General features: G+C 36.3%; 3 protein-coding genes across 14 annotated transcripts; 2 read left to right on the top strand and 1 right to left on the bottom strand.

Annotated features, from left to right (window-relative positions):
* The first annotated feature begins 10953 nt into the window (after positions 1 to 10953).
* On the top strand, positions 10954 to 67749 carry LOC106872059 (mitochondrial ornithine transporter 1). Of its 12 annotated transcripts, none has more exons than XM_052972413.2 (7): positions 12249 to 13233; positions 15849 to 16057; positions 43472 to 43578; positions 46728 to 47115; positions 59975 to 60147; positions 64464 to 64625; positions 67209 to 67749. In XM_052972413.2, the coding sequence occupies exons 3-7, from the start codon at positions 43503 to 43505 to the stop codon at positions 67337 to 67339; spliced, it is 930 nt and encodes a 309-aa protein (XP_052828373.1). In that variant the 5' UTR covers positions 12249 to 13233; positions 15849 to 16057; positions 43472 to 43502; the 3' UTR covers positions 67340 to 67749. The 12 variants fall into 12 exon arrangements, with proteins under 12 accessions (XP_052828381.1, XP_052828373.1, XP_052828372.1 ...); XM_052972415.2 differs by having other exon boundaries at positions 12622 to 12761; XM_052972414.2 differs by lacking the exon at positions 15849 to 16057 and adding an exon at positions 21395 to 21413 and having other exon boundaries at positions 12640 to 12761.
* Positions 67750 to 69188: 1439 nt separating this feature from the next.
* Positions 69189 to 69530, top strand: LOC106872056 (uncharacterized). The gene has a single exon (XM_014918902.1). It carries the CDS (start codon positions 69189 to 69191, stop codon positions 69528 to 69530), a length of 342 nt encoding a protein of 113 aa, XP_014774388.1.
* A 12832-nt stretch (positions 69531 to 82362) lies between these two features.
* Positions 82363 to 85112, bottom strand: LOC106872063 (uncharacterized). The gene has a single exon (XM_014918913.3). It carries the CDS (start codon positions 83761 to 83763, stop codon positions 82546 to 82548), a length of 1218 nt encoding a protein of 405 aa, XP_014774399.1. The 5' UTR covers positions 83764 to 85112; the 3' UTR covers positions 82363 to 82545.
* Between the last annotated feature and the right edge of the window lie 17070 nt (positions 85113 to 102182).

Raw genomic sequence — 102182 nt, forward strand, 5'->3', positions numbered from 1 at the left:
TGAGTCTAATCGCGTGCAGAGAGTGATTGTGTGCTCTTCTTTGCTGTCACATCTCACGAATGAACCATTTTTGGACCGAATAGTGACTGGTGACGAGAAATGGGTTCTTTATGAATATGCCTAGCGCTGAAGACAATGGGTAGGGAAAGGAGAAACACCAGCACCCCAAGGTAAAGAAGGTTTTCAACCATGTTAGGTGTTGTTAACTGTTTGGTGGGATATGAAAGGTTTAGTCCACTTTGAACTTTTAAACCCAAACCAAACGGTAACACACATAAGAAAGAAGAAAGCAAAGGACCACTGATGAGGTCACAGAAGTGTGACGAAAGAACTCTGGCTGAAATAGGATTAATGTAATATAATGTAATTTAAAGCTGAAGCAAATTAACACCAAATATACAGTGCGTGTGTTTTTATTGGCTAAACTGGCAATATGACCATCCCCAAGTACAACTACATCTGTTTCAACACACGATTTCACATCAAAAATCTTGCAAAACAAATATATATATATATATATATATATATATATATATATATATATATATATATATATATATATATATATATATATATATATATATATATTTACATATATTTACATATATGGATTTAGTCATTCAACCATTCATCAACAGCTGTGTGCTGTTGGAAAAGACAACAAATTGGGTCAGTGTGTTCCTCACAAACTTTCTGAGTCTAATTGCAAGCAGAGAGTGAATGTGTGCTCTTCTTTTCTGTCACGTCTCACGAATGAACCATTTTTGGACTGAATAGTGACTGTCTGGATATTTTGCGTTCTTGCCTAATTTTTGTATTTTTCTATATATTAAATATAGCGGCGTACGTACACTTTGGTCTCTTATATGTAAGTATATATATATATATATATATATATATATATATATATATATATATATAAATTTTGTACGACTCTCTTATTCTTTGTATTCTTTCCTTCTTTCTATCAGCTCTTTGACACTTTGTTCATTCCACTCTTCGTTCTTTTGTTCCCCCTCTTTCACATTTCCTGGCCTACTCTTCATCCTCACTTTCCCTCCTCTTTCACTTCACGGTGTCCCTTTCATTTATTTCTCGCCCCTCCTTAATTCTTTTATCCTTCCACCTCTACCTCTCTCTCTTCTCTCCCCAGGTGACCGGTGTTTAGCCAAACCTGACGTTTCTTTCTTGGTTCAACTACCATCCGTGCAACATCTATATTCCTCCCTGTGCATGTCAAACCTTATGTCCTTGCCTTAAGGCTTTACTTCTGCACATGCCAGCTTAATTTAATTTGTCCTTAGTCAAAAGACACCTGTTGTTATGTCCCGTTAATTGTATTTGTATTTGTGTAACATTTCTCTGTTTTTTCCCGTCCTTGATTTTGTATACATTCGCTGCTTTCTTCCAAGGAATCTAATGCTCTTAGCATAGTTTTTTCTTGGGGGTAGCCAGATTAGAGCAATCTTGAGTATAACCAGCCAAAATTGCAAAGATGATCTGGAACTTTCTTGTGTTACTGAACAGTTCCAATACTCTGCCATTGAACATTTTGTCAAATTTTTATGCATGCCCATTTATATTTCTTGCAATTATTTTTCTAATTGACTTGTCACATTTTTGTGCCATATCTTTGTTTGTTGCGATCAGTTGCCATCTTTGCTCTTTCTTGTGCCTGCTCCAATTATTCTGTTTACACACTGCCATACTCAGGGGGTAGCCCTTGTAGCGGCACAAGCAGTCAGCACCATATTGGATGAGATCTTGCGGTAGCCATCGCCATCTCTGAGACTGGAGTGAGATCTCACCTGCATCCATTTGCCATGCACGAGATCTCACCTGCATCCATTTGCCATGCACGAGATCTCACCTGCATCCATTTGCCATGCACGAGATCTCACCTGCATCCATTTGCCATGCACGAGATCTCACCTGCATCCATTTGCCATGCACGAGATCTCACTTGCATCCATTTGCCATGCACGAGATCTCACCTGCATCCATTTGCCATGCATGAGATCTCAATGAGGCTCACGATGGCAAACTAAATAAAAGAAACAAGCAATGAGGTTCGATCTCTCTTTTCCGCTGCGACTGCTTCTGGAGAACACTTCACTGGCTGGGCCTCTAGGCAAATCTGCTTGTCATATCTCCTGAGGCAATGGCCCATGTAATGAAGAACGACGAACTCACACCGCATGAGATGGCTACAGAGAGCAATGCACTTTCACCCTTGTGTATAGTGTAAATAAAACTGTTTGAGAACCTGTGTTTTGCCTAAGACTTCTTTCCTCACCTGCTGGAGCCTTAAACAACACGAAGAACAAGAAGTTAATGGGAGAAGGCGATATTCAGCCGATATCGAGAACCTTGCCTCCCATTATAACCTCAATATAAACCTAGAAAGCAGTTTCAGGATGTCATGAAAGGCAACCTTAAAACTTTGGGGATTGAAATCTTGAAATAAAACTGAATAATTACATATGTATGTACATACATACATACTTACATACATACATACATACATACATACATACATTCATAAATACATACATACATGCATACATTCATAAATACATACATACATGCATACATTCATAAATACATACATACATACATACATACATACATACATACATACATACACACATACATACATACACACATACATACACATATACATACATACATACATATATACATACATATATACATACATATAATTAAGATTCAGTTGAATTAGATACTTAAATTGGTGCACCAAGAGGATCTTTCTGATTTGGCGGACACCACTTGTTTTCTTAACGAAACACTTTAAAACTTGGGACACTGGTAGAATGTGTCATATAAAACATCTTTTACTCTTAGTGTTGTTGAGAAAAGTTTATATTTTAAAAGTTATTTCGTGTTAAAATTATCGTATTTCGGTAATTTTAACCAATCACTGACGTCTATTGAGGTGAAAACAATTACTGCTGTGGATTGTCAACAACACGTTGTGGCAGTGTAATGGGATCTTTTCCCTTGAATAAAATTAGAACTGTTGTTTGTCAACAACAACTATTGGCGGTACTGTTATTTATGACATCGTTCGTGCATTTGTACTGGTTTTAGCTTTAGGGTTTTAGGGTTCGGGTTCGGGTTATGAGTATTTTTGCCAAATTTGGTGAAAAATTTGTGGCAGTGTATTGAACAGATTTTCACCAAATTTGGCAAAAATACTCATAACCCTAACCCTAACCCTAATTCTAAAACCCGAACCCTAACCCTAACCCTAACCCTAACCCGAACCCTAACCCTAAAACCCTAAAGCTAAAACCAGTACAAACGCACAAACGATGTCATAAATAACAGTACCTCCGATAGTTGTTGTTGACAAACAACAGCACTAATTTTATTCAAGGGAAAAGATCCCATTACACCGCCACGTCTTGTTGACAATCCACAGCAGTAATTGTTTTCACCTCAATAGACGTCAGTGATTGGTTGAATATGACAATTTTTAACATGAAATAACTTTGAATATAAAATTTTTCTCTGTTCTATAAGACAAAATATACAAGTATACGAAGTTTTAAAGTGTTTTGGTAGAAAACACACTAAATAAAAACTAAATAAAAAATGGTGTCCGCCAAATCAGAAAGATCCCACCAAGACAGTTCGGTATAGTCCGCACGGCTCAAAGCTAGGAGAACAAAAAGCAAATAAGTGACATGGATGTCCAGGTGTCAATGCATTATGGCCGTTTCAAGCAGCTCCATTTAACGATCAATGAAAGAAAACATTACATCAATTTGAAAGAAACCGCTCTCCTCAGTTGCAGATGACCATATAGATTTCCAACATAAAGGATAAACCATTTTTAGCAAATTTTTATCAGTATTAGAAACCAAAATAATACATTGTTTCCTTTTGTTATATTTGTAGCAGAATGAATTTAGAGAAAAATGTATATCATCCTAATCCTACTATAATTTAGAGAATAGCAGAGGAAAATAGTTGGGGGTCAAGATATAGGAGTGGTGAGGTAGTTATTTATATCTATTTTTTATTTTATTTATAAGATTTTATGCAGAATATAGTCTACAACTATTTAGAATTAAATCTATTGGCTGTGTTCTAGTTGATGGTGAAAAATTAATTGTCATACAGCCTCCCAGACCCTTATTATACTAGGACCATATTTCTAGCTTTATCAACATAAAAGGATATGTCTCATAGTTGCTAGTGAGAGAATGACTGATGGAGAAGAGGTGATAACTAGAAGAAGGAAAGGTAGGGGTGGCTAGCACTTATTTAGATTATCAAATAAAAGGGGAATATAGTGAAAAACAAAAGAAGTAAAAGTAAGCTCTAACGGTGGGAATTAGAATTGAGGTATAGAGGATGTGTCATAACTTAGCAAAGTATTATTATATTAAATTTAGAAAAAATTTTTAGATCAATATAAGGGAAAAAAGATAGAAATTAAACTTAGAACTTAATAATGGGGTACTTTAATATATAGGAGAAAGTTCATAAGGCCTTTCTTAAGCATATTGTTAAGGTGGTCATGTTAAAAACATTCCACAATGAGTTTATAAATGAATTAAATTACTGTCTATGTAGGAGTACATAGTATATATTAAATCAAAACAAGGATTATTCTCCTCATTACAGGTGGATAAGTAAATGATATCTAAAATATAGAATCAATTGTAAGGGGAAATTAAATCAGAGATGTACTAAATCTATAATAGAGTTGTTGTTGTTGTTGGCACTCCGTCGAAGGTTCCAGTTGATACGATCGACGGAACAGCCTGCTCGTGAAATTAACGTGCAAGTGGCTGAGCACTCCACAGACACGTGTACCCTTAACATAGTTCTCGGGGATATTCAGCGTGACACAGTGTGACAAGGCTGACCTTTTGAATTACAGGCACAACAGAAACAGGAAATAAGAGTGAGAGAAAGTTGTGGTGAAAGAGTACAGCAGGGTTCGCCACCACCCCCTGCCGGAGCCTCGTGGCGCTTTAGGTGTTTTCGCTAAATAAACACTCACAACGCCCAGTCTGGGAATCGAAACCGCAATCCTATGACCGCGAGTCCGCTGCCCTAACCACTGGGCCATTGCGCCTCCACTTATAATAGAGTACATGCGGAAGTAATAGCTAAACTGATATGGGTGTGTATTATTCATTGAATAATACATTATTAAATGCTAAAACATAAAATAAGTATTTCTATATCGAGTAAACTTACATAAAAGAACTTGAAAAAATTTATTTATAAATTACAAGCACTATGGAAAAATTATGAAAGTATATAAGAAAGTATAAAAATATCACACATATATATATAAATTTATAAAGTTTATGATATAAAGTGTAATTATAAATATAATATTGTATTATATTATACAGTGAGTATAAAATTCTTTATAAAATAAGTTTTGATATATAAAAAATATTTTATCTTTTATTTTTCATTTTTTTAATATCTTATATTAATAAATTTCTATATTTCTATATACCCTCCTATATAGTTGTGTAGCTTCTACAGACTGTAAGAGGTTTATAATTTCTTTTCATAAAACTCACTGTATAATATAATCCAATATTATATTTATATTTATAATTACACTTTACGTTTCATAAACTTTATAAATTTAGATATCTATGTGATATTTTTATACTTTCTTATATCCTTTCATAACTTTTTTATAGTGCTTGTAATTTATAAATAAATTTTTATTGATAAGTGACAATTCTGTAAATAACAATAATAATAATTATAAGCTTAAAGCTTATAATCATTCTTGTAGTATGCTTGTCCTCAGTTTGCAGGTGTAAAAGTATGACAAAACAGTTGTAGTGATTTAAATAAAGAATGTCATTTATTCCATTATCTAACATTTACCTATATATGTATATACTAGCTGGTGTACCCGGTAATTCCTGGAGGTAAAGATGTATTGAAACGCCTTATTATTCTGATATATGAAAGCAATTTCATTATAACTGCCACAACAGGTGTATTTTCCGTCACAGAAAAGTACAAAAAAACTGCCAGCTGGAGAAGGGAGAGATTGTTGGAGGTTGACAAGAGAAGTTTTTGGAGGTTGGCGAGAAAGGTTGGCGGAGGTTGGCGAGAGGCAAAGATATTATTCTGCTTAGCGAAGGCATCTGGGAAATGTATAACTGCTGTCATTCACAGAAAAAACTATTGTTTTACCATGAGAAAAGCGCTGTTGAAGTGTCGAGTGAAATTTGGCAATTGAGGATCGAATCCACGCTATGCCTGCATGAAGCCACTACAAATACGTTGTGGAATAAAAAATTTTATCTACTGTCATGGAAAAAGTGTAACTGTAAAAATGCAGAATTATCGGAGTAATGGGTATTCAAAAAAGTATGTATGTATAGAAATGTGTGAATGAAGTCTTTAATGTCTAAGATTCAAATTAAGGAAGTGCAATAACAATGTTTAGCAGGAGTGGCTGTGTGGTAAATAGCTTGCTTACCAACCACATGGTTCCAGGTTCAGACCCACTGTGTGACACCTTGGGCAAGTGTCTTCTACTCAGGCCAACCAAAGCCTTATGAGTGGATTTGGTAGATGGAAACTGAAAGAAGCTCATCATGTATATATTTATATATATATATATATATATATATATATATATATATATATATATATATATATTTATTTATATGTGTGTGTGTGTGTGTGTGTATGTATATGTTTGTGTGTCTGTGTTTGCCCCCCCCCCCCAACATCGCTTGACAACCAATGCTGGTGTGTTTACATCCCTGTAACTTAGCAGTTCAGCAAAAGAGACCGATAGAATAAGTACTAGGCTTACAAAGAATAAGTCCTGGGATTGATTTGCTCGACTAAAGGTGGTGCTCCTGCATGGCTGCAGTCAAATGACTGAAACAAATAAAAAAAAATAAAAAGTTCAAAACTGTGAGTAGTAAAATGCGGAATTAGATCGGCTGATCGTGAGAATCAAATATTGATCACTTCGCTAAAATCTGCAGGTGGTGCGGGTTATTTCCCTTGAGTTGTTTAAATAAAATATTAGTAATATGTAGTTGATAGAAGGAGCCATTGGAAGGGCCCTATTATCGATTTTTTTCAACAATCTAAGTATGTCACGAGGTTTCCAGACATGAGTTCTACTCACGTGTCAAATAAAGTATAAAAATGATATTGTCTGCAAAAATTAGAAATAGGACACACAAAAAATCAATATTCAATGTAATCGAACATAAACAATGAAATGGGTTATTTCCCTTGAGTGCTTAAAAAATATTGTACAGATGCTATAGGTTATTTCCCTTGGGCGTTTAAAAAATTAGTTATATGAGGTAGATAAAAAGGTCCCTTCCAGGGGCCATATTATTGATTTTTTTCAACAATTCAAGTATGTCACAAGGTATCCAGACATGAGTTCTACTCATGTGTCGAGTTTCATCAAAATCAATAAAATGATGTAGGAGGAATTAGCTAACAATGCTACAAACAAACACACACTGATTTTCCACATATGTAGTAGATAGGGCAGAGGTAAAGGACATGGACTGCACCCACTTTTGGTTATTTTTTTAAAAAATTTTCTACAGAAACTCATCTTTTTGACTGCAGAGATTTCAAATCTGCAAAAAAAATCTATATTTCAAAATTTTAAATTTCCACATGTTCTCTCTACAATTAGAGATCGGCACCTCTTGATGCAACTGTTCTCATTCATGTATATTACATGGCCATACCAGCACAATCTTCTCTGTTGTACACTGCATCTAATGCTAGTTTTTCTCTGAAATCACTTACACTGACATTACCCATCCAGCAAAGAATACAAAAGCATGTACTACTCACCCTTAACATTTGCTGAATAAATAGTAAAATAAGTACAACACATCACACACACCTCCATCCCCATATAATTACCATTCCTTCTTCTATTTCCATCATCTTCCCCTCTTCCCCACCAAATGCACACAGAAATACCCACATAACTCACTTAACCTTCGTACTGTTGTACATCCATTAATGTAATATCGCCTGAAGAAATGAATCCATGAAGATGAGCAACCTGATGCCCACAGATACTACGGACTGCACTGTAATCATACCAGGAATACGGGCTTTGAATCTTAAGAGACATGTGATTTGTGGAAATGCGTGTAGTGATGCATTAAATGTTTATAAATTCCATCCAAGGATTATTGTTATTATTATTATATTTATCCTACATTATATCAGTTCAGCTTGATGCAACCCCGAAAAACTGGTTCACCAGTCAACATCATAAGACTGTGGCCAGAATAATGGAATAGGAACTTTATTTGCATATTCAAAACGTTTCCCATAAACAAATTTAAAAGATATATATATATATATATATGTATATATATATATATATATATATATATATATATATATATATATATATATATATATATATATATATATATATATATATGTATATATATATATATATATATATATATGTGTATATATATATATATATATATATATATATATATATATATATATATATATATATATATGACAAGCTTCTGCCAATTTCTGTCAACCAAATCCACTCACAAGGCTTTGGTTGACCCACAGCTATAGTAGAAGACACTTACCCAAATTGTCACACTGAAAAAGAAAGTGAAAGGGGTATAGTGAACTTGCCATGGGTAGTGGAATATCCAATGTTTGGGATTCAGTCCTTCATCAGGGGGCAGAGAGAAAGAGAAAAAAGTCAGAGTTTACATCCTCTCAGCTTGTAAAACTGGCTGCAACTGATAATGGACACAGAATAACATGGGATGCTAATGTTAAACAGAAGTTATAGGAGAGGGTGTGCAGAAAGGAGGAAGAAAACGATGATGGAGTGAGTAGAGGTAAGTAAATACAGGAATGTTGCAGAGAGAGGGTGGAAGGGGGATTAAAAAGTGTAAAAAAGAATTAAGAGGAGGTGAAAGGATGAAAGGAAAAACATTCATTCATACTTGTTGGGAACATAGTGCCAAAATCAAATATGAGATGTTGCTCTTTTGTTTCCTGGAGAAGGTAGAGCAGTGGTGCAAGGCCATGCCACACTGATAAATCTGCAATAGAATGATTCACAGTGTTGAAGTGGGTCGCGACAGGTTGGCCTGGCATACATATATATATGTGTGTGTGTGTGTGATTAGTATTTAGGGATAAATTGTATGAGCACTTGGGTGTATTCTGGATTCGGGTTAACCACATCTAGTAGTAAGGATTTACTTAGGGTGAACAATCCCACTGTAATTCATCTGATTAGTAAATCCTGGGTTTGCTTCTCTGGATTATGAACATTTTCAGGGGTGTAAATCCCAAACAATTACAATGAATACAGAGATAAGTATATCTATAGATTTTTTTGTTTTACAGTCAATTATACTGCATATTTGGTTAAAATATAACTGACTCGTATTTCTGCTGCATAGAGAACTAACAATTGCATTTTGCATCCTGCTATTTTCGACTATGTAACTTTATTCAAGGTCTGTTCACAGATATGGTCTGAAGCAAGCTGAGAGTACCAGTGTGTGGTTAATGTTATTTTGCTAAATTACAATGGTATTTGAGAGAGAAAAAGAAAGTGAGGGGGAGATCTAGAAACTTGATATAACTATAAAAACTACTATGTGGTTGACCTCATCCTTACCTTAGATTTAAGTTTCTAATGTATCCTTGACCTTTAAGTAGGTCAAAGTGTATTTTTAGTTGGATTATTATTTTGTGGTTTTCCAATATTTTGTTCTAAATGAGATTAAATTAAATCACATTAAATTCTATGAAAATATATGTGGTATGAAGAACTTATTAACAAGGACAATTCGAAATTTTCTCTGTATAATAGTTTAATAATATATGCAGTTTCTACATCCAGGAGTGGCTGTGTTGTAAGTAGCTTCCTTACCAACCACATGGTTCCGGGTTCAATCCCTCTGCGTGGCATACCCAATGACTGGTGTAGCAGCACTATAGTCAACTGCTACAAAGGTAAATATGTTTGGAGTTATCTTCTACTATAGCCTCGGGCTGACCAAAGCTTTGTGAGTGGATTTGGTAGATGGAAACTGAAAGAAGTCCTTCGTATATATGTGTGTGCTTGTGTCTGTGTTTGTCTCCCCTAACATCGGTTGGTGTGTTTACATTCCCGTAACTTAGCAGTTCGGCAAAAGAGACCGATAAAATAAGTACTAGGCTTACAAAGAATAAGTCCTGGGGTTGATTTGCTCGACTAAAGGTGGTGCTCCATCATGGTCGCAGTCAAATGACTGAAACAAGTAAAAGAGTAAAAGAGTGAGAGTATCCGATATGCACAGAAACAATTGTTGTTTCCATCAATGACAATGGCCATAATAACAACACCAGCACCTTTACCAAAACTGGCACCAACACCACCGCCACCTCCAATGAAGCCAAAACCAACAGTGCCAGTACCAGCAACATCAACACCAACAGAGATAGCACCACCAACACACGACCACAGAGATACATCAGTTGTTCCAGGAACTCATTCAAACAACACCTCTCCAACCACAGATCCTCCTTCAGGACACCGGAAAGGAGAAACGTCATGTCATTAGCCAGCCGTGTATGGCAGCTGATAGACAATGGGATTCCATGCACAATATCATAGAGTATCCAAGAAGATCCAGGTCCCTACATAAGCGGGATCAAGTGCTGTAAATTATGCATAGAGGAACAGGCGAGGATCCTCAATGACTCTCTTGACCCAGGAACATCCTTAGCTCCAGAATGGAGGTTTTTAGACCATTTCAGGAAATTCCTGCTGTCCTATTGGAACCCACAGGATGGCAGGGTCACCAGCGATTGATAACCAAAGGGAGATAATCCACTTTGTTGACATTAAATAGTAAGGTCCTTTCCTCCTCCTTATTCTAGAGAGGCCACTCACTAGAGAGACCTTAAGCCAACAGGTTTTGGGATCTGATGATACACCATAAAGCTAAACCCTTTATGGATGTGAAACCTAAGGTAATCCCATAAACCGGCCTTATCTAACTTTAATATATACTGCTCTATAACTTAGAGTGTGCTTCTTTTTTCAGATTTATGTTTTTACAAACAATATATATATATATATTTATATATAGTAAAATCAGTCCAAGTGAAGTTACTGCTACTATACCTTCTCACTCTCTCATGTTCAGCCATAAATACTCATTCACTTGAATGATACACAACAACCATACATTATCCAATACATATACATGTACATATATCTATACAAATATTCATATACATATATATTATACACACACTCACATATATGTATGTGTGTGTATACATAAATATATACACACACATCATCATAATTTAACATCCATTTTCCATGCTGGCATGGGTTGGATGGTTTGACAGAAGCTAGAGACTTTCACGGCTGCACTGAGGTCCAGTATCAGCTTTAGCATGGTTTCTATGGTTGGATATCCTTGCTAACACCAACCACTTTACAATTTGTGCCGGGTGCTTTTTGCATACACCAGCACTAATAAGATTTCCAAATAACTTGCAGTATAGAAAAAAATCAGGGAAAGGTTGCAGGGAACACCACTATGTGGGGGAGTATTTGGAAGAGGTGGGGGGGGGGCTTTACGTCAGAACAAAAGTTTCAAGGTGAGTGTAAGAGAGGATACAGACAGTGCATTAGAGGGGCAGTATGAGATGGGTAATTTCATAAGAATGTGAAGGGAAAATGACAGATGGTTTGAGAGGAGGTACAGGTAAATGTAGTGTGATGAACAAGGGAGCAGTATCAGTGTGGAGAATGGATAAGGTGAGATTGAAGTGGCTCTAAAAGGACAATAGTTCAAAAGGTAGAGGGATGATATGCAAGGTGTTGTTGAGGGGGAGATGTTACTTAGTGATTCCCTCATCACCACTTTAGCAAGTGTAGTGAAGGCTATGCTCTTGCCAATGAGGTCAGAATAATACCGAAATATCTCCTATACTTGCTGAAAGGACTAAAAGTATTGGTCAGTCACTAATATAGGTTGTTTTTGAAACCAAAGTAATAAAAGATACTGACATACTTAATTTAGTAAGTTAAAAAGTTTTGATTGAGAAAAATGTGCATCTGTGACAATGAGAGGAAAAGAATACAACTATTGTAGCAGAGAAGCGCAGGAGAAACAACTGGATTTAAATTAAAACGGGGCGAACATAACAGAGAGAGAGGAAGAGAGAGAGAGAGAGAGAGAGAGAATATGAACGTAACAACACGTCTTATTTTTTCAAAAGTATATCCCATGTTTGGTTCCACTCCAAAGAAATGGATACTTCAGTAGAGGGAAATCAAACAATATAGTACATGTATAAATGAACAAAGGCATAGTATAGCACCCTTCGTCATAATTTTGTGTGTTGGATGGTAGGATTAATTACTATCTTCGTTTCAGTTCATGATAAAGAAAGTAAACGATAGAAGATATGTAACCGGACCCACCAATTGGGTCAAATAAAGAGAGAAAGGAGAGAGTTGCAATGTGTGAATGAAGAAGAGGAAGAGACAGAAATTATGAAACGTATGAATGAGAGAAAAAAGGAGAGAGAGAGAGAAAATGGAAACGTATGAATTAGAGTGTGTGTGTGTGTCAGTAAACGTGTGAGAGAGAGATAGAGTGCGTGTGTACATGAAAGTGTTGTGATTTTGTGGAGAGGAAAATATTTTGGTACAAAGAACTGTTGTTGCATCATCTGCTGTAAGTTATCTGTTGAAATATTGTCGTTGTTATTATTATAATAATTATTATTATTAGTTTTGGTAATCTTGTGATGTTGGAAATGATATTGCTTGATGATAATTTGGTTGTATCAATATGTGATCAAACATGACAGGTTATAATATATCTGTGTTCGTGTAAATGAAAGACAGAAACAAGCCGACCTTTATGGACGAACCGCATGTACATGTGTATGTGTGTGTGCAAACTAATATAAATAAACAGTAATCTTCAGACAACCTATAGAAACAAAGGTGAGAAGTTGAAGAAAACAGTATGTATGTCTTACGTAATTAAGGATCCTAGCTTAATGTGTTTGTGTATTACACGGGACGGAGCTGTATGTAAGGTCGAGTCTGGGTAGATGAGAAAAGAGAATGTGTTTAAGGCGAAAGTAAAGTATTAAACAGAGAAGAAAAGTAAATAGAGATACACGCACCGGCAACATTCAGTAAGTGATAATGACTTTAATTAGTAATCTGTTGATAACAATTGTTGCGTGAGATAGAAGAAACTAAAGTTCTGCTCACAAACACTTCTACCGGTTTATTTGGAAAAATTGTATTTAAACAGTGTTAATTGTGTATAGATGATTGTTGATAGAAAAAGCTTTCATTAATAACTTATTTTGTTTTATTTTTCGTTGTTTATTTTTTGTCATATCGTGGTTTATTATTTAAGCTTACGTCGATACCTCTGTGGTGTTGTTTTACATTTATGATTAAATAAATATATTCAAATTGTAAAAATATGAAAAAAATATACAGTACAGTACTGTTTCTACTTCGCGGGGGTGGAGTTGGAACGTAACATCCGGATTAAGGGATTAATCGCTTTAAATTACTTAACCTGAATCACTCAATAACTTTAACTGTTATTTAGGATATTTAGATGAGCGTGTCACTTTTCCTGTGACTTTTAGTTTTCCTGTGATTGTTTCCGTTCATAGATGTTTCCGAAGGAATAATCAGCTGATTTTCGGTATTTGTTTAGTCTTAGCTCAGTTCTGTTTAAATCTACTAACCAAGGCATGCCAGCCTTGATTATCCTGTCATTTTATATATCCAGGATAACATTGTGCAATGTGACCTACCCGTTTTAAGTCGGTAGGATAGAAATTGAAAGGAATTCTCTAGCGGTCATATAGGCAGTTAGTTTTCTTTTAATAATAATTGTCGAGTGCGATAGATCACGATTTTTGTATTAGTATAACGTACGTTAGCTTATAGAGACAACTAAACCTAGCAGTGCTATTTTACGAAAGTCATCAATTTTAAAGTGTTGTCACTGTTTACATCTTCCTTATGGTACATGTCTGCAGTTAAATAGGAGTATTAAGTCCCAGATATAACTCAGTACTGTTGACAGGACACGAACACCGTCTTCCCGGCTCACTGTTCTGATCTGCAATACCATGCGGTAGGGTCTAACATATGTAATATATAGAGGGATGTAATAAACTAGGATGGGGTACATATCCAAGCCCGATACTCCATCGACTCTTTAGTCCGTGCTCTCATCGCAGTACCTCTGTAGAATCTATTCCTGTATAAGAAAACGATTTGATTTCGATATATTACAGAATAATTGTTTAGTCGCTACCCTCCACTGTTGCGAAAAAAGCTGAAGGAACACCATTTCTCTCATCTTAGGTGCTCTTCTGTCTGCTGAGTTAGTTCATCTTGTATATTGTGGTGTCAGGTTCTCTTCTAATACTTCTTACAATTGTATAGTGCGTGGAGGTCATAACAAATCAACGCGTGCCAACTTAAAATCAGAATTTTATGCTAAATTTCAGTAGAAAAATACAAAAAAAAAAAATGCTTTAAACATGCTAGATATGACAAAAAATGCTAAAGACTAATTTTATAAAAAAGCTTAATTTTTATTTACATTTCTATTTACTTTCTTAAATTATATTCAGCATTGAGAAATAATTTCTTGAATTTCTCTAATTTGATCACTTTCAGCTGCAGTACCTAGGTCTTGACTTCAAGGTCCCAATCTTGTTAATTATGTGTTTTGGAATATCGAAATTTTCGCAACATTTGCCATATCTTTTCAGAGAAAGACTCCCACCCCACCCATTTTCTCCCCATTAAAAATTTTTTTTTTTTTTACTAAAAACCCCCGTTTTCGGATACGGAGATTCCGGAAAATTGCCAAAAATCGGCATTTTGAAATACCGGCCCCCTCCCTACCCCTTCCCCCCAATTTCTTTATTTTCAGTTTTTCCGTAACCTTAACCCTAAAACCCTAACCCAATCCTTAAACCTTAACCTAACCCTAACCACAAACAGTTTTGGAAATTTTTTTCAGAATCATAATCTCCTTATTTTTCTGCATGTTTTGAAAAAAAAATTTCTGAAAAAAGTTAAAAATGAAAAAATTAGGGCCGGTGGGGGGTTGAGGGAGGGGGGAATTTCAAAATGCAGATTTTTGCAGATTCATATTCTCCGCAGCCGAAAACGGGGGTTTATGTAGAAAATAAATAAATAAAAAGGGTGTTTTTGGTGGGGTACAAAAGGAAGTCTTCCAATCAGGCCATATTTTATAGACAGTATTATCTAAGCGTAGGAAGATGCATTTTGTTTTTCAATTTTGATTTGATTACACCCATACTACTGAACAACCGTTCAGCTTCTGCATTTGAGTTTGGCAATGTCAATAGATTAATGGCAAAATTTGCAACATCTCTAAAAGGATTTCCTCCAGTAGCATCTTTATATTCCAAGACTTCCAGCCAGAATGCCTCAGTATTAGATGTATTTGTCCATTTAACTAAATGAATGCTATTAAACTGAATTTCAATTGAAGCAATTTTTTCTTCATTTAAATGCATTGCTTCTAAGACAAGTAAAATTTTGCTCTTTGAAATGCTGCAAAATATTCTCTAAAGAAAAATATTTGATATTCCTCAGTATATTAATATTTCCTGGCAAACGGTGCTCAAGCTCTTTATAAAGGCAAATTAAAAATTGTGCTCTTTTGCGAATATTATTTTCTTCGGTAGCTGTTACAGTCTTCTTGATAATCATTTCTGCTATCTTACTCTCGAACCTGTAGCCTAAATTTGGTTGAGGATCCAGAATTTTTTCAATAGAAGCATCCAGATCAAGAGGATCAATTCTACATGTTGGCAACACTGTCATATTAGCAACAGATTTGATCAAGTTTGAAAGATCTTCAAGTAATTTTGTTTTGTTGACAGTGTTTGATTCAAACAGTTCATTCACTTCCTGAACATATTTTAAAATTGGATGGAAAAATAAAAGGTAAAGTTCATTCCTAGAATCACAAAACATTTCATGTAACGTTTGTGCTGTAAAGCATTTTTCTTTTGTAGTTGTAGTTTGGAAGTGAGTTTGCAATTCAAACCATTGGCTTAAAATTCTATTTACCTCTGGTTCTATTGACAGTCACCTAATTGTACAAGAATTCATGATCTTCAAAGGCTCTTTACCATTGATAGCAAGGTAAAGTTGTTTGTAGGCACTTTGTCTCGTTGAAGAATGAGAAGACCATTTATAGGTTTCAGATACTAAAAATTCTAAATTTATGGGCAAGTATTCAGTACAAGTGTGGGATACTGCCAAATGTAAAGAATGACATACACATCTAAATATAAGTAACGATGGAACTTCTTTTAATGTCTGGAAAACACCATTGTTGACACCTATCATTACTCTAGCATTGTCGGTTCTTATAGCCAGTAAATTTTTTATATCTAATTTCTTTTTCACTAATTCAATTTTTAAAGCATCTACAATGTCATCTGCATCACATGTTTCTAAAGTTACCATACTGAGATATGTATGTACCACTTTTTTGTGAGTGTCACTATGATATATCATTGGATTCATCTAATAACAGGCTAAATTTTCTATCTCCTGTATCAGAAATCAAATCTCCATCAAAATATGGAGCTAGAACATTTCTCACAATATTTGCACATTTTGTATGATGCAACTTCATTTTGGATATAATATCACTATCAGACATAGACGGAAACTGAAAGAAGCCTGTCATATAATATATATATATATATATATATATATATATATATATATATATATATATATATATATGTGTGTGTGTGTGTGTGTATGTGTGTGTGTGTTTGTGTGTCTGTGTTTGTCCCCCCAACATCGCTTGACAACCGATGTTGGTATGTTTACGTCCCCATAACTTAGCGGTTCGGCAAAAGAGACCGATAGAATAAGTACTGGGCTTACAAAGAATAAGTCCTGGGGTTGATTTGCTTGGCTAAAGGCGGTGCTCCAACATGGCCGCAGTTAAATGACTGAAACAAGTAAAAGAGTAAACTCTTTTAAGTGATCACAGCTAATCCATAACAAGCATGAAAAAACACAGGCCTATTTTAAAACAGTCAAACTGAAAATGAATCAGTCAACCTGTCATGATAAAAACTCATCACTACAGAATAAAGCATTGTTAGGATGAATTTCCATGCTTTCATTGTGTAGTGAGTTCAGATGCTGACATGAGTTATCTTCTCCCCTCCCCTCATCAGCACCACTCTGTATCCAAAGGAGGTGGGGCTGGGAAAGTTCATAACTGGATAAACTTTCATTTGAAGTTTCAAGAAAGTGAAAGAAAAATTCAATAGCCGATAGTACTAAAATTTGGCTACAAGATACATTAACGAAAATAGGAAAGGAGAAAAAAAGGGTAACTTTTGTGGAAATGTCATGATCAGAGAAAAATACTAAATAAAATTTTAAACCTGCTATTTTCCCTGCTAAATGCTAGATTCAAAAATTTTCTGCTAAACGCTGAAAAAAAAAAATGCTAGATCTAAAACAAAATATGCTAAATTAGCAACCCTGAGTCGAGGATACTTTTATGTTGTTGTTTAGCCTACTAGAAATGGCAGCCAAAGCTCCCTGAAATCACTGCCTGTTACATTAAAGAAGGGACAATTCATTAAACAACGTAGTCTTAGGCTGGAAAAAAAATTTGGACATACTGGAAAGCTTTTGACCGTAGATCTATTCAATTGGTGACTCTAAGACTAAACTACTTAACAAACCCACAACTAGCGTAACTGTATTTGTCCAGCTAAAATATAAGGAACTCGCGAAGGCAAATGACTGAGAATACAAGAAAAATTTATGCATCTAGCCGACAGTTTACTATAAATACAAAGTCGGGTTCCTCAAATTGCCCTCTATAGTCTTGCCAGCGGAGGTAAAGGATACGCACACCGCCCGTTTTCTGTGTAACAATGACCCTAACCCTAAACACCGGATGTGCGTGTTCTTAACTTTCGCCGTCTTGCCAAGGGGAGAAAACATGTAGTCCTATGTAATACTCGAGAAATATAAAGGATAGTCGTAATTGGCATTTCATTAATTACTAAGTCCTACTCACTGTTTATCTGGGGCTAAACAGCAACCAAACTCATGCATTATTAATTTTAATGATATGATTAAAGAAATGACAATTCTGATATTTGTATACCAACCCTAAAAGAACACATTTCCAATAATACTTTTTCAGTTATAATTCCCAATAACAGATTATACCCTCTCTCCATGTCCTCAAATTTTTAGCAAAATTTTTTTTTAAAGTTTACACAACATATTGACTTCTTCAAGTTAAGTGGGGCTGCAAGTTGGGTAGTCGGCTCACCCAACCTGTCTCTTCTTCCTAATTTTTTTACATTGACACCAGTTTTGGAAGGAACAATCGATTAAATCGAACCTTCATTGTGGACCCCATGTACATATACATCTTAGTTGATTTAGCAAATATATTGATTTCATGAAAGCACCATTTGATAAAACCTCACCCACCCCACCTTGGATTTCTTTTTTCTTTAATCTTTCTATGCACCTGTCCATCTGTATATTTAATATTGATTTCAGGGTTCATGAAATGTTTCATCTGGGACCATCTTACTCTATGTCCAACTCATTAAGAGAGGCAAAGCAAGTGCGCATGAAGGGAGCAAGTTGCTCCCCGAGTACAAGTGTGAAGGGGCTCAAAATTTCATTTTGCTTTACCATGGCTGCTAATTAAGGTGGGAGCTCTAAGGTTGTTTTTGCCCCTGCGGTGCAGAGAATCCTTGCTATGTCACTGTTCGAAACAAATGTCATAAGCTTTATATAAAACATGATAGCCTTTTTACTAATAATATTGATTTCAAATTTTGGTACAAAGTCAGCAACTTCAAGGGAAGGGTTAAGTCGATTACATCGCTCACAGTGATCAACTGGTACTTATTTTATCGACCCCGAAAGGATGAAAGGCAAAGTCAACTTTGGCGGGATTTGAACTGAGGACGTAAAGATGGCCAAAATACCGTTAAACATTTTGTATATATGATACTAACAGAGATACCCGGCGTTGCTCATGTTACATGCAATTGAAGAATTAGGCTTTTCTGTTATATTTTCTCTAATGAACTGGAATACCTATGATTTGAATTTCATCAAAATTGCAGATGAGGGTTCTTTCCCTCTTTACACACCCTAAAAAAATTCTAATCATGACACATTTATCCCATACTATTGATCTTTATGTGCAGAATCCAAAATTCCAGTCTAATGGAACCTGGGAATGATGTAATATTCCTATAAAATGTAGTAGGTGTTAATGGACTTCTGGGATTTGCTTTGGTTTAGATGTACAAGGAAAAAAATCCATTTCCTTGCTGCTAAATAGCTGTAGATATTGGCTAAAGGTGGGTAGGAGAGAATTAGATAGTGGTGGGATATAAGAATAAATGATATTTCATTGCTGGTATCATTATTTTGACAATGTGGTCAGCCCTGATCAATGCTGAGTCCCCTATTACACGTCATTGATTTTCAGACTGAATTAACACCGGTGATATACGTAAATCAAAGGTAACTACAGAAGTTCGTTCATTGCAGTTTGCTCCTGAGTGGCACCATGTCCATGATGAATTAATATCTCATAAAATACCGAGCAAATATTAATCAGCAAAATGATTCATTTTTCTGTTAGTTTCAGTGTTAGGGACCCGTTATTTGTGTCCATGCTGTCATTCAAACAGAAAACTTGTTACATACAGGAATACACACTTTTGAGGGTGGGGTGAGATTGTCCTCTCTTTTTTTTTTACCTTTTTAATGCCCCAGAGAATTACAAAGTTAAAAATTATATTTAACCTATCCGGAGGATTTCAGCTTAGAATAATGAAAGTAAAGAGCTTGGCTTGTTAATTGGGAGGTAATCTAAACTAGATGAACATGTAGGTACCAATGAATATAAAAAAAGAGAGATGGTGTAATAAAAATAAAAAAAATCAAATAAAGTAGATATCACATTGGTAGGGTAAAATCCAAGCTGTGTCCTCTTTGAAGCCCAGCTGCTTATTCCAGAATGACAATCCACTATGTATTTGTTTTTGTTGTATTGATGTGAGATACATTTTGAATTGAAAATGCTGGGAATATTGTTTGTAACAAAACAGGAAATTGGAAATTTTTTACATATTTTTTATTCACCATTACATGTTTCACTTGCTAATAGGAATCACGAAGTTGTACATGCTGAATAAAAATGTAAGAAATTTCCTATTAGAAAGGACAAAGGACTGAGACACCTGGCACCTGGCTGTACTCAAGAAGACCCATGTTATGTAAAGCACCCATGGTGGTGCCATGTAAAAGTGTCCATGTGGTGTCACGTAAAAGCACCTGTGCAGCATCATGTAAAAGCATCCAGCACACTTTGTAAAGTGGTTGGTGTTAGGAAGAGCATCCAGCGATAGAAACCGTGCAGTCCTCCAGCTTGCCATCTCTGGACAGACTGTCCAACCCATGCTAGCATGGATGACAGACATTAGATAGGGATGATGATGATGAGGAGGAGGAGGAGGAAATCCTTCAGACAGAGAACAGGTAGATAGATAGATCATCATCATCATTTAATGTCCATTTTCCATGCTGGCATGGGATGGACGGGTTGAAACAAGCTGGATAGCTGCACCAGGCTCCAGTTGTCAGTTCTGACATGATTATGACAGCTGGATGCTCTTCTTAATACCAACTACTTTACAGAGCGTACTGGGTGTTTTTTTTATGTAGTACCAGCATGGGAGCTTTTTTTATGGTGTCAGCACAGGAGATAAAATATTTTATTTACATAAATTATTTTGTTCTGATTGTTTAGCTTTATGCAGACTTGTCTGAAAATTTTAGTCTTTCTTTCTTTCTTTCTTTCTTTCTTTCTCTCTCTCTCTTTCTGTCTCTCTTTTTCTTTTTCTCTCTCTCATTTTCTTTCTCTCTCACTATTTCTCATCCCTGTGTGTTATCTTTCTATTTAATATACCATCTATTTTTTAAAACTTATTTCTCTCTCATATATACATGCATTCTTCACATGCTCACTTGTGTTTTAAAATGTACTGTTAAGAGTTTTTACTTTGACTTTTGTTAAAAAAACACAGCTGATAACCCCAGTTAATCATTTGATCTTGATAAAATAATTAGGCATCATTTACACACACACACACATACACACACACACAAGCAAAATATTTATATATGTATATTCATGCTTATAAATATTTCTTTGAGCTGGCAGAAACGTTATTTCGTCTGTCTTTATGTTTGTAGGCACAGGAGTGGCCGTGTGGTAAGTAGCTTGCTTACCAACCGCATGGTTCCGGGTTCAGTCCCACTGCATGGCACCTTGGGCAAGTGTCTTCTACTATAGCCTCGGGCCGACCAAAGCCTTGTGAGTGGATTTGGTAGATGGAAACTGAAAGAAGCTCGTCGTGTATATGTATATATATATGTGTCTGTGTTTGTCCCCCAAAATCGCTTGACAACCGATGCTAGTGTGTTTACGTCCCCCGTAACTTAGCGGTTCAGCAAAAGAGACCGATAGAATAAGTACCAGGCTTACAAAGAATAAGTCCTAGGGTCGATTTGCTTGACTAAAGGTGGTGCTCCAGCATGGCCACAGTCAAATGACTGAAACAAGTAAAAGAATATAAGAGTAAGTAAAATCAAATAAATGACAAAGGAACAGGAATTACATTATCAATATCATTAGCTTACAGATGTTTCTGCTAGACGCTCTGAGGAAGCTATAAGGTATGCTCATGCACTCAGCTCTGAGTGTACTATATCTTATAGAAAAAACAATTGTAAACTAATGAAGTTGATAACATGACTCCTGTTCCATTGTCATTTATTTAATTTCATATTACACTTTGTTCTTGTGAAATCTTTGTAAGAGTGTGTGTGTGTGTGTGTATATATATATATATATATATATATATATATGTCTTTGTATATTATCTTTGTATGTGTATAATTGGTTTATATATCTTTGTGTATATATATACATATATATATATCATCATCATCGTTTGACGTTCATTTTCCATGTTGGCATGGGTTGGATGGTTTGACTGGGGACTGGCAGGCCAGGAGGCCACACCAAGCTCCAATCTGATCTGGCAGTGTTTCTACAGCTGGATGCCCTTCCTAACACCAACCACTCCGAGAGTGTAGTGGGTGCTTTTTACATGCCACTGGCATGGGAGCCTGTCAGGCAGCACTGGCATCGGCCACATTTGGATGGTGCTTCTTGTGTGCTACCAGCACAGGAGCCAGTCAGGGTGGGAGGATGGCATCGACCACGTTTGGATGGTGCTTTTTATGTGCCACCGGCACGGAGAGCCAGCCAGGCAGCACTGCCAATGACCCACGCATGCCGTTGAATTAGGTACTTAAATTGAGGCACTTTGCTACATTGGTATCATCTGCACACCCAAACAATATTAATTGAATATTAAGACTCCATGCAGGGATGTTTGTACCTCATATTCCTGCTGTGTGTGCAGACAACACAACCCAGCTAAGTGAAGATATCCACTCTTGGTAATTGAGACATGTACTTTTTATGAAGGTACTTTCTATAGTATTTCTGAAGTGTAGATTCCAAGTAAGGTGAATAAAATATAGTAAGTTGAATAAAATGTTTATATTGTTTCTTTGGTCATATCTCTATTTTCTTAACTCATTCTGCCACAGATATGACCAAAGAAACAATGTAAATATTTTATTCACCTTACGTGGAAGGTGAGTTCCATTATTGATGTGAATATGTTAAGGAAATTGTATCCTTTATGTTTGAAGTCTATGTGATCATCTGACAAGAACAGTTTCTTTCAAATGATGTAATGTTTCTATTAATCAATTAAAGGAGTCACTTGAAACAGCCATAATGAATTGACACCTGTACCTCCTTGTTACTCATTTATCTCTCTCTCTCTCTCTCTCTATATATATATATATATATATATGTGTGTGTGTGTGTATGTGTATGTATATATATATATATATATATATATATATATATATATATATATATATATACGCCAGGTGTACCAGCAAAATTGTCCAAATTTTAGATTCAGCTTTGAACCTTTGTATCTCAGGAATTCTTAAAGATAACTTAAAGGAATTATCAGCAGTTTTTCCAACACTATTGGACTCTACTTTGAGGAAGAAAAATTGTTGATACTCTCCAGGCTTACCAGAAGAATTGTGAGGAAGTTGATCATGGACAAAAATGACATTTTCATAAATAATTATATATATAAAGAAAGAGAGAGAGAAATAGATTGCTTTGTGGGAGTCTCCTCCCACTGCAACTTCAGTGCATGCTGTATTAATAAAATTATGTTTTTTAATGTAATTTTTTACCCAACCCTTTAGCATTCAGATTACCCTATCAAATGTAATACATATTCATTCACATTGATTTGAATTAATCATGCATTATCTTGTATCATAGCTTTGAGATTTGAGTGATGTGATTGTTTATGTTTTGAATTACATTGTTGGGTAGGTGTGAGAGGCCAGATCTGGCCAGTTTGAACATTAAATAGATTGAAAATTTTAGGCTGGTTTAAATGCTTAATGATTAAATGTCTGACAGTAAAAAAAGAATCCAGATAGCAAGTGTTTATCACCCCAAATGGTAGTGGTGATTGGAGAATATATGAAAAAACTCCGACTCTGTATGTAATAGGTCTATAAAATTACAGCACATTAAATATCAAATTCTTACTACCTTGTTTTCCACTAAGTGACCTCTGTCACCTCCCCTGTTCCCCTGTACAACCTCTACCTCTTTTTTGTTTCCCTCTATTTTCACTCCCATGTACCTCTGACCTTGTCCCTTGCAGTATACATCTCTCTTGCACCCCACCCTAACACACTTCACATCAACTGTGCCACCATCTATTACCACCCTGACCCACTACTATTTCCTCCACTCCTCCAAAAAACTAACAAGCTAAAATTGATATTCATGACAATGCCTCTACCTGTTTTCACCATTCACTGCATTCACTATTTTAGCATTTCTATCTATCTGCCACTCTCTTTTTGTACTCTTGCGAACCTACTTGCCTACCCACTCCCCCTGTCCAGTTCTGTGTACCATTTCTCTTATATTCACCTTCCTGTACCTTGAGGTTACACTCTGACACATCTTCACTGCCATTTTCTCTCTCTTTCCCAAGTGGGGTAGCTGTGTATCTACTCTACAGTAAGACACCAGTTTCTCTTCTTCTATCATACTTTACCTTCTCAACACCTAGCATTAAACCACCTTCCGCAATACTATATAACCTCAGTTGTCTTGTGAGTTGCTTAGCATCCTTGCTAGTGTGGGTGTCACATAAAAAGCACCCTCTAAAGTGGTTGGCATTAAAAAGGGCATCTAGCCATAAAAACCATGCCAAAGCTGACATTGAAGCTTGGTGCAGTCTTCTGCTTTACTAACTCCTGTCAAACCATGTAACTCATGCCAGTATGGAAAATGGATGTTAAATGGTAAGGATGATGATAATGATGCATTTCTTCATGGCTGTCTCTTGTAATCAAATATGTCTTTGTGACAAGAGAATTTATATATATATATATATATATATATATATATATACACATACATACATACACTGGCCAAAATACATTTAAGACTGACGATGACAGTTCTATTCCTTTATTAATTTATTTTTAACAAAACTGTAAAAAATTATTTTACTTTTTACAGTTTATGTAGAATTTTTTTCTCTTTCGAATGATATTGGTGTTATATATCTTTCTACATAAAAAAAAAAAAAATTCTACATAAACTGTAAAAAGTAAACTAATTTTATAGTTTTGTTAAAAATATATTAATGAAGGAATAGAACTGTCATCATTGGTCTTAAGCTTATTTTGGCCAGTGTATATCTTTCATCTTTTACTGGTTTCAGTTATTAGACTGTGGCCATGCTGAAGCATCACCTTAAAAAATTTTTTCTAAGCCTGGTACTTAGTCAATCTATCTCTTTTGCCAAACCATTAAGTCATGGAAATGTAAACACACTGACACTGATTGTCAAACAGTGATTGGGGAGAAACACATACACACACACACATGCATGCACACACACACACACACATGTACACGCGTGCACACACATACATGATGGGCTATTTTCAGTTTCTGTCTACCAAATCCACTCACAAAGCTTTGGTTAGCCTGAGGGTCTGGTAGAAGGCACTCCAAGTACTATTCAGTGAGACTGAATCTGGAATTATGCGGTTGGAAAGTAAACTTCTTATCACACAGCCAACTATTTTTCCCACCTTGTTTTGCATTTATGTGCTTACTTATGTGTGTTATATATATATATATCTATATAAGTTAAAAAATACACAAAAAACAATAACAAAAAAAACAACAAAGTGAGGACGTGATGCGGATAGTGTTATTGGACGCTCAGGAAAGGAAGGAGAGAGAGTATGACGTTTCGGGCGGAGCCCTTCGTCGGAAAGACAGAAAGTTCGGAGAATGGAAAAACGGAGGAAGAGGAAAATGGCACCGATGCCCACGAGGTTCAGTCATTAGACTGTGGCCATGCTGGGGCACCACCTTGAAGTATTTTCGTTGTGCAAATCAACCCCAGTACTTATATAATGTATGTATAATGTATGTACTGGGTCATCCCATAAATAATGCAGTTTTTTCAATTGCATGAACTAAAAGAAGATCTACTGTAAGAAACTTGAGTGGCTTAAGTCAGTGATAGGAGAAAAATGACCATCTTTGGTTTCAAGACAAAAGGTGTTCTTTCCATCAGGATAATGCTCAGCCACATACAGCGAGGATGACATTCCAAAGGCTGGAGTAGTTTGAATGGGAGACGATGCTCTACCCACCATATTCGCCTGACATTGCCCCATCTGATTATCATTTATTCTGCAGTCTTCAAAATTACTAAGGACTATGCTGAATAAGACCCCTACCCCTACTCGGAGGACCCCTACCCCTACTCGGAATTCTTCACTGTACTCGTTGCCAGCCCTCACCTTACTGACTGCATCCTTGTACATGGCTTGCACAGCTCTCACTAACCTTTCATCTATCTCTAGTTTCCTCATTGACTACCAGGTAAGGAATCAGGGGACCCTGTCAAAGGCTTTCTCCATGTCAACGAAAGCTAGGTACAGAGGTATATCTTTGGCTAGGTATTTTTCCTGCAGATGTTTTACCAGAAATATAGCATCAGTGGTGCTTTTCCCTGGCATGAACCCAAACTGCATCTCATCTAAACTGACTCTCTCCCTAATTAGTTGGGCTATGACCCTCTCCGTGACCTTCATTACCTGATCCAACAACTTGATATCTCTGTAATATAGATGTATATATATATATACTAGCAGCTAAGCCCGGTTTCGCCCAGTCGGTTTGGATGATGTGGCTGTAAAACCTGCTCTGTGTAAGCATTCGACTTGTTTGGGCACACTTACATTAAAAAACAATTTTAGAATGACTTTTTTCTGTTAAAACGCTAAAAATAACTGACCAACAAAAAAAAAACCAACCAAGATTCAACCAAATCAAAAAATAAACCCAAATACTAAGCGAGCAAAAATGAACCTTCCCACTTCCATTGCACACGCACACAAACATTCACACATACACACGCACACACACACATACACACATTCACATACCCCCTTCTACATACACATACATATATTCACACAGAGTTGAAATGCTGTTTGTTTTATTTTTTTCATCATACAGTTTTCATCATCTCACTACCAAGTATGACATCACCCCTTCCTTACTTATTCATCTATCACCCCTTCCTTTCTCATTCTTAAACACAAGAGTATTATTATAGTAGATTATCTCAGTAACCATGGGAGCTATGACAAAATACTAAGCCCAGCATCACCACTGGATCATTCTGCACATCTGTGTAATTTTTCATGCAATTCCACCCAGCTGTTTGACCATGACTCCCAAGACAAGAAAGAATTGCCCATGTCAAATTTATATGTATAGATGTATGTGTATATATGTTTTTCTCCTTGTTCTTCTCTTTATTTCTTTCTGTTGAAGAGTGTAGCTTGAAACGTTAAAGACTTTCTCTATTCCCGTGCGTTAAACTAATACATCCTTTTGTTGTCTACACCACCTGTCCTCATCTGTTGTTGTTTTTTTCGTAAATTCTCCCATATATATATATATATATATATATATATATATATATATATATCATCATCATCATCATCATCATTGTTTAATGTCTACTTTCAATGATGATGATGATATATATCTAAGAAAAAAGGATGACAAAGGGAAAAAACGATTATGCTGTGAACTTCATTAGCTTTCAACTGTTTCTGCTATTAGATGCAATGGGCTCATAGATAAGTGCCTGAGTAACACCATATAGTTTCATTGGAGCCTCGAATATGAAGTGCAGTTTATTTGAGAAAAGAATTATATTCATGTATATATATATAGGAAAGGCATACACATACACTCACACACATATACACACCCATCCACACATATACCTACATGTACACACACATATCTATATATATGTACATGCACACACACATGCATGCACAAACACATGCTTCTTTCAGTTTCTTGTAAATTCATTCAGTTTTCCCATAGTTATAGTTGAAGACACTTGCCCAAACATGTAGTTGTAAAGCAAGTTTCTTAAATACATAGCCATGCCTGCACGACCATGACCTTTGGTCATTTGCTGTGCTTGAGAAGACTCACTTTGCCAAGTGAAATCATAGTTGTGGCTGATGCAAGTGACATGTAACAGCTTCCCTGCTGGTGACATGTAAAAGCACCCATGCCAGTGACATGTAACAAGCACCTGCTACACTCTTGGAGTGGTTTGCATTAGGAAGGGCATTTGGCCATAGAAACCAAGCCAAATTCACTCTGGAACTTGGGGCAGCCCTACAGCTTACCAGTCCCAGTCAAGCTCTCCAACACATGCCAGTATGGAAAGTGGACGTTAAATGATGATGATGAATCTCACAACTGGTTCAATCTTTCCCTCACCACCCTTCCTTACTTTAAGAAGAAAAAAAAAAATAGGAACCTTGGAAATCTCCCGGTAAGAAGCTCCACAGTATGCAGCCCCATACAAGCAGGCACTTTTAAATACACTTGCTCATGATACATCACCTTCCACTACATTAACAACTCTACAACCATCATTGGGTCTAAGACATAACATCATATTACTCAGGACGTCTGTTGCACATTGTCTAACTTCATATATTGCATCATATGCAAACTTTGCAGTGCCTTATATATTGAAGAAACAGCCCAATGTCTTGCTGATAGCTTTCAGAAGCATTTTTAAAGCTACTACATATACCTGGCCTATGTATTGCCACCCATTTATATACAACAGGCTGTCACTCACTTGTTTAGCGTCACTCAGTTGTATAGCATTTCCACATGCTCAAGAAAACAGAAAGGAAAACATCTCGTATTTGAACTTAGTATCTTGTCACCAACAGGTTTAACCTTTCAGCATTCAGCTTACTTTGTCAGATATTAATTTACATTGCTTTGAATTAGTCATGCATTATCTCCTAGCTTTGAGATTTCAATGATGTGATTGTGTATTTTTAGAATGTGTTATTTTCTCAAGTCATGCCAACTCACAAAGGCTGGATTTCAGGTTTCATGATGTATATGTTCTACACCTGGACAGGATGCCAGCCCATCACAGGATTACTTATTTTTGCCAGTTGAGTAGACTGGAACAACATGAAATGAAGAGTTTTGCTCAAGAACACAATGCATTGCTTGGTCTAGGAATTGAAACCACAATCTTACAGTCATGAGTCCAATACCCTAACCACTAAGCTACATGCCTCCACTAATAGGTGCGAGAGGCTAGATCTGGCTGGTTTGAACAGAAAACAGGTAGAATATTTGGGCCGGATATGGCTGGTTTAAATACTAAAGGGTTAAATTAACATTTTTCCTTTTATTCCTACACCTCTCCTTAGTTAAGTAATTCCCTTCTTATCCCTCAACTTCCTTCTCACTTCATTTTCTTTCACCTCACTCTCACCTTCACCTGCTTCTTTTTCTCATTCCATTTCTCTTTACTTCTACCTCTCTCATCCAGTTTCTCTCTCCCACCCCTTCTTTTTTTATGTATGAAGCTCTCATGTTCCTGTGCCCCTTATCAGGCAAGTTTTTCTAACTTAAAGGATGTAAAAACTCTACTGGTCTCTCTTTAATTTCTCTCCTGTCAACTTTCTCTGAAGAAGGACTGTTCAAAACATTGGATTTTCCACTCCCCAAGGCAAATTCTCTTCTTTTTGTTAATTTTCCTATATATATGTGTGTGTGTGTTTATGTGTGTGTGCATGTACGTATGTGTGTGTGTATATTATATGTGTATGCATATAGTTGTGTATGTGTGCACATGCATATTTAAGTAAGGTATAGTATACATGAATTCATATACTCCTGGACCACAGTTTCACACACACAAGCAGGTTGGAAAGTAAATAGGATGATTCTAAGTGGTACTGAGCACATCAGCTGTAATCTGCCATGAGATGCTGGTGTTTTCCTCCTTTGTCTTTCCTTTGTCTCTCAATTTCAAATGATGATTTAAAATTTTAGGTGTGGTTTCACCAAAGTCTCAAAAACTATTGGAAGAACATTTGGGATAGGAGGCATTTTCTTTCCAAGCTGTAGTGCAGCACTCAATCTATTATTAACTATTAGAACAAAATATTTCTTTTCCTCTACAGCGTCAAGGTTATGTTCTTTTGTTAGTTAAGATTATTTTGGATTGCTCAAGCTAAAATATAAGCAAACATAAAGATAAATGATACCAATTAGACATTCCTTATGTGTCTGACCTTTTCAAAATAGTTGCCAAATCTTCCTCTGCTCACACCATACCATCTTTTAGAAAGCAGTAAGACACATTGCACAGTGTAGTCTTAGATAACATTCCCCACCCCGAAAACAACAGGTTGGTCATGTTTGAGAGGGATCATAGGCCTGCTCATTGGGAGTCAGCCCAGTGCTAAACAACAACAACAACAATAACACTGATGTTACTACACATCATTAAATAAGGTTTAAGCACTTTCAATGCCAGCCACGCTAATGTTGATGCTAAGGGGGAGCCACTTGTACTTTTAATGGTGCTGGTTGAAATAATGGTATTTAGTGACCTTTGTGATGGTGGCAGCAGTAATTATGGTCAGATTGTAGTGATGACATGGCAGAATGTGGTGTGGTGGTGGTGTTGCTGTTTACAGTGCCATTGATGTTGGTGATGAAGGAGATGGTGGTGAGGAAGATGTTGGTGTTATGATAACAACAGTGTTTTGGTGATGAGTTGTGATGGTGGCAATGAAGGTGATGTTAGGAGTGGTGTTATTTCTGTTGTTGTTGGTGGTGGTGATGACAGTGAAGATGATGATAATTGTAGCATTGATTTGTTATGTATTTTTGGTAGTGGTGATGGTGTGGCAGTTGTGTTATCAGTGGTGCTAATTTAAATGATGAGGTGATGGTAATGATAATTGTGTTAATATTGTTAGTGACAGTGGAGATGTTTGTTGATGTTGTTGTCATTATTTAATACCATGTCTGATCAGTGTCTATAATTAAGAATGTTCCAGCCATGTTCATGCTAACTGTTTTCAGACGTGTTTCTAATATTGGTGGAATTCTGGTTTAAGCACCCTATGTAACCCCTCATAACTTTTTTTATTTTTTGGAATTTTCAGAATTCATACAATTATGCAAAAGCCAGAAAAAAAAAATTTGTGTGTGATTTAAGGGTTATTTATCCATTATTTTTAGCACATCTCATAACAACCTGATACTTTCCTCATTTCTTTGTCTCTCTGACATATTAATGTTTTTCAATGTGTTTCTCCCCATAAACAAATTTAATGGTCCATTGCAAGGATTTGAGCAAAAAATTTGGACTGTCTGTATTTTAAACTCTGACTTTTTTTAAAAAAATTAATTAAAAAAATTACAGGCATAGGAGTAGCTGTGTGGTAAGTAGCTTGCTTACAAACCACATGGTTCCTGGTTCAGTCCCACTGCGTGGCACCTTGGGCAAATGTCTTCTACTATAGCCTCGGGCCAACCAAAGCCTTGTGAGTGGATTTGGTAGTTTGGTAGACGGAAACTGAAAGAAGGCCGTCGTATATATATATATATATATATATATATATATATATATATATGTATGTATGTATGTATGTATGTATGTATGTTTGTGTGTCTGTGTTTGTCCCCCCAACATCACTTGACAACCGATGCTGGTGTATTTACGTCCCTGTAAAAGAGACTGATAGAATAAGTACTAGGCTTACAAAGAATAAGTCCTGGGGTCGATTTGCTCGACTAAAGGCGGTGATCCAGCTTGGCCACAGTCAAATGACTGAAACAAGTAAAAGAAAGTAAAAAAAGATTTTTTTTCATAATTGTATGAATTTCTGTGTGTAGGACACAAATACACAAAAATTTTCAGAAAATTCCAAAAAATAAAAAAAGCTATGAGGTGTTATATGAGATACTTAAAACAGAATTCTGCCCTAATGTTATATTATCAATATGTCCTTCCTTTTCCAAGATAGTAATGAATGATTTGAGAAGTGTTTGACTGCTATTTCTAGCAGTTCACTTGACCACACAGAAGCATTGTCCAATCAGATAAATCACTTGCTCATTGGATTAATGTAGAGGTGGCTGAGTACATTAAGGATACTCAGCTATGGATAATACCCTTGATATAATCCTCAGGCAGAATCATTGTGATTCAGTGAGAAGGCTGGGCCTTTAAATTGCAGGTACAATCCACCTGAAGGGCTTCTACACAGTTTCCATCTAACCAATTTTACTTACAAGGTATGGGTCATATGGGGCAACTGGAGGCTATGGTAAAAGACACTTGGCCAAGATGCTATGGAAAAAGGATTGAACTGGGAGCAAAAACAAATTTCTTAAACTTTCGTAAATGCTGTGCCTGGCTGAGTAGATTTATGCTTCAAAGCATTCCAACCATGACCATCCTGTCATTTTCATATATGCAGAGAACCCAGGATCACATTATCATTGTGTAGGGTGTTACTTGAGGGACATGTGATTTGCTATTTCTAGCAGATTGAGTGACTACATATATCTTCCAGAATGGGGGGAGTACATTGTTGTTGGTTGTGGTGGGGTCAATAAAAATGAGAGTAAAGGCTCAATGGCCCAGTGGTTAGGGCAGCGGACTCACGGTCATAGGATCGCGGTTTCGATTCCCAGACCGGGCGTTGTGAGTGTTTATTGAGCGAAAACACCTAAAGCTCCACGAGGCTCCGGCAGGGGATGGTGGCGAACCCTGCTGTACTCTTTCACCACAGCTTTCTCTCACTCTTACTTCCTGTTTCTGTTGTGCCTGTATTTCAAAGGGTCAGCCTTGTCACACTGTGTCACGCTGTATATCCCCGAGAACTACGTTAAGGGTACACGTGTCTGTGGAGTGCTCAGCCACTTGCACGTTAATTTCACGAGCAGGCTGTTCCGTTGATCGGATCGACTGGAACCCTCGATGTCATAAGCGACGGAGTGCCAACAATAAAAATGAGGAAAAATGACTCCTTCTGACAAAATTACATAATTCAACAATTGACCTTTCTCTACTTATGTTCCCCACCTTCAGCCTTTCATAATAATCTTTACCTTCAAAATATAGGTTGTCCATTCTAGGACATGGCCCACCCTACATCCCAGTTCTACTCTCCCTCATCTGATTACTCTGCTCCCCCCCCTTCTCTCTCTCTTATTCATTCTCTCTCCCTCTCCATATCCCCCCCCCCGCTTCATATTTTCCTCCTTGTATTTGGCCTGTACAACTTCATAAATTATACCTCCCACTTCCCTTCCCTGTATCTATCATCCTCTATCTTTCTTCTCTCTCTCTCTCTCTCTCTCTCTCTCTCTCTCTCTTTCCTTTATCTTCCATAAATTTCAACCCCTACCTCCTGCCATCCTTCATTACACTTCCCTCTCAACTCTTTCCTTACTCTCATTCAATCTCTCTCTCTCTCTCTCTCTCTCTTTTCCCCCTCTCTCTTCCTGCTCTTACTGTCCTTTACTTTCCTATCTCACCTCTTCTTCCTTTCATTCTCTCCTCCTTTCTCTCTCCCTTTCATTTTCTCTTCACTCTCCTTTACCTGCAATAACACTTCCTCTTTCTTTCTCTTTCTTAATTTTCCATTTTCTCTTTCTCCCACTGATTTAGAAAAGAAACGCTCTAAAAGCAAATAAACAACACAAAACAAATTTATAAACTGGCCCACTTCAAAGCAATTTGTTGTAGTTATGATTGCTGTTTCTATAAATTTTATCATCATCATCATCATCATCATCATCATCATCAGTCTATTTTCCACACTGATATGGTTAGACAAGTCTCAGAGTGTCTTGCCAACCATTTGTTGTAGTCATCCATCACTTGCAACACAAAACCACATGGAAATCCTACCAACTTAGTTTCCATGTATATCATCATCATTTAACATCTGTTTTCTATGCTGGCATGGGCTGGATGGTTTGATAGGAGCTGGTAAAGCTGGGGGCCACACCAGGCTCCTCTGTTGTCTGTTCTGAGATGGCTTCAACATCTGGATGCCCTTGCTAATGCCAACCACTTTTACAGAGTGTATTGGGTGCTTTTATGTGGCACTAGCTCCAGTGCTTTTTATATGGCACCAGCACTATCATTTCTGCTATGGTGGATGGGTCTTCTTGAGAACAGCAAGGCACTATATGTCTCAATCCCCTGTCATCTCCTTCATAAGGCTTAGTGTCTTGAGATCAGCCTTCAATACTTTGCCCCATGTCTTCCTGGGTCTCCCTCTTCCACAAGTTCCATTCAATTATGTGTATATATTTTTTCATATGTGTGGAGTGGGCATAGATTCTTGTATGCCCTTCCTGTCCCTAATTATTTAATTATAAATTATTGTTTGGTATTGGCAAAGGGAGGTAGATGGACAGGTTTGCTAGAATGTTGAAGAAAATGTCTGGCATTGAATTATGCTCCTTTATATTTTTGAGTCAAATCTTGCTAATGTTAACATTCCCTTTATCCTTTTAGGGATTGATAGTAAGTACCAGTGAAGCACTGGAATTGATATAATCAACTATAACCTGTGGTTCTCTCTCTAAAAAAAACACATTCTGCTCTATGCCTATATTAGAAATCCTTGCTTTTTACTTTCTTGTTAACAAAATACTAAGAAATGTTTGAGTGCCACCCACATCTCCTTATGGTTTGTCTTTAGGCATATTTCATATTTTATAATCTGTAAACATTTCCTTATTTATATTTTAACTAGCAGTAATACTCGTTGTTGATCAAGTAATTACTTTTACTGTTTCTCGGGAGCCACATTCAAAGTATTATGATATATATATATATATATATATATATATATATATATATATATATATATATATATGTATGTATATATGTATGTATATAATCTATTCCTCCTGTATGTGTGTATTTTTATAAGAGGAAAACATGTAATAATTGAACCAGAAAAAAGATCAATTTCATACATGAAGTTCTGTTTGTTTATTATATGATAATAATAAGTGGGTTGTATGTGTTATTTTATTTATCAATACTATAATGGCAATTATATAATACAGTTCATTTAAATAGGTAATTTAATCATTCTTGAATGTAATAATAGTAATGACAAATTAAGTTATTGAAGTATTCATATTGCATTAAAAGTGGATAAGCAAAAAGATTTGCTTTTCATCCCACACATGATGCTCCGACATAAGTTGGCCATGTGAAGAGCATGGTTCCTCAAGTTGCAATCCAACAACTTTTAGTGTTTGGCCCTGACTTTTATTAATGCTCATAGCAAAAGAAACTTGGATAGGAAACTGTAACCGTTTAAATTGGAATAGGACATTAGATGGTATAATTAGTATACGAGGAATGAAGACAGTGTCACCTTTACCACAACCAGTGAGAATATTTGCCTCAATGCAGTTCCTCATAGTTTATGCACATTTAATATTGTACCATTGTATAATTTTGGTTGAGACAAATTACACAATAACATAATAGGAGTCCCTTTTCTCGAGTGAAGACAATGAGGAGCTGTACCTGGTAGTTTTTGTGAGTTCAAAAATTCAATGGGGTAGTTAACACTATCCTAATCATCAACAACATTGTCAATTGAATTATAAGTGAATACTTCTCCTGGAAGTTTATTCAATAGCATATTATTAATGCTATGTACAGCAACATTTTTTGGAGTCAGGATAGCTCACTCACGGATCCAATTTGTATTGTTGTAATTATGAAGAAGATTAGGAAAGATTTCATCCACCAGACCCTTACCCTAATGCTAACCCCAATGGAATCAGTTGAATTACATATTGGATTGAGTGCAAGAAACTGTTCTTCATTAATTGGAAGTCTCCCTTCACTGAGTTTCAAAAGCTGCTCTGCAAATAGTTCAGCTGATTGATGTCTTGAAAGCCTTGATCTCATATAATAATTGAAGTAGAAAAAAGATCAACTTCATCCATGAACTTCTGTTTGTTTATTATGACAATAGTGAGTTGTATGTGTTATTATATTTATGAATACAGTAATGGCAATTATATAAACAGTCCATTTAAATAGGTAATTTACTCGTTCTTGAAGAACTTCATGCTTGAAATCTTCAGCAAGATCATTTCTAAACTTATTCCACAGTTTAACAGGATTGCCTACTTCTTAATTTTTGAGAATAATAGCAAAAAAGACATCTTAAACACTTTAGTATTTTTTATATTGAAGCTTCTAGTGTTGCTTGCCATTGCAAGCAAACCTAACTTGAAACACACTTCTCAGTATGTTCTGCAAATTTCACCATCAACTTCTTTCAAAACTTCGCATGAAGTGGATCTTCTTTTTACATGAAGAAGCATTCTGAGAATAAAGCATTCATTTTGGCTAGCATGTACAGTATATACTCCACCAATTGTTGTACCAAACTTAATCCTAGAATGACCTTGAACCTTTGTACCTATATTGCGTCTGTTTCATCATCATCATCATTATTGTTTAACGTCTGTTTTCCATGCTAGCATGGGTTGGATGGTTCGACCAGGGTCTGGGAAGCCAAGAGGCTGCACCAGGCTCCAGTCTAATCTGGCAGTGTTTCTACAGCTGGATGCCCTTCCTAATGCCAACCACTCCGTGAGTGTAGTGGGTGCTTTTTATGTGCCACCGGCACAGGTATCACAACTACAATTTCCATTTGATTTTCATTTTGATGTTGATGTACTTGACTCAATAGGTCTCCTCAAGCACAGTAGGTCACCCTACGATCCAAAGTGCTTTTGAATGAGCTGGGGCTGGTTATGCGAAACTGGTGTAGGATACAGCCATGAACTCACTTTATTTGCTGGGTCTTCGCAGTCACAGCATATCTCCAGAGGTCTCGGTCTTTCATCATTGCCTCTGTGAGGCCCATACTTCATGTGTAATAAAAAGGAACCTCATGATATAGCAGTTTTTTTGCAAAATTGTTCCCCTCAACAAAGGCCGTTAAAGTGGTATCCCTTGAATTTGAGACTTGATTTGCAGCTGTCTCAGCTGTGACGTAAACCCTTTGACCATTTTCTAAATGCACAGATAGTTGTTGAATGGCTGGGTGCCTTTCGTGGATTGTGAATCCAAATATGCTCCAGAAGGCCTCATTACTGCTTATATATCTCCCTATTCAGTATTGTTTAACTTCATCACGAGTGTTTTCTTGAATGGCAATAGAAGCAGCATCACTGCCCTTATTTATGTATTTGCATACATACTTTAAGCTCTTGATGGAGTTACAATACTCTGCATTGATATGAGCATTGAAAGTCTTTGACAGAAATGGGCAGTAAGGAACTATCCATCAATTGTCTACTTCATGATTACCAAGTTTGGCTTGCTCTCCTCCATTTTCTGTTTTCTATGGATATTGTTTTGTGCATTTCCCTTCCTTCATGCATGGTGACTGAGGGTTTTGAGCATCTCAAGGGCCATGAACCATATGAGATACCACAATCAATAGCAGGATCAGGAATTTTGACTGAAATTATAGAATCAATTTGATTTGAGTTTATTTTTGTGTATAGCCAAAGTAAAATATGGGCATGAGGTAATCCCCTTTTCTGCCATTCCACTGTATGCATGGAATAGCAAACTTCCCCAAAGATATATAAATTTGAAAAGAGGTGCATCGTCTTATTTAATTATAAGTGAAAAATCTGTGCTATGATGTGCTTGTTGATCAAGAAAGAGTTCCTTTTGTATTTCAGGCCATTTCAAGTTACATGTAAAAGTTATAAATAAATCTGGCCTACCATATTTTATTTTCGTACATATGTCATGGCATCTTGTGTTCTTTCATGCATATAGTGAGGTCCACTTGTTGGAAGGATGTACAATTGCTCCTGATTATTTCCATACCCATCATTATTTATGCTGTCTTGTAAGCGAATATATGAAGCAACCCAAAGCTGTTTTTGATGTGTTCTTACATAGGTGAGTCTTTCTGATTCAATCTTGGCATACATGTCAACAACAAATTATTGAATTAAATCCCTAGTTCTATGCAATAAATTAAAACTGAAGGGTCTAAGCATAAGATGAAATGCATAAAAATCCATGCACGATACAGTTTTCTAGAACTTTCCCTTGCCTGAGAAATACCAAAATGATATCCATCTGTTCCATATGGAAAAAGCAATGGGTACTGTAGAGCATCATAGGAGTGGTGTGTATCACTTGCCCTTTGAATGGAACAATCTCTACATTTATAATTATATCCTGTTTTCCAGTTTGTTCACCTGCTAAAATTATAAACAACCTCATTAGTCTCTGGTGCTTTGAAATGCCGTGAATTCTCAGCTGGCAGGTTTCCATCAGAATTGATCACCAGTTAAAAATTTTTGCTTTGTGTATTATCAAGGGTACACTTGAAACTCCTCATATAAATACTGTTGTTATGAAGCATTTGTTGAAGTTGTATTATATTAAAGTGAAGCCCTTTATTAAGATTATACCTTGTTTCAGCTTCTTTTTGCATATTCTTAATGAAATAAACTTGCAAAAATTTATGGTCTTCATTTTCTTGTGGTAAAATGCTACCAATTCAATGATATACTTGCCCTTGGATTTTGAATGTGGGCATGAATCCTCCCACATTCACAATATTTGCTCCAAATGAAGTTATTTGGAAAGCATTATTATAGTGTTGTATTTTTTGTCGAAAATGCTTTGAATGGGAGAAGTTCCATGAAGAAAATTTTTCAGTTCTTCAGGAAGGTCAGAAAAGAAAGGCAGCATAATTTTCCCCCTCGTGCAGCATAATGCAGGTAGTTCATTCAACTAGTTTTTACCACCACAGTAATACCATTGGTGAGACATTGAGCCAATTTCAGATTCATAGCAATGATTGGAGTTGTAACTGAAAGCAGCAAGACGCCATTGCTGACGTGACCTACCTTTGTTGTGCCTGATTCGGTCCTTTTCATGTCTATTTGCAGTTTCTTGCATATGATGTGATGCACTTCGAAGATGATCAGTTGCAAGTCATGCATTTCTTTCGTCTTCATTTTCTGCTGCATGTTGAGCTGTCATTCTTTGTTGGCTATCTGCATGTTCTGCATTTCTTTGATCTTCATTTTCTGCTGCACGTTGAGCTGTTATTCTTTGTTGGCTAACTGCAAGTCATGCATTTCTTTGATGTTCGGTTTCAGTTGAACGTCGAGCTTTCTTTTTTTGTCAATGGTCTGCAAGCTGTGCATGTGTCTCATCCTTGTTTTCTGCTGCATGCCGTGCGTTTGTTTGGTGTTCATTTTTTGACGCGCTTTTTTTTAGGAGACATTTTTTTTATTAGGAATATCAATAATAGTCAAACAAAATTACAAATGCTGTGTCCTGTCAGCATTAGTGCTGAAGTTCCAACACTACATTACAGGAATGTAATGAAATCGGGTCTGTGTGCATGTCGCTTCACTGTCAGATTCTCTCTGTGTATCTGAAAGAAGTTTGTATATTTATATCTGAACCAAGAAGCTAGAAAAATAGGTATATCATATAGAAGAATAGCTTTACGGAATCCAGGTGACTGCAGTGACATCCATTGGAATATCCATTTGTCGCAGTTCCTTTTGACATTTGAAAAGACAGTATGCTGAAGGAGAATCAAAAGATTCAGTTTCAACGTGAATGAAGCTGGAAAAATAGCTATATCATATAGAATAGCTTTATGGAATCCAGGTGACTGTGCGATGGCACTGAGAAGGCCTTGGGTCCAATGGAAGACCCATTTGTCACGGTTTCTTTTAACATTTGAATAGGCTGTATGCCCAAGGAGAATTGAAGGATTCAGTTTGGAATCTGAACCTGGGTGAGACTACGGCCACAGAATTAGATTTACTCCTCCTGTATGTGCAAAAGCATGGTTCTTCAAATTGCAACCCAGCAACTTTTAGTGTTTGTCCCTGACTTTTATTAGTACTCATGGCAAAAGAAAGTGGAATAGGAAACTGTATCCACTTAAATCGGAATGGGACATTAGATGGTATAACTGGTATGCGAGGAATGAAGACGGTGTCACCTTTATCACAACCAGTGAGAATATTTGCCTCAGTGCAGTTCCCTCATAAGTTTTTGCACATTTAGTATTGTACCATTGTATAATTTTGGTTGAGACAAATTATGCAATAGCATAATAGCTTCTCTTGAACCAGGTACTTTCATTTTGCCAGAGAAAGAAAGAGACAAAATTTCGATTTTATATATATAGAAAAAGCCTAATAGCTTCCCCTGAACCATTTACTTTCATTTTGCTGGACAAACAAGCACACAAACAGACAAAATTTCTCTTATATATATATATATATATATATATATATATATATATATATATATATATATATATATATATATATATATATATATATATATATATATATATATATATATATATATAGATTGATGACATGGTTTTCAGTGACAGAGTAGAAAGAGCCATAAATGTGGTAGAAGTAAATACACTGCCAAAACAAATATTGTTTGCCAAAATAGATTTGAAAAAAGGGAAAGAAACAGACAAAATTTATGGTAATTGAAGAAGCAGTTACAATTATGAACACAGATGACTTTTGTACTTTAGCAAATGTAAATGAAAACTGATTAATGATGGCTGTAATGATTTTAATAACAAAAGCAACAGTCTTACTAATGTTATGAGCCAGAATGAAATAGTAAACATGGGTCAATTCCTAGAAGATGAAAAAATAAAAAATGATATATCTCTGTTTTCCCAAAAATAAAGGGTTGATATATATATATATATATATATATATATATATATATATATATATATATATATCCTCAAAGGAGCAGATGGAATTAGCCCTGATCAATGTATGGTGGGATGTGCACTGCATCAAATAGGGAAAAGCATATGAAAGTGTGTGTTTGGTTTCTTAAAGTTATGATAAGCTCTACATAGCTGCCTACAGGCTGGTTCCACTGTAGATGCAACACAAAAGTCACAGTTAAAAATATCGGTATGAATGCTGACTGTGAAGTAACATGAGCTCGTGTAGAGGGGTGGGTGGGGGTGCTGTAAGGACATGCATGTTCTAATGTCTTCTGAAGACTGCAAAGTTGTTCCTACGTTTTACCTCACTGTAAACCAGAAAGAAATACAATTAAATGGTTACAGCTGGAACATATTTGATTAGAGATCTTTTCAGTCAAGGCTGACCTGGGGCCAACCAAGTGTGTGTGTGTGTGTGTATGTATGCATGTATGATGATATTATAACAACAAACAACAAATTTGAAGATCAAACACTAAGACATGCCGACCACTCCCAGCAAAAAATGAAAATGAGAAAAACAGCAAACTAATTAACTGCTATATCGGTGATAATAGGAGTGGGGGTTGTATATGTTTATGTGTGATAAAGACAGTATCTTTACCTCTTGGTTATCAGTTTAAAATCTTGATAGATATTGAAAGTTTGAAAAAGTGACAGAAATAACCTCCATAACAATGGCAGCAATAATAATAATAATATTAGTTTCTAATTTTGGTACAAGGTCAGTGATTATATGAGGAGGGTGTTAGTTAATTCTAGTATTTGACTGTTGTTTTATTTTATTGACCTCCAGAGGAATGAATGACCTCAGTGAGATTTGAACTCAGAATGTAATGAGCTGAAGCAAAATACTGCAAGCACTTTTTTCAAAAGTATTTCTGCCAGTCAAACATCTCACTGCCATTATCATTATCATTATAATCATTGCCGTCATCGTCATCGTCTTTGGCGGCAGCGGCATTAAGCTGGTGAGCTGACAGAATCGTTAGCATGCTGGGCAAAATGCTTAGCGACATTTCATGTCTTTACATTCTGAGTTCAAATTCTGCCAAGGTTGACTTTGCCTTTTTTCCTTTCAGGGTCGATAAATTAAGTACCAGTGAAACACTGAGGTTGATGTAATCGGCTACCCCCCCCCAAAAAAAAAATTTCAGGCCTTGTGCCTTTAGTAGAAAGGATTATTATTAAGGTGGTGAACTGACAGAATTGTTAGCATGCTGGGCAAAATGCTTAGCAACATTTCATCTGTCTTTACATTCTGAGTTCAAATTCCATCAAAGTCAACTTTACCTTTCATCTTTTGAGGGTTGATAAAATATGTACTTATCTTTTCCCTCAAAATTGCTGGACTTGTGCCAGAATTTGAAATCATTATTATTATTACAAAGGTGGTGAGCTGACAGAATCATTAGCATGCTGGGCAAAATGCTTAGCAACATTTCATCTGTCTTTATGTTCTGAGTTCAAATTCCACCGAGGTCGACTTTGCTTTTCATCATTTCAGGGTTGATAAAATGAGTACCAGTTGAGCAATGGAGTCGATGTAATTGATAAGTTCCCTACCCCAAAATTTCAGGCCTTGTACCTATAATAGAAAGGATTATTATTATAATTATAATGATGATTTTTTTTTTTCTACTATAGGCACAAGGCCTGAAATTTTGGGGGAAGGTGCTAGTCGATTACATCAACCCCAGTATGTGACAACATCAATATTTATACAGTCCAGAAAGATCACACCACTTGCAACAGCTGACTATGAAATGATGAAAGACAATAATAATAATTAGTGATGCTGTAATTTTGTTCAAGTTAAAGCACTGCAAATGAAGAAGTAGGAAAATATCTCAAAATACTTTGATTAAAGAGTAGAAATATCAATAATGCAGTGATGTCCAGCAGTAAAAGTGGAAGTTGTACCAGTTATCATTAGAGCATGAGATTTAATCCCCCAAAAACTATCATATTGTCTAGACTGGTTGCGCAATGAAAAAGATGTGTGTTCCAAAATCTGCCTTCCTTGGAACTTGTTATATTCTTAGAAAGGTACTTTTGCTTTAAGGCCTTTTATTGAAGCTTGACAGTTAACACGAAGAAGAAAAACCCAACAAAATGCAGTATTTTATATCCATTCTCTTTGATGAAATAATAATAAAAGTAGTTTTCTTTACCATTAAGCATTGACAAAAACATTAGGAATAAATCCAACAAGGCCGATATTGTTATCAATGATATGAAGGACAGGAAGTGCCTAATTCTCAAATTATACAATACCTTCCAGAAGAAACATTTCTATTCAAAGAGAAACTGGAGATAGAAATCAGCAGGATGTGGAATATGAAAAGTGAAATAATACCACTGGTCACTGGAGTGCTGGAACTCACATAGAAGGGAATGTGAAAGTTCATCAACCACATCCTGGACAACATCAGTATTTAGGCAGTCCAGAAAGATTACACTACTTGGAACAACTGACATACTATTGAAAGTGTTGCCAATCAAGTGATATCTTCTCTATAGTACCACTGGCCCATAGTTTGGACCTGGTCCTATAAAATATATTACATAAAATAAAAAAAGAAGCAGTAATAACAAGGGTTTATTATTTAAGCACGATTTAATAGGGAAGGATGAACTCAGAATGTAAAGAGCTGTAATTAAATGCTGCTAAGCATAGTTTCCAATACTCTAATAATTATGTGAAATAATAATGAAGGCTGTGATGATGTGAAAGTGAGGATTTTGATGGTGGGGATTGTGATGATAATATTTTCATTGGTGTTGAAAATGAGAGTAATAGTGGTAATGATAATAATAAAGGCTGTAATAATGGAAATAACGATAATTTTGATGATGATCATGATGATGTTTTATTATTTCCTTCTTTTTAATCCCTTACAATAGGTCCATATATTACAACTGCTGACCCAAAGTGATGGAAGTACAAACTACACAGTTTAAAAGATCAATCCTTGTCGATGGAGTCATTGACTTCACTGCTGGGACGGCAGGTAAGATTAAAAACGCCTTCATTCCTCACTTGCATCTCAGTGGTGCTTGCTTATTTATTATTTCTTTTTTGTACCTTTAAGGTATGATGCAGTACGAGGATTTACCTCCTCCTGAGCTCTTAGTTTGTATGCCTTTACTCTTTTTTGTCAGCTGAACTGCCATTACACATCCAATTGATCATACTCAGCCCATTCTCATACTGTGTATGTATATATATATATGTTATAATTTAGAACAAACAGTAAAAGGTTGTTATTATAGTACTCAGAGTTTCGAATGTTGGAGCGAAGAGCTACAATGCATTCTCATCGGTCATTAATGGCAACAGACACTATGAAAAAAAAAAAAAACCATTGAATAAAAGGGAAGTTACTCTATTAGGTATAAAACGAAAAAAAGGAAAAGATAAAAAATACAGGCAACCATATTCTCACAATACATAGACATAAACCTCCTGCGTTCATGTCTACATATGTACACATACACACATACAAACATGTGTATACACGTATTCATACACACACATACACACACACACATATATTTATATATATATGATCTCGATCCCTATACTGAGCTGTAGAAAGTGACGATGCATCATAAACAACAAACAACTTTGGATAAGTTCTTCACTTCTCAAGCTGATGTTAATGATAATAAACTATAAGCTTTTTAAATATTGTCCCTTATCCTCCTAGAAACGTTCATTCCACCAACACCCCTCACAATAGTCAACATCTTTGATAAGAATGTACTCTTATGATATGATTCTTGTTTCCCTAACTCATTCCTCTTGAAATTTTTTTGTGTTTTTATGTATCTATATTGTACCATGTATGTTTAGACATAGCTATTTTCATATATAAAGGCGATCATGTTGCTTATTCTGTTGTTTTCTTGTTCTTTTTTGCATAGGAACACAATCTCATTTGATATGAAAATCAATAGGAAAATTAATTTCATATTACAGCCAGATTTTCAGGAAGGCATTACTTCCATGAAGCAGGGATTCCTGTTATATTTCCTTGTGGTCTGACATGTTTTCATAGTATATTAAAAACGAATGACACTGCTTGTATGACAGTGACACTTGCTTACAACTCTCATGCAGTGTTAAAACAAGGAGACAAACATTCACACACACAATAGGTTTCTTGCTGTTTCCATCTACCAGATCCACTTACAAGTGATTGGTCACCTCAAGGCTATACAAGAAGAGACTTGCTCAAGGTGCCACTCTGTGGAATTGAAGCTGAAGCAATGTGGTCAGGAAGCAAACTTCTTAACCATACAGATACACTTGTAACTATACATATAGTGGCTATATACATGTATGTGTATATATAAATATATATATATATATATATATATATATATATATATATATATATATATATATATATATATATATATATAGAGAGAGAGAGAGAGAGAGAGAGAGAGAGAGAGAGAGAGAGAGAGAGAGAGAGAGAGAGAGGCAGGCAGGCAGAGAGAGACATAGCTGTGTGGTAAGAAGTTTACTTCTAAATCACACAATTGAGGATTCAATCCCACTGCATGGCATCTTGGGCAAGTTTCTTCTGCTATATTCCTGGGCCAACCAAAGCCTTATGAGTGGATTTGATTGACAAATTAAAAGAAGCCCATGGTATGTATATATCACAAAGGTGATGACAAGTGACTAAAACCTTTGACTGTATGTGGTGCTTGAGAAGACTCATCAAGCCAAGTGAAACCATAATTGTGGTTGTGGTTGTTGCCAGTGTCATGTAAATGGCACCTGTGAAATTGTAGTCATGGCCATTGCCAGTGTCATGTAAATGGTACCTATGCTGGGGGCACATAAAAAATACCCATTACACTCTGGTTGGCGTTAAGAAGGGCATTCAGTGATAGAAACCATGTCAAATCAGACTGGAACTTGGTGCAGCCCCCTGGCTTACCAGTTCCAATCAAACTGTTTAACCCATGCCAGCATGGAAATTGGACATTAAATGATGATGATGATATATGTATGGATGTATATATATATATATATATATATATATATATATATAATTAAAGTTTGGATTTAACTTTTAAATTAAAAAAAATTCAAACTGTGTTTTGGGTATGCTCCAAGTAGTATGCTAGCAAAGCACATTCACTGTTTATGGCTACTTGGCGTCATCCACAGTAATTGCACAGTCTTCGCTGGATCTATGTTAGGAGGCAAAGCACTTTCACTATATATATATATATGGAGTAGGAGGCATGATAATTGTAAACAAATGTCCTCTGTTCATCTTCTGTGAAAACATGTCCAGCTATAGGGAATTATTACCTTACTTGGAAACAGGTGAGGGTTGGTGAGAGTAAAAACATCCAACCATAGAAAATCTGCCTCAATAAAATTCCTTCCAACCTATGCAAGCATGGAATATTGAAGAAACAATAACAATAATAATGATGATATATAATTAAAAGTGTGCTGGAAAGCATGACACATAGTTGCCACAGAGTTTGGGCTTTGTAATCAGTTCTATTATCCTCTCCTATATTCAGTGCAGTGTGAAGTCAACCATCATATAACGAGACAGGCAAGCTTGTGGAATTCAGCCACATTATATAGTATAAACAAATGCAGAAAACATAATTGGAAAAATTAAAAATAGTAGTTATGTTTCCTGCATTTTCTATATGGAGACAGGAAGAGCATCTGTCCATAAATATTCTACCTCAACAAATTCTGTCTTATCCATGCATGCATAGGAAAGTGGATGTTAAGTAAGGATGATGATATGGGTGCATTGGGGTTCATATGTGCATTTATGTATGCATGCAAGTGTGTAAAAATCAGAGATGCATTGCCCCAAGCAGAAACTCAAGGGGTTACTTAAAGATATTGTAAGCTCTTCTCTTTATAGCAACTAAAGCCATTGCAATGTTGGATCTCAAGCAGTTGTCTACCTGAATGGAGCAGCTAGAACTGACCTAGCTATCACCTATCTATCCAATCATCCATCTATCTCTTTCCATTTATCTATCTACCAGTCTATGTGTCTGTCCATCCATCCATCCAGCCACCCACTCACCTGTCTGTGCACTTATTTATTTATATATGTATTTATCTATTTACCAATCTACCTTTTCTTTTCTATACTTCCAGGTGGGATTGCCAATGTTTACATCGGTCAGCCACTAGACACAGTCAAAGTGAAGATGCAGACGTTCCCAACCTTGTACAGAAATGCCCTCCACTGTTTCACTGACACTTTCAAAAAGGATGGCATTATTAAGGGTCTCTATGCTGGTACTGGGCCTTCCCTTGTGGCAAATATTTCAGAAAATGCTATTCTCTTCTTGTTCTATGGATTTTGCCAGAAGGCAATTGTTCTTGTTACAAGACATAGGAAGGTGGAAGATTTATCACCTATACACAATGCATTTGCTGGAAGTGGTGCTGCCTTTTTCTGTGCATTTGCACTCTGTCCTACAGAACTTGTCAAATGTCGCCTGCAGGCCATGCGTGAAATGAAAGGGGCTGCTAGAACAGTGTACGTCCATTGTCAATACTTTGAAATTTTCTTATTCAGTCTTTTTTTTTAACATTTTTCTCTTTTTATTGTTTCTTTTTTCTTGTTTAACCTCAAACCATGATCAGGGATTCGTGATCAAAGGTGTTCCAGCTTAAATCATGCCTTCTTTTCCTACATCAAGGATTATATTGTTCAGTGTGTCTTTTCTTATTTAAAATGAGAGCATGTGATTTAAGGGAAGTTTAGTTGCTATTTCTAGCTGAATGAGTAATTGCATAGAGGTTCCTTCATTTACTCTTGCTGTTGTTTTTGCTATATTTACTGTTTTGACTGTTAAGTAAAAACAAAGTGAAAGTACCAAATAGACATGCTATTGAGCATCCATCTTGAAGATCTTCTATTTGTAGAAACTTCTTCAATAATATTTGGGGAATTGTGTAACTGGAGTGGTGGATAACAGTAACGGACAGGCCAGCAATATGACAATGTCACTGGGTACACAACTGCTGTATGTACATGTGTTTGTATATATATATATATATATATATATATGTATATCGCAGAATTATTAGTGGAGGATTATCAATCCAGGCAAAATACTTATATCTTGTATATATATGTATGTATATATATATATATATATATATATATATATATATATATATTATCATCATCATCGTCATCATCACCATCGTTTAACGTCTGCTTTCCATGCTAGCATGGGTTGGACGATTTCACTGAGGACTGGTGAAACCAGATGGCTACACCAGACTCCAATCTGATTTGGCAGAGTTTCTACAGCTGGATGCCCTTCCTAATGCCAACCACTCAGAGAGTGTAGTGGGTGCTTTTACATGCCACCGGCACGAAGGCCAGTCAGGGGGTACTGGCAATGGCCACGCTCGAAATGGTGTATTTTACGTGCCACCCACACAGGAGCCAGTCCAGCGGGACTGGCAACAAACTCGCTTGAATGTCTTTTCACGTGCCAGGAAGGCGACGTTGGTAACAGTCATGCTTAAATGGTGCTATTTACGTGCCACCGGCACGAAGTCAAGCAGCTGGTGCTCTGGCAACGATCACGCTCAGACAGTGCTCTTAGTGAGTTACTGGTACTGGTGCCATCACGATTTTGCTTTCACTTGCCCCAACAGGTCTTCGCAAGCCTAATATAGTGTTCAATGAAGATGTTGGCATGAGTGCCAGTCTACAGATTTAGTTCGATTTCAATTTTGATTTCACTTGCCTCAACAGGTCTTCGCAAGCGGAGTTTAGTGTCCAAAGAAGGAACGTTACGCATAAGTGGGCTGGCTACATCTCTGGCAGAGGCCTTGGATTTTGGTCTCACTGAGCTTGCCAGGTCCTCTCACACACAGCATATTTCCAAAGGTCTCAGTCAGAAACATTGCCTCGGTGAGGTCTAAAGTTCGGAGGTCGTGCTTCACCACCTCATCCCAGGTCTTCCTGGGCCTTCCTCTTCCCCGGGTTCCCTCAACCACTAGGGTGTGGCACTTTTTCACACAGCTATCTTCATCCATTCTCGCCACATGTCCATACCAGCGCAATCGTCTCTCTTGCACACCACAACTGATGCTTCTTAGGTTCAACTTTTCTCTCAAGATACTTACACTCTGTCGGGAATGCACACTGACATTACTCGTCCATCGGAGCATACTGGCTTCATTCCTTACAAGCTTACGCATGTTCTCAGCAGTCAAGGCCCATGTTTCACTGCCATGTAGCATGGCTGTTCGTACACATGCCTCATACAGTCTGCCTTTTACTCTGAGCGAGAGGCCCTTTGTCGCCAGCAGAGGTAAGAGCTCTCTGAACTTTGCCCAGGCTATTCTTATTCTAGCAGCTACACTTTCAGCACACCCACCCCCATTACTAACTTGGTCACCCAGATAGCTGAAGCTATCAACTACCTCTAGTTTTTCTCACTGGAATGAGTCAGAGGTTGTTTTCTGCATATTTTCAGTGTTTATTGCACCTGAATATCTGCCACATACAAAAATTAACTTCCTAGTTAACCTGCTTTTGATATTGCTATATATATATATATATATATATATATATATATATATTTATTTCGTTTTTGTACTTGATTTGCAAGGTTTTTTTATGTGAATTTGTGTTTGTGTGTTGAAGCATATTTTATTCTGCCTGGGGAAAGTCATTCTCTTTTAGTGCGTTGTTAATTTAACACACTCACTGGTCTGATTTCCACTCATTTACTTATTTATTTTTACTAAAATATTTTCATTGCATCTTGCAGCCTTTTCAATAGACGTTGAGAGTCAATGACTACTGAAAAGGTGGCAAGACGCAATGAAAATTTTTGTGAAAATAAATAAGTAAATGAGTGGAAATCAGACCAGTGAGTGTGTTAAATTAATAAGCCACTAAAAGAGAATGACTCTCCCCAGACACAATATATATATAAATATATAAATTGTGTAAACACTTGTTTGTAGTATCCCAGATTACGTCATTGCTTTTCATATTAACATCGGCTTTTCCATGCTTGCATGGATCAGATGAGATTTACTGGGACCGAGTTTTCCTCCAGCTTGAAGCCCTTCTTATTTCTGAGCAATGTAATAATACCCAGTCTATTAAATAACAAACAGTCCAGACATGGTTATGTAGAGAACTGGAAACAAATAGCACCATATATGTAGCCCTTTTGTTACCTTTTGTTTACAGTCAGCAAACAGTTGGACAAGGGAGAATATGTATCTAGATGAACACACATACATTCATATATTCATATACATGCATACACACACATCGTCATCATCATCATCATCCTTCAGCGTCCATTTTCCATGCTGCCATGGTTTGGACTGTTTGACCAGATTTCAGTCTGATTTGGTTTGCCCTTCCTAATACCAACCCCTTTACAATGTGTGCTGGGTACTTTTAACATTTCACCACCACAAGTGTTTTTACATGCCATTGGCATGAATGCTTTTTACATGGCACCAGCACAGGACTCTTACAGACCAATCCTCATCACCAGGGAATGCTTAACACCTCTGCTGTGGAAGATGGATCTTCTTGAGTACAGCAAGTCACCAGGTGTCTTGGTCCTTTGTTATCTCATCCAAAAGATTCAGCATTCTGAGGTTGTCCTTCAGTACTTCATCCCATGTCTTCCTGAATCTCCCTCTTCCATCAGTTTCATCCTCTTTAAGTGAACAGCACTTCTTGATGGAGCTGTCGGCATCCATCTGCATCACATGGCCAAACCAGGTCAGTCTTCTCTCTTGCACACTGCACCTAATTTCTCTTATGCCTAAATGCTCTCTCAATATACTAACACTCTGTAACTGTATTGTAGGGTTGGTGTGAGAGGCCAGATCTGGCCAATTTGAGCACAAAACAAGTAGAAGATTTAGGCTAGATATGGTTGGTTTAAAATTATAAAGAATAATGTAGTCTTAGACGCACTGTATCTGAACAGAAGGTGGAATGGTCATGGCTGGAATGACTTTGATCATAGGTCTTCTACTCAATCAAGACTCATCTACAGCTAAAGAACCCAACACAATTAAAAATGTGTAATAGGAACAAAATAGAAATTTTTTATAAATGTTTTACAGAAGGACACCTCTGATCAGGTAAATCTATGACTAAAAGGTGATCCAGTTATGACCATCTTGTCATTTTAACCCTTTAGCATTTAAACCAGCCATATCTGTCCCAAACATTCCACATGTTCTATGTTCAAATTGGCCAGATCTGGTCTCTTGTACCTATCCTACAATGTCATTCCAAAAGTAAACAATCACATCATCAAAATTTCAAAACTATGTGGTAATATATGATTAATTCAAAACTGTGTGAATAAATAAGCATTACATTTGATAGAATAATCTGAATGCTAAAGGGTTAAGAAGATAATAAAACTAAGAGATAAAGATTTACTGGAACCACAGTTGGGTTGGATATGAATAAGAGATAGATTTACTCACCATATGTGGCTTGGCTCTTTGTCTGGCGCTGATATCTTCTGTTAGGGTTAAATTCATTTGTCATATCATAGTCTGTCACCTCAAACTTCTCAATTTCTGGAGATGACATTTTGTAAATCTACTGAACACACATATGCATGCACGCCCGCCCGCCCGCACACACACACACACACACACACACACACACAAACACACATTAAGGCAGCAAGCTGCCAGAATCATTATCATGCTGAGCAAAATGCTTAGAAGCATTTCATCTATCTTCATGTTCTGAGTTCAAATTCTGCCATGGTTGGCTGCATTCATCCTTTCAGGATCTATAAAATAAGCACCCAATAAGCACCCAGAGTCAATGTAACTGACTTACTCTCTCTTCTGAAATAACTTTCCTTGTGCCAAAATTTGAAATCTCTATATATATATATGATGGGCTGCTTTATCCCCCATTTAGCAATTTCCCTCACAAGGTATTAGTTTAGCTACAGCTATAACAGAGAACACCAGCCAACAGCATCCATGCAGTTGGGCTGAACCCTTAACCACATGCTGTTGAAGCAAACTTCTTAATCATGTAGCCAACAGCAAATATGTACAACAGGGGTAGCTGCCAAACATGCATTGTATAATTTATTATTAAATATAGAGAATCTGGGTGGGTTTGGATGGAATGCTTTTGATCATTAGTCTGGTCAGTCTAGGTTGACTTGGGGTTAAACAACAGCAACAACAAGATTGATGACACAACAATAGTAGTCTTAACCTGCTAGAAATTGCAGTAAAATCTCCCACAGAAAGGAAGGACACAGATAATGTACTAAAAAGATGTGATGGTCTGAGCAACTATAGTAAAACTGATAAGTATTACATTGACTTAGTGTTAGGTTTAACTCCAGTTGTGGGTAGGACCAGGGAGAAAGAGAAAGGGTGATAGTCTTCGTTGAGCTGACTTCCCTTGGGCAAGAGAAAGAGAGAGAGTCTCTGTTGAGCTGATTTGTCCTGGGACAAATGGGTCTCAATCATTTTTAGCTTTGTGGCTGCTTGCTTGAAGTGGCATTTTACAAACAAACCTCTCTCTTTGTTTTACGAAAACAAGGAAAATCAAGTAAATTATTTTAATTAAGCAAAATAATTAATCAACCCATTAGCATTTAGATCAGCCATATCCGGCACCAATATTTTATCTGTTTTATGTTCAAACCGGCTAGATCTGAACTCTCATACCTATGTCATTCTGTAGCTGTGTGGTAAAAAGCTTGCCTCCTAACCACATGGTTCCAGGATCAGTTCCACTGAGTGGCACCTTGGACAAGTGTCTTCTGCTATAGCCTCAGGTCAACCAAAGCCTTATGAGTGGATTTGGTAGACAAAAGCTGAAAGAATCCTGTCGTATATCTATTTACATATATCTGTGTGTGTATTTTTGTGTCTGTGTTTGTCCCCCGTCACTGCTTGACAACTAGTGTTGGTATGTTTACATTCCCATAATCTAGCAGTTCGGCAAAAGAGACCAATAGAATAAGTGTCAAGCTTAAAATACAATTTGAGTACTGGGGATGATCCTTTCAACTAAAACGAATTCTTAAAAGTGGTGCCCCAGCATGGCTGCAATTTAATGACTGAAACAAGTAAAATATGAACCACATCAATGAAATCTACCAGCTACAAGTTAATGCATGAATAATTCAAAACAATGTAAATAAGTAGGCATTACATTTGATAGTGTAATCTTTAATGCTAAAGTGTTAGACAGTGGTTTCTTATCCCTATTTAATACGGAATCAATAAATAATAAATATTATTCATTCAAAAAATTATATTTTATTTAGATCTAATAGAAGGAAAATTGTGGATATTGGACTATGTCGTGTTTCTAATCGGTCATGTTTCTTTTCACTGATAACATAGTGTCCTACTTCTAATCATGACAAAGTTTTTTTTTATTTGAAAATTAGTTTAAAGTGCTTAAGATTATACTTTGTTTAAATATTTTATTTCTAAATAAGTTCACAAACTGTCTAAGCACTCAGCATCCTCCTCTGTATAGGCCTTTGACATTTGCTGTCCCATTGTGAGCACATTATATCCCCAAGGGGACAGAACCACTGCTCTTGTATGACTTTTCAACTACTGGATGGATCATGGAGTTATTATGCTGCATTGTAGTTGTTGTCATCATCATTGTCTTATGTCTAATTTTCCATGCTGGCATGGGTTAGAGATTTTCTGAAATAGTGTTTTACACTCAAATGCCCTTTCTCCTTTCTGTTGTTGATTTTTTTTAACTACCTCTCAAAACCTGCAGGTATACAGTATTTTAAAAACTGGAATATACTTGTCAAGAGACACCTATGTTATCTTCAGATAATGTGTCTATATTTTAGTAGGTATCTGTTTAAAACTGGAAGAACCACTATGTAAGGCATTGTACTCAGTAACATAATGTAGAGTGGAAATATTTATTCATGACATTGACAGGCCTAATGCTGTTTCTTTTAATTTCAAAATTCATCAGAGTGCAAATCTAATGAATTCACAATTGAAAGAAACATGATTAGTCTTGTAAAAACCATAACTAAACAAATGTAACATATCTATTACAATTTTTACCTGCTGTAGAATCCTATAGGAAGACTGTCTTTAGTGACTTAATCAGTTCTACACACATTGGTTCACCTCACTGAAAGGAATAAATACCTGATAATCTGGGAATATTAGCTGTGAGAAACTGGTGTCCTATCCAAAAAGAGATCTAACTCTTACCTGATGTTTAAAATTATTAAATTGAAATAAAATACCCAAGCTCTGGCTCATAAGAGCCATTGTGAGGTCTGTGAGAAATATTGGTTTCAAATTTTGGCACAAGGCCAGCAATTTCAGGGGAGGGAGTTGATTGATTACATCAACCCCAGTACTTAACTGGTACTTATTTTATTGACCCTGAAAGGATGAAAGGCAAAGTTAGCCTCAGCAGAATTTGAACTCAGAACATGAAAACGGACAAAGTGCTACTAAGCATTTTGCCTGGTGAGCTAATACTTCTGACAGTTCACTACCTTGAGATCTACTAAAAATATTAACATTGTTATCATTACTAATGTTTACACTACAAAGACACAATTTTGAGACTTGTAACTTTCTTTGCCTCAACCTTCTCTGCCAAACAGAAGGAGTCTTTCAAACTGTTAGAAACAATGTGCACCAGGTACATCTTCTGGGTGAGCTGGGGCACATAATGCATAACGTGACCTAGGGTCATATCAGTGTTTGTCTTTCAACATCAGACGCCTTTTTCAGTTAATCCAGGTAGGGGATTAATCAGACCTTTACTTATGTCCTAGCAATAACAGTCCATGGATAAGCTCTCTTGTCCAAAACCACCTGCTGGCTTTCTCTCTCTCTCTCTCTCTCTCTCTCTCTCTCTCTCTCTCTATATATATATATATATATATATATATATATATATATATATATATATATATATATATATATTTATATATTTAGAGAGAAGAGAGAGCGAGATGTTTGGATGTATGTATGCATGAAAACATATATTACATACAGAGGATGGCTTAGCTGGCTGAAACTTCAAAGTCATTGTCAATACTATTCTTGTAAAAGAATAATAAATTTGTACTCTACCAAAAGTATTGAGTAATCCTTCAGTTTAGCGTAAAATTGTTTTTATCATAACATTAAAACAAACATTAATATATCTCTCTATATATGTGTGTGTGTGTGTGTGTGGAGTAACTGTGTGGTAAGTAGCTTGTTTACCAACTACATGGTTCTGGGTTCAGTCCCACTGCATGGTACCTTGGGCAAGTGTCTTCTACTATAGCCTCGGGCCGACCAAAGCCTTGTGAGTGGATTTAGCAGATGGAAACTGGAAGAAGTCTGTTGTATATATATATATATGTGTGTGTGTGTGTGTTTATGTGTCTGTTTGTCCCCCCAACATCGCTTGACAACTGATGCTGGTGTGATTGCGTCCCCATAACTTAGTGGTTCGGCAAAAAAGACCGATAGAATAAGTACTAGGCTTACAATGAATAAGTCTTGGGGTCAATTTGCTCGACAAAAGGCAGTTCTCCAGCATGGCTGCAGTCAAATGACAAGCAAATATATCATCATCATCATCGTTTAACGTCCGCTTTCTATGCTAGCATGGGTTGGACGATTTGACTGAGGACTGGTGAACCAAATGGCTACACCAGGCTCCAATCTGATTTGGCAGAGTTTCTACAGCTGGATGCCCTTCCTAACGCCAACCACTCCGAGTGTGTAGTGGGTGGTTTTACGTGCCACCGGCACGAAGGCCACTCAGGCGGTACTGGCAATGGCCACGCTCAAAATGGTGTATTTTACATGCCACCTGCACAGGAGACAGTCCAGAGGCATTGGCAACGATCTCACTCGAATGTCTTTACACATGCCACCAGCACAAGTGCCAGGAAGCCGATGCTGGGTACAGGTGCCATCACAATTTCGCTTTCGCTTGCCCCAACAGGTCTTCGCAAGCCGAGTTTAGTGTCCAATGAAGGAGACGACGTTGGCATGGGTACCAGTCATCGAATTTAGTCCGATATATATATATATATATATATATATATATATATATATATATATATATATATATATATATATAAGCAATGTTAATTCTCTAAATGAAGTATTAACAGTAACTGCACGATAAAGTGTAGTATATTGCCACTTAAGTGTGGCTGACCCCTAGGGGTGGATGTTACTGTTGCTTTTAGCCCCAGGAGGACATCTCCTCCAGCTGGCTTATCGACACACGACTGTGTCCTGTTTGCCAAGGGAGTTATCCCTCTCACCACGACCAGCAGCACGTTCGTGCTGCTGGTCGTGGTGAGAGGGATAACTCCCTTGGCAAACAGGACACAGTCGTGTGTCGATAAGCCAGCTGGAGGAGATGTCCTCCTGGGGCTAAAAGCAACAGTAACATCCACCCCTAGGGGTCAGCCACACTTAAGTGGCAATATACTACACTTTATATATATATATATATATATATACATATATATATATATATATATATATACATATATATATATATATATATATATATATATATATATATATATATATATATATATATATATTGATATATACATATATACATACATACACAGACACACACATGTTTGTATATATACATGTGTGTGTATTTATATATATATATATATATATATATATATATATATATATATATATGTATATATATAGGCGCAGGCGTGGCTGTTTGGAAAGAAGCTTGCTTCCCAACCACATGGTCCTGGGTTCAGTCCCAATGTATGGCACCTTGGGCAAGTGTCTTCTACTATAATCTTGGGCCAACCAAAGCCTTGTTAGTGGATTTGGTAGATGGAAACTGAAAGAAGCCCGTCGTACACATCTGTGTGTCTGTGTATGTATATATATATTTCCAATTGAGTTTATATATATATGTTTGTATGTCTGTGTTTGTCCCCCCACCACCACCTGACAACCGATGTTCGTGTGTTTACATCCCCATAACTTAGCAGTTTGGCAAAATAGACTGCTAGAATAAGTCCTGGGGTTGATTTGTTCGACTAAAGGCGGTGCTCTAGCATGGTCACAGTCGGGTATGTTCCTAGAAGTAACAGAGTTTATTTAATGAGATACTCCTTATAACATCACCTGAGTAGATGCATATGCACTGAGGGATGCACCACAACCAGTTGTACAGAATCCAGAATCCCTCCTGCGGGGGATCAATGCAAGATGCATTGAAATGATTGTTGTGTGCAATAAAATTTCTCATATATTCCATTTTACATCTCGATCATTTGTTACATGCGGAGACTCCCTTCGGTCACAAGTCCGGGCAAGGTTGTTCATGGAAGACCAGCAGTCACCCATGCATACCGGCCTCCTCTCTCCATGCCACTAGTGTTATCCAAGAGAAAGGCTAAGGGGCCAATACAGCTTGGCACCAGTGACGTCGCAACTCATTTCTACAGCTGAGTGAACTGGAGCTACGTGAAATAAAGTGTCTTGCTCAAGAACACAACACGCAGCCCAGTCCGGGATTCAAACCCACAACCTCATGGTCGTAAGCTCGACGCTCTAACCACTGAGCCATGTACCTTCACATTTGTTACATTTATATATATACTTACTTGGAAATGGATGTGTCGCATTCAATTAAACAATAAGTAATATATATATGTATACATGCATATATGGGTACAGGACATCACCAACAGTACAAATAACATGAAATACATAAACAAGGAAAAAATTAGTTCCATTTTTTTCTCGTTGTTTACGTATATTACTCGTTTTTCCCTCGTTTGTTTACATATTTCATGTTATTTGCACCATTGGTGACGTCCTGTGCCCATATATGCATGTATATGTATATATATATATATATATATATATTATATATTATTTATTATTATTTAATGGAACACAACGCATCCATTTCCAAGTAATTTTATCTTCACCTTTTTGATGCAACTCTTTACTCTATACTATTTTCTTCCTCCATCCTTCTCTAATTCCCTTTTTCTCCCCCTCCCGCCTTCACTGTTTTCATTTCCTCACGTGACCTTCTTTCTTTTCCTGCATGGACGTTTAAATGAGCGGACATGTTTTTCTCTCTCTCTTTTATCTTCTCTCTTTTCAAGAAAAAATGTTTCTCTCAGCATTCACTATTTTCCTCTCATTCTGGTCTAATGACCCTCATGTTTGTTTTCGTTCAGTTTCCTTGTATGTCTCCACTGTCATTTTTTTGTTCCCAACTTTGACCCTCCATAAATCTAAAATTTTATTTTAGAATTTTGGGGAGCAACTGTCTTTGAAGACTCATATTGTCGTTGAATGCTTGTAATGAGGCATAGATAGACAGCCGACAACTGATGAATAGCTCTTTCTCTGTGTTAATTTGTCCTGTTTTCCATTCTTCTTTCGTTGTTTGCATATATTACTCATTTTTCCCTTGTTTGTTTATGTATTTCATGTTATTTTCACCATTGCCAATGTCCTGTAACCATATATGCATATATATATATATAAGTTATATATTATTTATTATATATATATATATATATATATATATATATATATTTATTTATTTATTTATTTATTATATACAGGGGTTGGACAAAATAATGAAAATACCTTAAAATTTCAAACAAATTTATTTTACTATGGGGTAGGACCACCTTTGGCAGTAATTACAGCTTGAATTCTGTGAGGTATGGACTCGTACAAAGTTTGAATTGTTTCCAAAGGAAGTTTTGTCCATTCTTCAGCTAAAACAGTCTCCAGTTCTTGGAGTGATGATGGTGGAGGATATCGACTCCTTACTTGTTTTTCTAAAATTCACCATAAATGTTCAATAATATTGAGATCTGGGGACTGTGGTGACCAGATAAGATGTTCAGCTTCACTAGAATGTTCCTCGTGCCATTCAATAACAACTTTAGCTGTGTGAATTGGTGCAATATCATCCTGAAAGACTGCGTTTCCCTCCGGAAACAGTTCTGCAACCATAGGATGAATTTGATCAGATAAAATGCTTAAATAGTCTTGACTGTTAATTCTGCCATGAAGGGAAACCATTGGGCCAGCAGATTTCCAAGATACAGCCCCCCAGATCATCACAGATCCTCCTCCATGTTTAACAGTTGAAAGAAGGCAGTCTGGATCAAATGTTTCTTTTGGCTGTCTCCACATGTATATTTGGCTGGTTGTCGGAAATAAGGTGAAGGATGACTCGTTTGAGAAAATAACATTCTTCCACTGTCTTAGGGACCAATTCTGTAGGTTTTTACTCCACTCTAAACGTTTTGCAACGTTTGTTTTTGAAAGTAGTGGTTTTCTGATTACAGCCTTCCCATGACATCTGGCTTTGTACAGCTCCCAGCAAACAGTTTTTGTAGAAACTGGGTTCTCAAGGTGGTCATTAAGCTCAGCAGTAATTTTGGGAGCTGTACTTTTGTGATCCTTTCTAACAATTTGTGTAAGAGTCCGACGGTCCCTATCTGAAAGTTTTGGTTTTCTTCCGGAGTTTTGTTTCGACGAGGTTTTTCCCCTCTTTCTCAAAGGCTGTCATTACTTTTGAAACAGTACTTCTTGCTACACCAAACTTTTCGGCTGTTTTTGTTATGCTCGCGCCTGCCATATGAGCACCAACAATTTGACCTCTTTGAAAGTCCAATAGATCTGTCAATTTAATGAATTTTAATTACCTTTTTCTGATGATATCTGAAAAGAAACAGCAATTTTAGCAAAACATATTAAGCAATACTAATAATAAATTAAAAATCATAAAAAGCTTTTGATGATTTTATAGATATTTCAAAATTATGAAGCTATGATTCTGGGTGTTTCCTTTATTTTGTCCAACCCCTGTATATATAAATATATATATATATATATATATATACAAAGTTTTAAATTTTTACATTTAAGAAAGATGTTTATATCCATGTATTTAATCCAATATTAACATTCCTGTATACAGCTATATTTGACCAAAATATATTTGGTCAAATATAGCTGTATACAGAAATATTAACATCGGATTAAATACATGGATATAAACATCGGCGTCAAATCTCTTTCTTAAATGTAAAAATTTAAAACTTTGGATATATAAACAAGTAGAACGATCCTTAAGGAGTCTAATTTAGATTTTTTGAGGTGAAATCTCATGCTATATTGGTAACGATTACAGAGTTTACTTTGAAAAATTATATATATATATATATATATATATATATATATATATATCTGTTTATCTCTCCACATATACACTTACACACACACACACACACACACACACACACACACACACACACATATACATATCTCTATATATATATTATGTTTTCACTTGTCAGTGGACCCTGGGCAGTAACAAAAGAAGTCCTCCATGCTGAAGGAATTCCAGGTCTCTATAAAGGTTTGACCAGTACTATACTCAGAGAAATGCCTGGATATTTCTTTTTCTTTGGTGGTTATGAGTTAACCCGTCATTTGTTTATACCAAAAGGTGGCACTAAAGAGGATGTGGGTAAGGTTTTGCTGTTTTATTTTTTAATATATTTATTATTATTATTATTATTATTATTATTATTATTATTATTATTATTATTATTATTATTAGTTAGTTATCTAATTTTTATCATGTGCTTTTACTGCACTAACAAGTACAGCTCTAGTCTGTTGGCTTTGATTTCGCTATCTGTGTGTATTGGCATGTCCCAGAGCATGGTTGCTTTGTCATTTTCTGAGACCTTTTCTGAGATATGCCTGTACCATCTTTTTTCTCTTGTCATTCCATAGTGTTGGCATAGTTTCCAGTGTATATGGGTCCCAACTCTGTCATGTATATGGATATATTCCTTCTTAGCCAGGACTGGGCAGCCAGAGACAATATGATTTATTGTTTCTTCCCCTTCACCATATATTCTGCAGTTACTTATTGTATTTTCCTTCATTATGTTTTTGGTGGGAGGCTTTGATCTTGTGCTGCAATTAAAAATCCTTCAGTCTCTGCTTTGAGTCCTGAGTTTCTCAACCATTGTTGGGATTTTACTTTGTCTATTTCTGTTCTGTTTAGCTCATCCCACCATTTACCATGTAAGGGTTTTTCCTGCCATCGTTTTATTATTATTATCATCATCATCATCATCATCATTAGTCATTTAACTTATCTATCTGTGTCACATGTCAGCTCCATCCTGCAGCTTAAAAATGCAACACTTTCAACACATTGACCTGTTCCAAGTATTGCTGCCATCTGAATACTTCCTATGAAGTTTGGCATTTGCAGCTTTTGATGCTATAACATCACTGTCTTTGAGGTGGTTCCAAGTGTTGCAACTTTTTGTCTTTATATATTGGCATATTCCATATGAGTCTCACCTAATCATTCTCTGCTACAGATAAAGGTAATGGTTGGTGCTCATACCACTTGTTGGAACATTCTAGCCCATTCTTCTTACATCACTCCCAGTGTATTTGCACTGCTACTTTCTCATAGCATTTTTTGTATTCCTTTTGGGCTAGTTTTGCGCGTCCACTTATTAATAATATATCTAACTGTCTCAGATGATTTTCCACATTGTCTGTTGTTGTTGTTGTTGTCGTCGTCATTGTTGTTGTTTTGGTTTTGCTTTAATTTATAAATTTATATGAGTTGTGCCCAAGTCTCAACCAGAGATGTCTAGGGACAACAATGTTTTGCATTTAAAGATGCTGAAAGGTGAGGTGCCATGCAATTGAAAATGCTGATGTCAGTGGGAGAAATAAAAAACACAGAGTAAGGTTGCATTTATATTGAGAGAAATTTACATAAAATATGTGAGGTACACATAAGAATGATCTTTCATTATTCACTTGTTTTATGGCTGCCAGGGATTTGGTCTACATATATTTTTGCTCCTCTTGATGTCATTCCAAGTGCCCCAATAATAATATATAATGTTGTTGTTTTCAGATACCACATTCTTCTGATTTCAGTCTCCAGATCCTTACATTTGCTCAGTTTTTCAAACATTTTCAGAGATGTGTTTTTGTTGGCCAGAGCTACAAGATCAGTCAGATCGGTTTGTCTGTATTTCCTGATCAGTCTGAACACTGAAATTCGAAAGGATGGTAACTTTGGCATTCTGGGCAACTTGTGGTGGGTTGTGTTCTCACCAATTGTTTTTGTGAGGGAGTTTGTTTGTGTGACATAGTGACCAGTGTATGTACTGAACTGCCCTCTCATATCTTTGCAAGTATTCTGTTGGTGCTAGTCTGCTGCATCCAGAGATTATGCAGTTGATTGTCTCTGAGTGCACTCTGCATAAGTGGCATAATGAGCTGCTTCATATTTCAGGACATTACTCTGGTAATTCCTAGCTGGAAGGGAATGGTCCTGAGCAGCAATGGTATCCCCCTCAGTTTCTGGTTTGAGAGCAGAGCATGACAGTCATTGATGAATGAGGGCTTGATCTACATCAGGGTCCCAGAATGGCTGGTCAATGGTATCACTTTTTTGCTCCCCAAAAGTGATGAAACAACATAATTCTCAACACTGAAACTACAAATATAAATACTGGACAACTCAGAACAACATCTTTCAGACAAGTGTGTGTTCAAAACAGACTTGATTCATTGAGGCAAGGAGACTTTGAGACACCAGTGTTTCAACCTTGTTATGTATCTCTTCAGTCAAAGCTACCCCAGACTAATGAATCTAACAAGTGTTTTGGCTCTAGTTTATAGAATTAAACAAACAAATTGTTTATTGATGCATGTTGGTGTCTGCTAACCACTAATAAATCAACATGTGCATGGTGAACAGTGAGAATCAAAACTACAATACACATATTATTATATTCTAGCAGATTCAAGTGTGATTATGCTTCTTATTATTGTATTTCATCATTGGAGTACAGCTATACACATGAACAAAGAACAAAAACAATTACATTTGAAATAAAATAGAATTAAAATAAAGTCTCTTAAATGAGATGTAACTTCCCAATTTTCCTACAGTTATTGTTTAGCATCATGTTGACCATGATTATGATCAAAGGCTTTCCAATCATGACCATCTTGTCTTCAGTTTTTTTTTTCCAGACTGTACTTTAGACTACATTTTCCAATGAGTGTAGATTGAAAAGGATTTTGTCATTATTTTTCTGCCCTTCAAGTATCAGCTCATTGTAAACTTCATCCATTACTCATAACATCACCTTTCAATGTTGGTTTGGTCAACTTTCTTCTAGGCATCAAAGGTGACATCATCGTTTCTCATCCCTGCCCTGACCCTTTCTCACATCAACAACCCAAGTAAATTAACTTTGCTCATCCACTGAGGAGGATAGGAGGGACACATTGAGATGTATAAGTCACTTAAAGCCTTTGTTGTTAATAGTCAAGTGAGATGAGTGAGTGACAGGGAGAGTGGAGTCTATGGAGTGAAGTTTGAGTAATGAGTGTAGCTTGAATAGTAGAGATGGACTTGTTCTAAGAAATTCATGTCTTGGAGAGAAATAGGATGTATGAGCATCATTCCTTTGGAACTCCCTTGCTGCTCATAATTTTCCTGCTATTATTAGCCTGCAATAAATCTAGTGAAATGTTAGTGACATTAATCTTACCAGTCTTGGACGACCTACAAACGACGATCAGAGGTGGGGAAACTTTTTAGTGCGGCAGGCAAAAATTTCCTAATAAAGGTCCGCTGATGGATCACAAGTTCTAATTCTTATATCTAATTCTTAAATCTTATATAATTCGATATACATTAATAAAGATAAGTTTAACACATTAAAAATGCTGCTCCTGAATTCAGGACGTTTATATTACTTATGAGGTATTCTATATTTTTCAGCTAGAGTGTACTTGGATCTCAAGAGGGTGGTACAAACCTAGCAATATGTGTTTTATAGTGAAAACAAAATTTCCATTCAAATGGCAATTACCGAACGATTTTCTGTTCGAGTCTAACCGTTTTAAGTTGTAGTGGAAACGCGACCTGTGTCGCAGAGGCATACGAGTATTGTATATATTTTATAATTGAAAACTTTACTATATTTTGTACATACGAGTATCTCAGCCCGTGGGTGCAATTGCACCCTCGGGCAGGGGTTTCTCCACCCCTGCTCTAGACCAAACCAATAAAACAAATCCACGCATTAATGTAGTTATCTCCCCTTAACTATCATTACATATTTGACACTTTATTATCTGATAATTTTAAGTAGTAAGGAAGATATTTCTTGCTACAGAATTTTCTTTTGTGTAGTTGTTTGACCACAGTGAAGATCCTTTTGCTTCTGCTATTGGTGTTGTTGTTGTTCTTATTGTTGATAAAGATGTGCTTTTGTTGCTGTTTCTCTCTGTCCAAGTTTTATAATAATAATAATAATCCTTTCTACAGGGTGTCCACAAGGTCTGGGTACATGGAGTAAATAAAATCATAACATAAACAATTAAATATAAGAAATAATAATTTCTTAAAGTATGTGTTAACCCCCATGTACCCAGACTTTGTGGACACCCTGTACTATAGGCACTGGACCTGAAATTTTGTGGGAGGGGACTTGTCGACTCGATTGACCACAGTGCTCAGCCAGTACTTATTTCATCGACCCCAAAAGGATAAAAGGCAAAGTCAACCTTGGCAGAATTTGAACTCAGAACATAAAAACAGACTAAATGTCACTAAGCATTTTGTTTGGCGTGCAAACCATTGTGCCAGCTCACCAATAATAATAATAATAATCTTTTTTTCCATAGACATGATAATGTATGCGTATAAACTTGCACACATATTTCCATTGAATTGAGTTATTTTATTTTAAATGTTTCATCTGTTTTGTCATCTACCAGGTCCAGTAGGAACCATTATTAGTGGTGGAGTTGGTGGACTAGCTCTATGGACAGCCATATTTCCAGCTGATGTTGTTAAATCTAGGATCCAAGTTCAAAGTACAGTTGGTAAAGCAGCACCATCGTTTTTATCAGTATTTCTTACGGTCTTAAAAACTGAAGGTTAGTCTCTTCTTTATTTAATATTTTCTTCTTTATTTTTGTTTTTCAGGTTTTTCATTTCTATATATTCTTTTGTCATTTCAATATTATTTAATCTCTACCTTTCATTATGGTATTACTTGGATGGTTTGACATAACAAGCTTTCTGAACTTTTACCACCCTTTTCTTATTCTAGTGACTATACTTTCAGAACATCCTCCTCCACTGATAATTAGGTCACCTAGGTAGCAGAAATTATTTACTACCTCCAGAGAACCTCCTGGGCTTTTGGGAAGAATTATTTCTCATGTGTTTTTAGTGTTTATTGCTCTTGTGCATCTTCCACATACAAAGTCTCCTTTCTCTGTCAGTTTTCATTTAATACCATTACACCTCTTGAGTTGATTAGGAAGAAAGTCATGCCTAGCATAGTTCCTAGAATAAGAACAGGATGGAGAAAGTTCAGAGTGCTGTTACCTTTGTTGGTAACAAATGGTCTTTCTCTCAGAGTGAAAGGCAAGTTGTATTTTACTTGTGTACAAACAACAATGCTACATGTAATAGGACATGGACCCTGAATGCAGAAGACATACAAAGACTAGAAAAAAATGAGGCTTGTATACGCCATTAAATGTGCATCATCAGTGTGCACATACAACGAATTGAAAATATATTAAAAGGAAAATCGGACATAAGGGGAATAAGACGAAATGTGGAAAAGGGAAGACTGTACTGGTATGAGCATGTGATGCATATGGATAAGGACAGCTGTGTAAAAAAGGGTTGATTACTTAAGGTAGTTTTTAGAAGAGAGATTCAGAGAGAAATGGACCTCAGGACTTTGAATCTCACAGAGATGACAAAGGACCAGGACAATTGACTATATGTAGCACTTGAGAAGATCTGCCCATGTTAGTGAAACTAAGGTTCTGAACCCCTTGCATAATTTACTCACCAAACCTTCTTCTTTATCACTTACCTAAATGCAGTGCTCTGCTGCTGTGATTAAATGATACTTCTCATAACTAAGATCCACTTCACTCAACTTCCATCCTTCTTTCATATCATTGATTCTCTCCACCCATATTTTACATTGATCACATAGTTTCAGTTCTGCATTGGAATGAATTTGGTAGATGGAAACTGAAAGAAGCCTCTCTCTCTCTCTCTCTCTCTCTCTCTCTCTCTCTCTATATATATATATATATATATATATATATATATATATATATATATATATATATATATATACCGGAGTAAGCACATGAAATGTGCAACAAGGTGGAAAAAAGAGTACTCAAATACCAGAGGTAGAGTAATATGCTTTATTTAAAAGCAGCAGAAATATAACAAAAAAACCGTTACTCTGAGTTTCACGTTCCCGTTCATCGGACAGTTTTGTTAGAATGTCCGATGAACGGGAACGTGAAACTCAGAGTAACGGTTTTTTTGTTATATTTCTGCTGCTTTTAAATAAAGTATATATATATGTATATATATATAAATTTAAGGAATGGAGGAAACGCATGTTATAATTGCATACTTTATTCCTACATATGTTTCAAAGGATTACAACCTGTGTGATCCATAGGGATCTGTGATATTAAAATTGTAACCTTCTCTTCAGGGAATGCATGGGAATCATCTTAAACGTAAGACATTATGACCGAGTATGAAAACAATAGATGGATAAGGTTATGACGTGATTCACTTGAAAAAAAACGTTAGAAAATTGGATGCTACCGGATAGTGGGTTGGACATCCGGTAGCGTCCAATTTTCTAACGGTTTTTTTCAAGTGAATCACGTCATAACCTTATCCATCTATTGTTTTCATACTCGGTCATAATGTCTTACGTTTAAGATGATTCCCATGCATTCCCTGAAGAGAAGGTTACAACTTTAATATCACAGATCCCTATGGATCACACAGGTTGTAATCCTTTGAAACATATGTAAGAATAAAGTATGCAATTATAACATGCGTTTCCTCCATTCCTTAAATTTTTAAATATACTCAAATACCCAAAATTTCAAGGAGTTCCTGCCTTAAAAACAGGAACTACACCACAGTTATTTTGTGTTCTTTGCTACATTGGTTTCTATTAACCCATTTATTCTATCCGAAGAATTTTTATTCATTAAGATAGAAGAAATACATATAATTAAATATATATATATATATATATATATATATATAATGTATTATATATTATCTATGGTTATGCATGTGTTTATATTTGCACTTTATGAAAGTCTCAAGCTGCAAACAGCGATGTTGTCATTTCTGGTGTCAATAAATCATCTACTTGCTTCATGCCTTTGAAGACAGGTGAAATTAAGAGATCCCTCTCTTTAAAAACAAGTAAAGGTTAGCAACAGGAAAGGTATCTGGCTATGAAACAATACCTCAATAATGTGTATTTGTCTAACCCATAGTAGCATGGAAAATGGACATAAAATGAATTAGTCATAAAATGATTTAAGTGAATTAGAATCTCCTATACTTTCTGAATCTCTTATACTTTCCTTATCACTCTCATCATAAATGTTATAGAGAATGTAATGAGTTAATAAATATTACTAATTCTTTTTCTTTTATAGGAGTTGCAGCACTATACAAAGGTTTGGGGCCAACATTATTACGGACATTTCCCTCCACTGGAGGCCTGTTCCTCACAGTTGAGTTGACCAAGAAATACATGGGTCTCACTGCCGATTATTTCCATTTGTGATAATCCTTGTAACTCTGCTAAATTGTAGTTCACTGAATACACTGCAAGACCTAAAAAAACAAAAAGCATTGTAAACATGTTTTTGATCTGAAAGCTAAACAATATATTCATGAATGAACCAAAGAAGGATCCCATAGGTGTTCACTCGATTTGCTAGAAATAGCAGCTAAATTTCTCTTAAATCACTATCTACCATAAAAATAATAGTAAATACACAATGGCTGGAGAAAAGTTGGGATGGTCACAACTGGAACACTTTTAAATCATAAATTTGCTCCATCAGAGCTAAACAATAACAACAACATTTATGGGATTTTTTCCAATAAAGAGATGATTATTTTTGTTTACAACATATCTGTAAAATAAAATTGAATATATGGAGATTTTAATAAAAGCTGTTTATAAATGGAGTTTTTTAAATTACTTTTTTATATTTTCATTGCCATGGCTGGTAATAGTGAGACATGTTTTTATTGAGTCCAAAATATATATATAATCATTAATGGCTCATTGGATCACCATGTTTAGACTAAGCCAATAAGGGAACTGCTAGGTCACTACTCAGTCTGCTAGAAATAACTATATCTCCCTTAAATCACACTCTATTTTCTTAAACAATTGAAGAACACAAAGGATAGTGTTATATCCTTATGGAGAAATGAATACACTACAACAGTGTAATCAGTACATATTGTAAAGCTGAGTTTGTGAGTGTGTGTGTGTGTGTGTGTTGCATATATAGAAATCCACACCTTACAAGACAGCGATTTGGGAGTTGCACCAATGGATTCCTCATGGTCAAAAATGCCTGGAATCAGCCATTTATTATTTTTTTTCTTCCTTCCTAACAGGTGAATTTTTGCATTAAAAATAATTTTAAACCATAACTTCTAACAATTTTTAAGTCGGAGCATGAGTTAAGTCCCCTTCTAGCGACGGTGTAAAGACAGACAGACAGAGAGAAAGACAGCAGATTTTTTAAATTTCATCTTTTCAGTGAGTGATACACAATATAAACGATATTCTCTGTTTCTCCACAACTAATTTCTAAATTTGCTGAATCCGTTGCTCTACTCATAGCGAGTAGACACGCTCCTTCGCAAACGATCAGCTATTATTTTGTAGACAATGTTACGAAACTGTTCATGTTTGGTTTTTATTCTTCTTGTGAACATCATTTCTGTGGGAGACTTCCCTGAATTTGTATTTGGAATAGAAGTCACTCTGTATATTCTTAAGAAATTTGACAGTGCTTCATCATGACTTAATTCATTCGCTTTTTTTAATGCTCTCTTAAAGGTGTCCACAAATCTTGTTCCCTGCCCGTTTGACCTCAGGTGGTGGGGTGGAGTGAAAATATTCTTTATCGCATGCCTTTTACAGAAGTTTTTGAATCCACACCCAGAGAACTGTGTTCCATTGTCTGAAGTCCAGTCCCTTGTCTGATCGAATTTTTCATCAACTCTGTCTGTGAAATGATGAAGACCATACTAAACTCTTATACCCTACCAAAGTGCAGTGGCTGTCAAAAGGAAACTGTTTTATGATAATCATATCTCTCTTTGAAGATACTCCACTATCCTCTTCATTGATGGCTGCAAGGTGTGATATCTTTTTCTTTGTGATATATTCACAAAATTAAATGATTTGAATAAGTTATTGCAAGGAAGCAGAAACACTCTCATTGACTGTAAATCATTTATCACTACCTTCATTTCGAAATTGGTGTTGTATAACACTTTCAAAACATCAATTCCATCAATTTCCACAACTTGATTCTTTGAAAGATGAATTAGTTGATGAAGATTTAATTACATATTGCAACTATTTACAATCATTGCATGATAACATGGTGGAGCAATTTCAAGATGTTGTTGCGCAGAATATTCCAAATTGGTATAGCAATCCACTTGAGGTCAATGCAGCCAATAGCGAGGATGATGTTCTCTACGAATTGATAGAATTACAAAATGACAATGACGCCACAATGCGATATCGCCGTAATGGCAAAGAAGGTTCGTGGTACCATCAGAGTATATTGAATTCCTACCCCAGTCTGTGGAAACATCAGAAATTACTTTTGCTTGCCTTCCCTACTTCATGCCTGGTTGAATTTGGTTTTAACCATGTTGGAACTTTATTTTCCCATAAAAGAATTGGACTGGATGTAATGCAACGAGGAGACTTGTGACTAAAGTTGACAAGTTTGAAACCGAATGTATCTGCACCAGACACATGGTTCTCATTAAAAAGTTTTATTCTTTTCCTTTATAATACAATCACTAATTATTTTTGCATCGGTAGTTCTGATCAATGGTTCATTTGGGGAAAATGAAAATCAGTGTAAAAGAAAGTGCAAGTTTCCAGAAGTTAATTTGTCTGAAAAATATAGAGTTAACATTAGAATTTTATTGACACTAATGGTAAAACTAAACCCACAATAAGGAATTTGTAAACAACCTCATATTTAGTACAAACAGCACTAACAGGGCAACGAGTCTACGATATAGTGTGTCGAACGATACAGATGGGGGCTTGAGGATTTTGTGTTGGAGTTTTTTTTACACAGGTGGGTGATGGAGCATTTTTTGGCCGATAGGTAGGTGATATTGCAATTTGGCGTGAAAAGTTGGGGAAACACTGGTCCATGGTCTGTTTGCAATAAAAAAAACTTCTGTCATGCAGAAACCTGTGAAATTTTTTAACTGCAAAAATAATTGCTGGGGCCTCTTTTTCAATTTGACTATATCTCTTCTCTGCTGCTATTAGCGAGCGTGAAACATGAATCACTGGTTTTGTACTTCCATTTTCGTATTTATGAAGCAGAACTGCACCTAATCCATACTTGGAAGCATCAGATGCTACAATGATGTCTATTTTGGGATCATAATGTGCTTACAACAAGCTTGATATTAGAATTTTTTTTATTTCTTCAAAAGTTTTCTAGCATTTAGTGGACCAATTCTATTTTACTCCTGTTTTTAATAAGTCGTTCAATGGAGCTTTTAACTTGTGCATTTTAGGAATGTAGCTTTGACAATAGTTTGCCAACCCAAGAATTGCTTGTAAAGTTGGTATATTTGTCACCACAGGCATATTCCTTATTGCGTCTGTAATTATTGTTATTTTTTCAGAGAGATCTTGTCTTCTCTTTTCCTTTCATGTACTGTGTATGGAAATTGTGAGGCACTCGGCAAGTGCTAATCACTTTTCCTACATGTCTGCCCGCAACGAGTCAAGACATCTACCACTTTTATCAATTATTTGCCCTAACTACTTAATTTAGGGGAGAAAGAATTCACATTTTTCTTCACTCAAAATGAACCCAAAAACTTTAATTTTCTTAAACACATGTAGTGACGTCATTTTGAGGGTCTTCAGCACGCATGTGCAGGGTTGGAATCGTGCAGAAAACTAACAGCAGCAGAGTTCTCTGGTATCTCAGACTCGAGACGCAGCCCCTGAACTAGGCAGACGTGTTCTCAGCAGCTCTCTGTTCGCCTCTGCTGCTGACCGTTATTTGACCAGCTCCATTGTAGCTGGACTAGTGTGAAGAATGCCTTCACAAAGTATGATTGACTCTGACTTAGCTGCTTCCACACCAGACCTGGCTACTGATTGTCCCGAGGTGTACATTTTTGTACATACAGAATAAAAGGATTGTTTTTATGTTCGAATGTTTCCTTGTTCTGCTAATTTTCCTCAAACATTGTTGTAAGGAATTGTGTAGGACCCTTCCAGTGCCAACCAATATTTATCATCTTACACACAGCTTTTATGTGTTCCACATGCTGTTTGCAAGAATTACTCTTGATCAAAATTCCGTCCAAGTACGGGATTGCAAATTCATAATCAGATAACATAGTATCCATGATTTGCTGAAATATTGCTGGTGACACTTTTAATCCAAAAGGTAATCATGTGTATCTGTACAATCTTCTGTGTGTATTTATTGTCAAATACTTTGAGCATTTTTCATTTACTTTTATCTGTAAAGACACTTCAGATAGATCTAATTTGGAAAAAACATTTTTTCACCATTTTACTTTGAAAAAATGTCCTCTGAAGTCAGAAGTGGATGGTGGTATGTTTTTAAGCAGTTGTTCAATCTTGCAGAGAAACAGGCATACAGCCTAATCTTATTATTATTATTTTTTAATACATACCATGGGTATTGCCCACTTCATGTAATCCATCTTTTTGATGACTCCACTCTTTTTGAGTCTGTCCAACTCTTCATTTACGGTTTCAATTGCCGTGAACGGTACTTTTCTGTTTGCTGTAAATACAGGTACGGCGTTTTCACCTACTTCCGTTTTTCTACATAGACCTAAATCCTTTGAATAACACTTGCAGCAACATGTTTTTCAAATTTTTCTTCAGTTCTTCCGAAGACTTGTTTTTAACGGGACAACCATTTATGTTATTGCAGTAAAGATTTATGGGGAGGTGCTATAAATAAATAGCTCTAACCAATCTGTGCTGAACAGATTGATTGTATTGTCCACAACGAATAATTTTGCTTTGCATGTCTTTCCTACATGTTTTGCCCATGAACTGTAATTTATCACCTATTACACCCCACGCTATTTTCGTTGTTTTACGTAATCTCGGTTTACCAATTTTTTTCCAAGTTTCCACATTTATAATCGAGATGTCACTACCTGTGCCTAACTGTAATTTGGTATTCACGTCATTTATTTTTATGTGCATGGATTTTCTTGTTTTTCCATCACAATAACTCCACTGAAAACACCTTAGAACTTTTTGTATTTGAACCTCTTAGTCTTGTTCTACAATGAGAACTCATGTGTCCCAGCTTCTGACAACTATAGCACTTTTTGTTTTCAAAGACAATCTTTTTGTAGTGTAGGCTTCCACAACCATAACACAGATTGGAGCCTGGCACTTTTTTTTTTATGCATCCCGGGACAACACATTTGAATTTTTGCAGAGTCTTTATCTTGTAATTTTTTCACATCATGTTTAAATTTACCATAGTCTGACATTCTTCTATGATTGTCTGTAGAGATAAATCCTGGTTCGCTTGCTCCATTTTCGAGAGAATCCTTGCTTGAATTTCTCTATCTTCAGGTGCTGTAAGTCCTTGCATGAAGATAAGTGATTTGAACATATCCTGAGTGAGATACCGGAGTTTGAAATTTTCACACGTACGGTTGACTACACTGGTGTAGGTGATAAAATCATCCTCTTCATTTTTTGTCAAGTTCCAACACTCCATTCTGGTGTTGAATAATGAACTTCTATCACAAAAAATTTTTGAAAGCAGTTCCATGGGTTCTTGGAAACCAATCTCACTCAACTTTTTGGGCAGAATAAAGTTAAAGTAACGCTCAGGTTTGGAAAGAGCTACCTTGCGTAGTAAAAGCCTTACTTTCTGCTCTTCCAACCATGACTTGCACTCGTTAAAAATTTCCTTGTATCTTCTATAATACCTGGATTATACATAAATTCAGAAATTGTGTTAGTCATGCCATCTGATGTAAACAAGCTTACTGGATTTTTGGACTTTGCTGACTGTAATTCAATTAATTGCTGTTGTTGTTGTAGTATTTGTTTTTGCAACTCCTGTAGTTGTTCCTGTTGCTTCTCTTGAAGCTGTACTACTGCAGCCAATAGGTTTTTCCATGACGCAGAAATTGTCAAATAACCAATATGAGTTTCAAACGATCCTCGTCGCCAGATGTTATATCCTTATAAACAAATACACTGCAACAGTGTAATAACAATATAATCAAAGCAAACGGCAATAACTACATGGAACGTAATCTCTTCAGAACCAACAATCCAACACGCTAACTCAAATTGTGAACTTTGAACTATCAACACATGAACTGTGGAGCAAGCACGAACTTTTTCTTTATTTGCCACACTGGGCATAACGAAGAGGGGACAGTACACAGATAGACAAAACTTAGAGAACTTGTGTTTTCCTTTTTTTTAAAATTCCAATTAAAAATTGATTTCGATTTAAAATTAATAAAATTATAAATAAATATTTACACATATCACGTGAAAGTTACCTGGGCTCATAGGCCTACCACCGTTGACTAACGTTTCCCTCTATTCTGGTTGGATGGTTGAGCTTAGCCGGCTCCATTCATCCTCAACTTTCTTTCCACAATCTGCCATCTTTTACGAAACATGCTATTGCATTGACCATGACAGAGAAAACTGAGTAGAGAATCTGTATCAAATTTTGCCAAAAACTTGGCAATACCTGCGCAGAGGCCTACGCAAAGTTTTCAAAAAGTTTTCATTGTTCTCGACACAATCAAGGAAATTTTGTGCAACTGAAACCCGAGTGTCTTTTTGGTCAGCTGAAAGCAGTTTTGGCTCAAACTTGGCAGACATGAGCCTCATACCCTGATCTTCAGTGATAATGGACTGAACTGAACAGTAACTGATCTGCACATTCTCTGATAACTCATGGCTGGTGATTCGACAATTTTCCCCTCACTGTTGCATGCACATCTGTGATGTTTATCTCAGTTCTGCTGGTTGCAGGTCTCCCGGAATGTTTGTCAATATCGACATTTTTTTGGCCATCTTGGAAATGTCCGAACCACTCATACACTTGTGTGTGGCTCATACACTCCTCTCCATACACTTTCTGAAGCTTTGCATAGACCTTTGTCATGGTCAATGTGATGATCAAATGCTGCACACCTTTCCAAACACTGCTGTAAACAGCGGAAGTGAGCTAGAATGTTAAAACTTAGTGTGCATGCACAACAGAGTTTAAGGTCAATTTTTGCCAAACGGCTTTACTCTGTGTGCCTTAGCTTCATTACTATGGCAACAGTCCGGATACTTATTGATCAGACCTGAATATCTAATACATAACCCAATGTAATTTTAGATGGTAGTGCATGAATTGAGAAAATTATGGTTGCTATTTCTAGTAGATTGATCAATTGTGTAGAAGCTCTTTTGAATGCCTATATTGTTTGGTGATATCCACAGTGGAGGTGGTTTTGGTTAAAGCATGAGAGTTGCTCTTATAGACTTGACCACAATGGAGGTGGACTTGGTCAAAACGTGACAGTTACTGTTTTTCCTTTTACTGTAGTTATCACATTGTAACCAATTTTATATGAAATGAAGACATTTTTTAAAATTGAATCTATTAATTTCTCTCTATCTGTATTTATTTTGTGTTTGTGTGTGTGTATTAAAAGAATGTTGTTTAAAATGGATTTTTTTTTCCTTTGAGCTTGCACTTATGTTAAACACTCTTTCAGATGTAGGGCTACAAGTAATCTATAGAATCCCACTTCTTTTTACTATATTTCAGTAACAATACTGAGGTAAACATAGGATCTTATTTAAATATTGAACCTTAAGTGAAACAACTGGCTGTATCAACAATAGAATCTCTTTCACACACAAAACTGTAAACCTTGAACCATTGAAGGAGCTTCTATGTGGTTGCTGAACCAGCAATAAACAACAACTAAGTCTCATGAATTATACATAGATTGAAACAAGTAAAAGATAATGCATAAATAAATGGACTGTCGCTACAGAACCAAAAACAAAGTTAAATAAGCTAGTCTTCAATACTCTGTGTCTAGATAAAAAAAAATGGAAGGTCACAACTGATTTCTTTTATAGCTAAATTTTCTTTTTAAACATACCCTGTACAAATGAAAAAAAAATTTTACTCAACCCAAGTAAACTAGAGCAACCAGAGTTATGTACCTTGGTCAGGAACAAAATCATCTACCTATAATATAAAAGCTATCATAATTGTCATAAAGCTGTAAATGTTAACTGCTATATTAAATCTTACGGATATATTCATAGGTAAATAAATAAATATATCAAAATATATATCAGAAGAGGATGCATATGCACACCTTGTAAGAAATAAAGTGTTTTTAATTTTTTTTTTTTCACATTTAGTGTTTGGTTTGCAGAAATATTTTGACAAGACTACATTATCCCATCATTACACATACAATGTGCATACAAGTATTTATGTGTGTGTGTGTGTTTTAAATTTTGTTTGTAAACTGATCATCAGGATGACAATTAACTTTGATGCACTGCAATTTTGGTTTGTTTCAGATCAGGGTATGTCTAATGCCTTCTTCCTGCAACAGACAACAAGAGAATTCTTAGCTCAGAGTAATCCACATAATACACTATCTATTGATCTGAAGGAGGTCTCTGACAGGGTACCATGCTCTATAGTCTGGTAGTCTTTTAGAAAACAAAGTGTTGATGAATGGCTTATAAGAGTGGTGCATGTTATTAGCAACACAAGGATTAACCATGAGTTCTATGAGGAATTTACAGTTTAAGTTGTTCTTTGAAGCTCTGTTCTCAGCCCACCACTATCAATTATAGTTCTTCAGCTCACAAGAGAGGAATTTATGATCAGATGTCTGTAGGAACTGTAATATGCAGTAGGCTTAGTTATTATAACTGAATCTGTGGAAGATTTAGAGAAGAAATTCCAGGCAAAACTTTGAGCCAAGAGGCCTCAGAGCAAGCTTAGCAAATACTGAAGTTTTAATAAGTAAGAAGGAGGACTGAACCCTGCTGCATTCAGAGAAAAGGGTGAAGTTGGTGTGCAGAGGAATGGCAGTAATTACAATTTGGTGTACATAATGTAAACTACAGGTGCACATCAGAAGTAGTGGGATCCCAGACAAGTTGACAGAGAAATAAAACGTTATATATAGCAGATGCACAGGTGTACTTAGTAGTTAGAACACTAGTAACATAAATTCTTTAAAATTCTTAGGTCTGTATCTCTCAAAGTTATGTTTTGTGTGTGTGTGCATACACACATGTTTGAGAGAGATTCTCTCTCTAAAACAGTTTTTGTTTTTTGCTTTATCTGATGTTTCGTTACAATTAAAGTGCAGGAGTTGTCTATGAATTATATGTATGGATTCTGTGATTTTGGGAAAAATTATTTAAGTGCCTTGTGACAAAATAGGCTTAATAACCACTAGCCTAGGTGAGCAAATCAGTAGTAGAGGAAGGTAACCTGAACATATCAGAGTTAATAAGAACAGAGTGGAAAATGCTCAGGAAGCTATTAACTTCACTGGCAACAAAGAGATTCTCTTTTTGAATCAAAGACAAATTGTATGATATTTGTGTGTGTTGTGTTGTTGCTGCATGAGAATAAAACATGGGGCTTGATGTGGAGAATGTGCAAAGGCTGGAAAACAAGTATGTTCCACTGGGTATGTAATGTTAGTGTATGTGAATTGATAAGGCCCTAGTGGATTTAAGAGTGGGTTTAAGAGGATTCAGCAGAACAGTGCAAGAGAGAAGATAGCACTGGTATGAACATCTTATGCACATGGATGATGACAATTAAGAGAAGAAGTGACAGGAGATCCAAGCAGAAGACCAAGGAAGAAAACATAAGCAAAAATGGTGAAAGCTGATTTTAGGATGCTAAAGAACATAACAAATTGTGAAATGCCTACTTTTTCTTGCAGGATTGAGTTAGATGGGTTGTCACAATCTGAACCAGTTCTTATTTGGAAATGTTGCCCTCTTAGATTGGGAATCACATCTCATTCACTCATTTCATTTTGCAGCCTGATTTTTATGAGTGGCTGTCCTTCCTATCATCAACCACGTTACAAAGTGTACTGGATACATCTTATAATGGCATCAATACCACAGAAGTTGCCTTGTTCACAGAAAGACCAAGGAATTCTCTCTGCATTACACTATATCCACTTGTTCATTCACTAGCATCAAAAAGTTTGTCTCATCCCTCAGAAGACCAAAGTGCGTTCCTTCATCTCCAAGTTGTCTCTGTACATTTATTTCACATCCAATAACATATCTAGATACATCACCAGAGTAATCTGTGAATGGTCTACAGAGATACCTTTCCCTACATTAGGCTTTATTTCAATACTTATAGGCCAACACATTCAGCTTGTTGCCAGCCAGAGGACTGGTGGTTATTGACCAGGAAGTTCTTAGTGACAGTAAAAACCACTGGGTATAGAAGCTGCTTCTGACATATTTCTATGTTTACATTAAACAATGCAAGCTGTCACTTTTCAGTCACACTACAGTGATTAACTATTTTCAAATGGGATGGTCTTGCACTGAATACCTTTGATCATAAATATTAGCAAAGGGGACTGAGGAAAAATAGCTCAACACAGCATTTTGGTGCTGCATAAAGGTTCCCATGCTTGAACCATGTTTAAAACGCCCAGCACACTCTGCAAAGAGGTTTGTGTTAGGAAGGGCATCCAATCCATCCATCGAAACCATACCAGCATGGAGAACAGAGTTAATAAGAGAATTTCAAGTCAAAGATTAGTAGTGTTTTGTTGTGTATAGAGAATTTCATGTCCTGTAGGTTGATAGTGGGAGCAAAGTATTGTTTGACGCCAAAAGAAACTGACACTATTAATATCAAAAGAGTTGGTTTTATTTGTTTTCTGTATTACCAGAGTGACACATTACAGAATTTAAATAAAAGAGAGAGGGGTGAAGAAAGGAGAAAAGACAGATCTCTATGAATATTTAGATAGTGGTAAAGATGAATTCTTATAGATGATGCTTGGATGCCCTTTCTGTTGCCAATATTTGATAGCTGGATAAGGCGGCAAGCTGGTAGAAACATTAACACACCAGGCAAAATGCTTAGCAGTATTTCATCTGTCTTTACATTCTGAGTTCACATTCCGCCGAGGTCAACATTGCCTTTCATCCTTTTGGGGGTGATAAATTTAAATTATGTACCCCCTCCCCAAAAAATTTTGGACCTTGTGCCTAGAGTAGAAAAGAATATTTGATACCTGCATGCTATTTCTGTTGCCAAACTTACACGCACAAAGAAATCAGATTGAACATTACCACATTTTGAAGATAGATAGCCTATCTAGGTTAGCCAAGTCGAACTAGTTGTCTAGTTGGTTAATTAATAAGGGACTCTCCTTAGTTCCAAGTTATCTTTGTATCTGTGAATTAGCAACTTCTTCCTCTGGCTCAGAAGCATTCCACTTTGGCATTTAGCATTTTCGTTACCCAACAAATTTCATGTTTGATTTGTATTCAACCAGCACTAACACCTTTTCTTAACCCTTTAAGTCCCAGAGTAATTAAATTTCTGAATATTTTAGATTTTTACAGATGATTGAAAATAGGTTAAAATGAAATAAATAATTATTAAAACTCCTTTACTTCAAATAGAAATATTCGGTGTCCTATAAATAGGACACTGAGACAATGTGATATAGCTTATTTAATGTTCTCATTTAGTGTCCTATTTTTAGGACAGTGGGACTTAATGGGTTAATATACACAGTCAGCTGATACTTTTACTGACCAGTCACTCTTTCATCTCTCGTGTTGTTTTGAGAGCAATATTTTGTTTTAGATTCATTTATATTTTAGTACATTGGCATAGAAGAGTTCCTGTAGACAGCTAGTCTTAAACTCTTCTGTTGAGACCAGGAGAATAGGGGATTGGGTTAGAATTAGGTCAAAATCCTATCTGGGTCTCACCTTGCAGACATCTCTGTACATATTTACACAGCTCTTACAAACTATCTACACAAGTTTTTTTTAGTAATCAGACTATAGAGTGTAGTACACTGTTGAAGACCTTCTCCAAATCAGTGAATGCTTAGTGTAATGGGTTGCACTTTACTAAGAACAACTCCTGTAGTCATTGGTACTCCAAGCTCCATCTCATCTTAGCTAATTTTCTTCTTAATTAGTTGTGCTATATTCTTTTTGTTAGTGGTCCATCTGTTTGATGTTCCTCTTATTTTCTTTCTCTCTTAGTGAACCGCTTTTGCCCTTGTAGCAGTTAATGATGATACTGCTATACCAGTAGTTTGAAATGGCCCCTTTCTATATAACTTGATTGCCTACATCAGTGGTTCTCAACCATTTTTTGCCTATGGATCCCTTTGATCCCAATTTTACTCAGATGGACTCTCAGTCATTTGATGTTTAAAATCCCACTATACTTTGTATTCTTTTACTTGTTTCAGTTATTTGACCACAGCCATGCTGGAGCACTGCCTTAGGCAAACAAATCAACCACTGGACTTATTTTTAAAGCCTGATATTTATTCTATCAGTCTCTTTTACTGAACTGCTAAGTTACAGGGATGTAAACACATTAACACCAGTTGTCAGTGAAAGGTGGACAAACACACACACATATATATATAACTAATTTTTTTAAATGGAGGAAAAAAGACCAAAAAAACAATGCGAGGATGTAGTACATGCAAAGTATTAATGAGACGCTCAAAGAAGGAAAGAAAGAGTGGTTGTTTTATGTTTCAAGCATAGTTCTTCTTTGGAAACAGGAGACAGGAAAGTCCAAAAGAAAAGGAAGAGGGAGAAAAAAATCACCAACATTCCATGTGTAGTTACATTTTTGAAATGACTGGAAATAGATGGATAAAGAGAATATGCTTTCTGGGACAGGAGAGTGTAATAACTGGCTTCTCTCAGTTTCCATCTGCCAAATCCACTCACATGGCTTTGGTTGACCTAAGGCTATAGTAGAAGACACTTGTCCAAGGTGCCATGCAGTGGGACTGAATCATGTGGTTGGGAAGCAAGCTTCTTACCACACAGCCATGCCTGTGCCTATGTTGTATTGTAGAAGTAAAATTAATTTGTTATTATTTTTAACAACAAAATCTTATATGGATCCCAGTTGAGAACCACTGGTCTACATGATGATTAGTATATGTCCTATTTCATCAGATAGTTTCACCATTACATTGGTTATCCTTGAGGCCCAACTGCTTTCTTGCATTTGTACCCCTATGCCTATCTCAATTGCATAGCAGTTACTTGGAATAGTCCTTCCTTCTCCCATTTATTCTCCTCTAAGTAACACTTCCATACCTCCTTCTTATTATTATTGGTGAGACTTAATATTCATAACCATCTATTTAATCGATTCCTTACCAAGTATGAGGCCTCTCTGACTTGCATGTTCATAGTTGATGATAAAAAGGTTGGCTTGTTTCTTGAAGTTAGTTTTGCAAATGGTTTGGTCATATGCATCACAAAACTCCAAGAATCTTGAACCATCTTTATTCCAAGTACCATAACCCTAACCTCCATATACACTGGAATAACCAGCATAAGGTAGCTCAACATACCCATTAAAGTTCCCAGTCATAACAAACTCAGTCTTTTATCCTAGTTTGCAAGGTCTCATAGAAATGGCCCTTTTAACAAATCATCTTGATTGTGGTGCATGTAGAGACCCCTGTTCCCGATATCTTACCTCTGACTAGTCTTAATCATTCAGTCACATACTTTAATTACTTTATCCATTCATTATGAAACCAATAATAAATTTACTTTACCAACTCCTGCACTGTTACTCACCCAGGAGAATTTTTGCCTATGTTCCTGGTCTGTGAGCTCCTTGGGACAGGCACCCCCACCATCTTATCTCTTGTACACAGCACTCATTTACTTCCACTCTAAAAGCCTTACAATCTCTGAAGAGAGGTAGCAACTACCAAGTTTTGCACCTGATAAGGTAAGGAGAGTTACCTAAAAGAAAATAAGCTTTGAAACTTGACTTCTACTATTTCACAAGAGCTAAATCTTCTTGCCTCCAATTGTGAAACAAAATTTTAAATTCCCTTAATATAAATCCATTTTGGTAAGAATTACAACAGTAAAAAAGAACCTGTTAAATAGTTTGATTAACATCGTGTTAGAAAATAAAAGATCTGAATTCCAATGCAGTCTTACTGTTTACAATAATTACAGCCAAATCTAGGGTGTTTTATATGAATATTAAAACCGAGTACAATACTTTTATTAGACCTGGAAGGATTAAAAGGATGTTGACTTCGGCAAGATCTGAACTCTGAACTAAATACTGTATTTTGTCCAATGCTTTAATGATTCTACCAATTCATTGCCCAAGGTTTGGGATGGATGGCTACACACACACACACAATCTAGAATCTGGGGAGTCTAGGTTCTGTCCATGTTGGCAAAGGTAAAATCCATTTTTTATGTACCATGCGCACACACACACACACACACATCGTGTGTGCAGGAAAAAGGGCACATAAAAATGACCAGAAAATACGACTGATTGTAAAACGTAGAAGTAGAGAGAGAGTGAGAGAGAGAGTGAGAGAGAGAGAGAGAGAGAGAGAGAGAGAGAGAGAGAGAGAATGTGAGAGATTGAGGTTAATCTATTGAAAATCCAAATTCTAGCAATAACTTATCTGAGAATTTTAGATATGTAATTTTAAAACACAAACGAAGCTTTCCAAAATCAAACAACTACTAGGTAGAATTTAATATGATTAAATAAATTGTTTCGAAAGAACAACCATAGTTAAAGGTACAGATGCCATGTTGTTGACGATAAGGCGCAGAGGAAGCCATGGTTAAATGGTAAGGAATAGTGGCGGGGGAGGTTTGAATGAAATATATGCAATCAATTATTTTTTCAGTGGTACGTCACTCACAGACATTCTTTCTATAACACCAACAGTTTTTTTATACACACTCTTTCACATACGAGAGGAGTACAAAAGTTATTCGCTGAGACGAAGAACGATTTTGCAAGTACATCTATCTTTATATATATATATATATATATATTATTATTAAAAAATGGCAAAAAATCATATATTAATTAATATCGATTAATTACCAGGAAGCTAGCACATTTAAAGAATCAAAGAGATACAGAAACAGTATCTGCAATCTCAGGGGATTAAAGTACATTTTTATATATGACGTTGACCACTAACGTGGACATTTAATGTGCTAGAAATAGATATATATATATATACACACACACACACACACTTAACTAAAATATAAACGATCAGATAGAAAGAATACATGACTCATATCAGGATCGGAGAAGCACTGGAATACAAATCAAACTTTAAAAAACTTTTCTTCCAGTTATAATATATATATTAGTTATAACAAAATAACAATAATTAGAATACCTTGAATAATAAATAAATAAATAAATAAAGCGATTTTAGAATCTATTTTTCTTTTCATTCTTTTCTGACAATACAGCAAGCATGACATAAAAATACATTTAAAATAGCAAATGTCGATAGCAACTGACTTTTAGGATTCGTTCATTTAACAAACATATTTTGGCTAGATAGGTGGAACCCACACAACGAAGAGCTGCTCGTTAATTACATTTTAAGTTAGAAATAATTCAGTTTTACATATTCCTTTAGGTTTGCAGGTAATGGAAGAGAATCGATAGAATGCAAGGATTTAGTTTGGCGAAGTCGGGTTCTGATGATTTGGCGACAAAGATGTCCCAATTTTTTAGGTTTGTTTTTGGTAAATCTCACAAATGACCAGTAATCAAATACTTCGTCGATTAAATTTTGAACAATGGGACAATTAGCAAACAGATTTTTGTAGTAAACTCGACTAGTTTTTTCAAGTTTTGCCCCCCACAGCACCAATAAACGAACCACACTCTTATAGAGGTTAAGGAATTCTTCTGATGTTTGAAGAATGCTTTGGTATAGATTCATGTAGTCCTCTGTTTTCTCTAGGTCTAACGATGCGGGTTCCACTTTATGAACATACCTCATTTCATACATGGACAGGATACTGAGAGCGATACATAAAGGAAGCATAGATTGTTGTCGTCTTGAAGTATCGAAGTTATTTTCGAAATATAAGGAATTAGGTTCGGCTCCCATCGATAGCAACATCTCCATAATTCCAACAAATTTACATTGGTGTCCGAACAATCGAAGTTGGTCGGGATTCTGTTCCAAACAAATGACACCATTGTCAGTCCGTAAGTACTTGACGTTGTTTCGAATCATCTTGAGACTGTGGTTTAAGGCAGTTTCTCCATTCTGGTCACAAAGATTTATAAACTTTGCGGGATAACGCCGAAGCAATCTGTCAACACAGTCTAAATCACCTCTCATGACAGATGTATGCAGAGGAATGAAGCCACTTCCAATACTTCTCTCGCACTGGTGTTTAGCGGGGGAATGTTCAATAATAATTTCCAGGGTTTCAACATCACCGAGTTCGGCGACAAGCTGGAGCGGGGAATCACCTTTAATGTCCACAATAGATAACTGCAAGTCTTTCTTTATCATAAAATTTATAAGATCACGACCTTCTCGAAGATTTATAGCTCCAGATTTCATCGAATCCAAAACGGTGTGAATAAGGCGCCCTTTCGATGTTGGAAGATTAGGGCTGCATCCATTTTCTAAGAAAATCTTAACGAGTTCTGTGTTGCCATTTTTGCAAGCCACTTCCACTGGAGCAAGTGTATTTCCAGGATTCAATGGAGTCACACTAATATCTGTTATGAAATCATTACAAAGTCTTCGCAAATCATCCGCGTCGCCATCCTGTACGGCACGTAGCAGCTGACCATACATTTTCGTTCTAGAGAACCGTTGTTGCCTCCTCCCTGCTCTAGGAATCTGTCTGCAGACTGGTACTATGGCTTGGTACTCGGTTAATTTACTTGCTGCTTACTAACAACCATAATATAAACATTAAGTGGCTGTCAGCCGCTGCTATAATAAAACTTCTCCACCACTACTTCTCGTTATCCGCTAACCGACAGCAAAATCAGAAAATAAACAATATGAATGGCATCAAAAGCGAACAGTTTGCCTCCAAAGTCATCGGAAAAGTATGTGCAAGTGGAAGAATTAGGTTCTGAATAAACTTTTCTACTGAACATTTTTTTTCTTTTTCTTTTTCTTGAGTTGTTCACTTCTGAAATCTTCATGTGTCTTCACAGAATCACAGACATTCCCTTCCTTCAACCTTCACTCATTTCATGATTTCTAATCATACTTTCGTATTTTTGTCACGGAGCCATAAATACATTTTAACAACTTCCTTCAACAAATTTCTGCCAAGGTGTGAAACTAATTTAAAAAATAACTAAATTATCTAAAATTTATTTTATTCTATTAAAAAAAAAACAAGCATAAATAATGATAATAATTTAAAGCGCATTGCTTCATGTCGGAAGAAATTTATAAACAAAACAATTATATTTCTTTTTCTTTACATTTACGACTTGGGAATCGAAACGAAAGATTTTCTTTTAATGATGGGCAGGAAAGGAATGGAGACATAATATTTATGCCTTCCCCATAAATATTAAAGAAAACAGGTGATATGTTAATCGGTTCCATTTAGATATCGAAACCTAGTCATGGATTTTTCAGTTGGACCAATGATATTTAATTCCTATGCGATATTCCACTACATCTAGACGAAAATACACACACATCTCATTCACATATTAAATAATCACAATTAATTAGAATCCAATAAGTAATTTTAAAAATTATTCTGTTTTAAGCCATTTTTACTAAAACTTGGCACCAACATAAGAAACAAAATTGTTGCAGACCAAAATTATGTCGATGTTCTTTGAAACGGAAGTGAATGTTTGAGTAAACGCAAAGCTTCGAGGTTTGGCAACAAGCATCGACAAACATTGGCAGTGAACAACAATAACAAATAAAATTAAAAAATAAATCACGCAGAAATCGATTCACATAATCGATGATAATGAAACAAGAGTTATCTTATTTTGCTATCATGATGATATTGAACATATATATCAAATAAATCAGTTGTTGGTGAAGGTTTCCTCATTTTTGACTCTGGCAAAATTTTATGGCTCCAGTTTACAAGAGAAATAATAAAAGGAAAAAGAAAGTAAAAACGAACAACACTGTCGCCATTATCCATTCATTACATTTAATACACACCAAATACTTTAGAGGGTGGGGAATGTCTCAAGGATTAACCAGGTGAATATCAGTCTAGACTGTTTGTGGAAAAATGTACCTCGGCTGTTGTTGATGTTGTTACTGTGTTGTCTAGTTTCCTACCACACCCTTAGGTCAGCTCTGATTATGCTGGATTATTTCGTCAAAATTCCTCCCAGTTGTAACTATCTGTCTTTTAAATTTTTTTCAGACATATACTAATTAAAATCTTATTAAGCAATGTCCCACCCCAACCGTTTTATTTAAAGACAGTAAGGTGTAGTTTGAGGGGGGATTTTAACTGCTATTTCTAGCATATCAGGTGACTCTATACAAGATCTTCCGTGGGTGGTAGACGAGAATTTAACAGGATTCTTTACCGTAGATTATAGGGAATTATGAGAATCGTTGTTGTTCGAGTTTGGCTTTCATCAAGCAAATCTTTGATAGAAGACACTCCAACTGTGGCTACCTTGTCTTCTTGTTCCTTTTGGAGTATTGTATACCTTGGAATATCTTCTCTAGTGTATCTTTTTTTTTTTAGACAATAAGGTGTAATTTGCTCCTTGTGGAGCATTGCTCATTGGCTCATATACATATATCCCTCAGAGCATTATATTTAAAGAAATAACACCATCTTTGTTAGGAACAAGGTCCTTGCTTCTTTGGACTCTCAGCTCCAGATGGAGTTAGGGACACTGTCATAACGTAGGGAAGCATATTTCCTAATGACCTACAGAAAAGAATCTTGCTAAAGTATTTTTTACCTCCCACCCACATTTGTACCATCTCTCCCTGTCTGCAATATAGGAATTACTTAACTTTTTATTTGTAGGGCCATGAGGAATCCTTTATATTAGTGGACCCCAACTAGTTTTGCACCACAGAACAGCTTCCTGCAAGACAATGTTCTATCGATACTGGGATCACGTATGTAACAAAACCCAATGCATATGTCATCGTCATCATTTAACGTCTGTTTACCTTGCTGGCATGGGTTGGACTAAAAGTTGCTAGCAGGCAGCTACAGAGAGTATATATAATAAATATTTTTACATATATATATATTCAAATTTTGGCTCAAGGCCAGTTATTTTGAGGAGGGGCTAAACTGATTACATCAACTCCAGTGTACAACTGGTACATATTTTATCAACCCCAAGTGGATGAAAGGCAAAATCAACCTCAGCAAAATTTGAACTCAGAGCATAAAGACAGACAAAATGCTGCTAAATGATTTGCCTGGCATGCTAATGATTCTAACAGCAGCTTACTGCCTTAATATATATACATATACAGGGTGGCCATAAAGTCACGCACCATCCTGCAAAATGTGAAATTGCTAACATACCTTTTTTTTTATCTCTTTTAACAACTGCCGATATTACTCACAAACCAATCCTTATTGGATGGAGGCAGATATTGAATGTTTGTAATGGATTACCTACTTCATTGCTAATAAAGCATACTTGATATCTCCCATGGTGTGTGACTTTGTGGCCACCCTGTATATTACGTACTAATTACATATATAACATGTATAATACAACAACACCCTACAGATGGCAAATGTCAATAAAATAAAAATAAATTTAAAGCTTTATTTTTTTCTGTGTTGCCCAGTACAAATAATCCTTGGCTCAATGCTGGTCTATGGTCCAGTCATTGGGGACGTCTGCTTTATGTGACCACTCAATCTATTAGAAATAGTGGTCAAATCTACCCTCAAATCATTCCTCAAATGATTTTAGGGTAGATTTGACCCTCAATGATTAAAAAAAAGTACTTAAATAATTTAGATATATATCTGGGGGAGGGGGGGAGCAAAGAAAAAATATAAGATGAATTGGCAGCAGTAAGGAATGTCGTTGACCATTGATCTGCTTGTTTGATTCCATTGTTATGTGTAATGTGGATTATAAGTCCTTTAACTCTATAGCAGCATCAGTGGAGAAGAAAGGTATGAGATGTGAAAAGGTAGTGTCAAAAACAATTTACTGTATTTCATGGCATAAAAGACAAGCATCTAAGATGCATCCTAATTTCAGCAGCACATATTCAGAAACAAGTTTTTAATGCATTAAAACAGTGATTCCCAATGCAGGGCATACACCCCACTGGTGGGGCCTGGGAAAATTATAGTGGGTGTGGTGCCATAGTTACCAGTCACAAGGTTCTCATTAAAGTGATCAACTTTTTTAACCTTAGTCAATAATGTACTTTTTTTTTTTTGTACTCAGCACTTAATAAAAGAGTTACTGGCAGATTTTTTTTGGGGGGGGGGGATTAAGTAATTGTGATAAAATATTGAAAATAGAGTTGTTGTTTTTTTCTAACCATTGGTGGGGGCATACATTTTTCTGGAAAGTTATAGTGGGACCTGGGGGAAGATAGGTTGGGAAAAACTACAATAAAGTATGTAATATAGGCCCAACTTCACATGTAAGACCTGGGGGTACTTTTGAAACAGGTTTTTATAAAAAGTGTTTCTGCTATGCCATCAAATATGGTAAAGAGTGTGTTATTGTTTAACCCTAGGTCAGCCCTGAGGTCCCATGATTGAAATATATTCTAAATGGGACCGACGTATCTTCTTTTTCAGATGGTGCAGTGAGATTTCAGGAACTTTTTTGGCTGTTATTTCTAGCATGTTGAACAATCACATTGAAGTCTCTTTCTTGGCTTCTAAATAGAGAGGTAATTCACTGAGAAATCACAAATAAAAGAAATGAAGGCTAACCAGCTTGAGTGTCATATATGTGTGTGTGTGTATATATATACGTACGTACATACATACATACATACATAATGCATGAGAATATATATATATGTGTGTATATATATATATATATATATATATATATATATATGTGTTGTTGTTGGCACTCCGTCGCTTATGACGTCGAGGGTTCCCCTGCCGAAGCCACGTGGAGCTTTAGGTGTTTTCGCTCAATAAACACTCACAGCGCCCGGTCTGGGAATCAAATCCGCAATCCTATGACCGTGAGTCCACTGCCCTAACCACTGGGCCATTGCGCCTCCACAATATATATATATCATCATCATCGTCATCGTTTAACGTCCGCTTTCCATGCTAGCATGGGCTGGACAATTTGACTGAGGACTGGTGAAACCGGATGGCAACACCAGGCTCCAATCTAAATTTGGCAGAGTTTCTACAGCTGGTTGCCCTTCCTAACTCAGAGAGTGTAGTAGGTGCTTTTACGTGTCACCCGCACGAAGGCCAGTCAGGCGACACTGGCAACGGCCACGCTCGAAATGGTGTCTTTTATGTGCCACCCGCACAAGAGCCAGTCCAGGGGCACTGGCAACGATCTCGCTCGAAAATCCTATGAAGGCCAGTCAGGCGGTACTGGCAACGGCCACGCTCAAAATGGTGCATCTTATGTGCCACCCACACAAGAGCCAGTCCAGGGGCACTGGCAACGATCTCACTTGGCTTGCCGGGTCTTCTCACGCACAGCACATTTCCAAAGGTCTCGGTCAGTAGTCATCGCCTCGGTGAGGCCCAATGTACGAAGTTCTTGCCTCACCACCTCAGCCCAGGTCTTCCTGGGCCTACCTCTTCCACGGGTTCCCTCAACTGTTAGGGTGTGGCACTTTTTCACGCAGCTATCCTCATCCATTCTCACCACATGTCCATACCAGCGCAATCGTCTCTCTTGCACACCACAACTGATGCTTCTAATGTTCAGCTTTTCTCTCAAGATACTTACACTCTGACGGGTATTCACATTGACATTACACATCCAACGGAGCATACTGGCTTCATTCTTTGCGAGCTTACGCATGTCCTCAGCAGTTACAGCCCATGTTTCACTGCCATGTAGCATGGCTGTTCGTACACATGCCTCATACAGTCTGCCTTTTACTCTGAGTGAGAGTCCCTTTGTCGCCAGCAGAGGTAAGAGCTCTCTAAACTTTGCCCAGGCTATTCTTATTCTAGCAGCTACACTTTCAGCGCACCCACCCCCACTACTAACTTGGTCACCCAGATAGCGGAAGCTATCAACTACCTCTAGTTTTTCACCCTGGAATGAGATAGAAGTTATTTTCTGTTTGTTTACAGTCTTTATTGCACCTGAACATCTGCCACATACAAAGACTAACTTTCTAGTTAACCTGCCTTTGATATTGCTGCACCTCTTATGTGTCCATAGCTTGCACCGGGTACATCTTATAGAGTTACTACCTACTCCTTTTCTACATACTGAGCAGGGCCATCTACCTGCAGGGGTTTGTGTTTTATCTACCTTCCTACTTATTAGGAGTTTGGTTTTAGCTAGGTTGACTCTAAGGCCCTTCAATTCTAGACCTTGCTTCCACACCTGAAACTTCTCCTCTAGTTCTGATAGTGACTCCGCAATTAGTGCAAGGTCATCAGCATAGAGGAGCTCCCAGGGGCAACCTGTCTTGAACTCCTCTGTGATTGCCTGGAGGACTATGATAAATAGGAGGGGGCTGAGGACGGAACCTTGGTGGACCCCTACCTCTACCCGGAATTCATTGCTGTACTCATTTCCAACCCTTACCTTACTGGCAGCATCTCTGTACATGGCTCGCACAGCTCTCACTAACCATTCTTCTATCCCAAGTTTCCTCATTGACCACCAGATAAGGGATCGGGGGACCCTGTCAAAGGCTTTCTTCATGTCAACGAAAGCCAGGTACAGAGGTTTATCCTTGGCTAGGTATTTCTCCTGCAGCTGTCTTACTATGACTCCTTCGTGTAACACCTGGTTCGTAATACGGGTGACTAGGCTGTAGCCAACACTGCCATATATATATATATATATATATATATATATATATATATATATATAAACATACAAGTCTGCACATATACACACATACAAAAATACCCTGTTGATGTTGAAATTCCTATGAAAGAGCCTTCGATCTAGGTAAGAAACTGGCTCTTTCTCTATTGGCAAGAAATCTTGAAATAAAACTGAATAATGACATACATAGTTACATAAGTAGTAGCATGAAGCAGTGATGAGAAATAAAAAAACTTTAGGTCAGTTCAAATATGTTTTTGACATACCTTAACTTCTAAAGGCAATTTCACTGCTTCATGCGAGTACTGAAGTATTTGTTCAGAATGCACAGTCTACAAGTTCGAATCAGTCGCTGGTATTGACTGATCCATTATAAAGCTACAGTTTTCTGTCAGCTCAGGGTTACCTCTCTTTGGTGTCCCCTACTGAATATGGCATATTAAGCCAGAAGTGTGTCTAAGGGTCCAATAGTAGGTGTGCCATGAACTGATAATCATGTTTTAACACCTTTTGCCAGAAGCAAGAATTTTTCTCCTCAGTAATCTGCAGTGAAATTACTTTCAGAAATTAAAATAAGTGAAATGTATTTGGACTAATCTGAAGGTTTGTGTTTGTGTGTGTGTGTGTGTGTGCTTGAAAAGAAAGTAACTTCGGTTTTTTAGTGTGAAATAAAAGCCATTTTTTTTCATACAAAGAATGAACTTTAATCAATTATATATCTTCCATTTTCATTGATGGTTTTTGCCATCTTTCTGGCAACTTCATAATTCCACACTCATAGAATTTCTGGTCCTTATCTGTAAAAAAATGGTGGATGTGACATTACTTCCAACCATGCTCCAACAATTTTTCACGAGTTAGGAAAGACTTGTGTGGTCTAGTGTTGTCATGGTGGAACACAATCCCTTTATGATTTGCCAATTCTGGCCATTTTTCTATGATTGCTCCCTCCAGTTTCATTAGTTGTTGACAGTAAACATCTGAATTGATCATTTGGTTCCTTGGAAGCAGCTGAAAATACACATCACCTTTGTAATCCCACCAAATTAACAGTATGACCCTTTTTTTAATGCAATTTAACTTCTGATGAGGTTTGTGCTAGTTCATTACACTTGGACCATGATCGTTTTCAATTGATGTTATTGTAGACAATCCATTTTTCATCAGCATTGATGATTTGTTTCAAAACAAGGTTGATTTCATTGTTTGAGATGCATATTGCAAATATTTATTTGTTGTGTTAAGTGAATCTCTTTCAATTTATGTGGAACCCAAATATCGAGTCTAAGACATTTTAAGTGATTTTACAGTTGTTGTGTGTGATATATTTAACCTCTCTGCAATCTCTTGCACAGTTTTGTAACAATCAGATTCAGTTATGGCTTTGATTTGGTCATCATCAACTTCAGTAAGTCGACCAGAATGTTGGTCATCTTTGAGTGAAAAATCTCCAGAATGAAATTTTTAAAACTATTTCTGACATGTGCATTCTAAGCAATCAACACCATAAACTTCACATATTTCTTTGTGAGCCTCAGCAGCTTTCTTGTCTTTATAGAAATAAAAAAAGTAAAATATGATGAAAATGTTCGTTTTTTGCACTCCATGTTAAAATTGACACTGAACTAACAGCTGTAAACAAAATTACGTGCAATTTGCTTCTAAAGTAAGCTAAAATGTCAAATGTCAAAAGGAAAAAATCATAACATTGACTAAAGTCATTCTAGAATATTGTAACTATCTATTTGCGGAAAACAAAATTACTTTCTTGCCAACCCAATATATATATATATATATATATATATATATATATATATATATATATATATATATATATATATATATAAGAAATAATTGAGATTCATTTGAATTAGGTACTTAAGTTGAAGCACCAAGTCAGTCTGGTATTATCTGCACAGCTCGAAGTAAGGTGAATAAAATCAAAATAAGCAACAGGATATCAAGAAGTGTTGCAGTACAACCATTTCAAGCAGCTCCATTTAATTGAACAATGCAATCATTACATCAATTTAAATGCAGTGCTATCATCAGCTGCACAAATAAATAAATAGAAATTTAACCAGTTGGATACATTAATATAATTGTTTTCTCAAATACTTTAACAGAACAAGAAGATGCAAGAAATTCATGTTGTCACTATTGTAGCAAAGAATAGACTATTCAGTAGCAACAACTGATGCTGATGTGTTTACGTCCCCGTAACTTAGCGGTTCGGCAAAAGAGACCAATAGAATAAGTACTAGGTTTACAAAGAATAAATCCTGGGGTTGATTTGCTCGACTAAAGGCAATGTTCCAGTATGGCCGCAGTCAAATGACTGAAACAAGTAAAAGAGAGTAAAAAGAGTATATATATATATATATATTATCCAAAATATATAGTATTATATATAAATCACAGCTGATACTATATATTTCGGATAATATACCCACTCTATTGACAGATATATGAATGCATCTATTCCCTGACTTACGGTCTCTTAGACAACTCATGCATGTATATACACGGTGCCATGTTATATTTTCAATTTCACACTTGTGCATTGTTTGTTTTTGATTTTGTCGACTACACAATATAGTAGGGTCAGTTGGGCACCTTCTGTGAGAGAAACAGCACCATGACACAATTCACTCTACCAGACATTTGTAAACAACATGCTATACTACTTGGCATTTGTGCTGGAAGCTCCAATATGAACATTTCAGAGTGTTTGAGTGTCAATCTGAGGATTCGGAAAGAGTTAGATGAGTCTTAATGGTGATTACAAAGGTACAGCAGCTGGGAAAACTCACTCTAATTGTTCTGATTATAAAAGAACTCCTGAGTTTTGTTGGTGAGATCCAGGCCATGATTGACAATGGTCCCTCCAAGTAAATCAGGTCCATTGCCATGGAAACATGAATGTGTGAGTTTCTTCTCGGGCAGGTACAACATGAAAACATTTGGTATTCCTCATACAAGATGAGAAAGGGCCGATTTTTATCCCAAGCCATTAAGAACAAGAGGAAAGATCGCACTACGAAGCTTTTGAACAAAGTCAAGCATCCCTTCCAACCAGACATGCTTTGGTTTTTCTCAGATGAGAAAAATTCCTGCCAGGATCAGATGGTGAACACACAGAACAACCATTGGTTTGCTGTGTCCCCAAAACATGTACATAGAATGATAAAAATAAAACATCCAGTCAACATCATGGTGTTTGGAGTGATCACTAGTGATGGCGATGTTATGCCTCCATTCATCTTCCCACATGGCGTCACACTCAACATGGAGGCCTACATCCAGTACATGGAGGAGGTAGTGCTGCCCTGGGTCAAGAGGGTGGCTGCTGGAAGACCCTATATTTGGCAACAGGATTCTGCACCATGCCACACAAGCAGGTGAACCCCGTCATAGCTCTCAGACAATTTCTTCAAGCACATCACCCCTAACATCTTGCCACCTGGAACTGGAACTGGCTGTATCTTTGTGGTCAGTGGCTAGACCTTAAAAGGTCTGGAACCAAAGACTCTGGAACAAGGAGAAGCTGAGTTTTTATAAGGAGCTGTAGGCTCAAAACAGGGTGGTAAACAGACTGTCCCATGTGATTCTATTTAGAGCCTCCAACTGGTTATATGCGGTAAGTGGCACAATCTAGTAAGAGACAAGTTGTACCAATACCAACAAATCAGAGTAGTGGACACAATGGGATCCAAACAGCAGCCAAAGGCTAGCTATTCCCTGCTACATTCGAATGCACGTATATATAATAAATGGGAGAGTGGAATTTCACCTGAGTGTACGAGACCATCCAGAAGAGTTGCAGAAGATTCTGAAGTCGTCTCGAGGCTGTGGCTGAAGCCAATGGCGATTTTATTGAATAAATTTACTCTTTAGTATTTCAAGATATTTTTATGTAATTTTGGTAAATATATCTGTTAAAATGAGACGTCAGTGTTATTTTCATTTTTGTGTAATTTAGATGTACCCTGTGTATGTATATATATATATATATATACACAGGGTGCCTAAGATATTTGAGGACAGATATATGTTTATAAAAAAAAAAACAGATATATAATAACAAATAATAACTTTATTTATCAAAAAATGCTATGAGGATAAAAATAAACCTTTTCTACAATGTTAGTCAACAAAGCCACTTTCAGCTTCAACAACTGCTTCTATATGAGATCTAAATCATCTACATGCTCGAATCAAGTGGTTCTGGTTCATTTTGGACATTACTCTGACTATGGCAGCTTTAAAAGAATCTTTGGTGTTATGGGCATATTCATTGACCTCTCTCTCAACAACGCTCCACATGTAATAGTCAAATGGATTGAGATCTGAAGAATTAGGAGGTCAAATGTTAGGGGTTATGTGATCATGAAAATTTTCAACCATCCATTCCTGTTACTAGAACCATGTGTGATAATGCAGAGTCTTAGTGAAACACATATGCCCTTCCATTGTATAAATTGTCTATCCAGGGCTTAATATTTATTTCCAGGACCTCAATGTAGGCAACAGAGTTAACTTTACTGACAACCCTTAAAACCATGATAGTTGCAGGAAATTTTGTATGCATAACACTTGGAACTTCAGAAGGGTTTGCACATAACCATCTGTCATTTCTTCTGTTAACTTTTTGATCTTGGTCGAAGATTTTCTCATTTGAGAAAAACCAAATCAAATCTTCTTCTGCTGGATTTTTCAGTTTGTTTAGGAGCCTTTTAGATCTGATGTAGTGATTTTCTTTTGCTTTTTCTTCAGTCACCAGCAGTTCAGACCAGATAACCAATGAAAAAACCCTTTGTTTATCCTAATCTAATTTAACAAGAAAAATACAAATACAGAACCCAAATACAATTCTTCCTCTCTCTGTACCTATCATTTACCAGAGGAGCTTCTCTCTCTTTTACCTGGCCCCCTTACTAAAGAAGTTTCAAACTCCACATATGGAGTTTGAAATCTAATGCAATACCACATGTGATAAAGTGGAAAATAATTGAAAAAAATCCACACCTTATGTTAATGACTTAAATAAATGTAAACTATGTTTAGCTGAAAAAGCTCAAATCCTTTTCAGATCCCTAACTCACTACTGATCACTAGGTATGAAGCTTTCAGCAGCAGTGCTCCAGCATAGCCACAGTTAAATGACTAAAACAAATAAAAGAATATGTCTAAGCACATTTTGAAGAATTGGAAAATTTGGGCTATACTTGATTAGCATGTTAATATCTTTCCAGCCATATAATTTAAGGTCTAAGAAGGATAACTCTTTTACCTTTTACTTTTTACTTTTTCATTTTCCATTCTTTTACTTTCCACCTTTTCTATATGCTTCCTTCTCAACTTTTCGCATTTCTTCTCTCATTCAATTTTCAGCTCAAAATGATATGTGGTTTGTGCCTGATGAATATGTTTGAGCTTTTCACAACATATGAAACTATTAGTAGCACATAAAAGCATGTATTGTGTCAATTAAATAATATTCATCTCTAACTAGATTGAGTACTTTTTTGTTGATCTTACCATCAAAGAATGGTACATTTTATATATACACACTCATACACACACACACACACACATATATATATATGTACATATATATATATATATATATATATATATATATATATATATATATATATATATATATATATATATATATACACACACACACACATATAAACATGCACAGGAGTGACTGTGTAGTAAGAAGCTTGCTTCCCAACCACATAGTTCCAGGCTCAGCCCCAATGCCTGGCACCTTGGGCAAGTGTCTTCTGCTATAGCCCCAGGCCAACCAAAGACCTTGGAAAATAATATGGTACACCCCAATTTTCTCCTTAGATGTTAGACCTGACATAGGCAAGAAATTCATGGCATTATTAAATAAGCATTTTCCAGGAAACCACAAATATAGGAAGATTTTTAATAGATGCTCAATGAATATTTCATACAGCTGCTGCCTCAATATGAAGGACATTATCACTCATAAGTCACACTAAGAGTCCACTCCCATTTGTAACTTACCCACTTGATCAGACATGTTTGATAATCACAGTTGTTTATGAAGCTGAAGTTATGCCAGTGCTCTAGCACAGGGGTTTTCAAACTTTTTGACTTGCGGACCCCTTTATATTTCAGGCTTTACCTTAGGGACCCCCTTATAAACGCTTATGAAATTTATACATAAATATTTGCTTAAAATAACATATATTTTTACATTTATTTATTTAACAGTATTTAACAAATAGGTTTATTGTCAATTAAAAGATTTCGATTAAAAAACATATATAAAATCAAATTGCCCATGAAAAGTATTTGCTGTCCACGGGCCCCCTGTCTTGTCCTTGCGGACCCCCTGTGGTCCGCGGACCACAGTTTGAAAACCCCTGCTCTAGCACAATATAATTGAGAAGAAAATTTACATCAGTTTATGCAAAGGCAATTTTAAAAGCTGCCATGTAAACCACGTTCTTTCTGATACACTGATAAAAATAAAGCCACTAAGTTGGCTAGCCATGTATGGGATCTGAAGATCAACTGCACACTATATACAATAAGTGGAGAATCATAGAGAAATCTATGCCATGTTGTGGTGAAATCCTGACATCCCTGTCCTAAACCATATAAAGGTGCATGCACACTGTCAGTGAGGGGACAGTGTAGTGTGCACAGGTACTCTGTGAAGACAGTCATAGAAGAGATATTGTTTGTTACATGTTGTTTCTGATTTATATTTGTATTGTTATAACCTTGTTATAAGTCCAAGTTATAAAGTGGCATATACAGTGAGTTCAAAGAAGGACATAACAGTATCAATGAGACATAACACTAGTGACGAGATAATTGAAGTTCACGGTGGATGTTCTTAGTATGGAAAACCAATTAGCTTCTGTGGTTCAGTTGCAATGGTAACTACAACAACAACAAGAGCAGCAGCAACAATTGCAATGACAACTACAGCAGCAACAACAGAAACAGCAAGAACAGGTACAACAGCAACTACAACAAAACTAACAGTTGTTGCAATTATTGTTGCAGTCGGAAAGCATTTCAGGTTCATTTTTGGCAGATGCAGTTGCTAATTCAAGTGAGGTAACATTTCATGGGAAAACTTTGAAGGCTAAATTTTTTGTATCAAAAAATACAATGAACCTTTTTGGTACAGACTGGATAGAATTGTTTAATTTATGCAATAATGTAAACAGTTATAATACCAGTTCAAATAAGGTGTTGGAAAATTTTTAAAAGAAATTAAAAAAGATTTTTCCTGATGTTTTTTTCAGAAGAATTAGGTAGATGCGCAAAATCAAAATTAGGTAGATGCACCAAATTTAAAATGCTTAAAACATGCCATAAGTCACAAGAGTATCACAATGATTCTATCAGGAATTGATAACTCATGGAAGGATCTCTATACAACTTCTAGGCTCTCTCCTTATCCACCATTTATTCCCTCTGCTTTTCTTCAGTTTATTGTCTCCTACTTTAAAAGACATTCCAGGCATCATTCCAACCATCTCATTACAGGAGGGCTACAATTATTGGATCAGTAAATCTAATATAAATCTAATTTGAATTCAGTTTAGAAAAATCATTTATTGATACATAATTTCTTTCAAATTTTGTGGACAACACAAGAATGGACTGGAGAGTTCATCAGCTGACTATGAAGGAGTGATGCCAGAGCTGTAAAATCTTACATGCATTAATTTCAATTTTCCTTATTAATAGCTGCATTGTTTCTTTTCATGTAAACTGACATCTGACTGTTCAAAGAACTCTTCAAAGGTAACTAGTAGCAACTTCTCTGAAAAATAGACAAAATTTGACATTGTGGTGTTATCAAGTACCTGCAGAAAAATGGTTTAGCCCCTAAGGACATTCATGCTGACATGATTGCTACATTAGGGGATGATGCCCCAGCTTTCCCAACAGGGCAAAAGTGGGCAGCTGAATTTAAAAGGGGAATGGAGTGGCTAGAAGATCATCCTGCAACTACAGAGGAAAACATTGATTTATTATCCATGACTTTGTGGTGATGGATGACAAGTAATAGATTATGAATCAAATAGCCAATGCTTTTATTATATCCCATAAAATAATAAAGAATATTCTGAACAATGAACTTGGCATGACAAAGGATTTTTCTCAGTGGGTGCCATGTCGTCTGACACCTAATCAAAGGTACACCAGGCTGATCACATCACAAGAAAATCTGACATTGTTTGAGGCAGTTCCAACTGGTTTCCTTGAACGTTTCCTAACAAATGAGTGTTGGATTCACCACATTGAGCCAGAGACAAAGAGACAATCCATGAAATGGAAACACCTTACCTCATGTGCTCCAAAGAAGGCCAAGGTTGTTTCATCTGTTGGGAAGGTGATGGCCTCAGTTGTTTGGGATAGAAAAAGACATTCTGTTTACTGACTGTCTTCAAAAGGGCCACACTGTCAATGGAGAGTACTCTGCCATCTTGCTGAGGCAGTTACAAAAGGTTATCAAGACCAAACGGCCAGAAAAACTGAAGCAAGGGTTCTTGTTTCATCGGGACAATGCTCCATCACATGAGTCCTTGCTTTCAATGGCTACTGTGCGTGACTGTGGCTTTGAACTGGTTGATTACTCTCCCTATTCTCCTGATTTGGCCCCACTTGACTATCATCTCTGTTCCCCAACATGAAAAAGCACTTGGCTGAGAATCAGTATTGTAATGATGATGATATCATTTCTGCTGCTGATGAGTTTCTGACCAACGGGATGAAAGCTTCTTCACCAATGGAATCCAAGCACTACAACACTGATGGAAGAAGTGTGAGGACCATAAGAGGGATTATCCTGAAAAATAAAACATAGGCATGACTGTATGGTAAGAAGCTAGATCCAGGTGTGACTGTGTGATAAGAAGCTTGCTTCCCAACCACATGGTTCCAGGTTCAGTCCTATTGCATGGCAACTTGGGCAAGTGACTTCTACTGTAGCCTCGGGCTGACCAAAGCCTTATGAGTGGATTTGGTAGATGGAAACTGGAAGAAGCCCATTGTATATATATATATATATATATATATATATATATATATATATATATATATACATACATATATATTTGTGTGTCTGTGTTTGTCCCCCCACCATCGCTTGACAACCGATGTTGGTGTGTTTATGTCCCCATAGCTTAGTGGTTCAGCAAAAGAGACCAATAGTCCTGAGGTTGAGTTGTTCAACTAAAGGCGGTGCTCCAGCATGGCCACAGTCAAATGACTGAAACAAGTAAAAGAAATAAAAGAAAATTTGATCACATTCCATGAGAGTATCTTGATCAGCCTATGAACTTTTCAGTCGACCCTCATAGTGTTATTGGTTGTAGATTTTTCAATAATCCAGTCACAGAATCATTGTATTTATGATGTTGATAAGGGATCTTTTCTGAGATCTGGGCAAAACAAATAGCACAAAAAGTGCTTTTGTTTGAATACATTGGCTGATCACTTTTCTCAACAATGCTTAAATCTTTGGTCGATATACAAAAGCAGAAGATATGCAAACACAATACTGAAGGAAATGAAAGAAGTAATTCAAATGGGTCATTGATATCCAAGTTGCATTAAGGTCTTTGTGTGGAGGTTGGAGTGAACTAACTTCCATCCTCAATAAATTATTCTTTTACTGAAATTTCCTTTTCAGATAAAAACAGAGACAGGAAAACTTAATGACAACACTCAAGGAGAAGAGGAGACATTTTCCAGAAATTTTAGATAAATGTTAAATTTAATGTGCATCTAGTGCGAAGAACAATCTTATTTTTGTTTGCAGGCAGGGCCCACAATTGACACTTGTTTTGATCTATTTTATGACCTCATCATCATCATAATCTAGGCCTACCTTGCCTGCTGATTGGATTTTAGGCCTACATTGCTTGTTGATTGGATTTTACTTGTTTAAATCTTAAAAAATGATCTATTACATTTTTGGTCAGTAGTAATTTGAATGATTAATACCAAAAGAAGAAATATAACCCAAAGGGCCAATTTCATGAAATTGGACAGCAACTTAAGTGAGTAACAAATATGAAAAGTTAAACATGAAGATGATATATATATATATATATATATATATATATAGTTTGTCTGGTTTCCTGCTATTTGATTAAGATGATAAAGATTAAAAATAAAATAGTCATTTCGCCCTTTAAGAAAAAAGAATCAAGTTGACTCTTCAAAGAGTCGTTGTTTGTCTGTCCTTTTTCCTTTTTTACTTCCTTTAATCATTTATACAACTTTCAGACGTGAAAGATAGAAATTCTCCCTATATTTTTGAATCATGAGTACTCTTTTACTCTTTTACTTGTTTCAGTCATTTGACTGCAGCCATGCATGTTAGCTACAAGAAAGCATTCCACTATAGGCACAAGACCTGAAATCTTATAGTAGCGGACTAGTCGATTGCATCAACCTCAGTGTTTTACTGGTACTTAAAATATTGACCCCGAAAAGATGAAAGGCAATGTCGACCACGGCAGAATTTGATCCCAGATCGTAGCGACGGGCGAATTACCGCTATGGACTTCGTCCAGCGTGCTAATGATTCCGCAAGCTCACCGCCTTAAATTTAGCTACAATAATAACCGCAAGAGCAACATCGGGAGCAATTTTAGTAACAATACTCTTTTACTCTTTTATTTGTTTCAGTCATTTGACTGCGGCCATGCTGGAGCACCGCCTTTAGTCGAGTAAATCGACCCCAGGACTTATTCTTTGGAAGCCTAGTACTTATTCTATCGGTCTCTTTTGCCGAACCGCTAAGTTACGGGGACATAAACACCGCCAGCATCGGTTGTCAAGCGATGTTGGGGGGATAAACACAGACACACAAACATATACACACACATACATATACATATATACGACGGGCTTCTTTCAGTTTCCGTCTACCAAATTCACTCACAAGGCTTTGGTCGGCCCGAGACTATAGTAGAAGACACTTGCCCAAGGTGCCATGCAGTGGGACTGAACCCAGAACCATGTGGTTGGTAAGCAAGCTACTTACCACACAGCCTGATTTTTCTTTTTTTTTTTTTTGCTTCAAGGGAAACCAGATGGCTACACCAGGCTCCAATCTGATTTGACAGTGTTTCTACAGCTGGATGCCCTTCAAGCAAGATAAGTGCCCCTCACCCCATGGCTAGACATGTTTACACACAAGACTGGAAACATACAGGCAATGTTTCCAGGCAGATCTGGGCCTATAATTTCATTCTAAAAACAAAAAAATCACATCATCAAAATCGCAATGCTATCAGTTAATGCCCGATTAATTCAAAACAATAAGCATTGCATTTGACAGGATAATCTGAAAGCTAAAGGCTTAAGAGATGAGCAATATTCCAGATCATTTGAACCACTAAATCAAGAGACAGACAGAAAATAAATGTAATACTTACTGCAATTCAAAGTAATAGGTGATGGAGGTTGTGGAGGCACTGGAGGTCCAATAGCTGTCAAACCTGCTTGCTGGTGGGGAACAAACTCTACAATTTTGATACCAATCAGAGAATTCGGACTATAAGATTGTGCCTCAACGGTAACCAATTGGACCAAGATATCGACATCATCATCATCATCATCATCATCGTTTAACGTCCGCTTTCCATGCTAGCATGGGTTGGACGATTTGACTGAGGACTGGTGAAACCGGATGGCAACACCAGGCTCCAGTCTGATTTGGCAGAGTTTCTACAGCTGGATGCCCTTCCTAACGCCAACCACTCAGAGAGTGTAGTGGGTGCTTTTACGTGTCACCCGCACGACAGCATATATATATTTATATATATATATATGTATGTATATATATGTATATATATATATAAATACATACATACACACAAATATATATTATATATATATATATATATATATACATACATACATTCATACATATATATATATATATATATATACATGCATACATACATTCATACGTATATATATATATATATATATATATATATATATATATATATATATATATATATAGTGAGAATTTACAAAAAAACTAAAGACAAAGACGTTTGTAAACAACAAACAGATGTATTAGCTTAACACTCAGGAAGTGAGAAAGCCTTTTACGTTTTGAGCCTACGCTATTCCACAGAAAGGAACACAGAAATAAACAGGGAGAGATAATAGAAAAAGTCTTAGTGGCTAGCGATTTATCATGGCGAATGCCGGACAAAGGGGTCA

This window comes from Octopus bimaculoides, chromosome 13, assembly GCF_046866305.1.
Source record: "Octopus bimaculoides isolate indiv1 chromosome 13, ASM4686630v1, whole genome shotgun sequence".
NCBI lineage: Eukaryota > Metazoa > Mollusca > Cephalopoda > Octopoda > Octopodidae > Octopus > Octopus bimaculoides.

What these genes read in the sequence shown, in the direction of transcription:
- LOC106872056 (XM_014918902.1), top strand. Translation starts at nt 69,189, where the DNA reads ATGGTGGAGCAATTTCAAGATGTTGTTGCGCAGAATATTCCAAATTGG.
- LOC106872059 (XM_052972421.2), top strand. Translation starts at nt 43,503, where the DNA reads ATGGAAGTACAAACTACACAGTTTAAAAGATCAATCCTTGTCGATGGA. An exon ending in CTTCACTGCTGGGACGGCAG is followed by an intron (nt 43,579 to 46,727) that starts GTAAGATTAAAA and finishes CTATACTTCCAG; the next exon opens with GTGGGATTGCCAATGTTTAC. An exon ending in AAAGGGGCTGCTAGAACAGT is followed by an intron (nt 47,116 to 59,974) that starts GTACGTCCATTG and finishes TTCACTTGTCAG; the next exon opens with TGGACCCTGGGCAGTAACAA.
- LOC106872063 (XM_014918913.3), bottom strand. Translation starts at nt 83,763, where the DNA reads ATGTATGGTCAGCTGCTACGTGCCGTACAGGATGGCGACGCGGATGAT.